The 114,766-nt window shown below is 31.8% G+C and overlaps 13 protein-coding genes and 2 non-coding genes across 26 annotated transcripts; 8 read left to right on the top strand and 7 right to left on the bottom strand.

Annotated features, from left to right (window-relative positions):
• Positions 1–5,651: 5,651 nt before the first annotated feature.
• On the top strand, positions 5,652–7,796 carry LOC111317223 (GATA transcription factor 5-like). The gene is made up of 3 exons (XM_022919649.2): positions 5,652–6,125; positions 6,228–6,545; positions 6,645–7,796. The coding sequence occupies exons 1-3, from the start codon at positions 6,033–6,035 to the stop codon at positions 7,329–7,331; spliced, it is 1,098 nt and encodes a 365-aa protein (XP_022775384.1). The 5' UTR covers positions 5,652–6,032; the 3' UTR covers positions 7,332–7,796.
• Positions 7,797–33,625: 25,829 nt separating this feature from the next.
• Positions 33,626–35,886, top strand: LOC111317224 (cytochrome P450 84A1-like). The gene is made up of 2 exons (XM_022919650.2): positions 33,626–34,618; positions 34,888–35,886. Exons 1-2 carry the CDS (start codon positions 33,695–33,697, stop codon positions 35,509–35,511), a joined length of 1,548 nt encoding a protein of 515 aa, XP_022775385.1. The 5' UTR covers positions 33,626–33,694; the 3' UTR covers positions 35,512–35,886.
• Positions 35,887–39,478: 3,592 nt separating this feature from the next.
• Positions 39,479–42,389, bottom strand: LOC111316251 (protein FMP32, mitochondrial-like). Its single transcript, XM_022918270.2, has 7 exons — positions 41,814–42,389; positions 41,614–41,745; positions 41,393–41,452; positions 40,525–40,601; positions 40,371–40,427; positions 40,199–40,265; positions 39,479–40,108 (listed from the first exon to the last, which is right to left on the bottom strand). The coding sequence occupies exons 1-7, from the start codon at positions 42,036–42,038 to the stop codon at positions 39,989–39,991; spliced, it is 738 nt and encodes a 245-aa protein (XP_022774005.1). The 5' UTR covers positions 42,039–42,389; the 3' UTR covers positions 39,479–39,988.
• Positions 42,390–43,292: 903 nt separating this feature from the next.
• On the bottom strand, positions 43,293–51,581 carry LOC111317225 (zinc finger CCCH domain-containing protein 44-like). Its single transcript, XM_022919651.2, has 10 exons — positions 50,743–51,581; positions 50,275–50,354; positions 49,313–49,500; positions 48,220–49,144; positions 48,009–48,136; positions 47,320–47,379; positions 47,158–47,208; positions 46,879–46,949; positions 45,810–45,970; positions 43,293–45,647 (listed from the first exon to the last, which is right to left on the bottom strand). The coding sequence occupies exons 1-10, from the start codon at positions 51,165–51,167 to the stop codon at positions 43,663–43,665; spliced, it is 4,074 nt and encodes a 1,357-aa protein (XP_022775386.1). The 5' UTR covers positions 51,168–51,581; the 3' UTR covers positions 43,293–43,662.
• Positions 51,582–55,982: 4,401 nt separating this feature from the next.
• LOC111317227 (PHAF1 protein At3g51130) lies at positions 55,983–59,827 on the top strand. 3 transcript variants are annotated; one of them, XM_022919655.2, is made up of 14 exons: positions 55,983–56,189; positions 56,545–56,627; positions 56,861–56,935; positions 57,050–57,117; positions 57,194–57,299; positions 57,398–57,458; positions 57,546–57,712; positions 57,987–58,049; positions 58,168–58,215; positions 58,449–58,562; positions 58,786–58,876; positions 58,965–59,032; positions 59,309–59,413; positions 59,540–59,798. In XM_022919655.2, the coding sequence occupies exons 1-14, from the start codon at positions 56,093–56,095 to the stop codon at positions 59,585–59,587; spliced, it is 1,194 nt and encodes a 397-aa protein (XP_022775390.2). In that variant the 5' UTR covers positions 55,983–56,092; the 3' UTR covers positions 59,588–59,798. The 3 variants fall into 3 exon arrangements, with proteins under 3 accessions (XP_022775390.2, XP_022775389.2, XP_022775391.2); XM_022919654.2 differs by having other exon boundaries at positions 55,985–56,189; positions 58,965–59,038; positions 59,540–59,827; XM_022919656.2 differs by lacking the exons at positions 57,987–58,049; positions 58,168–58,215 and having other exon boundaries at positions 55,985–56,189; positions 58,965–59,038; positions 59,540–59,827.
• Positions 59,828–60,607: 780 nt separating this feature from the next.
• Positions 60,608–60,680, top strand: TRNAE-CUC (transfer RNA glutamic acid (anticodon CUC)). The gene has a single exon. It is a non-coding gene; the product is annotated as a tRNA-Glu (tRNA).
• Positions 60,681–61,498: 818 nt separating this feature from the next.
• TRNAE-CUC (transfer RNA glutamic acid (anticodon CUC)) lies at positions 61,499–61,571 on the bottom strand. Its single transcript has one exon. It is a non-coding gene; the product is annotated as a tRNA-Glu (tRNA).
• A 20-nt stretch (positions 61,572–61,591) lies between these two features.
• LOC111317228 (protein CHAPERONE-LIKE PROTEIN OF POR1, chloroplastic-like) lies at positions 61,592–64,648 on the top strand. 4 transcript variants are annotated; one of them, XM_089753993.1, is made up of 5 exons: positions 61,592–61,727; positions 62,430–62,637; positions 62,717–62,820; positions 63,419–63,869; positions 64,178–64,648. In XM_089753993.1, exons 2-5 carry the CDS (start codon positions 62,492–62,494, stop codon positions 64,332–64,334), a joined length of 858 nt encoding a protein of 285 aa, XP_089610119.1. In that variant the 5' UTR covers positions 61,592–61,727; positions 62,430–62,491; the 3' UTR covers positions 64,335–64,648. The 4 variants fall into 4 exon arrangements, with proteins under 4 accessions (XP_089610119.1, XP_022775394.2, XP_022775396.2 ...); XM_022919659.2 differs by having other exon boundaries at positions 61,598–61,727; positions 62,424–62,637; XM_022919661.2 differs by having other exon boundaries at positions 61,598–61,727; positions 62,424–62,637; positions 62,720–62,820.
• A 1,450-nt stretch (positions 64,649–66,098) lies between these two features.
• On the top strand, positions 66,099–66,909 carry LOC111317230 (fructose-bisphosphate aldolase 1, chloroplastic-like). Of its 2 annotated transcripts, XR_016333420.1 has the most exons (3): positions 66,099–66,418; positions 66,519–66,634; positions 66,818–66,909. XR_016333420.1 is itself a non-coding variant. In XM_089753995.1 (2 exons), exons 1-2 carry the CDS (start codon positions 66,197–66,199, stop codon positions 66,576–66,578), a joined length of 282 nt encoding a protein of 93 aa, XP_089610121.1. In that variant the 5' UTR covers positions 66,099–66,196; the 3' UTR covers positions 66,579–66,684. The 2 variants fall into 2 exon arrangements, 1 of the variants encoding a protein (XP_089610121.1); XM_089753995.1 differs by lacking the exon at positions 66,818–66,909 and having other exon boundaries at positions 66,519–66,684.
• A 2,444-nt stretch (positions 66,910–69,353) lies between these two features.
• On the bottom strand, positions 69,354–72,240 carry LOC111317229 (B-box zinc finger protein 19-like). Of its 2 annotated transcripts, none has more exons than XM_022919664.2 (5): positions 71,705–72,240; positions 71,013–71,109; positions 70,785–70,900; positions 70,449–70,691; positions 69,354–69,704 (listed from the first exon to the last, which is right to left on the bottom strand). In XM_022919664.2, the coding sequence occupies exons 1-5, from the start codon at positions 71,795–71,797 to the stop codon at positions 69,699–69,701; spliced, it is 555 nt and encodes a 184-aa protein (XP_022775399.1). In that variant the 5' UTR covers positions 71,798–72,240; the 3' UTR covers positions 69,354–69,698. The 2 variants fall into 2 exon arrangements, with proteins under 2 accessions (XP_022775399.1, XP_022775398.1); XM_022919663.2 differs by having other exon boundaries at positions 69,354–69,730.
• Positions 72,241–74,477: 2,237 nt separating this feature from the next.
• LOC111316252 (glyoxylase I 4-like) lies at positions 74,478–76,383 on the bottom strand. Of its 2 annotated transcripts, XM_022918272.2 has the most exons (4): positions 76,143–76,383; positions 75,944–76,058; positions 75,528–75,835; positions 74,478–74,594 (listed from the first exon to the last, which is right to left on the bottom strand). In XM_022918272.2, exons 1-3 carry the CDS (start codon positions 76,307–76,309, stop codon positions 75,545–75,547), a joined length of 573 nt encoding a protein of 190 aa, XP_022774007.1. In that variant the 5' UTR covers positions 76,310–76,383; the 3' UTR covers positions 74,478–74,594; positions 75,528–75,544. The 2 variants fall into 2 exon arrangements, with proteins under 2 accessions (XP_022774007.1, XP_022774006.1); XM_022918271.2 differs by lacking the exon at positions 74,478–74,594 and having other exon boundaries at positions 75,189–75,835.
• Positions 76,384–82,457: 6,074 nt separating this feature from the next.
• LOC111317231 (kinesin-like protein KIN-7H) lies at positions 82,458–89,506 on the top strand. Of its 4 annotated transcripts, XM_022919670.2 has the most exons (16): positions 82,459–82,765; positions 82,860–82,962; positions 83,343–83,462; positions 83,545–83,783; positions 84,378–84,467; positions 84,579–84,679; positions 84,778–84,891; positions 84,978–85,059; positions 85,138–85,205; positions 85,321–85,386; positions 85,477–85,601; positions 85,970–86,306; positions 87,153–87,272; positions 87,360–88,322; positions 88,475–88,788; positions 88,893–89,303. In XM_022919670.2, exons 4-16 carry the CDS (start codon positions 83,570–83,572, stop codon positions 89,215–89,217), a joined length of 2,919 nt encoding a protein of 972 aa, XP_022775405.2. In that variant the 5' UTR covers positions 82,459–82,765; positions 82,860–82,962; positions 83,343–83,462; positions 83,545–83,569; the 3' UTR covers positions 89,218–89,303. The 4 variants fall into 4 exon arrangements, with proteins under 4 accessions (XP_022775401.2, XP_022775405.2, XP_022775403.2 ...); XM_022919666.2 differs by having other exon boundaries at positions 82,458–82,765; positions 83,343–83,783; positions 88,893–89,506; XM_022919668.2 differs by having other exon boundaries at positions 82,460–82,765; positions 83,329–83,783.
• A 1,655-nt stretch (positions 89,507–91,161) lies between these two features.
• On the top strand, positions 91,162–95,465 carry LOC111316253 (uncharacterized). The gene has a single exon (XM_022918273.2). The coding sequence runs from the start codon at positions 91,936–91,938 to the stop codon at positions 95,320–95,322; it is 3,387 nt and encodes a 1,128-aa protein (XP_022774008.2). The 5' UTR covers positions 91,162–91,935; the 3' UTR covers positions 95,323–95,465.
• A 1,069-nt stretch (positions 95,466–96,534) lies between these two features.
• On the bottom strand, positions 96,535–98,858 carry LOC111316474 (uncharacterized). The gene has a single exon (XM_089753842.1). The coding sequence runs from the start codon at positions 98,778–98,780 to the stop codon at positions 97,518–97,520; it is 1,263 nt and encodes a 420-aa protein (XP_089609968.1). The 5' UTR covers positions 98,781–98,858; the 3' UTR covers positions 96,535–97,517.
• Positions 98,859–108,733: 9,875 nt separating this feature from the next.
• On the bottom strand, positions 108,734–110,416 carry LOC111316254 (V-type proton ATPase 16 kDa proteolipid subunit-like). The gene is made up of 3 exons (XM_022918274.2): positions 110,187–110,416; positions 109,817–110,102; positions 108,734–109,127 (listed from the first exon to the last, which is right to left on the bottom strand). The coding sequence occupies exons 1-3, from the start codon at positions 110,263–110,265 to the stop codon at positions 108,995–108,997; spliced, it is 498 nt and encodes a 165-aa protein (XP_022774009.1). The 5' UTR covers positions 110,266–110,416; the 3' UTR covers positions 108,734–108,994.
• Positions 110,417–114,766: the final 4,350 nt, after the last annotated feature.

Genomic DNA, 114,766 nt, shown 5'->3' on the forward strand with positions numbered 1-114,766 from the left:
TCAGTGTCTGTAGTGATGGGAGAAAGAGAGAAGCAGCTACCCGCAGAATTAGAGTTTTTTATGCAAAATTCAAGTATTTAGCATGCTTAATTTTGACTTTTTTTTAACATTTTTAACGTCATCATTTTACTAGTTATATTAGTAACTGCATGTAACTAACACTTGCCAGATTCATCCTGCTTCAATTAGATTTCCAAAGCCGGGAAACAAAGGCTAAGTATCATTCTTAAGATCTTTGGTAAGAACATCCTTCGGAGCCTTTCTTTTGATTGATCAAAATCATGATGGATGAACAGCATATGTATCATTAATTGTCATAATGAGGGGAGACAGGCCATAATCAGAGGGCTTTAATGTGACTAGTATGATATATAAGCTGAATCCTTATCAATGTCATTCTTGAAAGTGGGGAACTGTAGGCCATTTCTCAACAACATTGGAATTATTTTTCATTCCCCATCCCTCAGATATTTTGCACAGTTTTGCAACTTGCTGACAGGAAAAGCTAATGTTATGTGTAGTCTTTAATCATGCTAAATAAATTTCCACAACAAAGTAAAAGTGGTAAATGTCCTGATAAAACAGTCTACTTTTAATCTGCTTTATGCTTTAGTACCAAACACAACACTAACACTGATCATCTCAACCACTGGGAGAAGATTTCCTTCCTTTGTTTGTATTTGGCCCTTTAATTGTCATTCTCAGCTGCAATTGTAGCATGTCATTGCCCATCCCTTGATCACTTTTCTCATGGTCAGGTTCTCCTTGTAGGGACCAGAAATACTCATTCTCATGCCAATGCTTTAATAGCAAAGAAAGCTAACCAACTAAAGAAATGTTAAACTTATCACCAATAGAAACATGGGTATGCAAATGCAAATATATGATTACTTGTCATTTCCATAACAAGGTTTTGTTTCTGTATATCATTACATATTTCAATATATTATTTCTGGCATTTCTTCAGGATAATTACTTAATTATCAATTACTCTAGTCTCAGCAGATAATTGCATATTTCATTATGCAGACAATCCTTATTGTCGTATCTTTACCCGCCACAGTGACCTTCCCACAAAACTTTTAACGTCTGTTTATCAACACGACTTTACAAACTTCATTTCCTTTTACCTATAAGGTAGGTTTCCTTCATTTAAACAGCAACCAACTAACTCATACAATGATTTGAACCACCACCAAACAATGTTGCAATGTTGCAATGTTGCATTGGGAAACTTTTCTGGTTTTTATTAGTGGGATATCAATTCAATTTTCAACATGATCGAGGGATCATTTTCATCTGATATGGAGGAAACCCAATCTGATGATCATCACCATCCTCAAAGTAGAAGAACCGGATAGGTATATAAATGTTGTGATTCCTAATGCATGAAAAATTGCATGCTGCAGAGATAAAAGCAAATTGCAAGGCTTTGGGACCCGCTTCTTAGTTTGTAGCCATTGTTGTGTGCATTAGAGTCCCATACATGTGATGTAATTTTTCCTTTTATCTGCCTCCAAACACCCACCACATCATGTTTAATCTCATAGATAGTGAACCAATATAGTATATAATTTGATTGTGTGGATGCATTTTCATTTTCTGCAAAGAAGAAGCAAACATATTTTATCCATTTCTTTTTGCATTTCCAGCAAAAAACTACAAACTAGCTAGCTACCTAGTATTCATTTTCTACCATAAATTTTTCCTTGTGTCATCCAACCCTCATAAATCATATTGACGAAGTCTATGTCCAATCCATCTAGGGTTTAAACCTTTGCATTCAGAACCACAAATTTTATTTTTTTAATAAAATAAAAGAACCAAAGAACTATTCAAGCTCCACCAACTGCCCAAGTTTAAAACCTTTTAATTATTTTGTACACATTTTAATTAAGGGTGAGAAAAAAATTTAAAAAAATTAAAAATTGATTTGAAATTATAGTATTTAGTTTGGTATGAATCAATTTTTTTTCTTATTCAATTTAAATTAAGTTCGGATATTAAATATATATTAAGTTTAGATCAGATTTTAGATCGAAATATAAAAAATAAAAAAATTGAACCGAATTATATATTTTTATACTTTTGATATATATTTTAAAGTTTTATAAAATGAAATAATTACTATATAGATAAATCTATTAAAAATATTAAATAATATATAAAAAATTTAAAAAAATTAAAAACTGATAAAAAATTGATGAAATCGGTAAAATTGGATCCAAAACAAATTAGTTTAAAGGGAAGATTAATTCATATTCAAATTAGATTTTAAAAATTCATAATACTATATTTTATCTTAAAAATCAAATCAAATTCGATTCAAATTGTTATCATATTTCATTTTAATTACTTTTTTTGGGCTAAAAAATTAAAAAATGGGAGCCGTTGGTTGTAAACACCGGAGGGATATTCAATTTGAAATTTAAACAAGGTCATGTGACAATGAAGCTATAGATGACAATATTTATTTCCTCCAACTGCCAATCAATGAAAATTTTTTAATAAATTTTATTTCTTTCATCCCATTATATTTGATTTTTTTTGGTTAAACAAACTCAAATGTAATAATTATTTTTAATAAAATTATAAAACTAATAATTTTTTAAAAAATTTGTAAAAGTTTGAGTTTCAATTTTTTTCACAACATATATTTTAAAATTTTAACATAATGAAATATTTTCAAAAGTAATTATCAAAACTTTTTTTTGCCAAAAAAAAAATTAAACATGGATATATAAAATGGGACAGCCCTTATCCATTTCGTTGATGATGGCTCTCTATTAATTAAAGTTAATAATAATAAACAGATTGCTTAGCTTAGACTATATGGTTTGGATTCCATTTAAACAACATTAATCAGCACCCCTAAATATTTTATGCTATTTAAATATATATATTGGTAAAAAAAAAAAAGAAAATTCATTAATTTAATCATTGATGTTCATAACATTAACATATCAGAAGGAAAAAAGGGTAATTTGGTAATATTGGTAATATTTAGGAGGGAAATGTTGTTTGTACTTTGACAAATATCTACGACGTACCTTCACCATGAGCATAGTTGTTTTATCTCATGAATGAAGTTACCATGGGAACAAAGCTTCACCACGACCTTATTCCACAATTTTTCTTTTTTCAGTTGTAATTGTTTTAAGGAGACAGACATGTTCTCATGACAGGACCCTGTCTGTAGTTTGAAATTTCAGAAGATTCCGTACTTTCTGCGTCCTTCTCCACCCTCGTTTTCCCTAGACCACTTCTTGTAATAAAACTAGGGGTTTAATAGAAACGAATGGCGTGATTCAGTAAAAATTTTAAATTTAAATTTAAATTTTATTCAAAATTTATTATTTAAAATTTGATTTAAATTTTATTTAAAATAAAAATTAAATTATTTGAATTTATTCAATTAAATTTATTTAATAAAAATAAATTTAATTACTTATTAAATTTTAAAATGATATAAAAAGATAAAATAATAATTTTTAATTAAAATATATTAAAATTTAAAATTTTAATTAGATTTATGAATTATTTTAAATGAACTTTAAAATATCTAAATTTATTTTGTTTAATAAATTAAACTATTTGAATCTAAATTTAATAATAATAAAATAAAATTTAAATTTTATTCAAATTAAATTTATAAAAATTGATATCTCCTTTCTATCTTTAAACAAAACAACCAATTCTTTCTATTTCCTTTCAGCTCCTCCTCTCACACTAGGATTGGACAGGAGCAACGTCGTAATTTCCCGCTTCAATTCAATAAAACATTTAATCCATGCTTAAGAGGTTCCGTTTTCAAATTTCGAATTTTCAAAAAAAAAGGAAGGAAGAAAGAAAACGCAGATTTGGTTTGCGGGCTCACGTAACCTCTCAAAGTCCTATCCAATAAAAACACAACACGTTATCAAACAAGGCCTGGGAGGCTGACAGTGAACTCGGGAGCCAGCCAGCCTGCCGGCCGGCCGGCTCGTCCGTTTCTCCTTCATGCTTTTTACCGGGTAGAAAACCGTCGACTTTAGGAATCTGAGACGTATTCCAGACAATCTACGGTATCTACCCTTCCAATATCATAAGGGATCCTAATATATTTAATTAAATTAAACGTTGTAAATAGATAATTATGATTTTTGTGACATGGAGATGAGACGTGGGGACAAAAGCTGGCCCGAGATTGCTAGCTTTAGTCTAAGTATCAGTTTGTCTTTGCTTAGAAGGCATGTCCTGTCCCAAACTTTGGCCATAATTATCAATGGATACTTTGGTATTTATCAAATATATCACCTCCAACCTTAGCAGTTTCGGCACTTTTGCTTGGGTTGCTTTCATTTTTTAGTTTAGTTCCTTAATTTAAAGTTGGTCCATGGCCCGAGATTTAAGTGTTAGAACACAAGTAAGTAGATCCAATAATTTATATATTTATATTATATAAAATATAAAAATTTATATATTTATATTATATTTTATACAAAAATTTATATCGATATAAAAATATAAATAATATATTTTTTATTTTATTAAATTTATATATAATTATTATTAAAATTTTTAATTGTATTTCTTTTATATTTACTTTTTATATCATATTCATATCATATTATATTTTAAATTATTAAATCTATCGGTGAGGTAAATACAAAAAATCAAAGAAAATGTAATTATTAAATTAATTTATGTATCTCAATTTTAATGCTCATATATTGTCTATTTTAGGTTTTTTTTTTCAAGAAAGATTATTTGACCCTTAAGTGCTAAGAAAGTAATACAAAAATAAAATTGAATTGGTATATTTGTATCTAGAAGAAAAAGAGACATTACCTTGACCAAAATAAAGAATTTGTTAACAATTTTAGTAGCGTAATTTGATAACAATATTTTTTGTTATAATTTCATGTTTCCATTAAGAATCATAGTAATATTTACAAATTTTCATTAAAAAAAAACTGTAAATTTTTCATAAAGAAAGTACATTTTATCGAGCAATTGAACTACTACTATATAATATTATTTTTAAATTAGAAAATTGGGAGTAATTTCTAAATCTTTTTATACATAAGTAATTGATAAATTTACATATGTACCATTTTGATTAAATAGTAGTAATTACCCTTCAATGTAGCTTTATAAATTCAATTGTACATATTTCATTAACTTACCATTAAAAAAGAAACTTTAATTTCACTCATTGTATCATAATAATCAAATATGATATATAATATTCTTTCGATAAAAAATTTAAAATAAAGAAAGAAGATATTAATTTTTTTTTTTGCTTTTTTACAAATTAAAAAACGAATAATTATGATAAAAATCGAATTCGACCATAATTCATTTGATTTAAATAATATTTTAAAAAAATTATATTAGTAAATTTATAATTAAAATAAAAAACAGCTGTTCAATGTTGATTTTTCTATCTTTATGGGGTCAATTTCGTAATAGAGAAAACAAAAAGCAACAGAAAGTGAGCGGGAAATAAAAGAAAGGGGAAGTGGCGGTGAACAACCAAGAGGAGCGGCGATCAACGCGGTAGGCAAATAACGTAAATTAGTCAAAAAAGAGGGGCCAAATTCTTACCAAAGAACAAAAAGAAAAGTAAAAAGGAAAAATAAAAAGAAGAATGCGAACAAAAAGGAGGCGGTTTCCTAGGTCTTCACGATCTTGGTTTCTGGTAGGCCGGACAACAACATATCTCTCTTCTTTCTTGTAAAAAAAAAATCGAGATTCTCAGAATTTGATCCGACCTGACCTCCTAATCGTGTCGGAAACCAGACAGTGAAAAGTCCGATTCTTTATAATCCAAGGGTACTCCTCGTAAATTCAGTCAGTTTTTTTTTTCTTACCGTTATAAATACAAAATTTTCCAACGTATAAAGGAAAGAAAATTAAATACAGGTGAAAAGATTGAGAAATATTTTTGTGTTTGGAAGAGAGAGAAAAGTAAAAATTAAAGAGAGGGATAACCAAGAAAGAAACGGGCACTTTTAGTACAGGCCACGGACGCTTTCTGCCATCATTTAATGCTTGACCAAACTCACCACCACCCTTTCTTCTTTACCTCCATTTCTCCTCTATCTTCAAGCACCTCCTTTCTCTTGCCCTTTTCTCTTCAGGTACCCAATTTTGGAAATCTTTAGCTTTTACTTTTTGTGAAAGTGTTTTTCTTTTTCTGGGTTGTTTTTAGATTCTGAGGTTTTTTTATATGTTTGTTTTAGGAAATGGAATGCGTTGAAGCAGCCTTGAAGACCAGTTTTAGGAAGGAGATGGCTTTGAAATCAAGCCCCAAAGCGTTTTTGGAGGACATTTGGGTTGTTAATGGACAAAATGGGGTTTCTTGTGATGACTTTTCTGTTGACGACTTGTTTGATTTCACTAACGAAGAGGGCTTCCTCGAACAACAACATGAAGATGAAGAAGAAGCACCAGCTTCCTCTTCGCCTAAGAGACAAAAGCTAAGCCAAGAGGAACATTTTTCTAACGAGACTACCAGTTTTGATTACAGTTCCTTATCCACCAACGAATTCGCTGTTCCGGTACTTTGAAAAAAGAACCTTTTTTTAAGAATTTTTTTCTTTTCCTATTTTGGTTTTGGGGTATAGTTGTTAATGGTGAAAAAGGTGCCATTTTTACAGGCGGAAGATGTGGCGAATCTTGAATGGCTGTCTCATTTTGTTGAGGATTCCTTCTCGGAACACTCTACGGCGTATCCCACCGGAACGTTAATGGAAAAGCCGAAGTTGCCAGACAACAAATTGCCTGAACCGGAAAAACCGGTTACCACGACATGTTTTACAACTCCTGTTCCAGCCAAAGCCAGGAGCAAGCGCACTCGAACTGGTGGTCGAGTTTGGTCCCTTGTCGCTTCCCCTTCTCTTACAGAATCCTCTTCAAGTTCCACTTCATCATCTACCTCCTCTAGCCCTTCAAGCCCTTTGCTCGTTTGCTCAAACAGTGTTTCAGGTTCAACCTTTGAACTGTCTGAACCGCTTTCCGTGGAGAAGCATAAGAAGAGACCAGCAACCGAATGGAGCGGTGGGAATGGGACCCAGCCGACACGTAGGTGCAGCCATTGTGGAGTTACTAAGACGCCACAATGGAGAGCCGGTCCAATGGGGGTTAAGACTTTGTGTAACGCTTGCGGAGTGAGGTTTAAGTCGGGCCGGCTTTTACCCGAGTATAGGCCGGCTTGTAGCCCGACATTTTCAAGCGAGTTACACTCGAACCATCACCGGAAAGTGCTAGAGATGCGGCGCAATAAAGAAACTTTGGGCCAGGCCATACCCGGTTCAGCTCCTCCGGTTGTGCCCAGTTTTGGATAACTTTAGAATTAAAAAAAAAAAAAACATAGTAATAGATTTTAGAGCAGTAGGGAAAGTACTGAATAGGTTGATTGTGTCCGGTTCAAAAGGCCCGAGTTAGTTTCGGTTCGCGTTGTACATTAGTTCAAAAGTTTTCAGGGTGGGTGCGGTAGGTTTCTAGGGATGTAACTGAGTTAGGAAGGATTTTAATTGTTTTTTTTTTTTTTTTTAATTTCCACTTTTTTCCTCTTTAAATTTATTTTTTTACAGTTTTTGTTAATTAATGAGTGATTTATTGAGTGAGATTGAAACCGTTCAACAAATTTTAAGGAATGGCAGTTGGAAAGCAAAAATATTGTGAATGGGAAATGTTGTGCTAAGCAAGGGAAACTACTACATTAGGCGTGAGGGCCACGTTCCTTGCTATTGCTTGATATATATTTTTTTGGCTTTGAAATGAAAAGCCAAAGTGTTCATTGTTCACAAGTTTGGTGTATTTTTAGGTTTTTGAAGTGGTTGTTTCCGGAGCAATTTCGTGTTTGATGTTTAATTGTTGGACGGATTATGGACTTTGATGTTGGTTTTGGACAATTCTTAGTTGTTCCTTGTAAATAGAACAATTTGGACTAGTATTTGAATTAAAGATAACGATAATCTTGAAAGTGGTGTAGCTCTGCCCTGTTTCCTTTTGTTGTTTCCCTCCTGGATGAATTAAAATTTGAAGTAGGGTGGGAGCTGAGAAGGATTGGGAGGGAGTATGGAGCAATCTTTATGTGGAAAGGGTCCCCCCTCCAATCAACCAATTTATGACTCGGAACAGCTCACCAGAGTCTCATTTATCTATTCTTGTTTCCTTCATCGAGTCTGGTGACAATGATAACATCCTGGAATATATCTGCCTATGAGTTAAGACACTCAAGCAAATCTCTGCATGTTTGATACCAAGAAAAAGCTATAGCCTGTCTGAAGATTAACAGGCTCTGTTAAAAATCTATTTTTCTTGACATTGTTGACAAGCCCCAACTGCATATATAACTTGTGCTTGTTTATAACCATTGAACCAACTAGAGTGTTGCAACAACTAAAATTCCCCTTCTTTAGTGGTTTAGGTCAGTCATCAGCTGAGATTTCAGAATCATAAAAATAAAAAAAACTTGAAATCCATTAGGAAGGAGACAACTTCTGGGGCATCGTAATATGTGAGTAATTTTCATGCCAGGCAACTCAGGCAAAGCTAAAAATAGCTTTTAAATTGGATCGTTAGTTTTTGCATGCAATGACATGTGTCTAGTTTTGTTGCTGAGACTTCATTCCCATATTGCTCCAAATGCTAGCAAATACAAACCCCAAAGTCTTTTTTTATTGTAGAATATATATTAGAATAACATTATTACTTTAATATTACATCAAAATAATTTAAAATTTTATTATGATATATATATAAAAATTTAAATTTTATTATGTAAATTTTTTTTTTTAAATAAAACCGTGACACGTACGAATCAATACAAACTATTTCGCATATTGAATATGAATATTTAAAAATAATATTTAAAACGATCATCAATCAAATGAGAGTTAAGCACTACATCATAAGAGTTACTTCTTAAAATTTTATAAAAAGTAAGTGTTACACGATGAAAATTCTTTCTAAAATTTCATCGTCATATATATATATATATATCTAAACTCTAATATTTGAATTATTTTTTAAAAATAAAATCATAAAATTTATGAATCAAAATGAATAATACCTTAAAATAGTAAAATTTATTAGTTAAAATAAATAATATTTTATAAATTAACTATAAATATAAAAAAATTTATATAAATAGTTGAATTAGATCGTAGCAGTCAAGGGTTTAAAAGTACTAATCAGAATATTATTTATATCATACAGTTAAGGTAGAGCTGCGCAGCTATAGCACCGATTTGGTTGATACAATCATATAAACCAGGAGCCTCTCAGCCCAAGCTGCAACTAATCCAAAAAGCCAAACGCATGAGAAATGAGCGGTCCTCTTCTCCCATGTATAATTGTTGCGTGGCAATCACTTGATGGCTATCTCTCACCAGTTCCAACAACTCTCCTACGTTTATAATAAAGTAGGGTAGGAAAGATGGGTTCTCATGTCGTGTTGTGTTTTAAAATTAGCTCCCTTAAAAGAAAATTGGATTTTCGTGGCTCATGTTAAGTGATCATTTTGAGGTGCAAAATTTCACGAAAATGAGCTTTTTCTTCCATAATGTTATATATCTGCTTTACCCATATATACCATTTAGTCCATTAGGTAAGAGTCCACTAAAAAAAGTGTTAGGGATAATTGCATAATTCGTGATTGTTTTGTCAAGATTATTCAAACCACACATTTGTGTGAAGAATTCCAACATCACTTTTATTTTTTGTTAGAAAAATTTTGGAGTAAGAGATATTATTTTATTTTCAAGATCTTAGCAATTTATCGGTCTACAAAAAAAAAAAAAAAAAATTATGAATTTTTTGAGATTTTTTAAACTTATAAATTATCTATCGAAAAAAAAATTATGAGAGTTTGAACCTAAGTATGCAACATATTTATTTTATTTGAAAATTTTTTTGAAATTAAAAACAAGCTTCGACTATAAATTAGGTATGATTGGAAAGCTTAAGGTTTAATTGAAAAACTTTTAGTTTTAATTTAATTTAATTTGTTTTATTTGTTTATTTATTATTTATTTATTTTAATTGTTTTAAAAAAAGTCACAAGAATTAAAAAAAAAAAAAAAAGGAAAGAAAATCAAATCAAAGTAAAGTTTGCTTGAGTCGGGCAAGGGAAGATCTTCCAGATTTCATCTGCATGAAATTAGAAACAGAATCAATCAGACAGCCATTGACCTCAATCGAACAAGAATAAAATCTCAGGATTCAAACATTAATTGAATCCGTAAAATCTAAAAAATTTCTATTAAAAGAAACTCTATAAATCATGCTCAAGTATAAAAGGAAAACGCGTGGACAAAAATTCTTTAAGGGAAATATACAGAAAGAATATAAAAAGTTCTTTGCATTCAAAGGTTTTTTAAAGGGAATCGATTTGGATTCTGAGTTTTTATTTTTAAATCTGTTTTTTTGGGATTTGATTTTTCATTCATTGTTTTATTAAGATCATCTAGGAGTTTCTAAGCAGAGGTTCAAGCTTAGGTGTTAGGTCAATTTATGGGCCATCTGGAGAGTTGGAAAATAGTTTTAAGTTTTTTTCTGTGGTTTCTAGATGTTTTGGTGGGAATTTTCTGGGATTTTATTAGCCATAAGTCTCGCTGAATATTGTGAGAAATTTTGAGCACATGGGATTTTAAAGACTTTGGCTTTTTTGGGACTTTGTTTGGGGAAATTTTAATTTGGGATTTTGTGATGATTTTTCATTGATTATGAGATTTTCTGATCGTAGAACCTTTTTAGTTTGTTTGGAGTTTGAAAAAGTAGATTGGATTATGGGCTAGTTCTGAACATTTTTGTTTGAGTTTTTGAAAACCTTGGGTTTTGTATGATTTTTTCGATGGCTACTTGAAATTTTCAATCAACGTCACAGCGGCCGGAAGGTTTTGTGCAACGGCTAGCTTCTGGGTTTGTAAGGGTTTCTAGAAAATTTGAAGTTTTCGACGGCCGTATGAATTTCACGATTTTGGAAATTGGGTTCATCTTGGCCGGTTTAAGCTTCAGGCAAGTTCTTTTAGAGAGAGGCGAGAGCATTTTCTTAAAGAGAAATAAAGGTTCAGGGTCGGTCTGAAGAAAAATAAAGATTTTTTGTTTATATAGCGTAGTCAAAGCGGTATTATTTTACAGAACACCTTTGACCCGTTAACCTATACGCAACTCGCATGTCTGCTTGTTTTTGAATTCGACCTATTCTTCAGGTATTTTTTTTTTTCATTTTATTTTATGTTTTCATTTCCATTTTATTTATTTTATTTTTTTAATTTTTATATTATTATTATTATTATTATTTGACTAAGTATCTTAAATTAAACAATTATTATTATTATTATTTTTTTTTATAAAAATGCCTTTGCTTTATTCATTTGTTTATTAAAAAAATGATTACAAAATTTTAAATTAAGTTTATAAATCTTATTAAATTATTGAAAGGTTTTTCGTGAATTTAAATTTTATTTATTTTATTAAATTATTGAAGAATTTCATAAATTATTTTTTTCAAAATAAATTTATAAAATATTTTGTTTTGATCTTATCAAACTATTGAATGATTGCATCTTAAATTAAATCTTATCAAATTATTAAAAATTTTAATGTATTTCCTAAAAAATAAATTTACAAAAAAAATCATTAAATTATTGTGGGGGTTTGTACCAAAGTAAAATTTACCAAACTAGTAGATGATTTTACTAATTATTTCTTGAAAAATACATCAATGAATCCAATGATAGAGCCTCTTCAAAGTATGACACTAATCTTTATGAATATTTTTGATGTGAGAAAATTATCTTAAATTGCTATCAAAAGTAATTTTAAGATTTATTTTCAATATTAAATATTTTTTATAAATCATAAATATGGTTAAAGCTTAAATAATTTGAAATCAAATTAATACCATCATTTGAATAGGAGCTGCGAGGGTGCCATAATATTTTTCACGTATAATTGTATTCTCGAATTTTAAATCTGATTTTATAAATCATAATTTATTATTTAAAAATACCTAAATCAATCTTGGGACTTATGTTTAAATGAGATAAATTTTGTGAAATGACTAATCGTACCTAAATAAAAAAAATTAATAATGACTCTTTTAATTTATATTTAATGATAGATGCATGTATTTATATGTTACGACAAAATACTTTACATCAAAATCATAAACTATAATCATTTGCCCCACCTTTATTGACATTTTAACATCACTTTTTTACTATAGCATTTTAGCCAGAGGATTTTATTAATGATAATGCTTATATTTTAAGGGTTATTATTATAATGTACTTGATGAATTTTTCTTTTATTTTATGAATGAAATTAAAAAGTAAATATATATTCAAAATATTTATTTAAAACATCACTATTTTATGTGTTATTTAAAATAAATAAATATATCAATAATATAAACTCGATTGTGAAATTATAAGATTTAACCGTTGATTTATAGAATAATAATCCTATAATGTATGTCTTAATGTGCAAAATTGTTGGATTTGAAAGGAAATTATAAAAAGTACAAATCTATAAAAATGATCTTTGATCATAAGAAAGTTAATAGATCATTGACTTGAAAAGAAACTTTTAATATATATTAAAATAATATACCAAAGGCAGGAATTTGAAAAATCTGGGTTTAATCTTTGCAATGCTGCTAAGAGAAGATAGACGAACTAGGTTTCCATAGTTGGATTTGTTTTGAGTGTGACCATGATAATGTGTTGATGGGAAGTTTGTATTAGTATTTTATTGGGTTAGGATATTTTCAAGGTGGAAATCAATGCCTGCCGGCCGTTATTCTGTCTTGACTTCCACTCTCCATTATCCACATGGAAGTAAGTAGTGAAATAGTGATTCAGCCACCTCACCTCACTCAACCTTTTGCGTGTTTAATCGCATGCATTTGGATGCATGGCTTGTTTCATCAATGCCAACTTCCTCACTAGCTCTTTCTGTTTTTATGTTAATAGTAGACAAGGAGAGAGGCTTGATAGCTTGGATTAGATTGGACTAGGAAGTATGTTAATGTCGAGCTTGGCCAGTTAAGAACCTCGAGCTGACCATGGAATATGAAAAAGGAACAGAAGCCCAAAACTACAATTTGGGTCTATTGAGTGAGGGCATTGGCGAAGGGGGAAAATTTCCTACTTCTTCCAGCTATTCTTTATTTTTTGTCAGTGATCCTTCGCCAATTGCGCCATGGCCTCGAAACTATATCTCGGACTCCATCTCCTTACTTTTTCTCATTAATGGAGGCAAAAACTTTTGCATTTGCATGATTGCTTATCCTTGAAAAATTTTTAATGGAAGAGTTCCCTACATTTCAGGCTCTGAGTCTAACTGCAGTCGGGTAAACTTTAGTTAGCACTTGTTTCGGCCTACAGGTGGAAATCATGGGCTTTTATGATCAATTGAAATCACGGGCCTCCACTTTTTTATTAAGAGTAAAGTGGCGTGGACTGAGGCCGAATGCCAGATTTGCTATTTGAAGCCCAAGGTTTATGAAACGATCCGATAAAGAATTGGCATAGCCGTGGCCCGTGGGAATTATTGAGGATTGAGGAATCCGACTCTCCTTCCCCTCAGTCCAAGGAATCTAAATTGGAGTCAGATATTTTGGGACAACGAGAAGAACAAGACAATGACTTGTACGGTGCAAAGCATGCGTATTGCTGTTAGTGGGATTTTACAATAAAGTGAGTAACAAATTAAAGGGAAAAAAATCTTTATTTCTGGTAATCCTTCTGGATCTGTTACTGTCGGGAAAATGATTTTCATACTACGAGTTTTTGAAGCAAAGAGCAGAAATTCTGAAACTTGCTCGGTCTTTCCTGTCTCTTTCATGTATCGGCAACAACTTGGACGTTGGACCAAATATTAGTTAGTAAATAAAAGCCGTAGCTGCTCATGTCCACTTGATTCTTACATATGTTTTGACACGTTATGTCTAGCTTTGGGCCACTTTCATTAATCTCCAGCACCTAACTACTTTCGGGAAAGGCTTTACATCATTCTCAATCTGAAAATTCAAGGTTCAGTTTTCATCTATAAACACATTTCTAGAACATTTATATAAAGAAAGATTTGGGAAAAAAAAATATGGAATCCAACTTTTGTATTTCAAAGACCTTTATTTTGTCATGATGGTAAGAATAAGTTAACTTTGCAACTACTCCCTTGCCACGTCAATGTGCTTGAAAGTTAAACAGCATGACTTCAAACTATACAATTTCCATATCATCTTTTAACCACCAAATTAAATAAATTTCTTTTTAAAAGCCATATGTTTTTTTTTCAACCTGATTTAATGCGAAATTTGCATAGGTCAAGAGTGCTATCATATGGTAATCTAGCTTCCATGCTAAAGATAATGTTAATGTAATTACTCTATAAGAAAGATTTTCGGCAGTATTTATCCAAAAGGTCTTTCCCTATTTCGTCACAAGTACTATATATAATTGTTGACAGTGTTTCGGGACGCCTAGATGTTGATGTGGAGAGAATTTTCTGATCAAGGGATTGGCAGTTTGAAAGAAGACTTTGTTCAAGTCATGATCTAGTAGTAGCCAGCCCTTATTGCAGACCTTTAATCAATAGGAGGAGCCTGACTATCGTTGCAGAAACATCAGGTAAGCTTGAAAAAGGTAGAGTATTATGTCAACTTTGAATATCAATGAAATAATTTTAATGAGAGGTGATCGAAGTGTAGGCTACCAACCAAGTTTAAATACAAATATATGCAGTACATATAATGTACTCCAGCAAATGAGGGAATTATAAGATATATATATTGAGAGAGAGAGAGAAAAATCCCAAAGTAAATCTTATCCAAAATGTGACATGTTTACACATTATGAACAGTTGTTTTATACATATATGCCCCATATATATCTTTCAAAGACTTCAATTATTGAAAAAGCAAAAAAAAAAGAAAAAAAAAAGGCAAAGGAATCCACTTTATTTTGAATCGAAATGGTTATATCAGTGGTGATGGGAGCATTATGCAATCAAAAAGAGAAGATAATATTTCATTTATGTGAGGTCAATCGATCGTATGGATGAAGTAAGAGCAAAAAAAAAAACATACCTGTGAACCCTGGTACAAGAAAGCTTCTAGAATTTAATTAAAATTGTTGTCAATTACCCATTCAAAGTCATTGGATTTTACTTTTATATATTGAATTTTCTTGCAACCTGGTTGTGATTATCGTGTTAAATAATGTCGGCCTATCCATAATCAGACAATGTCTTTATCAAGGGATACTTGGTCATCAAGATCGACACAAGTGTCGCTGACTCCTTCACACATGATAATATACTTATGCAATCGAGTTATTAGTAATTGACAATGTTGATGTTAATGGCTTACCATTATCACTAAGTTTTCACATTTTATAAATTAATATATTGGAGTTGGTTGGTAGAATCCTGGCACTGTAAAAGCCGCCAATTAGATCAAGCAAGATATAGAAACAATAGATTAGTTTCATCAGATTATATTGAAATTTATAATTATAAGTCCTTGAAGATGGGAACTTGATATTGAAATTAGGTTACAAAATCATCGTAATTGTAGTCAGACACGTAAATCCCTAAAATTTATCTTTTTTTGAATAAAAAAAAAGTATAATATGAAACATAACTCTATTGGTTCATATATAATCATTTTGAAGAAATAATGTTAAATAGAAGTTTAAATCTTTTCTTATATCAGATTGAAGCCTTTTTTACTTTGCAAAAAAAAAAAAAAAGTAAAAAAAGAAATGCACATTTACATTTTAGACCCAAGAGAGAAAAAAAGGATTACAATTGTCATGAACAAAATTATTTCCTATTAAGACATAAAAATGTTAAAAAAATCATTAAATATTATATATAATACTTTTTTTTTTGGATAAGTATCACTTCTTAAGAAATCCAACGTCCAAAATTACTTGATGTTAATTATAATTATTTTCGCAATATATAAACCTATGGGCATCATTTAGCCGGAACTTGTTGCCCAAAGGCCAAATGGAGGCAAAGCTTAGGGGGGCTTACATTCCCAAATATTTGCATGACTTGGGTAGGTGGTTGAATTTAGAACGTATTGCTGCAGGCTCACGGATGAATTATATATGCATGTATATGATTATTATAATTACCAAAAAGAGATGTTTTACCATGAAACTGAAGTGCTGATCACCATCATCATCACCAACCTGTATGATCTATGAAATTTTCTCCCATTGGGACCGTGCCACTAGCGTTATTGTCCAACAAAGGATGCCTACTTCCATAGTTCAATCCAATTTAATGATCTGTCTTGTTCAAAGGCACAGATGAAACTCTTGAATCAGTCATTGGTTTCTGATAAATTTGTCAATAACATCACCAGACGAAATATTACAAAAATAAGCGCACACATCTACAGGCCACATTATAGTCGGTCTTGGAAAAGTAGAGCTTCACATAAATGAATTAGGATTTGCCCCGACTGTAACAGATCTTTGTCCTACTTTTCTATAAAATGTTTTCACACGAAGATATGCAAATCCATCACCTAACTAAGCTAAGTTTTCTTGTAGCATGCAGTAGTACTGTTACTTTCTCATCTCCATTTAACGATAAACTTATTAAAGAACTAGTATGCACCCGAACATTTGATCGATCAGTGATTAATATACGATCATTTATTCAAATATCAAATATTTAACAACGTAATTTGTTAATAAAATATTAAAATTTTAATTATTAAATTTTAAATTCTGACAATTTCAAGTAAAAGAATACAAGTTTTTTACTTTTTAAAAGACAAATTTCAAAGTAAAACATATAGGCACGTGCTTGGATTTGGACGGCCGGCTTGTATGAGTTTGGACTTTGAAACTGTACCAAGATATCGAGCCGACTCCCCACTCTGCCCTATGAGCTGATAGCTCAAAACAAATTTTGATTAGATAAAAATAAACAAATTGAAGTTCCCGTTTATGAAAGGTTTCTCCAGGAGGAAGACAACAAAAGCTAGATTTGTCTTGCTTGGTAAACTTGAATAAATAAGTTAAACATATACTTCACCCGCCTAACCCCTCCCAACTAACGCGAAAGTTTGTCATTGATCGCTAGTGCTGCTGAGATGGTTCAAGGAATCAAGAGTAACAAAAAACAACAGGCCGCCGCCCTACTTTTAATTGCAAAATTAATCAAAGGGTTGTCCTTTCAAGAGATTTATATTAGATATTTCAAATATAAAATAAGGTTTTAAACAAGAAAAATGAGATGCAAACATCATCAAGCACACTCTTTTAATCCCGTTTTTTTTTTTCTTTTAGTAGTTGTTGAAGAAAAGAAAGAAAATGAACATTCCTCTCATATTTTTGTTCTAGGTAAAAATATTTTTATCGTTTACAAAAAAAAAAAATCATAAAACAGAGATAAAAAAACGATTATAAATTTTGAAATTTAAAATTTAAATTTACAGAATGCTATATTTATAAATATTAAATTCCGGTTCTATTTCTTATTATAGATATTATCTTAAAAAATCAGCAAAAGATCCAAATTTTCTTCACAATACTACATTCCAATTTTAATTTTAATATGTTTTATTCCTTTTTCAGAGCTGTTGAGCCGTGTTGATTAAGGAGTTTGTTTACAGGGGAAACTAATAATAATATACCAGGCCAAAAGGTCTGTTAGTGACCTATTGATGTTCACTCTCTTTCCATATAAAAAAAATGAGCTGATTTTACAGGATGAACTGTCAGGCTTTTGACCGGTTCTGAATTGCCATTATATATGATTCATGGATCATGTCAAATTGTGAGGCAATGTTTGACTTGTTTGTTTGTCTGGCTTGTTTTTCTCTATCCTTGGGTTTAATTATCTATACTGAGTGGTTGGTGAGAGTCTTTAATTGAGATATTTATAATGATATTGTGAGGATAACATGTCAAGTGCAACCATTGTCATGCATAATTCTCAATCTTTACCTGTTAAATGGGGTATTAAAAATCCCATGAAGTCTCTGTCCAAAAAAAAAAAAACCCATGAAGTCATTAAATGGGTTAAAGTTTAGATTTTTTTTTTTTTTAATTGAGCTTGTGCATGAAAATGAATATATACTTAGATGAAGAGATGTTAAATTTATGTTGTATGGTATTATGATGCATTAGAAATTAAGGTCAATTAAGTTTTTATGTTTTGTATTCTCTTCAATTAAATTTTTGGAATAATTGATGATAGTCTTACAATGATTAATTGTAATTGTGAAGCCCACTACCCCAAAGTTCCTACTGTTTTTCTAGCAAATAATTGCTGTTATTAGTAGTATTATTTCTTTATATAAGTCTTAAAATTAGTAGTAATGTTTATATAAGCTCATGTGAACCAATATAATTTTGTCTGTGGTTGTTGGAAGAATTTCCCTAAAATATTTTTAAGGACAATTATGAGACGATTTGATTAATAATTAGGAAGGAATTAATCATTGATTTAAAAAAATTTAATATGTTATCAAAGCGGATTTGTTCTTAACTCTCATTATTTTCTTTATTCTTATTATAATTCAGGCTTTTCAATAAGACTTTTTTTTATTATCATACATATTATCTTTCTCAATATTCATTGATAAATTTTTATCTTTTCACATGCGAGTTTTACATATCGACCTTTACTATCAGCCTCCCAAATCATCCAATTCAAGAGAATTCATATTTTTATATATTTATTTGGGAAAATTGCCCCTGCAAAAGTTCGACATCTCCTTTCACATCAATTCAAAACGGGTGTATCTCAATTTTCATAAAATTTTTTTTTGACGATCATTTCCGTAAAAATATATCGGATCTTGATTTTTGCAAATTTTTAAGTTGGTCACTCTAAATCAATTTTATGTTTGCCAACTTTAGGTGAGTGTTAGAAAATATTGACTTTTTTTTCAAAATTTCTCCATGAGTAATTATGTAAAGATTTTAGTAAACATGTAGCAATCAATCTTTGATTTCTACAACCGTGAGCTCATTAACCATAGGTTTCTTTTCTTAAGTATGAAAAAAAAAAAAAAAAAACCTAACTTTATTGGAAATTCTAAATGCTGTAAACACCTTATTTTGTCTTATGTTATTCTCGAATTTCAAGTTGATTTAATTCGGACTTTGGACCTAACTTATTTAGATTTGGATTTAGCATTTGAGTTTTAGGACTAGATTATATTTTGGATTAGACCAAGCCATTTGTAACTGTTTTGCTTCTATTAGAATTTTACAAAAAAATGAATAAAAAGAATAAAAAAAGATAAATAAGGTGATAAGGGTTTGTGTTTGAAATTTTGAGTATTTGATTAAATGTTTAAAACTCTGGTGTTTTTTTTTTTAAATTCAAAATTCAAATTATAGAGGATAGGATGTTCAGTTTTTTTGAATTCAAATCCTATCTTCATCATGTTATTTAAAACCTTGGTTTGAGAGTGAAAAAGGACAAAATGAAAAACACATAATAAAAAATATAGAGCAAAACCCAACAATTACTCGCAGCTCCACCTCATTTTTATTCTTTTCTTCACCAAACTACCTAATCCTACTATCACTGAAATTGGCATGATCGGTAGCCTAAACATTTACTACAAAATCAATCACCCACGAAATACCCAAAATGCGAAATATCTGAAACTTAATAGATAACCCACAATCAACCTAAAATCAGTAATAATAAACAATAAAGAAGGCAGTGGTAATTGTAACTTACATCAACGGAGCAACGATGATCAAACAATAGGGTTTTAGGTGCAGTACTTTATTGTGACTTATGAATGGAGGCGATTAAAGAGTACGATTTCAGGTGCAGGATTTTGTTGTGATTGACATTAATAGAACGATAACGATCAAAGAATAAGGTTTCAGGTGTAAGATTCTTGACTAGAATTTTGAGGTTAAAGAAAGAAAAAAACAGAAAACAAAAAGGAAGGTGGTGGTGGCGACTTATGGTGTCGACGGTGCCATTGATACACCAAAATCTAAAAAAAAAAAAAAAAACCTATCAACCTGTTTAAGCATTTTGGATTACCAGAAAAAGAGCCACCGAGCCTAATTCACTTTGGTAGCCAAGCCTTTTTAAGCCGAGTTGAGTCAAGACTTGTTTAATATTTTCTTGTGTTATTTTGTTTATTTACTTAATTATTTTTTGGGTAAATCTTTGTTCTAAAAAATAAAAATAAAAATAATTTCAAAATTTCAAAATAAGTTAAAAAATTAATTTTTCTTAAAAATAAAAATTTTTTAAAAACAAAATTTTTTTGAGAAAAAGTTGAAGTATTAATTTTTTTAAAAAAAAACTTCAATAATAAAAAAGAAGTTTTAATAAAACGTTGAAAGTATCAATTTTTCTTGAAAATAAAATTTTCAAAAAATAATTTTAGAAGAAAAGTTGAAAGATCAATTTTTCTTGAAAATAAAAATTTTAAAAAACGTTTTTAAGAAAAAGTTGAAAGTATTAATTTTTCTTGAAGATAAAATTTTCAAAAGATATTTTTTGAGAAAAAATTAAAAGTATCAAATTTCTTTGAATAAAGACATTAATCATTTTTTAAAAAAATAACAAAAGAAATGTCAAGAAAAAGTTGAAGTATTAATTTTTTTTTGAAATTTTTTTAATGTTAAATAATCTGACAATTCAGACTCTATAAGAGAAATAATAGTTTTTTTGTATACTCTTGAGGTGAATGAATTTTTTTAATTTTTTGTCAAAAGTATTAGAGTTAATTAAGAATAATTTTCAATAATTAACTATTTGGTAAGATTTTTAAAGTTCAATGGATAATAAGAAATTAAGCTGGTACCATTCTTTGATGGGCGTTGTGAGGGTGCTATAACCTTCTTTACACGTAGCTATACTCTCAGACCTAGTTCTGATTTCATAGACATTAAATATATATTTTAAATATACTTAAGTTAAACTTAAGATTTCTCTTTAAAATGAGATAAATTCAGTTAGGTGGCCAATTGCACCTAAATAAAAAAAAATTGATGGTAACTCCTTAAGTCAATGTCTAACGATAGGTCTACAAATCTAAACGTTATGACACTTTAGCGACTAAATTGGAGACAAGCTGAGAGTTAGGCTAGCAAATAAATTTGTGTTATCCTGAAAGACTAATAAAATTGATTTTTTTAAAGATTTTTATTTATTTATGATGTCATTCATATACATGTGCATAACATGAGCTCTATACTCGAGCTCTGTCCCTTTATGAGGGAATAAAGTACATTTGGTTTCATGAGATTTTAATGTTTTCGAAGTGGTTAGCGAAATACTCCCATTCAAATTGAACCTTTTATGCTTATAGCCTGTAATGGGCAAGGATTAGAGTGCCTCACTAGTTTGTGACGAAAATGGATGTGAAAAAAAATTTGAGAACCTTTAGACTATCAACCTTAAACCACATATAGTGACCATAAGAAACCTAACCTGTAGCTAAAGCCTTTTTTTTCTCCTTTTGTAGAAAAATCCAATAGTTAAGTTACATTTTTGCAATGATTAACTTTTCTTGCATGGGAATTTTTTTTTTTTTTTTTTTACATATCATGTTGCATGAACTGTCATTTTGAAGTGTATGATAAAATGTGTGTTAGTTGAATTTCTTCTTTCACTTATTTTTTTTTTTTGTTTAAAGTAAGATAACATTAGGCTGCATATATTTTTCCATTCATTTCACATATGTTGACTTGAAATCTTGGTAGTTGCATATTAAAAAGATTTTTATAATCCTTTCGTCATGTATGAGCATGTAGTAATATAAACATATTAATTTATGACAATCAAAGGTTCAATGAGAGCTCGACCATCGAAGATTCCTATCTAACTTACACGTCATTCATATAATACTCGATAAAAAATAAGGCAAATGGAACATGAACAAAATAACGGTATGGATAAGATCAAGAAAGCTTAGAAAAAGGTAAAAGAAGAGTTAGCAAAGATGATGAAGATGCTAAAGAGATTAGATAAAGGTAAGACAATAGAAAAGACCTTTAATTCAAATGAGAAACAAGATATTGTGAATCCTCTACATGCTTTCGAGTTTGACCTAAATCAAGGCTAATCTCTTCAAAACACACGAGCCCCATAGATGCCATTTTTTGGGGTATATGCTTACATATATACTAAAGTGCCATTTCATAGCTACATTAACCCTACATTTGGAGTAAAGGCATATGATCTAATTGAGGTTCTTGATTTGGATGATATTAAAGAAAAAAAGAGATTGAAGATAAAGATTTTTAAAGTGATGAAAGATTCAAGGACGCAACGAATGAACCTTTTTAGAAGAAAAAGTGTGAGCTATTGAATGAATGGATTATTTTGGCTCTATAGATTTAATTGAACTCTATTTAGTCCCAGATATGGTCATTCTACTAAAATTCAAAGTCCTTGGGTTTAAAAAATATAATGGGACAAAATGTCTGATAACTCATATTACCATATACTGTCACAAAATGACTGCCCATGCTCATGATAAAAAATTATTGATGCATGCATTTAAAGATAGCCTTATTAGCTCAACCGCTAGGTGGTATGTCCAGTTAGACCAAGCTCGTATCCATTCCTAGAACGATTTGGTAAATGCATTCATTGCCTAATATCGACACATTATAAACTTAGCTCCAGATCATCTATATCTACAAAGTATATAAAATAACCTTTTGAAAGCTTCAAGGAGTATGCCCAGAGGTGAAGAGCTATAGCTACTCAAGTTCAATCACCTTTGACTAAGAAAGAGACCATAATGTTGTTTGTTAGCACTTTAAAATATTATTATTATGAAAATATAATAGAGAGTGCAATGAAAAACTTTGTTGATATGGTGATTTTAGGAGAAATTATTAAAAATATCATCAAAAATGGTAAGCTTTAGGAAGGAAAAACCACAAAGAGAGGAGAGTTGCCTAAAAAGAAAGAAACTAAAGCTCAACCGTAAATTTTGATGGGCAACAATTCAGAAGCTATGCTCAATATCCATCGTCTATTCATCTTGTTTACTATCCGACAGTTAATGGTATTACGCAGGTCCCTTACCAACCATATCCACAACCAACTTACCCACCAACATATCAATTAGCCTTTTAAGTACTTGCATATAGGTCTAGTCATATTGTTACATCAATTTCAAAGCCTAATAACCAAGCAAATGATTTAAGGAGATCTTAAAATAACCAACAAATGGGCCTACATTGATCCTATCATCATGACTTACACTGAGTTATTCTCAAAACTAGTTAAAAATGACTTGGTATCTTCAATTATTCTAGCATCATTAAAAGCACTTTATCCAAAATGATATGATGTTAATGTCACATGTGATTATCATAATGGAAATGCGGGTCATTCTATTGAAACTTGCCTAACTTTCAAACATAAAGTGCAAAGTTTGATCCAAAAAGACTTGGTGAGCTTCGACAAATTAGAGGGCAAAATGTCAATAAAAATCTTTCATCTAATCATACAAGGGCATAATTTTAAGATGGAAAAGGATGTTAAGGCTGGTTAGATGTTACTTATCATTTTGGGATTCTTTCAGAGTAATGTTAAGAATTTTTTTTGTAATAAGATTTCATTTTTTATCATTTTAGTAAAAGGCAAGTATGATACATTTCATTACATTTTCTCTTTTATCCCAACCACTATTCCATGCATATGTCTTTTTATTCCCATTCTCAATAATGAATGTTTAAACAATGATAATAATAATTTTGAGATTTAATTTTAAAAACTTATTCACATTGATCTGTAAAGACTATTTGAATAAAAAAGTGAGCTGTTAGCAAATATGAAATAAATATATCTTGAAGATATGTAATCTTTTATAATGATCCACGAATTTATCTTTGTTCAATAGATAATCTTTAAAGAAAGTATTCACGTTTGAGATGATGACCTTATTTTTTTTATCATTCATAAAGCCATATATTGTTACCATTTTAAGCCTATTATGATTTTTTTTTTAAATAATCCCAACCAAGGATCACTTTTTATATTGAAGGGCAAATTTTGTAAAAAACATACTTGAAAAAGGAAAAAAGAAAAAATCGTAAAAAGTCTCAAAGATAGAGAGTTAAAAAAAAAAAAAAGAGAAAAAAGACCTTTACACAAAAAAAAAAATGAATACCATAAATAATTTGGGGCAAATTCATAAGAATCCTTTTGTAAGAAATAAGATGAATGAAAAAAGAAAAAAAGTAGTGAAATTGGGTAAAAATGTCAGGTTGCATAACATGATAAGAAATGATCCTTTGGTTTGAACTCTTTAAACATATGTTTTGAGCTTATTTTATTCATTTCTTTCATGAACCCTCACCATAGCCTATATTACAACATTTAAAAGTATATTTTGATTGAATGTGAATGCTTGAATTAAATGATCATATGTTGAACTAATGCATGCTTGTGATGGAGCAATGGAATCGTGATCTGTTCTTATATTTTATAGATTAATGTATAAAGGATACTAATAATGGATAAAGTGAAAAAATGAAAAAAAAAATTGAATGAATGAGAAATGTAAAAAAAAAAATGAAACAAGAAGGCAAGAAAAAGAAAACTCAAATTGAAAACTTAAAAGGGCAATTTGGGTAAAAAAATTTGAGCTAAAAATTAGACAGACAGTTAAATATATGAAAGATTAATGTCATCTGAAGATCCTCCGAAACTAGGGTAAAATGTAAGAGCTTAAAATGATTTTGAAAGTAAATGGAATAAGTTTTAAAAAAAAATCATGGATTAAAAATTATCTAAATATTCATTGTTTGGATATTGTTATACTATTCAAATACTTATCCTAGTGACATGCTTTGAATTTATTAGTTGATTTTTTTGTACCAGACTCGTTCTTGTATTGAATATCTTTTCTTTCAATTCACTTTACCTTTTCTCATTTTTGCATCCTAAAATAAATTGAGAAAATATATGATTGCATTATATTTGTCATAATTGAAATGAGAATGAATGACGATGTTCATAAGGGATTTATGCATTCCTTTGAAAAGAAATCCATAATGATAGGGGCAAAAAAATAAAAAAAAAGATGAAATGAGCCTGCGAAGATGATTTAAAAAGACAAATATAGTGCCTAATGGTGAATATGATACGGGATCAGCTAAAATAATCTATGAGTTATGATCAAATGCTAGAAATAACATGGATCAGTTGATGAAATTGGTGAATTGATTCTAAAATTATTAGTATTGGGAAGTTAAAAAAGAAATAAGAGATGGTAGAGTATTGAGAACCTTATTACCATAATCAATTAGAATTTCATGGTATCCATTTTAATGACATCTACCTTACATGTACATAATTCGGTGAATATTCGAATAGTTGTTTTGATAATTGCATTTGTATCATGTAGTAAACATTTGAATCATGGTTTAGTGTATGGCATCTACATTATTATGAGAATTTGGGTTGTTGCATTTGCATAATTGAAAAAGCATTTACACTATTATCACACAAAATTTTGACTTTAGTAGAAAAGTTCAAAATTTTGAAACCTTAAATAAGAAAGATTTTTCATAATGAGATTTTTGATGAGGAAAACATTCCAAATTTTAAAGTTATAAAACCTTTTGAAGAAGCATTTTTTATGTTGAGGATAATTTGTAAGACTTTCAGGCATAATCTTTAAGAATTTTCAAATGAGAATCTTTGAGTTTCAAATTAAAATCTTTGAGTTTTAAATGAAAATCTTGAAAATTTGTTTATGCGAATCCCCAAAATTTTTGAATCATAATCTTTGAAATTTTGGATGAAACCATAAAATTTTTGAATAAGAACCTTTGAAATATTAAATGTGAAATGCTTAAATTTTTTGAATGAGAATCTTTAAAATTTTGGTTGTGAATCTCTTCGAATGCAAATTTTTGAATTTTTTGAAATTTTCAATTCTTGTGAATCGAAAAATCTTGTGAATCTCCAATTTTTGCAAATATTTAATTTTTATGAATCTAAAATTCTTGTAAATTTTTAAATTCTTGTGAATCTCCAATTTTTACGAATCTCTAATTTTTGCGAATCCAAATCTTGTGAATCTCTAATTTTTACAAATCTGAAATTCTTGCAAATCTTTAATTCTTGTGAATATAAAAATCTTACGAATCTGAAATTCTTACGAATCTTGAATATTCAATTCTTGTTAATTTGAAAATCTTGTAAATCTCTAATTTTTGCAAATTTGAAATTTTTATGAACCAAAAATTCTTACAAATTTAAAAATCTTGCGAATCTCTAATTCTTGCGAATCTAAAAATCGTGCGAATCTCTAATTTTTGCAAATCTAAAATTTTTGTGAACAAAAAATTCTTGCAAATCTAAAAATTTTGTGAATCTCCAATTTTTGCAAATCTTCAATTCTTGCAAATATTTAATTTTTGCGAATCAGTTTTCTTGTAAATCTTTGAATTACAAACCTTTGAGTTTCAAATTTATAATTTTTTTAACTCAAATTGTGAATCTTTGAGTTTCAACTTGTATTGTAAATTTTCGTTTATGAAATTTTTAAATGCTTCAAATCGTGAATCTTTAAAGTTTTAAAATTTTGTAATTGTTGTGAAGTTAGCCTCGAACATTTTAGGTGTCTACGTTTTTGCACAATTTCTATTTCATAGAAACTATGCAAATAGGAGTAACTATAGACACCCTATTTTGTCTTATGTTATCATTGAATCTCAAGTCAGTTTGACTTGAGCTTTGGACCCAACTTATTTGGATTTGGATTTAGCATTTAAGTTTTAAGGCTAGATTATATTTTAGATCAGACTAGGCCATGTGTAATTGTTTTTCTTCTATTAGAATTTTGCAAAAAAATAAATAAAAAGAATAAAAAAGGATAAATCAAATGATAAGGGTCTATGTTTGAAATTTGGAGTATAAAATTAAATGTTTAAAACTCTGGTACTTTTTTTTAAAACTCAAAATTCAAATTGCAGGGGATAGGATGCTTAATTTTTTTGAATTAAAATCTTATCTTCATTATGTTATTTAAACCCCGTTTTGAGAGTGAAAAAAAAAAAAAGAGTGAAAAACACACTGAGTGAAAATTACAGAGCTCCACCTCATTTTTGTTCTTTTTTCCACCAAATTGCCTAATCCTACCACCACTGAAATTAACATGACTGGTAGCCCAAACACCCACTAACAAAATCAATCACCCATGAAATACCCAAAACTCAAAATATCCAAAACTCAATAGACAACCCACCATCAACCTAAAATCAGTCATAATAAGCAGCAAATAAGGCAGTGGTTGTTGTGACTTATGTCGACAGAGTAACGGTGATCAAACGATAAGGTTTCAGGTGTAGTATTCTATTATGACTTACATCCGTAGAACGAGGATGATCAAAAAGTAGGGTTTCATGTGTAGGATTCTATTGTGACTCATATTAACAAAACGATGACGATCAAAGAGTAAGGTTTCAAGTGTAAGATTCTTGACTAGAATTTTGAGATTAAAGAAAGAAAAAAATAGAAAACAAAAAGGAGGGTGGTGGGGCGACTTATGGCGTTGACGGTGTCAATGATACATCAAACTCTGAAAAAAAAAAAAAAAACCTATCATTCTTTTTAAGCATTTTGGATTACCAAAAAAAAAGCCATCGAGTCTAATTCACTCTTGTAGCCAATCCTTTTTTTAGCCAAGCCGAGCTGAGACTTGTTTGGTATTTTCTTCTGTTATTTTGTTTATTTACTTAATTATTTTTTTTGGTAAATCTTTATTCTAAATAATAATAATAATAATAAAAATAATTTCAAATTTTCGAAAAAAGTTAAAGAATCAATTTTTTTTTAAAAATAAAAATTTTCAAAAAAAAATTTTTAAGGAAAAGTTGAAGTATAAATTTTCCTTAAAAAACTTCAATAAAAAAATATGTTTTAAAGAAAAATTGAAAGTATCAATTTTTCTTAGAAAATAAATTTTTTAAAATATATATATATATTTCACAAGAAAAGTTTTTAAGGAAAAGTTAAAAGTATCTATTTTTCCTAAAGCTGAAATTTTCAAAAGAAGTTTTTTTGAAAAAAAAATTAAAAGTACTAATTTTCCTTAAAGATAAAATTTTCAAAAGATATTTTTTGAAAAAAAATTGAAAGTTTTAATTTTTCTTAAAAATAAAATTTTCAAAAAACATTTTAAAGGAAAAGTTAAAAGTATCAATTTTTCTTAAAAATAAAAATTTCAAAAAATATTTTTTTTTGAAAAAAAGTTAAAGTATCAATTTTTCTTGAATAAAAGCATTAATCTTTTTTTAAAAAAATAAAATAAGAAAAGAAATCTCAGAAAAAAATTGAAGTATTAATTTTTTTCTTAAAATTTTTTAATGTTAAATAATTCAACGATGCAGCTCCTATAAAAGAAACAATAGTTTTCTTGTATACTCTTAAGGTGAGAAAATTTTTTTAATTTTCTATCAAAAGTATTAGAGTCAATTAAGAATAATTTTTAATAATTAACTATTTTGTAAGATTTTTAAAGCTTAATGAATAACACAAATCAAGCTGATATCATCATTTGATAGACGTTATCGGAGTACTATAATCTTTCTCACATATAACTGTACTTTCAGACCTAGTTATGATTTCGTAGACATTGAATTTACTTTTTAAAAATACCTAAGTCAAACTTAAGTTTTTTTTTTTTAAAACGAAACAAATTCAGTTAAGTGATCAATCGTACCTAAATAAAAAGATTGATAATGACTCCTTAAATCAATGTTTAGTTATGAGTCCACAAATCTAGATATTATGACAAATGCAATAAAATTTTCATCCATTTTATTACATTTTCTGGTAGCGTGCCTTGCTTTTGGACTTAACCTATGCCTTAAAAGTTAAGTAATTAAATAATCCAAGTTCACGATAAGGCTCATTGATAGGGAATTGACACAAAGATTCAAAGGTTGGTGCATATGTTCATTGGGTTTTTTAATACTTATCATTATCTTAATTAATTTCCTAATTATATGAATAAGGAAGGTGGTTGCTAACTTGCTAGAAAATGCAAAAAGATTATGCCACAATATCATGTAACGTAGGAAACAACCTTCGTATAAGGAAATAAATTTGTGACTATTCAAGGTTGTTTTAGGACGCGGGTGGTGGAATCACCTACATTTATTTGGGTAGTTGCCTCTACAAAATAGTTAAGAATATTCTACAAGATTTGCCCTATTATTAATATATATTTATATCTTTGTTTCTCCCATTTTTAATTAATTATTTTTAGTAATATAGAGATTGTAGCTGGCCACTGTGTTGAATATAGGAAAACCTTAAAAAAATTAGAAAGAAATTTGTATATATTATCATGATCCAAAGACAATTTTATATATCAAATACTTACTTCACTGCTAGCAACTCAAATATCCATTTTTTTGGGTAAATTTCATTCAGGTCTTTGAGTTTTGAATATAATTCAACACAAATCTATTAGTTTGATGAACAATCCATCCCAAATTTTTTTACTTTCATGGGACAATTAGGTTCTTCCCTATTAAAAATCTCATTTAAACAATATTTTACCCTTAAAAAATAAATATCCTCAAATACCTATATAAAGTAATATTTTTATAATAATATTTTTATTTTTTCTCAAAGTATATCAAATTTATTAATAATAAAAAATTTAGATACAACATATGAAAACAAAACTTACATGCATGCTAATATGTAAATATATGTATAATAAAATAAATATATTAAACATGTAACAATATTATTTTGACATGTAACTATTTAAAAAATGAAAGATATAATATGAAAAAGATTGGTTAGAAAAAGAAAATAATCATAATTAAATATTTGTCAACTCGATTTTGATTATTATTATTATAATACTTGTATATATCTTAAATTTAAATCTATATGTTTGTGAAAATATAGCTATGACAAATTTATTCATTTTAAATTAAAAATAATTTATAATAAGTAAACCCAAGTTAAAAGTTTTAATGTTTAAATACAAATTATTATTATTATTATATATTCAATAGATATATAAAATAAAGAATAACATTCATCAATACAATAAATTTTGAGGGATAGTTCTGCAATTGTTTAACAAATTGGAGTGGATTGTCTATTAAATTAATGAACTTATGTTAAATTATACTAAAATCTAAAGGAGGGACGTAGAATTTACCTTTTATTTTTTTTTCTTAAGCTCAAGGACCAATCATTTTCCTTTTATTAATTAATAGCACTTGTTTTCCATATTCCAAAGGAATTTGACTTTTGGGTTTTGACCATATCTTGCCAGCAAAAGAAGTTGAAAAATTCAGATGGAAAAATGAAAACCAAGTCCAAAAATAATGATGAGTTTGACATTTGATAACAGTTCCTTACTTCATTGCACGTCTTCAATAAATATAAATTAGACTTTTAATTCTTCAATTGCAAATTTTATTGTTACTTGTAAATCTGAAATATTTGGATGATACTTGTGTTCTACGCCAAGTTATGAGTCAAAAAATTAACTCAAACATATATACTTGAAGAATTTATTTACATATTTACATGATTTTTTTTCCAATTTCAGGAAGTAATTTTGCTTAGGATGAGAAAATAATCTTGATATTGCTTAATTTGATGTTCTCCTAATTAAAATTTGATTAATAAAGCATCTTTCTTCAAAATTTTGATGAAAGCGTTTTGTACATATATTATATTATTCACAAAAAATATCGTAATCTGAAGATAAAAAATATATATATAAGTATTGAGATAATTTAAAATTTTGACTTATTAAATTTTATTTTTTAAAAATAATTATGTGAATTAACAAATTAAATTTCGAATTTTATGTATGTATTACTTTGGTTTAGAATTTTAGATTATAATAATCACTTTTGTTAACACTTGACTTGTATATATGTTTTATATGTCATAGTGAAATCAATAATTAATCACTATGCTGAAGTAGTTGACAGGAGCCATGAGGAGACCACAAATTAAAATTGACTAGTAGCGTTCATGTACATTTAATAAATATTGAATCCTTGATTCATTTTTCCAAATTCCGGATAAGCTAGAAACCCAAGTAGATGAGGTGGTGGTTGGAGCCTGGAGTAATTTGCTCGATCATGGACCAAGGAAGTAGGTGAGCTTTGGGATTCCAAATCTGGTCAATAAATCAAAGACATTATTCCTGAGTAAACTCAAAGCTTCTGGTGAATTCATTCATTTTAATTTATTTTTTTTTTAAAACATGCGGCTGCAGTCCAAGGAAGATTTCAGGTTTTCAGTTGAAGTGAAAGGTTGTGGTTGGGGATTTTGACTGAAAACAAATTGATTAATTATACGGTGGACCAAAGCTGCATTTATCCCCCCCCCCCCCCCCCCCTTTTATAATCCGAGGTCGCTGACACCTGATAGGCCGGCTGGAAATTATGCTCAGGTTTTGTGAAATGAAGTGGCAACATTTTATTCAAGCTCCAGGGCCTGGTGATGGTCCATTTGAACCCCAAAATTTTCCAGGATTAAGTCAGGCAAATGAAAAGTGAAAACTCTTCTATCAGATAATGATGCTACCTGCCTGGTTTGAGTTGCTGTAAACCATGCTTATTGCCCTTTGAAAGTGGCCTTCAATTTGACTTATTCTTCCCAAACAAACAAACAAAAAAAGAACCAAATAATAAAACAAGTGGGATGATACATATTCATATTACTTCCCATAAACTATATATACAGTTTGAAAGTAGAGGCAAATGAAAAAAAATGACGTTATAAGTGATGCTAAAACACGCAATCCCTTCACCATTGTCTTGGATTTTAAGTATAATTATTTTGAGTAAATTATAAAATCAATCTTTCATTGATAATATTTTTCATGAGAAAAGCAAAAGATCTGAGGAATAAAAGATGGTGAGATGAAACCGTCAACGGTTCCAATGTCTAAGCAGATAGCGATGCAAAATGCAAGAAAGCAAGCAAGCTCTTGCATCAAATCCCTCTCACCTTTCTTTTCTGATGATGAAAAATTCAACAGGTCCCACTTTAATTGAACCCCTCAAATATTAATCTTGATTATTGGTTTCTAAAATTCGTATTTTTGTTAAACACGATTAGGCAACCATAAATTTTGGGAATCATTATAATAGACAATTATTGAATTAGCACGTAAGTGATTTGTTTCTACTTGAGATTGTCAATTTTGAATTTTGATAACAAAAATTAAAAATTCAGTATTCGACTATGCTGTTTGGAGTAGGTAAATAATATTGCAACAGGAAAAAATTGTATATAATTGTTAGAAAAAGCAATTTTTATTAGTAATGATAAAGGAGACAAACAGAGTGATTCATGTTTACTGGATGGGATGGAAGCACCATTAAATGTTAAATCATGTATGCCAAAGAAACAATATGATTATCTTATAATTTAACAATGATTAATTAGTATACTTTATATTAGCAAGGAAATTTCTTGAGCTGTTTATCACCTTGATCATCTATATTAACATGGTTTTCATGCCAATGAGGTATTAGGTTAGTCGCAAAAAAAAGATTCTAAAATTGTAAGGTTTTAGATTCAAATTTTATTGTGTGTGAAATAGATTGTTTAATTAAGTTATAATTTATTAGTTAATTATTCAATGATGTCAGAATTACTTACAATTAATTATATGGATCTAATATTCGAATGTAATGTTAAAAAAATTAATATGATTTTCACCAAATTGCAAAGGTTTTTTTTTTTTTTTTTGCATTAATGTTCATTCTTTGCTTAGCATGCAACAAAGCTAAAAGCCAAAACTGTTAACAATTGACTAATAAATGAGTTTTCCATTAGACTTGAAGATACTTTGAATTTCTTTTTTCCACCAAAAAAATTAGGCATGCTGTCCCCATTATCTGAAGCATCAATGCTTTGGCGTCTCCATTTAATTTTGCCTTTAAGTCGATTGGATTTTTATGAATTTATATATCATTGGAGTTGGTATCGTGAATTCAAAAAAATTTATGCTCATAATATCTTCTTGTATTAGGATAAGAGATTCAACTGTAGATTAGAAATTTCAAAAAGAATTATCTCTTAAAAAAAAAACTAAAATGTTTCAAAAAGGGATAAGTTTTTCAATTCAAAACATGTTTTTCAATGACATAAAAAATAGTATCTGCAATTTGCTCCATATTGAAAATATATATCCACTTCATATCCTTTTCATAATATTAGAAAAGTATTTTTCAAAACGTAATGAAAAAGTTAGATGAAAAAAGTTTCTCCACTAATTCACACATGGAAAACAGCTTAGATTATCAAGAATCTCTAACTAATGTGCATTTGCTTCCTAATCTTAAGGTTCCAATTATGTAAACAAATTGTCCTACTATGAGAAATTTCTTAAGCCATTATATGGAATAATATAAAAAATAATTTTAATTTACATTTGGTATCAATTTTTTTTCCAATCAAATGATCATCCTATATATTCCCATCTTTTTACTAATTTTGCTACAAGCAAATCTTAATTTCAACATGTAAATAACAAAAGACTTTATATTAAAATTTTGGATGGAAACTTGAAAAATAAATAGTATAATCCAAGTTGTGCATTTTTTTTTTATACAGGGGCTTGGCCAAAAAACCTGTATAAAAAGCACTATAATTTCTGAAAAAACTAGCAACATTCGAAGAGTTGCAGTACTTGTAAAGATATCCACAAGCCATGGATATTTCTGTGATGCAAAACATGGAACAATTGCCTATGGCCCTTCTTTTCATTATCCCTTTCCTACTCCTTCTAGGCCTCATCTATCGGCTTCGAATAAAACCATTTCCACCAGGGCCCAAAGGGTTGCCAATCATCGGAAACATGATGATGATGGACCAGATAACTCACCGTGGACTTGCCAAGCTGGCTCACAAATATGGCGGTATATTTCACCTCAAGATGGGGTTCTTGCACATGGTTGCTATTTCTAGTCCTGAAATGGCTCGCCAGGTGCTCCAGGTTCAGGATAACATATTCTCCAACAGGCCAGCCACCATCGCCATCAGTTATCTCACGTATGATAGGGCTGATATGGCTTTTGCTCATTACGGACCTTTCTGGAGACAGATGAGAAAACTGTGCGTAATGAAGCTTTTCAGCAGGAAAAGAGCCGAGTCATGGGAGTCCGTAAGAGATGAAGTGGACTCTCTTGTTAAAGCTGTTTCGGCCAACACCGGAAAGGCAGTAAATGTTGGTGAGTTTATCTTTAACCTTACCAAGAACATCACTTTCAGGGCTGCTTTCGGTACTATCTCTCAAGAAGGGCAAGAAGAGTTTATCAAGATCTTACAAGAGTTCTCCAAGCTTTTTGGTGCTTTCAATATTGCGGATTTCATTCCTTGGCTCACCTGGGTTGATCCTCAAGGACTCAACACCAGGCTGGAGAACGCTCGTCATGCATTAGACAAGTTCATTGATACCATCATGGACGATCACATCCACAAGAGGAATAAAAACATCGATGCCTCTGATGAAGGTGACACCGACATGGTTGATGATTTACTTGCTTTCTACAGTGAAGAAGCCAAAGTAAACGAATCGGACGATCTACAAAATTCCATTAAACTCACCAAAGACAACATCAAAGCCATTATCATGGTATGGTTCCTTCCTTCACATATAGTAACACTCTAATTCGACTACCAAGAACACGTGACAATGTTTCATTTTATTTTATCATAGGAAAAAACGAGAAGCGAAATTTGGACTTACAAATATAATTTCTATCAATCCAACAATCTTTATATTAGCATCTTGTATTTTATTTATCTTTCATGTACGTGCATGTTATATATTTTTTTTCACATAAATATGAAAGAATATTGGTATTGTTTCTTGAAACTTATATGTATATATATGATTTTCAGGATGTGATGTTCGGTGGGACAGAGACGGTGGCATCAGCGATTGAGTGGGCCTTGGCGGAACTGATGAGAAGCCCAGAGGATCTGAAGAGAGTCCAACAGGAGCTCGCTGAGGTGGTGGGTCTTGACCGCCGTGTGGAAGAATCCGATATCGATAAACTAACCTTCCTAAAGTGCACCCTCAAAGAAACCCTGAGGCTCCACCCGCCAATTCCACTCTTGCTCCACGAGACGGCGGAGGACGCTGTTGTGGGAGGCTATCAAATTCCCGCCAAGTCGCGCGTGATGATCAACGCCTGGGCCATTGGCAGAGATAAGAATTCATGGGAAGATCCTGACAGTTTCAAGCCATCCAGGTTCCTGAAAGAAGGTGTCCCCGACTTCAAAGGCAGCAACTTCGAGTTCATTCCATTCGGATCGGGTCGGAGGTCGTGTCCGGGTATGCAACTCGGGTTATATGCACTTGACTTGGCTGTGGCTCATTTGCTTCACTGTTTTACGTGGGAGTTGCCTGATGGGATGAAGCCAAGTGAGCTTGACATGAGTGATCTGTTTGGACTCACTGCACCTCGAGCGACTCGTCTCTATGCCGTTCCAAAGAAACGCCTGGTTTGTCCACTCTTTTAAAGCAAACCCGAAAACAAAAACAAAACCCATTTGAGTCTTAAATTGCAGCTTATACATAAGAAAACCGAGGAACATTGAATAAGAAGGTGACAAAGTTGGACTTTACAAAGTGGAACTTTTGGGTTTTCTTTTTTTTTTTTTCTTTTTTTCCCCAATACATGAAAGAATCTGGATCCTCTCTTTCTCTTTGGATAAGACTCTTTTCATTTGAACTGTGTTGAAAATTGTCTATCTTTTTTATTTTTAATTTTCCCTTTTTATAACAGTAATAAATATTGTGAAAGAACCCTTTATTTGGATCAAAGCATGAAAAAAACGAAAATAATGTTTCAACTATTGTACAATGGACAAGTGTGAATTAAATTTGCTTTCTACTTGTTTCTGTTAATTCTGTTAATTTCTAGTAAAATTTTCATTTTCTTACTCTTGTTTTGTGTTTAAGTTCAGTTGAAGTGTAAAGGCTTAGGTAATCAACCATTTTCACCACAGTTTTACGCTTCCTCAAAACCCTATTAGTAAGTAACCCCATGAATCATGCATAATTACTTGTCATTTTTTTTTATCAACAGCTTATATATATATATATATATATATATATATATATATGAGAGAGAGAGAGAACGAGGGAGGTCATGTGCCCACATTCTACAGTAATATGCATTCGTTTCCTTTCTATATTATTATAATGATTGAAAAACACAGCGTGACACTTATCCTATTTTTAATTTGATATCCCTCATATATATTTTTTAATTTGATATATTATAATGATTGGAAATCAATTCCACATCGTGAATTGATCTGATATGATTTTAGAGTTGGCATGATTACAGGTTCAAAGAAACTTATTCGTGTAATATTTTTTTCTACTTTATAAGTTTGAGGATAGAATTTTAAGAACAAATTAAAAGTTTTTAAAAATTAATATCACTTTAAGGATGGATCCTCTAAAAAATAATGGAAGTTTTTATTATAAATGCATTTTTAATTAAATTTTATAGTTAATATTTGTTTAAATAATTTTTATTTATTTTATGTTCAATTTAAAATAATTAAATTTCAATCATAAATTTAATTGAAAGTGTATTTATCACCTTTAAATAAAAGTAATAAAAATTTTCATTGATTTTTTAAATAGTAAAAATGATATTTTTCCCTCTCACGCTAGTATGTATTTGTCACGGATTGAAACTCAAACTCTAGACCCGCGTGACTTCAAAACTCGGGCATTTATTTATCCGACGTCTCAAATTAACTTAACCATTATGATTCACATTCTTGTGAGATATTGTCCGCTTTGAGCTCTCATGGACTCACGATTTTGTCCTACAAAAAATACTTCATAAGGGGAAGGTAGTGTGAACCTTTATATCTTAATATTAACTCTAGTATTCAACCGATGTGAGATTCATGGTTTTACTTCAAGACCATGACATCCTTCCTCACTCCAACGAAGGCTCACAGTCCCCAGTGGCACATCTTTAGTACCCTCAAAACTAGCTCTGATACCAGCTGTTATGAGCTTTTACCTAAGACTCAAAATTTGTACGGTTTTAGGCTTGAAATCACCTCATTTCTAACCTAAATCAGCCTAAAACACAAGCGTGCAGACACTAAAACAATGAGAAAGACAAAATGCACAAGTTTGAGAAAAACAAAAAAATAAGAGAATTGCTTAAATATATTCTATATTTTACTGAAACAAAAGTGTTTATGATGTACAAAGGAGGGTGATGCGACTTTCTATTTATAGTTGAAGCCCCTAGCTATATTTATGATTAAATCTTTTGAATCAAAGAATTACAATCAATCAAGGATTACATAGGTTACATTCAATTAATATTCTTCTTTTTTATTTTTAGGGTCAACCAGATCCACAGAAAACTCATGTTGATCCTGTGCACTTTGAGAAGATCTTTTTGGGCACTTTCCCTTTTGGGCCTTCCCTGATGCGGTGCGGGTGTCATGTAGGCCTTAACCTGATTGTGTGGGCTGGCCTGCATGCCATGCGGGGTGGTCTGAACTCCTCTCAAAATCTAGTATGCAAACATCTGCCAATATTTTTGGTGCACGAGCCTTAATCTCGAATGCGCATGTTGATGCGCCTGATATGTCTGACGTGCTCGTCCAAGGCGTGACACGTTAACTTTTAAAAATTAGATGATTACAAAATAAATTTATAGATATTACTAATAAAATCATAATCTTTTATAATTAAATTATTAAAATAAAAATTTATTTAAAATTAAATAACTAAACGTATAACGAATCCAAAAACCAAAGTAAATTCATGCAATAGAATTTCAGGATGAATTTCGGCCTTTTATGATTATGACTTCCAATGAATTAATGGTCTAAATATAATTAAAAGCATTGGAATATTAAAGCTGAAATCAATCTCTGTGAAATTGGATGGCAGTTTCTTATTGCCAACTCAAAATTTGAGCTAACATAAATAATTTGGTACCTTATTTTTCTAGGTGGGTCTCTCGAAATATGGCGTTGGTAAGAAAATTAACTGTCAACCAAAAAAAAATGAGGCACCAAATTATTAACGTTTGGCAGGAAAGAAAATAAAAGGAAAAAAAATTGAAGAAAGAGATTAAAGATAATGATTGTGATTGACAACAAATTGAGTCCTTAATTTTTGTTGCTTGGCGAATGGCCAGTCTATTATTAATAGGATTTAAATTCAATCCTCATTTGCTTATACTTCTTTCTTAAAAAAAAAATTTTCAATCATGTGCTTATACAAACACTAATTAAAGATAGTTAAATTAATTTTATTTTTTATAATATTATACTATACAATTAAAAATATTTTGTCTTATTTTAATAAATTTTATCGTGTTTATTTTAAAATTTAAACTCAAATTCCACAAATTCAAGATAAAGTGTTAAATTTTTTATATTGGACTGATACATTAAAAATTTTATTTTAGAAATACTTTCTGCACTAAAACGTGACCGTTTTGTATTTTTATCAAATTCAAGAAAATTAATTATCGAAATTTCTTATTAAATACAATCTTATCCGATAACACCAGATAATATTTCTCCTCTTAAAACCATAAAATTGTTGGAGCTCGGTGATTCAATTAACCAGGTTCACAAGCGGAGTGCAAACCAACAGAAAAAAAAAAAAAAAAAATCCTTTTTAACATGAATATTGAGAACAAAGAGATTTGCATAACTGAAAGTGATTTCTTCTTTGGGTTTTTTTTTTAGTAATCGGTTTAATCCCTTTGTCCACTTATCAGCTCTCTGCCGTATTTCTTTCTTTAAAAAGTAATGAGATTCTTAATACGGCAGACAGAGCTGATAAGTGGACAAAGAAAGAAATACCTTAAACGGCATAGATGTTCTCACTTCTTAGGCTTAGTGGTTAAAGATCTTGGTTTCAAACCAAAACTCCCTCTCCTTTCCCATGGTTTTCGTCCATCCTATGTAAAAGAAATTCGGCAGAGATGATATGGTTAGGAAGGGTTAAAGGTTTATTCCAATAATCCTCTGAAAGTGCTGTGTTAGACCAAACATGAATGATCTTAGAATATTTCTTATGGAAATGTCCAAAGGAAAAGCTTCAGGCCTGGTTTGAATGCAGAATTTCAAAGCGAAAATGACACAGGAACATAATATATAGACAAAAAGAGTTGAAGTTATAGATAACCACTGGATTTATGATGCAATTTCTTACAATTCTGTTTGTAGTAATATCTTTGTGAAGCAATAGTATCTCAGTAGGATTTTTGCAAATTCTAAGGCCAGAAAAACCATCTATCTGGTATATGCCTGATTTGTGAAGCATGAGAAACTTCAATAGAGTTTAGGTTATGTATGTGCTAAAGTAACTAAACCAAAGTGTAAGGAATTGTTTGGATTTTACCCAGAAGGTAGAAAATTCTTCATCCTAACTTTAAACTTATCCATTGCCTAGAGGTTTTCATAACAGCCCAAAATACTTGCCATGCTAAAGGCCCAAATGCAGTAGATGTTCTACAACACTCCATTCAGTTCTTGAATTTTCTTTCTTAATTTCATCCCTCTCATCTTTCAAGCATGCAACATGTTTTATGAGGTAATTGAATTATGCTCTTTCTTTCCTAGAAAATGAATGCGCAAATTAAACAGGCTAAGAATACAGGAAACGGAGAGGACTTCGAAGCAGCTGGTAAAAAATTATGATTGAACTTTTTCTTTCATTTCTTTTCAAATATTTAAACAAACAACACCTTCAGTATACATACATACATACATACATATATATATATATATATATATATATATATATTACTATCTTAACAAGAGGAGAGCTATAAGGCTCAAGCTTGAAATCTCTACCCTCACCCTCTCCCTCACCCATTCCAATCAATTGAGCTAAAAGCTCAAGTGGCACACAAAAAATGAGCTATTTTCCATTTAAAAAGAAACAAGAGCTACTTCTTTTCCCTTTTGGGGTTATGCTGACATTATATGTTTACATCAGTATACGAACTACAGCAAGACCAACAGCAGATACGGAAACAAGTGTACCTATGCAGTATTTTATCAATTCATATTTTGCAGCTTCCAAATGAGCCTTTAACGCATGAATTTCCTGAAAATTGTAGAATAGGATATAGAAGAACAAATGTCATAAATTCAATCAACTAAAGTATGCCATTTCTCGTTCACTTGTAGTACTAACCCGATCAAGTTTGCTAGTGAGAATAGATGTTTCAGCATTCTGATTTGAAAGCTCATCTCGTATTCCCCTGCAATTGTCATAAACCACAAACATATTATACTGTTTCAGGGGGATTTACTGGGAGCAGAATTATGCGGTGCAAAACAAGAAACTGCTTACTTCACTTTCTTACCCTCTTTCAAGATTCAAATCCAATCGTTGCCCAGCAGTAACTTTGTCAATTTCATATCTGCATCACAACTCATAATAGGATGATCATAACAGAAAATATAGATATTCAAATGATAACAAACAAATACAGATGAGTGGTAACTCAAAAGCCAGACCTTAATTCACTGCGCATGTTCTCTATATCATTCCGAAGCTTCTCATTTTCATGTTGCAGCAAAGAAAAATGGTGGCTCTGCATAACTTATTGTTCAGAAATATAACCCATTTGAACAGACACAAAGGCATGAAATCAGATCTAATCCTTAGTCTGCATCATAAGAATTGTGTAATGTATTCAAAAATTGCTGTTGTAATTTTGTTCCTGTTTCCGTAAAAAGTAGTTCTCAAGAGATGTTTTCACAAAATATGGGAAGACTAATACTAATGATACTTGAATTTTGGATTTTATGAGTAGAGCTTTATAAAATAGTTACAGGAGCAGGGAGAGGTTAAAAAACATGAACAAATCTCATGTTGCTGCCAGAACAAAGCATCAACTGACTAAAATTTGAAATCTTACAATAATCCTTGGTGTTTGAACACTGTTCTATTCTTTTCTCTCATTGGTGACTCAAAATGATGGGGAAGATATATATGCATTATTCTCTGTTAACCAACCTACCCAAGCAATTTGGTCTAATCTAAAAATAGGTATCAGAGTGCAATGGAGTTTCTTGCAATGCTAAGATCATAGACCATCATTCAATACTGTTTCCCCATTCAAGCAATCAAATGTAATTAGTTGACGACAAGTTTGGGAGTCCCAAAGCGGCTTATTGCAGCATGAAAACGGACCTAGACATGTTAACACTGTCCATAGCGATAGGCTAGGGGAAACTACAGCTTTTCCTCCATCAATAAAAACAACTCAACTTAAAGGGACTCAATTAATACGAAAGAACACACACACACACACAAACAGAGAGACTAAAATCAATAAGTTCTCAAGATTCATTTACAACAATGTACAGAACTGGTAAATACCTGAGAGCTTCGAACTTCTGATTTGAGCTTGGACAGATTGGATTCTTGAGTCATTTCACTCTACCAAGTCAAAAAAACAAGAACACGCTTTTACAAGTTAAAGGAACAAAATTTTGCAAAAGCAACTAATTAAACAGACTATCTTTAATTCATACAAACAGCCTTGCTTTGTAACAGCAAGTGAAGTTTGCATTGTGAAAACAAAGAAAAAAATACCTTACTTTCTGCATCTCAGCCTTGGAAACAACCGAAAGAGACACATTTTCCAAGCTGTCATTCAAAACTTCAGTTATGGCAGCTGTTATGGCCTCAGCTTGCTTCGAAGGCAGACCTTCAGCCTCTAATCTCCTAACCTAAGTATAATGAACCCTGTCATTTTCTCAACAGTGGGAAATTTAAAAAGAGAAATCTTTGTAATTACCAAAGCTAATGTGTCGACGAGAAACAATCGCTTTCCGTTGGATTTAACGAGCTGAGAAATCTGCATCCATTGTGAAAAGAGTGACGATCGAATCGCTGAGGGAGGATACGTCGTCGAATTAAGAGGCGACACCAGTCCTTTGAATCTGGTAACGCCTCCAATCATCGACGAATACGAAGTGGATCCAATTTGACCCACGCATTTACAAGCAGTCATTGCTGCCATTGAATTTGGTTGAAAAAAGATTCAAATTGAAATCCCAAAAAGAACCCACCAATCTTCTATAAAAAAACAATCTGAAGCGAAAGCTTAAAGAGGAAAAGCAAAGGATTGGTTAGTTCTAACTTAAGAGCATTTGATTGTGAATGTCAAATGACATGAAACCAAATGCCGGTGTGAGGTAGAAAAGATGAGAGAAGGAGATAAAAATGGGGATAGGATTGGATTTTGTGCTGTCAGAGAGAGTTATGGGAATTGCTCAATGCCGCTGGCATTGGCAGCTATTCTCTCGGGAAATGGTGGGAGAATTTCGCAAAGGAAATGTTTTGACTTTTTATGACAAAATTAGCAAGTCAAACTAAAACAAACAGAACAGAGAAAGGGATCCGCTTGTTTTTTTTTTGGTCTGTTTTTCCAACGTAAAAAATTCGTGTATTGAAATGGCGGGTAAATTTTTATTTATTTATTATTATTATTATTATTAAAAAACTCTAAATTTATAATTTAATTCAATTAATTTATATAATTATTCTTAAAATACCCATAAATATAAAATTCAAGGCCGTTAAAGTTTTGAAGAAAGAAAAGATTTGTCACAAGTTTTTTAAAGAAAGTTTTTTATGAAATTTATAAGTACACGCAATAAAACGAACAAAACCATATGCTTATTTTTTATTTCAAAGATTAGAGTTATAGACAGCCTAATCATAACCAAAAGTCTTTTATTTGTAAGCCCAAACAAGATAGATTGACTATATACACTATTGAGATTTGAAAAGACGAAATTCCAAAAAAAAAAAAAAATTGTTTATATATATTTATATATCAAATATAACATATTTTAGATTAAATATGATAATTTATGTATTTATTTATTATAAAATATTAAAATTCATGTATTTATATTATATTTTATATAAAAATTATATATTATAATTTATATTAATATAAAAATATAAAATATTTTTTTAAAATTTTATTAAATTTATATACAATTATTGTTAAAATTATTATTAAAATTTTAAGCTGTAATTTTCATATCTTATTTTTATATCGTATTACCACATCTATCTATTTTATATTACCACATCTATCTTAAATATTTTACGCATTTCTTAGATTATTCGGATTCAGAAAGGTTTATTTTCTTCTTTTTCTTTTGTTTGCTTAGGCCTCAAAGGGCAGAGAGGAAAGATGACAGACACAATGCCAAGGCCACTGAAGGACGCAGCAGCAGCAGTTACTCTGCAACGGGTCCCAGAGAAGAAAATTAATATATATGTATTATGCCCAGCTTGTATGATACTGTTACTGGTTAAATGGGGAGAATTACATAGCAAATTACTATTTGGAATAATGAATACAGAATTAAATACACACAATTGCTGTGGTAGTAATCTCCTAATCAAGGGTGCCAATAACTACACGATGCTCCCTTCTTGCAATACCCGCTTTCATAAAATTTACAAACCCGCTGCCCTTTGGGCGGAGCTGTGGAAGAACCTACTCTGTTTTGACCACCGAACGGTGACGACAACCGCCTATTCCAAAATGACCTGCCCCTAACAAAACTTGAATCTCTGCCCTGAATATCACGATCCCTTTGACCAACATACCTTTTTTGGCTTCCTCAATAGGGCGGATTCCCAGCATAAGTGCCTGAACTGATGCTGCCATTTTCCTGGAATGTTCCCTGACCTGTTTCCCAACTAATATTAGTAGTTCCTTGTCCTAAACCTCCCCAATTAAAATTTGCATTTCCTTGAAATGCTCCCCAATTGGTTCCCGTAGTTTCTGGCCCTGCTCTCCAAGCGGTATCTGCAGTAGCCATGCCCCAAGTTGTTACTGGTGGTGCCGGAGGCTGCATGTCTGAAACAGATTCGTATTGATTAACTGAGACATCGCTGGGCCTTGTATCTTCATCCATTTCGACACTTGTGGAAGAATGCCCACTAGAACTCTTATGAAAATCATGAACTTCAGACTGAGAGACCCGAAATGGATAATTGGTCACTGACACAGTTGACTGAGAAGGCATGTGTAGATCATTTGTGGAGCTCAAAGCATCGCCTTTTCCTGGATCAGGTGCAGGGCTCAGTCCTCCTACAGGACTAAAACAATCAGCTTCAGAACCTTGAGCCAACTCTCCATCACAATGCAAAATAGATGTAGGTGTAGCTAAGCCATTAAGTGACTCCATCGCTTCCACTTCAGCCAAGAGATCGGAAACTGATTCATCACCCAAAGAATATTCATTGGGTTCGCGAACAATTGCATCCCAAGCAGATGCATTATTTGCAGGATCTGTGGGAGAAGAATGCGTCAATTGGCCACTTCCTGAAGTTGGAGTAGCGGCATGATCACTTCCCAAGTCAGTTGGTTTCAAAGAAGACTCAGGCACAAAATCTGAGTTCCATTCCTTCACAAAGGGTTTTGCTGGAGTGGAAGAATAACGACCCCATTCACCAGCTACTTCAGGAAGCTGTGATCCATTACCCACTAGACTAGAAGCAGAACTCCAGCTAGGACCTGAATCCTGATGAGGAAAATTTGAAGAAAGAGACTGTTTGCTTTTAGCCTGACCTTTTGAGTCTTCGTGGTTCAACTTTGATGTTGAGGTAGGAAGATCTGGGAAATCAATATCCTGATTGTGCTCCGATGCTTCAAGAGCCCTAGCCAGTGAAATAAGAGCAGAATTTGAATCCCATCCATTTGAAGCATCATTTAAAGGTGGAGATCTCCAACTTTGCCCACAAGATTTTCCTAATTTTCCCTCACTATCATATTGCTTCATATTTCCAGCAATAATTTGACCTTCAGAGGTCTTGTTCAAAGTTTCATTCATGTCAATCGAACCACAGTCCCATCTTTCAACCCCATGACCTTTGCTAACTTGATTAGAGTGAGTTTCACAATGTTTCCCAGATAATGTAGACGAGGGAAGTGAACTACTCACTTGGGGGCGGCCATGGAAGTAATTATCACCCTTCACAGAGTCCCAGTGTGGTAAAGGACTTCCCATCTGACCTGCATTGCAATTGACAATATCTACAGAGGCAGTAGAAGAAGATTGAGAGCCCAATTCTTTGCTCTTCACAGATTCATTGTTACCACAACACTGACCACTTGTATCATTCTGCATTGACTTCAAGCTCCCCTCAACCTGTTTACTTTCCATCTGATTAACATTCAGATCCCTACTCCTAACATCACCAACAGAGGCAATCCTTACATCCTCAGTCGGTATGCAGCTGTTATGAAACAACTGTTGCACTTGGCTGTACAGCCCATCCAACGCATCAGTTAAGAGAATGGAGTTATCTTGCTTTTCACTTACTCTCCATATTCTCAAATCCAGAGGGAAAAGACCACTCATGCTCCATACACGTAACATTGCCATAGTAAATGGCCCTTGAGTTTTCCCAAGTGGGTCTTGATAGTGCCATATTTTATCTGTCTTAATATTATTTACTGATAGCTCCATTCCTGTAGAATGTGGTGGTATGCTAGTTTCTCTGCTTCCTATATCACTCAAGAAATCACCTCCATTCAGTGGAGAGGAAGGCTCCTTTTCCTTGATACCAAAACCAGAATTGCTTGGTTTCATGTTGTTCTCTACACACAAACCAGTCTAATTAGCACCGAAGATGCATAAAATTGCATAAATGCAGACAAAAATTAATACATACATGCATATATATGGCCAAAACCAAAGCATTATGGACAACATAGGAAAAACAACAATAAAAAAGTTCAATATCTAAAAGTGCATGCTACCTTTTTTCTTCTCATCCAATTCTCCACCAACTTCCTCACACTTGCGATATAGATATAGATTCATATTTGGTTCACTGTGTACATCAGGAATTTCATGCAGCCTATAGTGGCGCCCATCAGGTGAGTTCAGAAGCTGCAATTTTTCTACACATTCTCTAAGCGTGCAACATGGTCAAGGAATACTTCATAAACTTGTTACCATTTACTTACCAATAGAAAGGCTTATGAATAATGGCAACTGCCAGTATCATGTCCAAACGGTGTCACTCAGACTCATAGCATGATTATCACAAAGAAATTTGAAAATTGAATATCTTAAAAAATGTTGAGGATAGGTTTATAATTTGTGTTACAAGATTCCAGGTTCCCTAGTTCAAAGCATAAAGCAGAATTGTAAGGCCAATTATGCTTCATGTTACAATGCAGCAACTAGTGAAAATGCAAAATGTTTAACAAAAAATCACTGCCATAAAGAGAAAGCAATGTAGCCAAGATGGTAAACAAAGAGATTGGAGTTGAAAACCCTGAGCCCTACTTTTATGTTGCTGGTCATCTCCGTCATCTTTGAGTCCTAAGACTCTTTGCTGCACCTTTTCTTTTCAAAAACCTAAGTCAAGCCACTAAGGTTATTCCTTTGGATGTACCTTTACTGAAATTACATGGAAATATAACCTACAATTCCATATGTTAAAAAAAAAATGTTGGAGGGTAAACAAAATCAGCTTTGACATAAGTGCATCAGGCAAGAGGTAAGGTGGTGTAGCACCATATTCGGCCAAAATTAGATACACACAAACTGATTTTGAATGGCAAAGGGCTACAATAAGGGACCAAAGAAGACATGGGCAAAAACTATTAAAAGGACTTTGCATTCACCAATCTTACAAAGGACATGATACTAAATAAAGAATAATGGAATGATAGGCCCAAAGCAAAGCTTAGGTTTATTGTTAGTTGTATGTTGTGACATATGTTAGACTAGCAGCATAGCAGAGAATATAAGGGTAAGAGGGAAAAAAAAAACAAAAGCAGCTTAAAGGTTAGTATCATATCAAGCAACAAAGGATATTCTTTTGTATGCCCCTTCTCACTTGCACGATCACAAAGATTATTAACTCGCAAAATCTCTGACCCCAGCCACTGGTCAAAAAGGTTAGAACAAAAAGCACCTTCAAAAACTACATTAAAGAGTTCTTTAAGGGTAAGTAAAGAGAAAACATGTACTATATAAGAACACTAAACATCCTATCCTTTTCCTTTCAAAAAAAATCCTATCCCTTTCAAAGTAACTACACAGTAATATCCCAACTCATTTAAGGTACTGCAACTTCACAGCTTAGGAACTTACATCATTTACCCTCGCTGCTTGAAGTGCCATTGCTTTCTCCTGAATCTCACCCTACAACAAAGCATAAAACTCCCTTTCAAACAACACTACATAAAACTCCCTTTTCAAACAACACTAAAATTATCTTGGCTGAAAATTAAAAATGAACACACTTCAACTTACCACTGTAAACCATTTGATCTGCCCACATTTTATACTCTGGCGTAGTTGTTGGCACTCATCCTGGGGTTATATAACAAACATATCAAAATCAGAGGGGAAACTTGTATACCCCATCCAAGGAAGGAAAGTTATGGCACAATACAAGATGGTCCACTGCCTGCCAAACTAAGAATGCATATAAATGATAGCTATATAGATGATGAAATTTGTCAATGGCCTTTGGAGAGTGATCTTTTTCCATTTAATGGTCAATAGTTCACAGATTTTACAGTGTATTGTCTTTCCCACTTTCTTCTCAATTATTGTTCTTCCAGCCTATACCAATCCACACAAGCCATCAACTATCCTCAAAATCCTCATTCACCTCTGTCATTAAAACCTTAAGTATTTTAAATCTTTCTTTTTGGCTAATTAAGCCATTTTCGCCCTATTTCAATTATAAATACAATGCTTACTAAAATCCTAACCTACAAAAAAACCTATCTTCAACCCTTTAGTTTTAATAGGGTGATAAAATCATGAAGTTAAGCATTAGACTTCCTTACATGGAATTCTTGTTAATAAATGCAGGACTAAACATAGAAATTTTCTGTTGTACAAACAGCATTCAATCCTTTAAATAAATGGAACCTAACACAAAGTAAATGTCAAAAAAAAATAATAATAAATGAGGATGTATATTTAGGCACCTCAGAAAATTCCTGATTTGAAATTCCATCAATCAATACAACCTCTTTCTTGTCTAAATTTAATATCTCGAGCATGACATCAATTGTCCTTTCACCAATTTTATATGGTTCAGCCACCTTGCTGGTACCTACAAACAAACACATTTATTAGTGAATGTTAACAATAAACAAATAAAGGAATTCTAGGAACATTGAATATATAAGTTAATACCTACTACTTGGACAAGTCTATACATATCTTGCTTCTGATCACTACCAGGAATTCTTATCCTTACAAAGCAACCAACAACCTTGTCATTAAATTTGTCAGCATCATCAATTAAGTTCTCCAACAATTTACGCTTTAAGTAGATCAAGTTCATATTATGAACATCAACCACAGCAAATTCATTTGGATTTGCCTTTTTTCCTTTATCATCAACCTTTTTACGTGTTCTACGTCTCTTATCATTGGCAATTATGGGTTGACTATCATTGTGCCCATTGACAGCCAATTGGGTAGCAATAGCTTTGGTACCTCCACTTCTAATGGTATCAATGGCCCTCGAATGGTCTTGGATGAGAAAGTGTGATTCAAGAAGCTTTAACATTTCACATTTGCCCACCCTTGCTTTTCCAAACAATTTTATAAGCCTTGAATCACAGACAATGCGAGATTTCTGGTGAGGATCACGAAGATTGCTTCTAGTTATGTATTCAAGCAAAAGCACCTGAACATCAAAACGAGATATCACAGATATATCACCATTTTTCATGTGTGCCACAAATTCAAGAAGCTCCTTTGTTGCCCAATTCGTGCCTTCAGCCAAAGGCATCCCTTTCATAACACCCGATTTTTCAGCTTCTAGAGATTCAACTTTGTTCAAAAACCTCTGCTGCTTCATCGTTTTTCTTCTCTTGGAATAACTTGGTCCTTGGTCTCCAAACAACTTTTCCACATTACCACTTCTAGCATTACTACCATTATTAAGTTCATCAGATGACTCTCCCTTAGGACCCATGATAACAATTTCTTTCCAGGGATTTTTAGCTTTAGTAAGCTCATCTAAACTTAAAGATAGCTTCTCCTTCAAGAAAATCCAATACACCTTGAAGAGATACTCCCAACTAGTTTTGTCATCAAAATCCACTTGAACCTGCACAGCATAAATTAAAAGGCGTTTAACGTAGACAAAAGCTCTCTACTCTTCAATAATCTAAGCATACCAATTACAATAGTTACCAAACATGGAAGCACAACTAATGGATAAAAGCTATAAGATGTTCGAAAAGAAATCAATTGTATAAGGCATAGTTAATCATACCATTTCCTTATTTTCTAATGCGATGTTTTCAATCAGCATTATAGTTCTCATGCACATTCCACAAAATCCTTTATTTCCTCTGACATTCACATAATCAGCATCTTTTGTGCAATTCTTGCACAAGGAATATGTACAAGTATAGCACATATAATATGAAGCCTTCTGACAAGTGCTACATATATGCCACCCTGAAACATACAACAAATAGAACACCAGGAAACATAATGAAACTTAATCATTGACACTTACTAATAATTTAGATAAAAATGTTAGCACAATAACTAAGTGAGAAGCAAGAGTCCAAGTCAATGAACACACATGGAAGCTACCATTCACTATGCACGTGGAGATAATATGATATTATAATTGAGATGTAAAAAAAAAAAAAAGAAGAAAGTAACGTGACAATTGCTCCAGAAAATCCAAGTCAACAACAGACATCAAAAGCCACCATTCAATAGATACATGTTAATGGTATGATATAATATCATAATTGAGATAAATATGGTAATCCAATTACGACTCAAGAACAAAGAATCCAAACCAATGACAGAAAAGGAAAGCTACCATTTGGCATGCACGTGTAACAGTACAACAGAACAACGGTTAATTAACTGCGAAGCAAGTAAAGAGGAAAATGAATCTAGAAAACCCTAACACAACCATTCACTAGGCACATGTTAATGGTATGATATAATATCATAATTGAGATAAATATGGTAATCCAATAACTACTCGAGAACGAAGAATCCAAAATAATGACAGACAAGGAAAGCTACCATTTGACATGCATGTGTAACAGTACAACAGAACAATGGTTAATTAACTGCGAAGCAAGTAAAAAGGAAAATGAATCTAGATAACACTAACACAAACTTCAACACTTCTCAAAACTTAACATATTAATTAAACTGAAATAAAAGTTACAAGTATTTACAAGAAGTAACTAAAATGCAACATACCACAATTCCATTTCGCCTTTGATTTAAAGAATGCCTCGTCCCTCTTGATACAGGCTGGATGGTATGCCTTAGGACAGCCCCTGACACGTAAAATCCCATATAATTAACCAAGTAAACGGCACAAATGCACAAAAAAAAAAAAAAAAAGAGAATAGACTAAAGAAGACCACGAATTGTAATATATGAATTATTAGTAAAATAAAATAAAGAAAGATCAGCGGCAGTGGCATATAACTTTCATATTTAAGTGAAATTAACTCCAGTTCAATTTTGCCTAAATAAAACCTGAGATAAGCTCAATTGAGTAAAGGGTTATAAATTTTCAGCCTAACTAAGCAAAACTTTGAAGTTCATTCAAAGATAACCTTAATATCAGCCAACTAACTAAAACTTTCTTTATTTCCTACATTTTCTGACCAAACAAACAGAAAAGAAAAACAAGATAAAAACAGAAATTTCCAAACTCACCAGCGATCACAAAGCACGAGACTCCCGCCATCGAAGCATATGAAGCAAACGTCTTCTTCATCCTTATTCTTCCTTTGAGGCGGTGGCGCCGGTGACGACATGATTCTCGGCTGATTCCTCTGCGGCCTTCCCCGCCTGCGCTTCCCCGCGCTCATCTCAACAACTTTGACTCCATCCCCCGCTCCGGTCTCCACCGTAGCACCACCATCTCCTCGAACCGCCACGTCAGCGTTTCCAACGAGCTGTGAATCGTCCATCTCCGGAATCTTCTGGCATTGATCGACGGTCACGAACTCCACTCCTTGTAAAGAATCACGATTCAAACTACCACTATTATTACCAACATCACCGCAACCTCTGCCGTTGTTTTGTAAACAAGGCTTATACAGAGGCGTGGCCAATTCTTCTTGTTGACAATTTTCCATAAAAAAATCGAAAAATAAATCATAAATTAAAAAAATATATAATACATCTTTTCTGTGAAGGATTTTTGTTTTTCTTATATATTTTCTTTGATATGAACCAAAAAAAAAATTCAAACAAAAATTTGGAAAACCCTAGCGATGGAATTGGGGGTTAGGAAGTGGTGGAGCTGTGAGTAGTGACCACATGGAAATGGACTGGGAAATTATATCACCAGGCATTGTTTGGGCGAGACAAAAAAGGTTCAATTAACTTAAAACCCTTTTAAAAGTTGTCTTTCGGAGATGGAAGGAAGGAAGGAAGGAAGGCAGACACTTGGTCGATTGATTGGTAGATCAAACTCTCAAATAGATTTTTTTTTTTTGAAGGATAGTGGGAAGGAAACGTCAAACGCGGCTCTGGCGGAAAGAGGGTTGGGGTCTGGGCTGGAGTTGGGTGTTTGATTCTCTAATCTTCGCTGCTCCTAAGCGCCACGTGGTTAGTGAACAGTAAGTAACAAGAAAATGGGTCGGCAAAAAAGCGGTTTTTTTTCTTCCCGCTCTTACGCTCCACGTGGTTGTTAACAGTATGTAACAAGAAAAAATTGACAAACACGGGTTTTGTTTTGTTTTTTTTTTCGATAGCAAAAGGGTTTAGACGTGCGAATAAATTTGATAATTTAAAATATTATACGTAATGTGATTAAAAAATAATATAAAAATAATATAATTTAAATTTTTTTAAAAATTTATATATATATTTAATAAAATAAACAAAATATTTTATATAATATAATATAATATATAATTTTTATATAAATATAATATAAATAAATTATTAATATTTTATATGATACAAATTCATAAATTAACTCTTTTCAATTTTTTTTAATTTCAAATTTAACTTTTAATTTTTTGTCTCTATTTACATTATACAAATCTAAATTCTCTCAATTGAAAATTTTCAAAAATTTGTTCATTAAACGTGTAATTGAAATTAATGATAAATTATCATTTTGTTCAAATTCTAAAAATAAGATCTACCTATCTCAAAATGCTAAATTAATTACAACTCATTTGATAATAATATTTAGCAAGCTCACATTCATAATATTTCATTTAAATATTTGATTCAATAATAAAAAATATATAAATTTTTACTCAAAAAATCGAATTTGAATTCCATTTTATTAATAAAAACAAACATAAAAGTTGAATTCAATCACAAACATATTTTTTTTTATCAAAAACACATTATAATATTTAATTACTAAGGAAATGTAAGAACCATGAAATTAATTTTAAAAAATTGTAATAGCAATTCAATTTCAAAAGTGATTTTCGAATAATCTAAAGTTTCATTATTATTATTATTATTTTCATTTTAACATGGAATTGACAGCATTTTATTTCAATGCTTTGGAAGCCATCGCTTTTCAATTTTGGTACATTGAACCACCCCAAGTCTTTTTTATTAATGAAATTCAATGCATTTTGAAACTGACATATTTTATTTTTAATAATAAATAAATAAAAGTTCTAAGGAAGCATCTTTTACTGGTCAATGGACGCCGTTCTTTTGTTAGGCGCTGATAAATAAAATTTTGAAATTAATTATTGCTTTTTAATTTTTACCTAAGTTGGTCCATATAATTTTAGAGGGATATCTTTTTCTTTTTTTCTTTTTTGTTAAATAAAATAATTGTTCAATTAGATCAATAATTGCAATAGAAAATTCGAGTGTAATTGAGTATTTAAGTTGGTTTTAACATTTTCTTTAATTTTAATGTTATGTATTGGCTCTCTAAAAAATTGTTATAAAAATAAAACTAATAGTGTAAAAATAATATTATAATTGATTTTCTATCAACAAATAATTAAAAATGTAACCTATAATATAACTAATATTTTTATAATAAAATGATTAGATGTATCTCAATATTTTATTTGAGTTTAATTTTTTTTCTTGCACTAATTTAAAAACATAATCTCTCGCGATTGGATTTATTCAAAAATTTATTTTTTATGTACGTTTAAGGGTGAAAACAAATTTTAAAAATTGAAAATTGGTTCAAAATTATAATATATCGTTTGATTCGAATCAATTTTTTTTATTGGATTTGGATTAAATTTAAATATTAAATATATATTTTAAGTCGGATTAAATTTATGATAAAAAAAATAACAAATTGAAAAAAAATAAATTGAACCGAATTATATATTATTATATATATATTAAATTTTTATAAAATAAAATAATAAATTTATATCAAAGTATATTTAAATATATTAAAATTTTATATTAAAATAATATATAAAAAGTAAATATAAAAAATAGATATATTGAACTAAACGAACTAATAAAATTTAATTTGATTCAAATAGTTTAAAAAATTAATTTATATTTAAATTAAATTTTAAAAATTTATAATATTATATAATATTTTAAAAAATCAAATCAAATTTTATCTAAACCATTATTATTTCTATGTGCACCACAAATATCAAAATCCGATCGATAAGAAAAAATTTTCTCCCCTTATCTATTGAATTAACTCTTGTGAACACATAATTAATAAATATTTTATTTATAATATTTTATTTATTTGTATTTAAACATAATTTTTGCCTTTCTGTTTTTCACCATTTTAAAAAAATAAAATTTAAAATTTGACTCTAACAAAAAAAAATTTTGAAAAATATCACATAAATTAAAACGAAAAAATTATTATTATTATTTGCACGTGCATGGCCGGCGCATGATTAAGAAAGTATAAATTTCGGAGGCTACGAAAACAAATGTGAACTTGTCTTACAGCTCACATTGGGAAAATGACTACTAAAAAATGTTCAACATTTGTATTTGAAATTTAATGGAAATGTTTGACCAAAAACCTTTTTATTTTGGGCTCGTAGCATTTATTTTCCCCCATTTTTGGCCACTCTTGAACAACTTGTTCACCTATCGTTGTTGTTTGGTAAAGATTAATTGCATTTTTCGTCCTTCCCATAAATGAATGACGGCTCCAATTGATATTAGAATCCTGCTTTTTTGTTGGACTTGTTTTGGCAAATATTGATTTGATCATTATTCTATCACTATTAAAAAAGTTAGTTGTCTTAAAGCTGTTATTGGATAATAAAAGCGAAGGAATTTAATATCATTATCACGTAAAATCATTTAATATTTATCAAATATAGTAATTTAATTATTATTTATAAATCATCATATGTTTAAAATGATTATTTCATATTAAATATTATTTAAAAATATTTATTTAATTAATTTATATAATATTTTTTAAGAGATGATATTCAAATCTAAAATTCAAATTTTAGTATTTATAATTTTTTTTATTTTCATATTGTGATATCATTTATAAAAAAAAATCAAATTTACAAAATATATAAATTCAAACCATAAAATTACTTATCATAGGGGTATAAGAAAATATAAATTAAACATAAAAAATATACTTCTTCTTTTCCTTATTAATTCTCCATTAATAATTTGCACAAATTAAAAAAAAAAATTTCAAGTTATTTTTTATCTTTTTGCACTTATTTTCAGCAGAGGTAAAATTTTGGCATTTGGTGGCGCATCATCATTTTTCATGGCAACTAGTAACCTATGTTTTAAAACAAAAAAATCTGTAATAGTCATTGTCAAACTCTGTATTATAACCAAAAAAACAAAGCAATTTATAATAATCCAAAAAGGAATTAAAAAAGACTAATCATTTTTCATTATTTTCACAACATCAAGAAAATATAATAACATTTACGTCAAGTCTCATGGTATTAATCTTTAATCCATTTTTTATCTGCACCAAGCTTTACTCAAGTTTCGGGAAATTAAAAAAAAAAAAAAGCTTGAGAATAAGGTGAAACAAAGAAAAAATTGACGGTGAAAAATGTTTCATTTTATTAGATTTTGTGTAATAATATTAAAATGTGAGGGTAAATTTAAGAATTTAAGTATATATATTATTTATTTTGAATAATAAACAAATAAATTGAGACACCCTAAAAAGAAAATATGGACAAAAATAATGAGACAAAAATAATGGGACAAAAAGAATATAAAAAATATCAAATATCCTCCCTTAAAAAATTCCATTTTCGTTTCAAATTAAAAACGTAAAATTTGTTTATTTTATCATCATCAATTATCAAATGAATAAAAAATGATCTATTGATTTTTAATTTAAAATTTTATAAAATAAAACCAATACCATAAAAAAAATATCACTATCAGATAAAATTAAGAGTATAAATAATATATTAATATTCATAAATTATTCAGATTTAACTCAAATAAAACTCGAATTTAATTTGATTATTATTGAGTGAAGTTTAAGTTCGAATAGCTCAATTTATCGATCGAGTCAAATTTAAATATTTTTATATTTGATTGAAATAATTTACGAATTTGATTGAACTTTTATATTTTAATATATTTTAATTATTTTAATATATAAAATATTTTAAATTTGAAATCGAGCAAAAATAATTTAATTTTTATTGAATATAAAAATTAAATTTATTTTTATATATTAATCAAATATAATTAAACGAATTCAAGTGATTCGATTTATATTTTAAATTAAATTCAAATTAAAAAAAAATTTAATTAAATTTAAATCAAATTTTAAATTTTAAATTTGAATCGAGTTCAAACGTTAATTTAATATTTTATCGATTTGAATTCAATCGATTATATTTTTTGACGGGTTAAGTTAAGAGGATCCAACGGCCCGAAGTAGGCCACCGTGTCAACATTTCGTGAGCTGGGAGTCAATCTAATAGCAAGCCCAAGCCGATTCGTTTTGAAAAAGCACCAGCTTTTGCGAAAGTAACGGAGACTCTACCCAAACAAAGGAAGCCCCGATCCAAACGCTCCCAAAAAGAAAGAAAGGAAAAAAAAAAAAAAAAAGAGCGAAACACAAATGTTGCAGAGACCCAGACGACGCTGTGAAGGCACCGCTATGGGCGTCATCGTTCTCGATCTTCGCCCCGGTCTCGGCATCGGACCTTTCACGCTCGGTTCGTTTACTCTCGATAATTTTTCTATATTTTTCATTTTTTTTTTTCATCGGCGACGTGTATTTGAAATAATATAACTCGACGCGAAATTTTGATTGGTCGATTAATCGCGATTTTTGTTAATCAAAGGATTAGGTTATATATTCTCCACAACTGATTATTGTTACTAAATTTCAAAAGCTTGAAATCAATGAGAATGATTATAATTTAAGGGTTTTTAGGTTTTAATTCCTTTCCAATATGAATATGGTTGTTTTTAGCTTGTTCACTGGTTTTATCTTGTTGTGAGTGTATTTGTTTACCGGAAAAGTTGAAATATAAGATTGTTTGTTTTGTATTGTATTTTTTATTTCAGGGATGCCGATATGTGAAGCCTTTGCTCAAATAGAACAACAGCCTAACATTTATGATGTTGTACATGTGAAGTACTACGATGAGGTTTGGACTGAATCATTAAATGTACTGTTTCCTATCGCGTTATAGTTTAGTAGTTTGGTGAACTTTTTGGTACAAGGTGAAACTCTATACTTTGGAATATACTTAATGATATGAATTGAAATTGTTTCTTTGATTTTGCTGTTAAAGTCATATCTTGGTGTATGCTGAGTAACTATATAGTCAGGTCAAGTTAACACTTATGCCAATCTTCTAATTATGGTTGTTGTGCGTAGGAGCCTCTTAAGCTTGATATTGTTATAAGCTTTCCAGATCATGGTTTTCATCTTCGTTTTGACCCTTGGTCTCAGGTTCTATTCTCAATTAACATATATATTTCATTTTTATACTTGTTTTTTATCTTTTCTTCCACATGATTTCTTTATGGTACGTTTTATTTATTATAATTTTGAATTCCGTACTAGAGATTACGCCTTATTGAAATTTTTGATATCAAACGTCTTCAAATGCGCTACGCCACTTCTTTGATTGGGTAAGTTAAGCCCTAAGTTTTATTTTCATACATCATAATCACATCTTTTGGTAGTGAACCTGGCTTCTGCATACAGGGGACCGGCCACTCTTGCAACTTTTGTAGCTGTCTATGCACTTTTTGGTCCAACCTATCCTGGAACTTATGACAGGGATAGAGGTGTTTATACCCTATTCTACCCGGTTTGTACCATGATTACTCTAAGTATTAGAGCGCTTTTTATTTAGTTTTTTAAAATTTGTCTGCAATTGTGCAGTTTTTTATCTTGCTTTTTTTTCAGGGTCTGTCATTTGCTTTTCCTATACCAAGTCAGTATACAGATTACTTTCATGATGGAGAAGGTTTTTATTCTTTTATCCACACATGATTACTTGTCATGCCCATGCTTCAACTCCTAATAAGCTGATTTTTAGTCTTTTACTTGACAGCTGAATTGCCTTTGGAGTTTCCAGATGGCACTACTCCAGTTACCTGCCGTGTATCTATATATGATAGTTATGCAGACAAAAAAGTTGGCGTTGGATCCTTAATGGATAAGGCTTCTGCTCCCCCTTTACCTGTTGGCAGCCTGTACATGGAAGAGGTGCATGCCAAGGTTTGACTTCTATCTTCATCAGTTCTGCTGTTAATACGAGTCAGTCGTCTCATTTAAGCAGCTGACTAGCTTTTTACTATCATCCTTTTAATTTAAACTTTTGGATTGCATCTCTTGAAAATAAGTGGTCTTTTTAGAAAAGGGATGAGTCCTTTTAGGCTTGGTATTTTGATTAGCCTATTTGTTTGCTTCAGTGTGTTTTAGAGTACCAATGGTCTCTTAATATAGAGACTAATATTTTGAATCTAACAAATTCATATGTCCAAGCTTCCAGCTTGGGGAAGAATTGTTCTTCACTGTTGGAGGGCAGCATATTCCTTTTGGTGCATCACCTCAGGTAAATCTTAAATGACTTGATGAGATTTAAGTTTATCTTCTTTCCCCTCTTCTGGCATTAACTGTTCTCTCTAGTCTCGTAGAGTAGTACTAATTTTATGCTATTCCCTTACATGCAGGATGTCTGGACTGAATTAGGGCGTCCTTGTGGAATCCATCAAAAGCAGGTAGCAATGATGCATGAACATTTTGAAATGGACTGGGGGTTTTTATGCTGGTTATACACACTAGCTTTCACCTAAGGGGATATTTCATTGGACATTTGACCAAAGTAATTAGGCATGATATTTTATTTTCTTCTTTGCATTCTGGTGTGGGGTGAAAGGATTTTGTATGGCAGCTTTTTGTGCCTGAATTGTTTGCATATTTCCCCAATGGCAAAAACTTATTTTGTCTACAGGTTGACCAAATGGTTATTCACTCTGCTCCTGATCCTCGTCCTCGGACAACTCTTTGTGGTGATTATTTCTACAATTATTTTACTCGCGGTTTGGACATCTTATTTGATGGCCAGGTATTAAAAATAAATACCCTCATCACCCAAAAATTAAAGTGAAGGAACCTTTCCTACATAGTACATACACCTTATTTTTTTTATTTGTTTCAGTTGCCTATGTGGTTAGAAGGCATTTAGATATATCTCTCTGGCTATTATCTCTGTTTTATCAATAATGATCGTATTCTTAGAATTAATGTTTGTGGTCAGAAATTCTTAGAATGCTTGTTTGGTTTTGCAGACTCATAAAATCAAGAAGTTTGTTTTACACACAAACTATCCTGGTCATGCAGATTTCAATTCATACATAAAGTGCAATTTTGTTATCCTAGGTTCAACTATGAGCCCTTCTTTCGGCTTTTTATTATTACAGTTATTGGTGAGGATAATTGATCTTATGTTTTTGTTCCTGGCCTGCAGTTGGGGGATCCTTCCTGGATGTAAATAACAATAAAAACAGAATTACTCCAAGCACCAAATGGGAGCAGGTGAAGGTAACTTTTTGGAGTTGAATACATACCGATATTCTTCTTTTTGCTTCTCCACTAACCTTTCTTTTAACAGTTTATAGGCCTTCTTATCTAATTTATTTGGATAGAGGTGTTAATATATGCGTTAAAACTTAAAAGTGATCTCATAAACGCTCAATTAGATTTTCATTTTCCCCCCTTTTATTTGTCATTAGCTTGCTGCCTTGAGTGGTCCTGTTTGAGTACTGTGTGATTAAATAATGGATGTAACAAAGAATTATATTCTTACTGCAGGAAATCCTTGGGGATTGTGGCCGAGCGGCTATTCAAACACAAGGTTCTACGAGCAATCCTTTTGGCTCTACTTTGGTGTATGGCTATCAGAATGCTGCATTTGAGGTGAAAGTTTGTTAAAATTTCTTGCTTCATTTACTTTTGTATTCGATGCAACACTTATTTTGGTAATTTTTAGTTTTAGGTATGATAAGTGAGAGGATTGCTAATGAAGATCTTTGCTATTAGCAGGTTATGAAGAATGGCTATATTGCAACGGTGACACTTTTCCAGTCTTGATTCCTCTGCTTCAATGCTGGCAGATTTGTACAGCCGTCGCAGCACCAGTATTGTTTGTACACAAATATCGGGGGGGTGGGGGGGAGGAAGAGGCAATGATAACTGTACAGTAATGTATTGATTTGTATAGTTGATTTGTGCTGTAGAATGCATTGACCTTGTATCTTCTGTAATTTATTCTTCTTTGAAGAGGATGATACATTGTTTTTCACTTTCGCTTAAAATTGCGGTTGTATTAGCATCTGGGGACCGAGTTGGTCTGAGTCTTACATTTGCATGAGCGTGCGTGAATATCTGAAACCACTCGCCTTTGGATTCAAAGATGTGAAAAAAAGGGCACCAGACACAGTGACCTTGTAGTTTTCAAACGAGAAGCCTGTTTACCAGGCCGAACATGCTCTCCCTCTTTTGGGCTGTCAGGGCTCCATAGCTATTGGTTGGTTGCGGCATGCAAGTGGCAGTCCCTATAGAGGGAAAGGCCATTTCCAAATATAAAATCCACAGAATCTTCAATGCAGATGTCCTTAAAGTAGTGTCTCGCAAGTGATCCTAAAGAGTGTTCTGCGCTCCAATAAACTAGCAGCCAATAAAGGCTGCTGTAACTGCTGAAATCAGTGCCATTACTTGCTTTCCTAAAGCTCCTGCTGGCGGTGATGCTGCTTTGTTCTGTCGTAAAGTATTCAAGTTCTATCAAACACAACCTATAACTTACCTAAAACTAGTCCTCTTCATTCGAGCAATAGACAAATCAACTTGTTTGGAAAAGAATCAAGAACGACATGAGCATGCTTGTTTTGCTGAAATCATAGGACGAAACTACTACTTCGAATTAGAAGTTGTTGAGATTGTAATCCAAAGATTCTGGCTGACCTTGAAGGTGATGTTCTTTGCAATAAAGTAAGGAGAGTTAATGGCGAATTACAGAATGCAGAACCATAGGTGCCCAGTGGCGCCACGGCCAAATGAAAGTTGTCTGTCTCAAAACTATTAATTTATATGTTTGTCAAAACAAAGTAATAGTCCGTTGTAGTCTAGCTGGTTAGGATATTCGGCTCTCACCCGAAAGACCCGGGTTCAAGTCCCGGCAACGGAAATACTCTTGTTTTTAGTCCTATATTGTAGGAAAAGCTTGATGGCAGTGATGGCACAAAAGACGATGTCTGTCTGATCCAAAAATGGCACGCTGTTCAAGCACATCTGAGTTGTATGTTGCAAAGGTGGATTTTTCTAGTTGTTGGGACATGCTTGTTTCATTACAAAAAAGGATTTGTAGAAAATTCATATGATCTGAAATATTTGCTGGAATTGGAGAAAAAATTTGAAAACTGAAAGAGCTTTACCATTTCCAAGCTACTAATCAGGCAATGTACTAGTGATGGGAAGGTGGCATGGTGAGAAACATATGGTAAGAAATACATTAGTCTGGTAAGAAACATATGGTAAGAAACTAGTCCTAATGGATCTTTGCTGCCAATATAGCAGAAGAGTTTTTTTATTTCATTTGATCATTTGCAACACAAGAAGATGCAAAGTTTCTACTTGCTACTGTGCAAGGATAATTGGAAATAGGCACCAGGAAAATCAAATGAATTAGTTGATATTCAGTTCTAGAACTGCACTCTATGGCACCATTATCACAGACAGCAATAGGCAAGGAAGGTGCAGAAAATTCAAAACTTAAACACATGACAATGGCTGAGAAAAAGCTAGCCTATTGCTTTGTATCAGTTCAACTCCAACATTCTGCTTAGACTGCTTTGCATCAGTTCAAAACCTGAAATTTGTCTTCTATTATTATCTGTGTTTTTTTCTGCTCATTTTCCCTCTCAATCAGGACAATACTAGCTTCCAATCTTAGTTAATTGTTTGCATTAGCATATAATCAAGAAATGGGAGAGAAAAAATGGAAAATTCCGTTGCCGGGATTTGAACCCGGGTCTTTCGGGTGAGAGCCGAATATCCTAACCAGCTAGACTACAACGGATTGTTAGCGTCCTGGAAAGCAAACAACTCTCTGTCAGTTTTTGAGCTTGCCAAGCAGCTTTTACTATCTTTCTCCAAGCTCCCCACGCTCCGCTTCCCTATCCGTAGCAACTGTTCAGCTCGACCCAACTTTGTATTTTCCTTCATCTCCTGAAAGGTATGTCTTTTCTCAACATTATTGTTCACTAAAACTTTCATGTTTGATTTCGGGATCTAAAAATGCTCACTGGAGAACACTAATAATCTGGAAACTGTAGGTTGAATTATTCTTGCATTTATTTGGCCTTGAATTTCTCTATTTATGTGGCAAAGTCTGTTGCTTTATAGCCTTGGTTAATTGGTGAAGATAAAGTTTCAGCCTTTATTGAGATTTTAGCTAAAGTACTGTTGAGTTGATAATGGGTTGTCTTTTTGATTGGTTTTGATTGCATATTCTACTCTGTTGATTGGGTTATAAGAAAAGGAAATGAAATGTTATTTTTACATGTTTTCAAGGAGGGTGAACGAATGAATTCATTTTAGATTCAAGGTAATGGACTTTACTGTTTAATTTGACAGAATGTAGCTAATAGGAAAAACCGATAGGTAGTTTTTCCATTCTTGAATTCACCAACATAAGTTGATTATGAATATTGAGGAATTTGATAACATGATTGTGCTTTTAAATTTCTCAGCTATATACATTGTGGAATATAAAATAATGAAAACTGAGATGTTTTTGATGCACCATTTTTGCTCTTCATGAAGGTTTCTCCTGGAGAGTTTGTTTAATGTAAAATAGGCATGGTAATTTTTATTTTATTCTTTATTCAATTCAAGTTGCCATCTCATGTGACTGATTTAACACTGTCAGTTGCAGCTGTTAATCATTGACCTTTCATAGTATTTTCCTTGGCAATAGCTGATTAAGGTATTATAAAAATGAGTGTCTCTGGACTGACCAGCAGTCCCTCGAGATGTTGCCTTTGGCTACCTAATCGCAATCAAGGATTAGTATGCAGACAAGTTACAGCTATTCCAAGTGATGGCAAACCTGATGAAAATTTTGGCTTACTCCATTTTGAAAGGTAGTGTTCCAATAACATGAAATGGTAAGCTTCGAGTTTGGTTGTATGATATCATGGTTTTTTTCCTGTTGCGGTGTAGAAGTAGTTGGACCTCTTCTATTCGAAAGTGGAAGACACAGAAAACTCATTTGATCAAGTGTGCAATGGATGTTTCCTATGGTGATATGGCAAGTGAATCAGCTGGTAATATTCATTGCTTGAGACTAATGGATTTTTTTTTTCTTTCTGGATTATCATTGTTGGTTTCCTCTGAATAAGTGTACTTGCTATGCTAGGGATCTTTGTCTGGAAGTAAAAGAAATTTGAAAAACCTTCTGACCTGACTAATTTCTGCACTGAAGAGATGTTGCACATGATGTAAATTGTAAACTAATGACTGTATTTTATTGATTTATGTTTAGTTGTCTGTTTGGATTGATGATTGAAGGAAAGTCATCGCAGTAAGCATATACCATTTAATAAGTTAGTGATTGCTGATTTTAAATTCAAGGTTGAATTTTTTATGATTTTGAAATATTGTAAACTCAACTTTAGCATAGCTTTTGTTCATTGAGCATGGACCTAGATTTACCCTAATATTGTTGGCTTCTTAATGAGCTTGGAATATACCTGTTACGTGCATTTGCTGGGAGCCTACAAATTGCCATTTGCTTGTGGAGAACTTGTTTCACTGAATTTTGCCTTTGTGATTGATTGCTGCTGACCCCATTTTTTTAGAGTTTGTTATGTGTTGCTAAATAGCATTTACCCCATTGAATTTTCTCTTTGACTGCCTTGTCAGGATCGGATATCTTTCCTAGAATTAATATCAGGGACCCATATAAACGACTAGGAATAAGCAGGGAGGCTTCCGAGGACGAAATTCAAGCTGCATGGAACTTCCTTATTAGTAAATATGGGGGGCACAAAACAAGTGTGGACGCTATTGAAGCAGCACATGACAAAATAATTATGCAGAAGTTCTACGAAAGGAAGAACCCAAAAATTGACATCAAGAAAAAGGTCAGGGAAGTCAAACAATCCCGAGTTGTACAGGCTGTCACAAGCAGGTTCCATAATCCGGCCAGTAAGTTCATTGTGAGAACATCCATAGCATTTATAGTGCTTGGAGTTCTCACTGTTCTCTTTCCAACTGAAGAAGGCCCAACCCTTCAAGTAGCCATATCACTGATAGCTACCTTCTATTTCATACATGGTCGGTTGAAGAGCAAAATCCAAGCTCTACTTTATGGGTATGTGATGGTGTTACCTTAAAATGTGATATGATGTCCTTGATTTTTTTGAGAAGAATATCACTGCTTTATACTTGTCATCATATAGAACTGCTTTATACTTGACAAAAAGAAAATGTTCCTAGCCAAATCCTTCCAACTTTGATGAATAGTTAGTGAACTTCTTCATTGCATGCCTAGTTAGTGAACTTCTTCATTGCATGTCTTCTTCCCTCTTCTGAATGCGTTCGTGAAACTTCTTTGCTATTGAACCCTGAATTGTTGCAAAATTAACAGGTTTTAATGATCAATTTGTTTCTGCAATGCAGGGCTGGAGCTTTTATATTCTCCTGGCTGGTGGGAACCTTCTTGATGGTATCTGTGATTCCACCTATTCCTATTCTTAAGGGTCTGAGGAGTTTTGAAGTGCTGACATCATTGATAACCTATGTGCTACTCTGGCTTTCGTCTACTTATCTTAAGTAGTGCTAAACCACCAGGTGTCTCTTATTATAGAACCCCAATTTTGATGTAGTGGATAACGCAAGATTTTCTTGGTAGTGGTTCATTGATCATATTATGTTAGCTTATGAGAGTTGTGTCATATTTCTACTTTTGGCATTAATACTAGTTGTTCTGCTTAACATATTGGTCAAAAGCATAGTTTGGAAAGAAAGATTGTGGATGAATTTGTTTGTTGTCTGGTAAAAGATGTAAAACTAGATCAAAGAAAGATAGGTTGTTGATTTTGTGAATTGTGGTTTCTTACATAAATTTTCTTCCTTTTTGTTCTTTTCTCCTATTTTTTTCCAAGATTCTGAATCAGTATGGAAGCACTCTCTCTTGTCTTCTCTTGTGAACATGCACAAAGACAATATGTTGTGGGGTTGGATTGGTAGGACAATGAGAACTTTTATAGACTTAATTTGAATCACCTGAGCCTAAGAAGCCCCCGAGATTGAGCGGTTGAAAATAGCCTTATCTTTGCTCTTCAATCTCTTGAGGATTTTTAGTTACAGAATGCCTGAATCTGTCCACAATAGTTCCTATATGTCCTACTAAGGAGATTTTCACTTCTCCACAATCTGTGGTGTCTGTATATAAGTATATTTGTCTATTTAGTTTTATTTTCCTTAGCAGACAGTTGCCAGATCTTTTGACTATGGGGCCATCGATATTACAAGTAAGAGAATCATCGGGTCATAAGCTCACTTCTGTAGCTTGAGGTGACCAGTGAGGCAAACACTGATTTTTTTACCTCTTTCCCTTTCAATTGCTATAGAATTGACGGAGAACGGTCCTTGTTAGAATATTTGCACCTTGTCCTTAAGGTGCAGAATTAGTGATCAATGGCTGATGCCTTGGGTTTAACAGCAGGCTACCCCTTGCTTCCAAATATGCAGACACAGGACTGCCTCTTTTGCTGCATCTGAAATACATACTATGAGCAGAAAAGTTAATTTGTTGGTTCATTGCCTCAAGTTAAAGGAAAAACTTGTAAATTATTGCCAACCATTTTATAAGCAAATAGCTGTCTGCATCTTGCCTTTCGGGTGATTTCTCCAAACTAGCAAGGCCAAAAGAAAGAAAAGCACAAAACAGGATCAATCAGCTCAGGGTAACACTGACTCCAATTTTTTCTGGTTTTACAAACAAGATTTCCTTAAGTTACATACTTAAGCTCCCAACCTCATAACAGCCACACCTCTGCCATTCCGACTTGCCAAGTTAGCATCCCTCATGTCAGTTGATGATTGGCCTTTGATATTACAGCCTCAAATAAGATACCTCTTGGCAAGGATTAGGAACTATAAGTTAGAGACTTAGATTCAAAAGTTACGTGTTAAAAAAGCGTGAGGGGAGAGTTAAGAGAACATCCTGAAAACGCAAAATGGCATTCGCATCTCTCCTCAAAACTTCACCTGTTGTAGACGAGTGGATTAAGGGTCAGACCCTTCGCCAACCTACAGTTTCTGTAGTGAGGTGCCACCCCGTTACTCCCTCTGGACTAATCATGCGTGCAAGCTCTTATGCCGATGAGCTTGTTAAGACTGCATTAAGTGTCATAACTCATAATTAAAACCTCTTCGACAACTTCCTTAAGATATATGCTAACACTAGAATGACCTAACGACAGAAGGAAATAATGGTCTGTTAAACAGAATAGCCAAATACTTTGTTTTTAGATATCTAAATCTGCATGGGTTCTCTCAGTAAGTAATGGCTAGAATTGCAAGCTTTTGACAATGAGAAACTCAAACTTTTCGGAAGAAACAATGATTTTACTGATATGGAATTGTTGGATGCTTGTAGCAAACTATTGCTTCTCCAGGCCGTGAATTTCGGCCATGGATGAGTCCAATGCTACCTGTGGGAAACGTTTGGCCTCAATCGGGCTAGAGAATACTGACGTTAACCGCCAAGCCTATAGGACATTGCTTGTTTCAGCTCCTGGCCTTGGCCAGTACATCCTCTTTGAGGAAACCCTCTACCAATCCACAACCTATGGCAGGAAGATGGTTGACGTCCTTGTTAAGCAGAACATAGTCCCTGGTATCAAGGTCGACAAGGTAAGTCTCATGCCCCATTTGCGGGGTAAAATGTCTACTCTGTAGTTATAATGCCAAGTAGCATCTGTAAGACTGTAACTAAGAGCTTGATGATATGAAGACTGCAGGGCCTTGTTCCACTGGCTGCCTCAAACAACGAGTCATGATGCCAAGGTCTTGATGGCCTCGCCTACGTTCTGCTGTATAGTACCAACAGGGAGCTCGTTTTGCAAAATGGTAAAATTTTTTATCCATTTGGCACCCATATCTGAATATATTTTCAGTTTTCCATTAGCATTTCCATTGTGTTATCAATACAGCCAAGTGATATAAGGATTATAAACATTCTTCCTGATGAGAAACTGCTTTTCGTTCTCTTTATGCTATCATTAAAGACATACTTTCAATTGTTATTTATAGGCGTACTGTGGTAAGCATTCCCAATGGACCATCTGAACCTGCTGTGTAGGAAGCAGCCTGGGGACTTGCTTGCTATGCTTCCATCTCTCAGGTAAGATGAAGCGATATTTTATTACAGTACTGTCTTGATTACATTTGTTGGCATTAGATAATCTTTCGATGTTTGGTCATGCAGGACAATGGGTTGGTTCCAATTGTTGAGTAAGAGATGTTGCTTGATGGTGACCATTGAATTGACAGGACTTTCGAAGTAGGCAAAAAGGCGAGGGCTGAGGTTTTCTTCTACCTTCGCCGGAACAATGTGACGTTTGAAGGTATCCTCCTCAAGCCAAGCATGGCCACTCCAGGTGCAGAGTGCAAGTATCACGGTTCTGAGACATATGCTTTGACTTGCACGATTTCAGAATTCGAATATTCACTCATCCGATATTTTAGATTAGTCTCTACCTGTCGCGATTCACATCTTTATGAGATATTATCCACTCTGATCCCTTTGACTTTACGATTTTGTCCTACAAAAAATATCTCACAAGGGAAAAGTGGTGTGAACCTTTTTATATCTTAGTGACCCTCTTTTTATGTCCAATGTGAGATTTAAGACTCCTCCTTAAATCTGTGACATGTTTGATATGAGATTTAAGACTACTCTTTAGGTCCGTGACATTTTTTCTCACCCAATCAAACTCTTTTTTAGGTCTGTAACATGTTCGATGTGAGATTCAGGATTCCTCATTAGGACTGTGTTCGATGTAGGATTTAGGACTCCTCCTTAGATCCGTAACATTCTCGCTCACCCAAGATTCAGAACTCATTCTTAGGTTTTAGGTCCGTGACATTCTCTCTCACCTAATCGAACTCCTCTTTAGGTCCATGATATTCTTCGTAACCCAACCTTGCCCTCGTCACGAACACTAGCTGGCCACCCTACCTACTTCCCTCGAAGAGCTTAACGTGAGTCGAACAGTTTAGGGCTGGCTCTAATACCACTTGTCACATGTCGAGACTTAAGCTCCAACCTTGATTGGCCGTGTTCCATGTGAGATTTAGGACTCCTCCTTAGGTCCGTGACATTCTCTCTCACTCAATCGGACTCCTTTTTAGGTCCGTGACATGTGCGATGTGGGATTCAAGACTTCTCCTTAGGTCCATGACATTCTCCTTCACCCAACCTAGCCCTCGTCACGAAAACTGACTGGCCACCCTACTTATTTCCCTTAAAGGGCTTGACGTGGGTCGAACAATTTAGGATTGGCTCTAATATCACTTGTCATATGTCGAGACTTAAGTTCCGACCTTGGTTGATCAACCTGCCTACCTCCCTCGAAGGGCTTGGCGTGGGTCGAATAGTTTAAGGCTGGCTCTGATACCACTTGTCTTATGTCGAGACTTAAGCTCCGACCCACGCGGCTCTAAGACCCGGACATCCACTTATCAGGTGTCCCAGATCAACCTACTTGTTACAGTTCACACCCTTGTGAGGTATTGTTCGCTCTTATCCCTTGAGACTTAAGGTTTTGTCCTACAAAAACGTTTCACAAGAAAAAAATTGTGTGAACCCTTTTATACTTTAGTGACTCTACTTTTATATCTGATATGAGATTCAAGACTCCTCCTTAAATTCGTAATACAAGAACAAAGCCCCTCCTCGACAAGTTGCTGACTACACCCTTAAGCTCCTCCGCCAAAGAATCCCTCCAGCTGTCCCTGGAATCATAGTAATTGGCTATTAAATGTAAGTTTTTACACATGCCTAGAGGAAACTTCGCAGCTAATGGTTGATTGGTTGTGTTTTGGCAGCTTTTGTCTGGCGGGCAGTCTGAAATTGAGGCAAACTTGAACTTGAATGCAATGAACCAAGTTCCTAACCCTTGGCATGTGTCATTCTCACACGCAAGAGCCCTTCAAAATACTTGCCTTAAGAAGTGGGGAGGCAGACCTGAGAACGTGAAGGAGGCTCTGGACGCTCTGCTTGTCCGGGCAAAGGCCAACTCTCTTGCTCAACTTGGCAAATACACAGGCGAGAGAGAAGCAGAGAAGGCCAAGCAAGGAATGTTTGTCAAGGGTTATGTTTTCTAGGTTGTTTGAATCAAATTCATAGAAGAAAACAACAATGATGGTAAGCCTATAAATTATGTAGAAGTAATGAAGATCTTTGCTGTTATCCTCGTAGGCAACAGTCATGCATCTTCGACAGCTTTATAGACATCAAGCAGTGAAAATTTAATTGAAAGAGCAGATTACTAATCTTTCTGTCATTGCTACTCTTTTCTTTTCCCCTTGAATTTAATTGAAAATGTAATTGAGATCTCAAAACTATAACGACTAGAGAGCAGTCAAAACAAATTAGTTTAGAATTTATTATGAAATGGTGAGAATTTCATCACATCACTTAAAAGATCTATAAATTCAATTTGCTCCATGTAAATATTGAGCTTTTCTTTTCTTAAAACGGATGTTATCCATCCACCAAGAAATTTGATTTTCCTTTACCTGAGAGCCCGTTTCATGTTAATATTAACTTTATTAAGAGAAACTCTGGGTATAAGCATATAGCATTGCTCTTCAAGCATTAATCTCAAGCATTATCAAATCTCCCAAGTTCATAATAAGTCACACAAAAAAATGCCGTTTTTACAATGCCATTTCAACAGCACAAATCAAACATAACAAAATAATGACAGATTACAGATCAATCCTTTGCAGTATGAGCTACAGGGCTTGTCTAAAAACCACTCTAACAACTATGCTAGTTTAGGGAGAAGAGAAGGTGATGATAAGTTGACCAGCTAAGGAGTGGTTAACATAAGTGAAGTGAGGTACTCCAGGCAACTGGCTTCCAAATAAAATTTAACCGACTGGGACCCAGGTCTCCTAATCATCATCACATCTGCTTAGAACAGTGAATTATTGTTCCTTTCAGACATAAAAACAGGCATCAGGGGTCAATTTTGCAAGCTTAACAAAACAATTTGATGTATAGACTATATAGTTTTATTCCAGAATATGCTTGTGCACTGTTGGTGGACCTACCTCATGAGACAGAAATGCAATGATTGTATCAAGTTCAAAACAAGGCTGTCCATCTCACATGATGAACGTCAGAAATGTACCATACCTCAATGTAATCTCACAGTTCAACTTGAAAATGAAGATGAAATGCTTGTTGACAATAAAAGTATCAATACTAAATCAAACAAATGCACTAGGATTAAAATCATTAAAAGAATTTCTAGAAAATTATATATATATTAAACTACTTCGTTAATATGCTCCAGTTGTTCTTTAAGGTACGGATAACTATTTTCTCTTATCAAATTCCTATAATTCACTATTTGATTTCATGAACTTTAGAAATTATCTTCAACACCCCTTTATCAATTTTCCACATCTATCTTCTCAGTCTGATACTGCAATCCTCATATAGGTTTCTATCTTTAATACATCATGGCTGTTGCACATAAAATGAAATTATGAGGGCTTCCAAACAAGACATCTACTCAATCTCACTCCTTTATGGGTGATTACAGATATATAGCATCAGTTGAAAGAACAAGAGAATGTGTTTTAAATGATATGAAAGAAATGGAGAAGCTTGATATAAAGCTATATTAATAGTAAACGTAGTTCTAACCTGATTGTTTGAGGCTTGTCCATGTATTCGATGAGGCTTCATATTCAAATCTATCATTTTACTATCCATTTTGAGATAGCCACCAGCATTAGCATCTGTCCCTTGAACAGGGGAGAGCTTGTGATTTTGTTGGCTCTCTCCTACTGTTGGTTTAGCTGGCTGATTTTGGCCTCTTCTGATCTCACTGGGATCCATCGGTTGTGAAGCTGGGCCCTCAATAATACCAGGTTTATTCCCCAGAAACTACATAAAAAACAAAGCAATGAAATTCCAAGGGCACATTTAAACTCCAGGAGGAATATATGAGCCAATTCTCTTCAAAGATAAGTGACAAACCTCAACTCTCTGCCTTAATAGAAGATATCTTCCATGAGTTCTTTTGCCTCCAACATGTACAATCATATCACATTGTAAACAAAGGGAACTTCCATCGATCTCACAGTAAAAGAAAGCTACATGCACATTCCAAGGGACGAACATAAGTTTAAGAAACTCCTATAGAACCTGAGAAAGCAACAGCTCTATAATGAATGGAAAAGTAAAAACAAAAAGACACCTGCATACCAGGTGCATTTTCACATATGTCACAGCGAGGAACATCACTGGGATTTGCCAGACCGACCCGGACATGCCGGCTAGCAAGCTTGTTGCACATATGGACCTGCCACAACGGTCAACGGTTCAAAGCAAAGCTTCAATTTTACAGGACAGTCCAGAACGATGAAAGAATTCTAATTCTAAGTCTAAACAAGTTTGAAGGAGCATCCTTTTGATAGCAATGCAAAAGAAGTTTTTGAGAATAAACAAAATCAAATACCAACCTATTTGTCAATCTCTACTAAATTCTACATGAAAAAAGACTCAAAGTATCCGTTTGATTAAGACTATTCATCAAATTTTGGAATTCCAGCTTAGAATTTATAGAAAGATCAGTATGAACAACTGCTTATCCAAGCAGTGGTACAGAAGAGACCACAACAAAAAATTCAATCCTGAAGAGGAAAAGAGGGGTCTTTATTGGGTTTAATAAAAAAACAAATATCACGTAGCTAGTAAATAAGCAATTGGACTAGCAAGCAACTATTGGAAAAATCCCGCCTCCTACAAAGAAGAACAATAGACCACAAAATCTCACATGGGGTCCAGTTAACAGCTAAAACACACCCACAAAGTGTATAATTTACATAAAGAAAAACAAGAATCAATTGAAGAAAGAAGGTAAGAAGAATGAATGAAAGAAAGAACCAACTACCAACCTTTTCATCACAGGCACGGCAAAGAGCAGCCTCATCGGCAGCACAGAAGACAATAGCAGCAGCACTTTCACAAGCGTCACAAAGGGTTCGCATAATTCTCTCTCACTTTCATCGTCTCCCAATCAGCCAGCAAAAACATCCATCTTCTTTTGACATAATATAATAATATGCCCCAGAAACAAAAGAACAACCCCAACTAAAAACCAAAAGAAAACATGTTGCTTTTATAATCAAATCAAACAATAAGCAGATGCAGCTGTTGTAACTTGTAAGTGTTGTTGGGGTTTGATCGGGTATAATGATGATGAGCGCAAGAACTAGGATTGGCGATAGGGTAGAAAAAAAAAAGATGCTTCTCTTTTATAACATTAGAAGAGATTGTAGAGGGTGGGGAAAATGTGGGGGCTTTAATAAGCAGGCAACAGAGACATGACAAATGAATGAGAGAGAGAGGGCAGGGGGGGATATGGAGTGGAGATGTCTTTTGTTTTGTCAACTTTGGTTTGGTTCATTTGGTATTTGGTCACTTGATCGACGCAAGTTTTTCAAAGAGAGTCTTGGCTTTTAGGAGTTGTGGAGTTGAGAGGCTTTCCTGCTTTAATCTCGACCACAAGTCATATATCTGCCATGGGACCCATGTCTTTTGTTTTTTTAATTTCCAGTTAACTTTGGTTTGGCTTTGCTTTGGTTTCTAACTTTCTTTTTGCTGCTTCTGGAAGCCTAGCCATCCACAAAGCATCTTCCCTCTCTCTAGTCTCTCCGAGTCATCGGTTTCTTTCATGCAGCACCTTGAAAAAACAACAATAAAAATCCAAAATAAAATGAAATAAAATAAAATAACCCCTTTGCTTCAGTCAGGAAGCAACCCTCAAAATGGACGAAGGCCAATGAATGGCAAGTTCAATCAATCTCTGCAATATCTGTAATATAATTTTTGTAGATTTTGAAAGGAAGTGAAGATGTTTACACGACACCTTAATATTTTTATTTCTTTATTTTTTATTAAATAAAATTTAAAAAAACTAATAAAAAATAAAACAACTTATTTTCGATCAATTTTGATTTGTTTCCATTTAATATAATTTTTTTTAATTCAGATTTGGTCGTGAATTTTTTTTAAAATTGAGGTTAAGTAAGTGGATTTAAAATATTTTATCTTATTACGAATATATATAAAAAAATATTTTTATTATTTATTTAATTATATATATTATATTAATAAAATTAATTTTAATATTTTAATTTAATAAATTTATATGACATTCTCATTTTTTTTAAATCTTTTTTAATTAATAAATTTTATAAAAAAAACCAATAAAAATAAAAATAATAAATATGAATTTATATTCGTTTTAATCCAATAAATATGTCCAAAAGGTGAGTTTTTTCAAAATTCAAGATCGGATTAAGTTTTTTTTGAAAAACTAGCTCAAGTCGAAAGTGGTTTTAAAATATTTTATTTTATCTCAAATATATATAAAATATATTTTATTTATTTTTTAAATTTATAAAATATATTTTATTAATAAAATTATTATTTAATATTTTATTTTAATAGAAATTATATTTATATATAATTAAAATATAATTTATATTAAAAATAATATTTTTATGAATATTATATTCAATTAAAATTATCGAATTAATTTTTGATCAATTTAGATTAAATATGAGTTATATATATATATATATATATATATATATATATATATATGATTGGTTGAAATAAGATATTAATGAATAATAACTTGATGTTAGGTTGAATTGAAGTCAAATTAAATTATTAAATAATTGAATTGATGTTAGGTTGAATTTTATGAATTTTGCTTATTTGATTCAATATGAACAAATTTTTTAATTAAAAATGGGTCGGGATATGACGGTTTTCTCTTATTGAAAATCAATGTCAAATTAAAGCAAATTTAAAGTACTTTACCCTGTCTTACCAAACATATATATATTATTTATTTAATTTAATTTTTATATATTATATTAATAAATTTATAATTTAAAATATTTGTTTAATAAAATATTATATTTATATATATTTGAATGTAATTTATATTAAAAGAATGTTAAATTGTTGAATTAATTTTTAATTAAAATAAAATCAAATGTGGTTTATATATTTGTGCCGAATCAAGGTTACGTATAAACAATAATTATTCAATATCATATCGGAGTTGAAACAAGTAAAAACCTCTTTTTTTTTTCTTTTTTTAGGGATTTTTTTTTTTTTTAGTTTTGGCTTTTTATTTTATTTTAATATTTTTAACTAGATAAAATTGAAAAAATAGATTTTATTTGATTTATTATATAAATTATGATAATTAAATGCATACCCTGTCCTCAAATTAATTAATAAATTTCATTAATCATTATTTTTATTAAAAAATTATAAATAAAATTATATTCACTAATGTATTAAATTTAATATTATTAATTATAAAAAAATTTTCGACTCGCGGTAAAGCACGGATATATTACCGGTACATATATCAATATTATAGAACTATTATTGAAGAGAGAAGATGGGCTCATGAAATCTTACGTTTTTGTGGGGTGAGACAGTTTGCATGATAGATGGAAATGGGACAGAGTCATAAAGCCGTATGCTTTCTCCATGAAAGCCATTTATTTACAAGGTCATTGTCTTGTCAACCATTGATAAATCAACAGTGGGAAATAGTTATTGTTAGTACAATTGATGACTTCATTGAATCAAAATGAAAGTAGAACTATGCTTAAAATAGTAGAAGAAATTATTCTTTAATTGCACATTTCAGTTCCAACATATTTGTTTGACTTTTTGCCAAGGTTTCTATGATCCTGTGGGTCTCCATTTTTTTTTTCCTCCTCTTCCTTTTGATCATGGTGTCCACATTTTCCCCTGCCACATATATGAAATCACAATTAAATTCAATTTAAAACCATTGAAATCAGATGAATGGTTGTAGTTGGTAATAAACAAAGCATTCCTGGCTCTTCCTTGTAAGCAACATTTTCTGAAAAAAAAAAAAAGCAAGCAGTACTTGTGACGTTTTAATCATTTAAAAATATGTTATGATATATAAAAAAAAAATTTTAATTTAAATTTTAAATATTTTTTGTGAGATAAATTATAAAAACTTCAAGTCAAAGTAGATAATTCTTTTAAATTAAATATAAATTTTCATGAATAATATCAAAAAAATTACTAATTAAATAAAAATTAAATATTACGTAATAAGAATCGTATTCTTTAATAAGATAAAATCATAAAACTTTTAAGTTAAAACAAATAAAACCTTCCAAATTAGGTGCAATCCTCACAATACTGATTATAATGGAAATCTGAAGATGGAGTAGAGCTCTGCATAGTAACCCCAAGGCAAATCTTGCTATTTCATTGCCAACTATAGCTTAAAGGAAAAAGGGGCCTATGTTGGATAATTAACTAGATGGTAAAAATGAGTTGCAGGCATCTTCATGAAATGAAATATGCTTTATAACAAAAAAGCTGCTGCAAAATTGACATTTCACAAATACCAGTGGCAGCTGGCCTTGCCAGGGCAAGGCACAATATGCAACTCACTTAGTTTTTACAGATCATTGTTTTGTCCTTTTGATCTGTCAGAGGCCATATTTCCAATTTAATACAATCAGAAGCCTCACCTAGGCTCAAAGGGTAGAGACATTACATAGGGATTACAGCTCAATCTCGCAAACTTATTAAATACTATAACCAATACAATTCCTTCATGAAACCAAGACACCAGACCATTATAAGACCTGTAAAACAATTGCAGCATACAATAGTGGAAAAGAAAGTCAAGTTGTTCACATTTTTTTTTGTGCAATTCAAAATGAAATGTTCATCATCTCCATGCTCAAGCTCTCCATCATAGCATTTTCCATGAATCCACATTTAGCTGGTGCAGCCTTGTTGAAACTGCTTAGCCTTGGCTTGAATGAGGTCGAAGAGAGGGGAAGGATTGGAATGTTCTCACAGTTGCAGAGCTCAATCATGTACCCATCTGGGTCATGGAAGAACACCTGATCAACTCTGTTCCCCTCATCTTCAACCACCGCTGTGACATACTTCAGTCCCATGTTTTGCAGCCTCCTCTTTACAAGGCCAACATCTGTACACTGTCATCACAAACCATTTAAAAACTTGTTATAAACATCTTCATATCTGTGATATCAGTTCCTACTAGCTAGCTGCTACTGTAAATTAATGGTGCAGGCTGATTATACCTGGAAGGATATGTGATTATCCTTAGGATTAATTGGACGTGGTTCAACAATAGTGTCAAACTCATCAATTGATGGATTCTCAATTAAGTGTATCCCAATTCCATAATTATACAACCTGCATGAGATCAGGCAGATCAGCCATTTAATATCCTTTTTCGTTAACAACTAAATATCTTGAAGGCTAGAGCAGTAAGCTTACCAAGCTCCATTGAACTTGAAAGAAGAAGGGCGTTTGATGACAACAAAGCCCAAGACTTCTTCGTAGAACAGCACAGAATCCCAAACTGATCTACACAACAATGAGACATGATTCAATGAGAGAAGTGGCAATGCCTCATAGTTGTTTACTTCCTCGATCTCCATCATGTTTTCACTCTTACACTTTGACTCTTCCTTTCTCTTCTCTCTCACTTCTTTGCATTTTGCATGGCTAGGTTATTGCCCAGTGATCCTTTTATAAAGCAATATTTGGGAAACTCTCATTTCCTAAATTCAAATTCAAGTAATTATGAGGAACTTTCCTAGCAAATTCTCTCACTCCCATTCAGGCGCATAAACATTGGGGAAATTGTCTGATACCCTTTATTTTGAAGATAAAGGAAAAGTGCTTACCTTCAGGAAAAAAGGCCAATATGATCTGTTTTCTTGGGTTCTATGGCTTTGATTTAGACAGCAAGAGGTAATTAGACATTTACCAGAGGGTCCTTTACCACTGTTCCCAACTCAACATTCCATCAGTCCTGAATTTGCCGTGCTAGATAGTATATACTTCTTACCATTATAAGCCTAAAGCAAACCGATCAATGATCAATTGGAAACAATCGAGTTGGCTTGATTTTTTAAATGTTTCTTCATTTCAAATCAAATCTAATATGCTTTTACTTTGAAGATATTTCACATTTCATAATTCACTTGAATATGTGGATTCTAATTAGCTAGCTACTGCTTTAGCACGCATTCTTTTGCACGGATCATTCATCTGCATAACCATTTATATGAAATTGACTAAGACTTTTCCTCCTATCAGGATAGGTAGAAATCAAGTTACAAGAAAAAACAAAGCTGTCTGGGTTAGCTTGTTGAAAATGCTGCTAAAATAAGTAGCTAAGATCAGAGACCAAATCTACTCAAAATGGTGATTTCGAGGGCTATGACCCAACAAAAATCAGGGAAGAGCAGAGCCCTTTTAGCCCTTCGAGTATCTTAAAAACAGAAAGTACAAAGTTCCAAAAAATGAGAAACTTCTTTGATATTTCCTTTTAAAGCACGATATTATCAAATTTCCTTCTCCGATGTTTCACTCCAAGAAAAAGGACAGAGAAACCTTGACACTTGACAAACCCTTCTATGAATCGTTTGAAGCATTTTTTCTACGCAATTGCCCATGCCTCGTGATCGCATCAAATGGTTGCTAATACAATTCCCTGTACAATTATATATACTAATTTCAGACAACCATCTCAGCAGTTTCAAACAAGGAAGGCCTATGTCCAAATTCAAAAATGAGTCCCTTTTTTTGGCCCTGAGCCTCTTCGAATCCTTTTTCTTTCTTGGTTTCGATTCTGGCTGGTGTTGACAATAACATTTGACATGTCTGAACTCTGATCAGTAAGAGTCACCGCCTCAGGCTTAACATTTTTTTCATTTCCACCAAGAATATTGATTATTTTAAGCCAGAAATACTAACATGACATTGGGTTTTCATTCTTAATTGATTTTGGTACAAATCTTGGATTTTCTATGCAACTATAGATTTGATACCGCATCATAAAACAGCTTGACAGGAAAGCTTATCCATATCCAAGCTGTCAAAACAGCCATAAATAGGCTGAGTGAGACGATGACGACGACGATTATAGAAGCCGTAAACTCTTGAGATTCCTGAACTCCATTCCATTCACAACAACATCAGCATCGATAGTTCTGTCTGGTACACGAATCAAGATTCAGGGAAGTGAAAAATATCCGGAGGACAAAGCGCAAAATCGGTAGTTTATCCACGTAAGCAGATATTTGAAATTGGGCTGCGAGCCTGTCTCCACCCTTTAACTGTTTTAGGTTCTAGCAAAAGGTCCTGGACTATGTCCAAATAACAAGTCCAAAGCGAGGAAAGCATAATTATTGGGACACCTCAATCTCTCAATCTCACGATGAAATAATCTAAAATTATATATATATATATATATGTATATATATTTAAATCTAACTAAAATTCTATTATGATATATACATAGATCTAAATTTAAATTTGTGATATATTTTTTGTGAGATAAAATCATGAAATCGTTGGGTCAAAACAAAAAATATTTTGTAGGTTGGATGTAAATCTTCATAAATGATATCAGAGCGATGATCAATTAGACGAAAATTAAGTGCTATGCCGTAAGAGTTACCTTTAGAATCCGAACATCTGATGTGATCTTATGATTTATATTTGTTTATGCTTTATGTTGAACTTATCCAACGTTTAATGTAATTCGATAAATTTATGTATTTTATGTTGAGTCTAAATCTCATATCAAAGATTATATAGATCTATTATAATATATAAATATAAATTTAAATTCAAATATGTTAAACGTATTTTATAAAATAAAATTATAAAATTTTCGAATCAAAATAAATAATACTTAACAGATTAAGTACAGATTTTCACAATTATAAACAATTAGCAAACAGATGCATTGCGATTTTGGACTCTGAGCGAGTGGTGTGAAGTTTTGAGTAATTTGGAGCAGCGTCACTTAATTAATATTGGTTTGATTTGCTTGTGCAAACAAATTAAACCAATCTGTCAAGTTGAAAATATTATGGCTACCTGTCCACTAATTCCATGCTTTTTAGCAACAGGTTTTTATTTTATTTTCCAAATACCTACTTAACCACTCTCATCTGCATGCCTGCTTCTTCCGCTTAAAGATACTTCACATCACCATTAAACTAAACATGCTGACTTATTTTAGTATTGCATGTATCTTAAATATGAAATATATCTTGTTCCTTTTTACATTTTAAAAATAATAATAATAATAATTTGAGAAGTAGGGATTCAAACCCATTGTGTTGAAAGAAATGTTGTTATTATTAGTTTATGTTTTACTTCACTTATGGTTCCTTTTTGTTAAACCTGATCAATAGTGTCTTAAGTTTTGTCTAGATTTAATATTTTTTTTTGAACGATTTTCGCTTAAATGTTCATTTGGTTACATCTACATTGTTTTATTTGGTATATAAGAAGAAGAAAACATTACTACTACAACTTTGAAAGAAGGGAGATTTGTATTTTAAAAAATTCCTATTTTGAAAAGAAACTTGTGATTATAAATGAAGTTATATTTAAACCACAGAAAAACTATAGAGTTATGGAGATGTTATGAAGTATGAAGTACTGTATCCATCGACAATGACTTGAGACTGGGTCCCAAATCTCACAAGGTATATATATGTACCATAAACCTTAACTGAAATGCCCTGTAAATTCAGGCTTCATTGCCGTCTTAGTAATGTTTAATCACTATCTTGTAAACAAATAGGACAGGCCAGGGGGCTCACTTGATATATATGCACCGAATTTCCCAAGGAAACCCACCTTTGTTGGAAAGCAAAACAGATTGATATGAACCAATCTTCGATGCCAATAAACCCCACTTTATTGAGTAGTTCTACATCTTCTATTTAATGTGTTATCCTTGTTTTTTGTTTTAAGCAAAACGTCCTAATTTAATCACACTAACAAAAGTAAAATGAATCGATCATTTAATTAATTACACAAAAGATAACAGTTTAATGTAATTCAATCAAATCGATTTATGTCCACAGATGAAAAATAAGATTCATTAGTTATAAAAAATTCTAAACATACATCAAATCAATCTCACTTAACAATCAATACTCATAAGCCTTCTCAATCTTCTCTAATCTTATGGAGTATATTCAACCCTAACAAACACGTACCCTTTTATAGATCTATGCACCATATTTATCTACTCACAAACATAATATTCATACGCACCTATAAAACATAAATCTCTAGTAATCTTATAAGATATTTATCTCATAAAACTTTATAATTCTCTTAGATATTTTTTTTATACCTAACCTTATAGAAATTTTATTTATTTATAAGCATACAAATTTACCTATTAAAAATCTATTTCTTCTTAAAATTTTTTTTCTGTACTTACCTATTAAGAATCTCTGTCATCTAAGAATTCTTTTTCTGCGAGTTTTTTTGTTTATAAAGTAATATCTAACTAATTTCAAATAAATTTTTTATGAGTTTTGAGTCACTAATCCTAACATTTTATACTTCTTTTTGTGTATTTTTCTTATATTTCTCTGCCAAAACAAAAGGAAATACAACCAATAAAAAATTAAAAACAAATGAAAACATTGCTGAAACATGACCGAAAATTATAGACTGCATCCAGGGAAACAAGGGCATATGCTTAGCTATCCAATACTGTAGAGCTTGAAATTGAAGACCCTATTTTATATGTAATTCAGATATGCAAGTTTCGGACAAAAGTTCAAATCAGGTTATCAGTTAGGTTTTCCTGCATGGAATCTTTTCTGATCAAGAAATAATTATATAGGTAACCCAATTATTAAGAAAGTATTATTGTCAAATCTATATGGTTGTTGCAATGTCTTCATAGTAAAACATATCCACACACCTAATCACATATGGATGTGATTATGATAAAGTAGCAAAGAATTACCATCTTGCCAATGGGGTTATGAAGTTTGCATTGGATCTAAAAGGACTTTGGTCGGTTCATATTCATGTCTAAATTCCAATATAAATTATAGTACTAGTAATATTCTATAAGAAATAAGCTACTATTTGTTACCACTATATTTGACAAGAGCAGTTCCAAATTTATTATTGTCCTATCAAATTACAAAAGAACTACCTAAAACTTCAGAAAGGAACATCTGTGGTGCTTATTATTACATTTAAAAATTGTAATAAAAAGTTATTTTATTCTAGTAAATGCTAATAGAGATGAATTGAAAGATAAGGCATCTTTCTCTCCCTAAAATACTGATAAGAACATGACAAACCAACACTCTTGTTGTTTTTGGGTTTTGATTATCTTTTAATGTTAGGAACTTATTATTAAAATGAGCAAACCTTAGATATGGACACATCCATTGAACCATATTAATGGAGAATAAGATCTATTTTCTGCAGCAAATCTCCTTTATTTCATTGGTTCAAACCCTTTGCCTTATAGAACATTCTGGTCAGATGTTTTAAACTAATGTTCTTTTTTGTTTTCTTTTGTGGGTCCACTTGCATTTCAAGAAAGAAATGTATGAAAAAAAATGATTCATACACCTAATTCAATAATTTTGACCCATGTGATAGAAAAGCAAAAAGAAAAAAAAAACAGAAAAAGAAGTAATGAATGCTCTATTTTTGCCCCAAAAAACCATTTTCCACTTTCAAAGAAAAAAGGATTCACCAGAAGGGATTGTTTTGGGGGGAATCAAAATGGGAAGACCACATGCATGCAATCTAATATTTAAGCCTCCATCGAAAATTTGAAGCAGGGAATATGTTAAGCAATTGCTTTTCTAACCACATGGGGTGCTGGAATTATTAATCTTGGGCTTTGGTCAAAAAGGGTTCCCATGCTCTCTGTCTTTAGCAGCTTTTGTTTGCATCAGTTTTGTTGGAAAGAAAATTCAAGGACAACTAATACAGTAGACCCCAAAGTCAGCAGGAAGAGGACACTGCAAAATTAACCACAGCACATCATTCCATTCTTACATAAAAAAAAGTGATTAATTGTATTTTTCTTCTTGTGTTTGGGATTTTAACTTTTTAAATTATAGTTGAATTTGACAAACATGAAATCATCATGAAAAGTTTGTCATAAGTTTGTCATAATTCTTAATGAAAAATGATGAAATGAGGTATAGTTTCCTTGTTTCTTGACTCTAGACATGCAAAAACATTTTTTGTTCTAATTTTTGAGACAGATTATTCTTTATGTATCCATGATTATAATCCAACATGTGTGAACTTCAAGATTTATAAGTACATTTTGCACGTAAATAGGAATGATAAAAAAAAAAAAAAGACATTGAAAATGATCTCAAACCGGTAGAGATGACTAAGATGAGACATGGTATTTTGTATATTAAATGCCACGCATAACAACTTCTATGGAAGTGAGTCAAATATAGAAAAACAATCCCTGCCATGTTTTTAGAACCCATCAAGCTTCATGAATCATATATCTTATCACCTACCTAAAGGTGGAAATCTAGTTTAGATTCACCATTTTTTTTTTTTTTTTTGGTTTAGAAAAGCTAGTTTTATCTGGAACTCTTGAGCAATGATTTAATGCCATAAGCCAATGGCTAACCAGGCTTGGTCGCCAAGCAAATTAGGTACAGCTTTTATGGCCAAAAGCGTAATCTCACTAATCAAAAGCAAATTAGGTTAATGAAAAGCATTTTCATTTTGTTTTAATTCAAAGGCTAATCATGTTTTCATTTTAGGAGCTGTTTCCAAATCAACTAAAAATCAAACAGAGAAGTAGATGCCATAACCGCATCAGTATCTCACTTAACTCATTGCGTTAAAAGACACACCTTTCCTCGCAAGAGAACTAAGATCACAAAGTTTCTTCTCTTTTACTCGCTGTTTAATTCAATGGGTTTTATTTTAAAATTTCTGTTATAGAATTTTACTCTTATGTGCATGCAAATGCAGCCTGGTAGGAGTCCCAGTGTGACGTTTGAAAGCTGAAGAAATTGAAGTTGGTTGGTGATGTAATGAATCTGGCCAATATGGCTCAAAAATAGGTTGGAATTTTTGCCGTAATTCTATGTGATCCATATTTGGAATTTGGATTAATTTATTATTGTATTTTGTTGTTTCTTACATGGCCAAATATAGATAAAACCGGGACAGGCAGAGAAGAAGAGAGAAAAAAAGTTGCTAAGATTAAACATTCCTTGAAAAAGACCATGCAATGTGAATTGAGATTCTCAATCCTAAGGTAAAAACTTCATATTTCTCAAACTATCTTTATTTTTAACTTCAATTTTGTTTTTTTAATCAGTCCAGGAAATATTATATATTTAAATGGTGTAATATGAGAATCTGGCTTTGACAGTCTGTAACTAGGGACCATCTTAGAAAAGTCCAAATATTTGTATTAATTAAAGCTCAAATTAAGTAACCTGGCCGTATGTTTGTTGACTTCAAGAACTATTGCGGCTACTGGTAAAGGATAGAATTTGTGTTTACATTAGCATTTTTGAATAAAGAAAGGCAGATAAAGAAATGGGGAGGTTTGGGTTTCTGGGTTGAGACAAGTTACCGAACAAAATTTTGGGTGAATTTAGCACTAACCCATGATTAGTTTGTTGATTGCAGACAATGATTACAACTGCCTAAAAGTTGGATGGTCCTTGTGCTTTATAGGAGCCCAACAGAACCTTCATTGTCAAACTGTTTGAATGTTGATGCACTAGATAGAATAGAGAAGAATAAGCGGTAGGGAGTTGAAGTAAAGAGGCCAATATCATTGACGTTAGTCTCATTGCATTTAATTTCCTATTCATGGTATAATTTCCAGCATTTTTGGAGTGGGAAGCTGAGAGATGGGGGCAGATGGTAGTAGAGAGGAGCAAATGCAAGAGCCAGCAGGCTGTCAGGAGAGAATTTTTGTTTCAGTTCGTCTGCGCCCTCTCAATGAGAAGGAAATTGCTAGACATGATGTATCAGACTGGGAATGCATCAGTGATAACACAATCATATACCGGAACAGCCTTTCGGTTTCCGAGAGATCCATGTACCCATCAGCCTATACATTTGGTAAGGGTTTAGATTTCAGTTTATGTAGATTTTGATTGCTTTCCTCTGTCTATCCTAACGTTTGGGGGAATGAGTTTTGAAAAAAGTCTCAATTTCTGCAAATAGCTGATGAGGTCGCTTGCATTCGAAGTAAAAAAACTACATTTTCTCTTTATTATGTTTAATATTTTACTGCAGAAGCCCTTGAGTGGCCCCTACCCCAAAATGAAAAATTAGGATGGAGAAAAAAGAAACATTGTCCTTTGAATTGCTTTCCATGGCAGAATTTTGGATTTCCTTTATGATATCCAATTTACCACCAACTACCAGTCTACCATGATAATTTTATAGCTACTTTTAGGTTTCAGGCAATTTTTTTTTTTCCACTGCTATGTCTAAAGCTTGCACAAAGTAATGTTGCTCAGCTTTCTTATAAATGAATAATGAGGTGAAAGGGGTGTTAGTTATTACCAAGGCCTTGATTCTTGTCAGGGAAATTTGTAGAGACAGTATTTGTTTTAGCATTTTATAATGCATGGAGTTGACATCAATACTTTCTCATAGTTTTCTGATTTGTTTTTCTTTTAAATTCTTGGGTCTGCTTGCTGATTTTAGACAGAGTTTTTAGCTCTGATTGCCCCAATGAGCAAGTGTATGAGGCAGGAGCAAAGGAAGTTGCTCTTTCAGTTGTCAGTGGTATAAACTGTGAGTGCATCTTTTTCCTTTATTTTTGGATACTCCTTATAAAGCTCTTTTTGACTCCACAAACAACTTCCTGATCACCTCTGTCAATCCCGAACATGAACTGTTTTTCAGCAAGTGTTTTTGCTTATGGACAAACAAGCAGCGGAAAGACATATACGATGATTGGAATTACTGAATATGCCATGGCAGATATATATGACTACATACAGAGGGTAACGAAGACACAATGGTTTTTTTGTCGCTCGCTTGTGCTTATGCTGTTCGGTTGTATTTTCATTGTTGACAAAAAACAAACTGTACTTTTTTGTAGCACAAGGAAAGAGAGTTTATCCTGAAGTTCTCTGCTATGGAGATTTACAATGAATCTGTCAGGGACCTCCTTAGTGCAGACAGCACTCCCCTCAGGCTTCTAGATGATCCAGTAGTGAGTTACATCCTTTTTTTTTTATAAGGAACCACTAATCTTATGGACTATCTGACTGTCTCACTAACGGGCAGCTATTTTGATAGAGAGGGACAGTTGTTGAGAAACTCACAGAAGAAACTTTGCGGGGCTGGACTCATTTTAAGGAGCTTTTATCTGTGTGTGAAGGTAAGAGTTATCTCAATCAGTCTTTCTTTCACTAGCCCATGACTGCATATTTAAGCATGACTTGGTGCACATTGGCAGCTCAAAGACAAATAGGAGAGACTTCTCTGAATGAGACAAGCTCTAGATCCCATCAAATTTTGAGGCTGGTATGCTTTGTGTTTCATTACAAAACTTTTAGATATTGTTCACTTGAAAATGATATGATGTTTATTCTTACTTTATTTATTTTTTAAAATTATGTGCCTATGTGCCACACTTCAGACAATAGAAAGTTCTGCACGTGAATTTTTATGCAATGACAATTCTAGCTCCCTTGCAGCCACTGTGGTATGAAACAGTATATTTCTTTTCAGTCAAAGATTTGATTGGTCAACAGGTATTGGAAAGCAACTGACATTTTCATTCTGTTTTGTCTAGAATTTTGTTGATCTTGCAGGAAGTGAGCGTGCATCTCAGACATTATCAGCTGGTGCAAGGTTGAAAGAAGGTTGCCATATAAATCGCAGTTTATTAACACTTGGAACTGTTATCCGTAAGCTGAGGTTAGCTTTTTATAAGAATTTTATTTTAATGTTTGTAACACTTTGAGAATCCTTTTTAGGGAAAAGCAGTAAATTTCATTGATTTACTGTCCTTCAGTTTGATTGGACATGATCAAGCATATCAGAGACTGATCAATTTCCCTGGTATTGAGCCAAATATAGCATCGAGTATCATAAAACTTACAAAATAGTTATCATGTGCTTTCTTTTCTCTTTCCCTCTGCATGCATGTGCCTGTTGTTTATGAACTGATTCTGATTCACCTTTCCTCAGTGTTACCTTCCTCTAATGTTTATATTACATAATGAACTTCAAGCACAAAACAAGTAATAATTACCATATCTTCTTATATATGTATTTGGCTGCAGCAAGGGAAGAAATGGACACATTCCTTTCAGAGATTCAAAGCTGACTCGTATACTTCAGTCTTCCCTAGGAGGCAATTCTAGAACTGCTATCATTTGTACGATGAGTCCAGCACGAAGCCATGTTGAACAATCAAGAAACACCCTCTTGTTTGCAAGTTGTGCTAAAGAAGTGACTACCAACGCACAAGTCAATGTGGTCGTGTCTGATAAAGCATTAGTGAGGCAGTTGCAAAGAGAATTGGCTAGATTAGAGAACGAATTGAGAAGCGCAGGAACAACTTCTATTTCCTCCGATTCTGCTGCGTTGCTGAGAGAGAAAGACCTTGAGATTGGAAAGGTGATGAAATATGGCTAGTGAATAAATGCTTCTGACTCAATAACTACCCTGTGCTTGCAATATCATATTTTCAAAAAAGAAAAGAAAAGGGAATACACGATAATGATATCCAAATGAGGTCTATATACCAGCTTGATAACAGTATCTAGTGCTTCTATATACTGCCATAGACAATCATATTTCTTTCTGCCATTAACTACATTTAGAGTTTCGTTATGCTGGCAGAATGAATATCTATATTTATTATATTTCGACATTTAAATCTTCAAGCTTCATGCAAAAGTTTTTCAGATTATCATTGTGAAAATACATGTCATAACAGCCTTATTTACGTAGTTATTTCTTTGTTGTGCTACCTGGCTGCCCTTGGTGCATCCAAGTTCAACCTTAATTATAAAGCCTGATTTTATTGTGCATTACCCTCTCAATAATATCAAACATTTTCTGCCATTAGTCTGCAATAAAATACCTATCTGGGCATTATTGCTTCCAGCCTTCCATGCATCATATTATCTAGAATATCATTTAGCTCTAGGCTGTCTTTAATAATTAGATTTATCTGATTGAATTGCTATGTAATGTCTCAAAGATTTTCGATAGTTCTTAACATCCCTGCAATTGGTGTTAAATAATTATGAGATCATTGAAGTGCAAATTTAGGCCTCTCACTCTTGCATCACCAATTGAATCATTTTAAAAGCCTGGCTGGTGGATATTTCCAACAAAAATAGTTGTTAACCACCAATCTTTTGAATTGATCCTTTCAAAAATTTAGATGAATATGTTGTCAAATCTTTGGCTTAATCAATGAATTTTAATTTTACTTTTCCTACATGCTTAATGTAGCTGAAGAACGAGGTAACCATACTGACTCAGCAAAGAGACCTTGCTCGGTCTGAGGTTAAGGATCTGCAACAAGTGGTTAACAACAAATATCCTGGATATGAAAGACCGGCGAAAATATGGGTATGTGTAGATTATTAAAGCATTTGATGCCTCTCTTACGTTCACTTCACCTTCCAAAGTTTAATTCCTACCTGTCCTCCTTCACAGGCAAGTCCAGACCCTCAGTACCCTAAACTGCGTGTGCGAAATTCATGGGACTTCGAGAATTCAATCACTGAAACTCCTGTTTTAGCTGTTGGTGGTAGATCTTGCACCCCTTCAGTTAGAAAAAGCTGCAGTTCTGAAGAGAGCTTCCTCCAGCTTCCCGACTTCAAACTGAATATACCGCATCCCAGTTCCTCCCCACAGCCTTCACCTAAAATTCCTAATTTTGTTGGAAGTAATCTATGCCAGGAGGAGAATGGTGAACATGATGAAAATTCAGAGACAATTTGCAAGGTAGTTCGTTGCATAGACTCGGGAAGGTCAAGTGTGAATAGATATTCAGGCTCAAACTTGTCAGAGTCTAACCCAAATATTTATCAAAATTATAAAATGTCATCTCCTAGGGAAAACGCAGCTATTTTAGGACTGATGGATGATGGTAATGAAGATAGACCAAAGGGAGAATCCAGGTCACTTTATTTGAAAAACAATAGCAACCATCCTGATATTGCTATTCCATCTCCTGCAAAGCAATATTTATGGCGGCTGAAAGAAGAAATCTCTAGCTGTAGAAGCTTGAAATTAACTAGGAGTAGAAGTTGTAAAGCAACTTTTATGACTGGTTTGGCCTCCCAGTGGATTGAGAGGGTAGAAAAGGATGAGAGCACACCTCCCATAGGGAATGAGAAAGATTTCCCTGGAAGACCAGACAGTTTCCATAGAAAACTTTCTGCATTGAAGTATGATCTTCAGAATGAGGGGCTGTCTAGAAATGGCTCCCGAAGTTCTTCAACAAGTGCTACTCTTTATGACCTTAAAGCTCAGATATCAAGAAATGAATCTCAAAGTTCTTTGACAAGTGCTGCTGGTATTGAGCTTAAGGCACAGAATGTCCCAATTCCAGAGGATCCGAATAATACTGGTTTCTGTACTTCAATTGGAGGAACACAACTTGCTGATCATGCGGTGAGTTTTTTATTTCTTTAATGAACCCCTGTTAATTACATGATCACAACAGGACATCCATGCTAAATATTAGCCCTTATTTTTATACTTATGCATTAATAATTGAGGGTACTTAGTAGAAAATTCGTTTAAATATGATTCACGCATTACAGGTGCAGGTGACGGAGCCCATTTTACATGGAAAGACAGTTAAAGACGTCGGCTTGGATCCAATACCAGATGGTTATGGAAGTCCTTCAGCATGGCCTTTAGAATTCAAGAGGCTTCAAAGAGAGATCATTGAACTTTGGCATGCTTGCAATGTGTCAATGGTCCACAGGACCTACTTCTTTCTGCTATTTAAGGGAGATCCAAAAGATTATATATACATGGAGGTGGAACATAGGAGGCTGTCCTTCCTTAAGAATGTATTTTCCCATGGTAATCAAACTGTAGAAAATGGACGAGTCCTTACCCCTGCTTCAAGGTATATATGCTTATTGAATGCAAGTACAAAATCTTAGTAGCTTTTGGTACATTGGTGATTAATTCAAAACAACCTATTTATCTCTAAGAATATGTCGTAAACAGCATGAAGGTTTTACGTCGTGAAAGGCACATGCTGAGTCAGCGGATGGGCAAGAGACTTTCCAAAGTAGAAAGAGAGAACCTCTTCCTTAAATGGGGCATCGGTTTGAACACCAAACACAGGAGGTTGCAGTTGGCTCACCGCTTGTGGATTGACAGTGAAGACATGGACCACATTGCTGAGAGTGCTGTCATTGTTGCAACGCTGGTTGGCTTTGTGGACCCAGAGAAAGCTTTTAAGGAAATGTTTGGGCTCAACTTTACACCAGGACAACGCACACACAAGAGACGATATAGTTTGAAACGCATTGTAATGTCTATATTATAGGTGTTATTATATATTATTATGATAGTTTATCATACAAAAACTGCTCCTGTTTAATTGATTCCCCCCACAGTTTAGTTTCTTATTCACATATACATCTTTTATTGTTTACAGACTTTGATTTTGGATTTTCTGATTCTGATTTTAGTATAATGCAAAGAGTTTGTAAATCAAATCAGGCAATAACTGAGCGTTGTGGATGGTGATAAGCATGTTGGGAATATAGGAGAAGGATGACGAAGGACTTGTTTGATTATTTTCAAAATGGAAAGTTAAACATGATTAGCATTTATTTGATTCATTCTAAAAGTTTTAAGATGTGGATTTCACAAAATTTGTAGTTTGCTTTGTCTTCCCATGCCGTACCCGTTTTTAGTTTGATAGTGTAACGCCGTAATCTCAATGATATATTATAATATATATATATATATATATATGTAGAGATTTAAATTAAAATTTGTAATATATTTTTTATATGATAAAAACGTGAGATTTTTTTATCAAAGTAAACAATAATTATTAAGTTGGGTGTAAATTTTTACAAATAATATTAGAGCGATCATCGATCAGATGAGAGCTAAGTGTTACACGGTGAGAGTCACTTTTAGTATCCTAATGTCTAATGTGATTTTGTGATGTGTCTACTTTGTATTGAGTTTGATCAGAAATGATATTAGAACAATCATCAATTAAACGAGAGTTAAATGTTACATGATGAAAGTTATTTTTTAAATTTTAACGTCTAATGTGATTCTATGATTTATATTGAGCTTGACGAAAACGCTAAGCTTTAATGAAAAAATTTGTAATACCACGATCTCGTATTGAAATATTCTACATATAATATATATAAAAATGTTTAAATAAAAATTTATAAAATATTTTTTATAAGCTAAAATCGTATGACTTTCAAATTAAAATTATTAATACTTCTAAAAACTCCGCGAATAGAAATTGTCTTTATCCATATCAAAACATTCAATTGAGGATGGCAAAGGAATTGATTGCTCAATCCATCTGTAATGCATCCGCTCGAAGAAATTTAATAGATGGGCAGGCGCAAGTTCATCATGGGCCTGATGAGTAAGTTGTTAATTTTGAAGATCCCAGGCCTTTGTGTTGGTACAAAGTGCAAAGGACTGAGACGGTATAATAGGCAATAACTCTGATTATGGGCTGGAATCTTCAGTCTCATTAAGTGTGGCTGCTGATCAACCACTACACATTTATTGGGTTAGGCTTTAATAAGCATTTAGTAGAGTTGGCTACATTCTTCGATAGAGGGAAATTTCTTTCATAGGCGAGTTAATCATGGGAAGAAAAACGAGCCATTTATTTTGGCAGATAGTGGAAAAACAAACAGCATTTTTTTTCTGGTGCACCTGTCACCTGTGATTGCACAAGGAAAATGAATAACAGTAAGCATTTATTTCTTCTCTTTTGTTACAATTCCTCTCATGGGTCCATTCCTGGTCATAAGGATTCCTGAGGTTTCAGCATGTCATCATAGTGCAAAAGCACATCATACTTTCTCTGGCCTCGACAGAAATTAATTCAAATTTGCCACCAAAACAATTGTTTCCTGTTGCCCACATTTCATTTTTTTTTTCCAATTAATGGGCTACTTTTGCATCATTCAATTAGGGTGGGGACTACCAAAGGGCCCATAGTGTTGATTGGCCGTTGTCTGGTGGGCTTACACTTGCTTGTTTCTCAACAACACATGGACACTTTGTGTAGGCTTCATAATAATCCAATTGAAAAGAATGTGTGACAGTAATCTTCTTCCCCTGGATGTATGCCATTTTAACATCTTGACCTTCGAACTAAACAGTGAAAAGAGAAAGGATAAAGATTGAATATCAGAATCAGAAATTTTGAAAAGATAACAGTATAATGTCAAAGGAAAAGAAAAAAAAGAGATAATTGGAGTTAAGGGTTAAAGACTTTAAAGGCTTCTTGTAAAACATGACAGCACAGCCTTGATAATCAAACATTATGAGGTTACAGATGTAAAGAATAATGCAGAAAGTGAATCCCTAGTCCAGTTAAAATGCTTAGTTGAACACTTGAACTCATCCCCTATCCAGCCAGAAAAGAGAACTAGAAATGTTAAAGAAATTTTCACCCACCAGTTCACCACCAGCAGTGACCAGGCACATGAACATGAACCTTCCTATTTGATTGATACAAACAGGTTTTTCCTAAATGGGTTAATAAATCTTGAAAGCCAAAAAGAAAGGCTAAAACATTACTAAAAACAAAATGAAGGATTACAACAGGGCAAAGATGAAATCACACAGGACTCAATGATTCTGTCCATATCATGTCATATGAGGTTGAAAAGAGCCAACCTCCTTTTTCTAAACCCCACCACTTGCCGTTTCGAAATAAGTTCTTATTCAAAGTGTTTTGGGGAAGAGGAAACCAAACCCACCTCACGCTCACAGTATACCGCAAAAACCCATACACCCTTGGCTCGTGAGAGAGCATCATCAGCACTTAGCAGCAGCATCTCTGTTGTTTTTCCTGCGTAGGTTTCTCCGCTGACTGCTCCTCTTGGCACACTCTCGGCCCTCTGCCACAAACCGTATGGCAAAACCAACGTCTTCGTTAACAGAAGCTCCCTTCCCTGCTCTCTTCATAAACCTTTACACCCTTTAGTCCTCAAAGACTCCATTTTTTTTTTGCCACGGAACCAAACTTTGCCATTGTTAACCAATGACTAAAGGTGTCATTTTTTTCCTTTCTTTGCTTCTTTGCTTATCATTCTTTTCACTAGCAGAGAAGAACCAAGCTGAGATCCAAGCATTGACATCTTTCAAGCTTAATCTCCATGACCCACTTGGAGCTTTAAGCGGATGGGATCCATCAACACCTGCAGCTCCATGCGACTGGCGTGGAGTTGCATGTTCCAACAACCAAGTCACCGAGCTACGTCTACCTCACCTCCAACTGAGTGGACGACTCAGTGACCGTCTCTCTGATCTCAAATATCTTAACAAACTCAGCCTTCGTTCTAACTCCTTCAACGGCACCATACCTTCCTCTCTTTCCCAATGCAAGCTTCTACGCGCTGTTTTCTTGCAGTACAACTCACTCTCCGGGACACTACCATCCGAGATAAGTAATCTCACTGATTTAACCATTTTAAATTTAGCTCAAAACTATTTAGCCGGCGAAATCTCAGGAGATCTCCCACAAAATATTAAGTATCTTGATCTTTCTTCAAACTCATTTTCTGGTTCGATTCCTATAAGCATTGCTAATTTATCACAGCTTCAACTCATTAATCTCTCGTATAACCAGTTTTCTGGTGAGATTCCTGCTAGTTTTGGTCAGCTTCAACAGCTTCAGTATCTCTGGCTTGATTATAATCTTTTGGAAGGGACTTTACCTTCAGCTTTGGCCAACTGCTCTTCACTTATTCATTTTAGTGCTGAGGCCAATGCGCTTGGTGGGGTTATCCCATCAGCTATTGGAGCAATTCCTAAGCTTCAAGTTGTTTCAGTTTCTCATAACAATCTCTCAGGAACGGTGCCGGTTTCTTTGTTCTGTAATGTTACTGTTTATCCGCCTTCCATTCGGATTGTTCAGTTGGGGTTTAATTTGTTTACGAATGTTGTTGGTCCTGAATCAGGGCAATGTTATAGTATTTTACAGGTTTTGGATATTTCTTGGAATCAGATTGGTGGGGTTTTTCCTTTATGGTTAACGCGTGTAACAACGTTGACAATGTTGGATGTTTCTGGGAATTTGTTGTCAGGTGAGGTTCCAGATCAGATTGGGAGTTTGTCTAGATTGGAGGAGCTGAAAATGGCTAATAATTCTTTAACTGGGATGGTTCCTTTTGAGATTAAGCAATGTGGCTCATTGTATGTTCTTGACCTTGAAGGAAATCATTTTTCTAGTGAAATTCCTGGGTTTTTAGGTGGTATGACTGGTTTGAAAGTGCTCTCTCTTGGGGGAAATATGTTTTCAGGTTCAGTTCCAAGGAGTCTTAGGAATCTTACTGAGCTTGAAATATTGAATTTGGGGCATAATAGCTTGAGTGGAAGGTTGCCGGAGGAGATAATGGAATTGACCAATTTGACTACGTTGGACTTAAGTGGGAACGACTTTTCTGGTGAGATTCCAGCAAGTATTGGGAACTTGAGTCAGGTTGTTGTTCTGAATCTAAGTGGTAATGGGTTTTCAGGGAAGATGCCGGCAAGTTTGGGCAATTTGTTCAAGCTAACTACTCTTGATTTAAGCAACCAGAACCTCTCTGGTGAGTTGCCCTTTGAGCTCTCAGGTTTACCTAATCTGCAAGTCATTGCTTTGCAAGAAAATATGTTATCTGGGGAAGTTCCTGAAGGGTTTAGTAGTTTGATGAGTTTGCGTTATGTGAATCTTAGCTCCAATTCATTTTCTGGTTATATACCAGAAACTTTTGGCTTTCTTCATTCACTAGTTGTTCTTTCATTGTCTAATAATCACATAACTGGGGTGATCCCACCAGTGCTTGGAAACTGTACTGAGCTTGAAGTTCTCGAGCTTGCATCAAATTCTTTGACAGGTCACATTCCTGCTGATCTCTCTCGCCTTTCAAAATTAAATGTGCTTGATTTGGGTGGTAACAACTTAACAGGAGAAATCCCGGAGGAAATATCCAAATGCTTGTCTCTTACCACTTTGTCACTAAATGCTAATCATCTTTCTGGAAGCATACCAGATTCTTTGTCCAAGTTATCAAATCTCACAATGCTGGATCTTTCTTCAAATAATATTAGGGGAGAGATTCCTTCTAATCTCGGTCTTGTTTCTGGATTGGTCTACTTTAATGTCTCAAGGAATGACTTAGCAGGGAAGATTCCAGTTACACTGGGTTCTAGATTTAACAATCCATTAGCATTTGCGGGAAATCAAGACTTATGTGGAAAGCCATTGCATCGAAAATGTGATGATGTAGCTGACAAGAACAGGAGGAAACGGTTGATTCTTTTGATTGTTGTGGTAGCGTGTGCTGCTTGTCTCTTGTCATTATGTTGTTGCTTCTATATCTTCAGCCTATTAAGATGGCGCAAGAAGCTCAAAGAAGCCGCTGGAGAGAAGAAACGGAGCCCTGCAAGGGCTAGTTCTGGAGCAAGTGGAGGCCGTGGTAGCACAGACAATGGAGGGCCAAAGCTTGTTATGTTCAATAACAAGATCACTCTAGCAGAAACAATTGAAGCAACTAGGCAATTTGCTGAAGAGAATGTGCTTAGCAGAACCCGATATGGGTTAGTTTTCAAGGCTTGTTACAATGATGGAATGGTGCTCGCTATTCAACGCCTACCAGATGGATCACTTGATGAAAACATGTTTAGGAAAGAAGCTGAATTTTTAGGCAGAGTGAAGCACAGGAACTTAACAGTTCTCCATGGCTACTATGCGGGACCACCTGACATAAGGCTCCTTGTATATGATTACATGCCCAATGGCAACCTTGCAACACTCCTCCAAGAGGCATCCCACCAAGATGGTCATGTCCTCAATTGGCCAATGCGCCACCTGATTGCTCTTGGCATTGCCCGTGGTTTAGCCTTTCTACATACATCCAACATGGTTCATGGAGATGTCAAGCCCCAAAACGTTCTATTCGATGCTGATTTTGAAGCACATTTGTCAGATTTTGGCTTGGATCGTCTCACAGTTGCAACTCCAGCAGAAGCTTCCACGTCAACTTCAGTTGGCACATTGGGTTATGTATCCCCAGAAGCAGTTCTAACCGGGGAAACGACCAAAGAGTCAGATGTCTATAGCTTTGGCATTGTCCTGCTTGAATTACTCACAGGAAAGAGACCAGTTATGTTCACACAGGATGAAGACATTGTGAAATGGGTCAAGAAGCAGCTTCAAAGAGGCCAAATCACTGAACTTCTAGAACCAGGACTACTTGAGCTTGACCCCGAATCATCAGAATGGGAAGAATTTCTCCTAGGAATCAAAGTTGGGTTACTTTGCACAGCTCCAGATCCTCTTGATCGACCAACCATGTCCGATATCGTGTTCATGCTTGAAGGTTGTCGTGTGGGCCCTGATATTCCCTCATCAGCCGATCCAACTTCTCAACCTTCACCAGCGTAAACAACCAGAAATCCGAAACCCTTTTTTGTTTTTCGTTTTTTTGACTTTTCCTGTCTCATGAAAACTTTTAACCATTTTTTTAGTTTCATAGAGAAAATGTAACACTAGGGTGAAAATTGTTTGTTCAGGTAATTCTTGTTCCATTTGCTTTCTCGTTTGTTACATTTCTTTTTACAACTCTGCCACTGTTCCTTTCCAATTGATGCCAGCCTGTGGGAAAGTGGGGGATCTATGACAGAGTGAAGTAAAAAAAGGTCAACACGTCTCCCAGTCAACGAAACAGACAAAAGCTCAGTTGAACTGAAGATGCCCGAAAGCGGACAACAACCATTGGGGGCCCACATAGTTGATTTCGCGCCAAACGCGACAGGATTGGTGTGCCGTGGATTCGTCACGTGCCACAATAAAAATATAGCCGTTAAATTGTAGAAACCGAGATGTTCTTAAAAGAAAAAAAGGTGATTTTTTTATATTATTTTTTCCTGTAAGGAGTGGGAGGGCCGAAAGGGCCTTTGGATTTGGTTTGTTGCCTAGTCGAGTACAGCTTAGATCGGTGGTTTCGGACTCGCGTGATTCCACGTGGGGATCTTTTGTTGCCCTGGAATTTTTCATTGTTCATTGTTCTAGTCCTGGCGATGGATAAAAAAGCTGAAGAAGAGGGAGGCAGGAGAAGAAGACAAAGCACCCAAAATTTCAAGGTCCCACTGGAACAAAAGGGAATGGGAAAGTGACAGGGGGAAATAAAACGATGGCTCACTGCCCTCAATTACTTGTTGAACCTTTTTGGTGGGTCATCAACTTTATTGAATGAAGATTTGTCAATTTTTTAAGCCGTAGTTTGATTGTAACAGATGCAATACCAAATCAACTACCTGTTTTAATTTAAGTTTTCCAGGAGTCACTGCAGTTCTGTTTTGGCTTTTCCCCTTGTGTATGAGATGGGCAAATACAACCTCCTGACTCTGAATTTGTAAGAAACAAGCAGGAAATATGGGGAAATTAAAAATTCAAGATGATGACATTGAGGAATGGAGAATCCAAATCTGAAGCATTGACCCTTAAGCGTCCTTCTCTTATAATAATAATTATTTAAATACAGTAGTTTTCATTTGTATTCATTTTTCTTGGATGGTAAAGGACAGGTTCCATAGACAAGGTCAAATTGAGTTATAATATTGTCCAACTGGACAGACTATAATTTTGTTGGTCATGTTCTTCGTGATGCGGTTTGCTTGGTGTCAAATCAATAACCAAACTTTATCTCCCCACTGTCTCCTTTAATCAAGTCAAGCAAAATCACTCAAAATGCATTATTAACTGATCTACTGAAGGGTTCTAATTTTATTGCGTTTACGGGTAATTGGGTATTACAATCATGTTTGAGAAAAACAATAGTACAAAAGTATATGGTAATATTGGAATTTTTTTTTTTTTTTTGCCTTAAGATTGAGCCTGGTTTTACAACATGTTTAACCTTAATAACTAATCATTCTTGTTCCACTCAACCGAATAACCACTTAAGCTCTTTCAATAGTTCCAATGTCTGTTTTGCTTCCAAAATGATCTAATCTAGGCTTTAACATTTTTGCAAAGTAAATGTTAAGAGAGAAAATTTACCTTACTATATAAAGTTGACAAATTCTCGCTCACGTCCTTTCTCCATCAATTTTTTTTTTTTTTCAATTTTTGCCGAGACTGAGAGGTGTCTTAATTATGAATGTAGGGTATCTGCCTAGCCGTAACATTTCCTTGAACATTGCTGCTGCAACAGTTGACTTAAAACCAACTCTTTTTCTTGGATACTCGAAGGACTAGGGACAAATCAATCAATCTGTTCTGTATTAATTGAAGTTGTTTCCACATGGTCCAGCTTGCTTAAGTAGTACCCTAGCCTAGGGCTCAAGTTGACATAGATTGGGCCAAACACCTTTACAACTCCAAGTAAATCGATCAGAAAAGATCGGTAGATCCAATGGGCCCATAGGAAAATTCTAAAAGATATTGATTTTGCTTACCCGTTTCGCCCCAAAAAAACATTAATGTGGAAGTTAAACACTGAATTGAATTGTAACTTTGGATACAAAACCAAATAAAGCAGTGCAAGCAAAAACCAAGTCTAAATGGAAGGAAAGCCACCCTCCAAACACCCAAGTTTTTAATGATTCTAAAATGATCAAACACTCGAAACCCTATGACTAAAACCTTTGTTTCTTGTTTTTAATCTCATATTCATTGAAGTCATGGTAGAAATCAGTGAACTCACAAGGAAGCATTTGAGGAACCAAATGCGGCATTATCAACTGTTGCCGACTATAAGTAGCCAGCTCTGGTTGCATGGATGGAGTATAGAAGCAAGTTTGGAATGCTGCCTTAGGCTCCTTGAACATCACATTGTTTTGCATGGCAGTTGACCTTGGATCATCAAGAACTGGAATTGAGGGTCGATTGAACATTACACTATTGCTTGGCATGCCAATTCTTGGATCATGACGAACAGAAAACCATGGCGGAGGATTGTACATCACATTGTTTGGTATGCTACTGCTGCTGCTGCTGCTGCTACTAGATGCAATCCCCGATTGAACTCTGAAATCAATATTATTCATCATTGACGTCCTTAGCGATTTATCAATGGGATTCATCAAATTGCCAATGGGATTCAGGCTGAGTGAAAGCTTTACCAAAGCCTCATCAGCAGGGGAAAGGGAAGGTAGTTGTATGTTAAGAGGTTTTACAGGGATATGAGCCTGCTGCTCCCTACTAACTCCAAAATCCAACTTCTTTTGAGGAAACTCAGGAAAGGCTTGGATTTGATCAAAATGGTTTAGAATCTCCAGAGGGACATGAGCTTGGATGTGATTATCAGAATGGTCTAGATTCTCTGGAAGAAAGGCTGCAGAGGTGTAATCAGAAGGATTTGGCCTTGATTGGGAATTGAAACCACCTAAAGTCCTAGATTTAGAAGATTGCATCAAATGACCTTGATCGTCTCCCTTCATCAACATGATCTTCCTCTTTACAACTTCAAGGTTCAAATCAAGTTTAGTAAGAAACGTTGCAATTTGTTCAGGGGAGAAATTGTCGATACGATCATCCCATGTTGGAAACTTGGCTTCCAAATTTGCTTTGCGTACTTGTGCAACCTCATCATGAACCTGTCTCTTGCGCATGTTGAAAAAATCAAAGATACTAAAGATTTTCGTTTGCACATCCGAAGCAACCTTACTCTTGTATTTGTCGATGATGCTGTTAACCTGAACAGGATCTGAAGGCCAAACTTCAACCTTAGCAGGGTTGTCCTTCAATTTGGGTTCAAAAATGATCATGCACATCTTCACATCGCAAAGGATTGAGAATTCATAAGCCTTCTTTTTCAAGCCTTTCATTCGCTTCTTAAATACACCAGCTCGAGTCTTCTCGTGCTCTATAAGTTTCAGGCTCAATTTTCCACGACCCATCTAACAATAATCATGACATTAACGAATAAAAATGAAGAGAAATTTTACATTTATACACATTAAATATGAATTTTTTAATCCTAGACACATGGATTCATAATTCATGCTCAGTTAAATTTTTTTCAGCTAGCTAAATCGGATCACGCTTGGGTTTCTTCGTAGATCACATATGTTTAAGGTTTGCTTTATTCCTTCAGTCTGATACCTCATAAACTCATTGTTTATGGCATTAATTAACTGAGTAAACACGATTAAAGTAAAGAGAGAAGAACAATAAAAGGCAAAAACGATGAACAAAGTTTTGTTAACTTGAAAATAGAGTTACCTTTAGATTTTTCTCCGGCCTCTTCCCTGGCTACCTCTCAGTTCAAATTCAATACAGTAACAATCATGGAGTTTTTCAAGCATTTTTTTTTTAATAAGGGAAAAGGGGCTTTCCCTTAATAATTATTATAATTATTCTCATGATAATTATGGAATGCAAATCAAGGATGCTGATTCTTGATTCAGAAAACCAAGGAAATTTTATGCTTCTTGCTATAACCAGACCATTGTGGACATCAAAGATTTCATAAATATAGCGATTTTATAGTTGTTTTTTTTTTTTTTTAATTTTTTATTAAAAAAATCGCAATGTGGGCGTAAAAAATTGAATTGTATGTGTTAAATTTTAAATTTTAAATATATTAAAAGTTATTTTTTAACTAGTTTGTGATAAGATTGACAACGGATCGAATTGAAGCGAGTTTTTATTCGTCCCAAATCGACCGACTTTATAATTATAAAACTTGAATCCGACCCAAAATTTGTTATTTTTTTATACTTAAATCCAACCCGATTCAATATTGTATAAACCGTATCCGATCCCGACTCGAAATTAATAAAATATTTTTTAAAAAATATATAATATTATTTTTTAAATATAATTATATAATTATATAAAAATTAAAAAATAATTAAAAATAATTTTTAATATAATATCGGGTCGAGTTGGGTTTGCCTAAAACCCAAACTTGACCCGACACCAATTTTTGCTTAATAATAACCGACCCAAAATTCGATTTTTTTTTTAAAAAAATTGATTCTATGAGATTAGATCGGGTTAGAACCTATCAGGTTCGGGTTGGACTGTCAACCTTAATTTGTGACCAACGAATTATATTTTTATATAATTATACATAAAAATATTTTTTTAACAAAAACATAAAATTTACATATGCATATATCTAAATGATATCTAGGAAAATAATACTTTTAAAATATTTAAACATTCAATAAATAATATTATTTAGTACTTAATTAAATACTTTATAAAATTTACATATTCATATATTCAAATGATATCTAAGAATAATTTATTATTATATGGATACTACATGTAATTAAAAAGTTAAATGAAAAAAAATCAAATTAAATATTTTTCTATAAGTGTGATCAAATTTGCCTTAATTACTTTAAAACTTCAACGTGATTTCACTTATTTTTTTAAATTAATTAGAGGAAATGCATGATTCTTTTTAATAACTATTTTTCTTTTTATTAATTTGAATATACATATTTTAGTTATAAAATCGTATCATTAAAAAAATTATTTTGTTTTTAAAACTCAAAATTTTAATAATTTAAGACATTGAAAGAAATGTTTTTAGAAAAAAGTAATTATATACTAAACCCAATATTTTTTATACATGTTTGAGAAAAAAAAATCAAATATTTATTATATATGAGTGAAAAAGAAAAAAAAATTATTATATATGTATGAACTTTGAGTTGAAAACCCAATATAAATTCAAAAAATATCAAATTGGTTAAACTTTGTATTGAATCACATAAAACAAAATGAAGAATAAAACTGTAAATAAAAATAAATGAAGAATAGTTTCTCTCCCTACTCATTACATATGAAATACTTAATAATCAAATAAAAAAAAAAAAGAGAAAAGTAGACTTTTAATCATTTTTATTGACAAATTGAATAATAAATTCATCAAAGAAATAGAAACACATAAGTGCCAAATATTAATAATAAATAGAAAATGAAAAATAAATATATAAATAGATTAAGTCAAATCATTCAAAGAGTCTATAAATAAAATTAAACTTTTGATAAAAGTATCATCATTAATATTCTTTTTTTTAATAGTATAACTTTTTGTTTTAATATAAAAATCTTGCGACTACAAAATTGAAAAGAAAATATTAATTATCAATTAATTTTCATAATAAAATATTCAAGAACACTAAACCAAAACTAAAATAAAAAGAAAAAAAGTTAAATATTCATAATTAAGATTAATTTAATAATTCTAACTTGAATAATCAAGCAAAATAAATTTACAAATATATAATACTAAATAAAAAAAATAAAAGAACATATCAAAAATATAATAATACTCACAAAATTATAATCTTGCAACACCTCTTTAGAGCTTATTATTAAATGTAAAAATTTGATGTAAAATATCAAAAAGTCATACCATTATTTAAACAATGTATTAAAGGGAAAAAAAATAGAAAAATATAAATAAAATTTTTTTAACAACAGTTGTTGTATATGTCAACTTCATCATACCACCGTCATATATATATATATATATATATATATATGTACATGCATACTCATAAATCAATATATATTATTATAAAAATTTTATTATTAAAAATTTTCATCTTCCTTAATTGCATATTATTATAAAGTTTAAATTTTAAATACATAATTTGACCTATTAAATTAAGGTAATGTAAGTATAAAAAATTATAGAGAACTAAAAAAAAATTAAAGCTATTGAATGCATGGCCAATAAGACTTTAATTTATTATAAAAAATAGAAAGAAAAATTCGCACTTAAAGTTGAAAAAACGAAAATTAAAAGCCATTATATAGTTAATAATATTTTTTGGATGATAATTGAAAAATATTAAATATTAAATTAGTTTGTAATTTTAATTTTGAAATTTGAATTGTTGATTATGATCTAAACATATGACATCATTTGACACTATTCATGAATAAAAAAATACCCTACATACATAGACTTATTTCGTTTTTTTTTTTTTTTTTTTTCATGTTAATATACTGAAGTTATTTTGTGTGTGTGTATATATTATTGAAATTTGAATTGTTGATTATGATATAAACACATGACATCATTTGACACTATTCATGCATAACAAAATTACACTACATACATAGGCTTATTTCTTTTTTTTTTTCATTTTAATATATTGAAGTTATCTTTTGTGTGTGTGTGTGTGTGTGTATATATATATATATATTAGATGGTTCTAGCAAATTAATATGTTTATATAATCATAAATAACGATTAGTAAATATATAAAATTATTCATGATTAATTATCTTTCTATTTAAATTTTCATTTTTTGAATTAATGATCAAATTAATTATAGCTAATTTATAGGAGGCAAGAATATTGATATGTAACCACAATTAATTTAGCCATAATAAATTATTTTAAAATTAATTATATAATCAAATTCATTAATTATATAACACATGGCATTTATCTGTAATATTCCACATGTCAAAAACGTAACTTATCCACATAAAATTATTTCTTTTTATGCTAAAGGTTTTGACTTTTATATATTTACTAACTTGTGGCACGTTACATAATTATACATAAAAATATTATTTTTAACAAAAATATAAAATTTAATATACATATATCCAAATGATATCTAGGAAAATAATCCTTTTAAAATATTTAAACATTCAATAAATAATATTTTTTAGTACTTAATTAAATACTTGATAAAATTTACATATGCATATATTTAAATGATATTTAAGAATAACTCATTATCATATGGATACTACATGTAATTCAAAAGTTAAATAAAAAAAAAATCAAATTAAACATTTTTCAAATAAGTGTGATCAAATTTGCCTTAATTACTTTAAGACTTTACCGTGATTTCACCTACTTTTTAAATCAATTAGAGGAAATGCATGACTCCTTTTAATAATTATTTGTCTTTTTATTAATCTAAATATATATATTTTAGTTACAAAATCATATCATTAAAAAATTATTTTGCTTTTGAAACTCAAAATTTTAATAATTTAAGACATTGGAAGAAATGATTTTGGAAAAAAGTAATTATATACTAAAGTATATGCTAAACCAAATATTGCTTATATATGTGAGAAAAAAAAAAACCAAATATTTATTATATATGTGTGAAAAAGAAAAAAAAATTATTATGTATGTATGAACATTGAGTTGAAAACCCAATATAGGTTCAAAAAATATCAAATTGATTAAATTTTGTGTTGAATCACATACAAAAAAATAAAGAATAAAACTATAAATAAAAATAAATGAAGAATAGTATCTCTCCCTACTCATTGCATATGAAAATACTTATAATCAAATAAAAAAATTGAGAAAAGTAGACTTTTAATCATTTTTTATTGGCAAATTGAATAATAAATTCATCAAAGAGATAGAAACACAAAAGTGTCAAATATTAATAATAAATCAAAAAATTAAAAAAAATATAAATAGATCAAGTCAAATCATTCAAAGAGGTTTATAAATAAAATTAAACTTTTGATAAAAGAAATTTATCATCATTTATATTTTTTTTAACATTATAACTTTTTATTTTAATATAAAAATCTTGCAACTATAAAATTGAAAAGAAATATTAATTATCAACTAATTTTCATAATAAAATATTCAAGAACACTAAACCAAAACTAAAATAAAAAGAAAAAAATTAAATAATCATAGTTAAGATTAATCTAATAATTCTAACTTGAATAATCAAGGAAAATATATTTACAAAGATATAATACTAAATAAAAAAAAAGAACATATAAAAAAAAAATAATACTCACAAAGTTGTAATCTTACAACACCCCTTTAAAGCTTATTATAAAATGTAGAAACTTGATGTAAAATATCAAAAAATCATACCATTTTTGAACAATGTATTAAGAGGGAAAAAAAAAGAATAGAAGAATACAAATGAAAATTTTTTGACAATAGTTGTTGTACGTGTCAACTTTATCATATCTCCATTATATACATAATTTGACCTATCAGTTTTTTTATTTTTATTTTTGAAATCAAACACCCAAAATTAAGATAATGTAAGTATAAAAAGTTATAGAGAATTCAAAACAAAATTAAAGCTATTGAATGCATGGCCAATAAGACTTTAATTTATTGTAAAAAATACAAAGAAATATTCACACTCAAAGTTAAAAAAATGAAAATTAAAGCCATTAAATAGTTAATAATTTTTTTTAGACGATAATTGAAATATATTAAATATTAAATTAGTTTGTAATTTTAATTTTGAAATTTGATTTGTTGATTATGATCTAAATACATGACATCATTTGATACTATTCATGCATTAAAAAATACCGTACATACATAGACTAATTTCATTTTTTTCTCATGTTAATATATTGAAGTTATTTTGTACATATATATAAATATAAATATATTAGATGGTTCTGGCAAATTAATTTGTTTATACAATCATAAATAACTATTAGTAAATACGGAAAATTATTCATGATTAATTAGCTTTCTATTTAAATTTTGATTTTTTGAATTAATGATCAAATTAATTATAGCTAATTTATAGGAGGCAAGAATATTGATGTTTAAACATAATTAATTTAGCCATAATAAATTATTTTAAAATTAATTATATAACATATGGCATTTATCTATAATATTCCACATGTAAAAAATGTAACCTATCCACGTAAGAGATTATCTTATATGTTAAAAGTTTTGACTTTTATATATTTATATAAGATAAAACGTGTGATAAAGAGCATAAAAATATAACATTAATTCATGATTGGACAATCAATCATTTTAAAATAGGTTATTTAATTTTTATGAATTCACCAATAAGACAAAAACATTAAGAGAATTTATAATCTAAAAAATAAATGTTAAAATTAATTTTTAAAATTTTATTTTTATATGTTAAAAAGATCTAATAATTCAATAGCAGTGAATTCATTGATATTTACTTTGTCAATTAACCATTAAGTAATAAAATTAAAAGATTTTATTAGCAAGCACATTTATTACATGATACTTTTTTTCGTTGATATGTACATATATTTTAACATATATTTTAAGATTATATTTGAGACTAGATTATAAATATAAAATATTTAATAATATTAAAATCAAATCAAGAGTGTGTAGTACTAATTTAATCGTATGATAAAATTTATATAAATAAGATAATGAAATTAATAAATTTTTTTATAAAAAGTATATAGTTATTAATTTAATAACTATATAATAACTATATAGTTTTTAAATTTTATAAGTTTTTGTTCGAATGTCAAATAGTTTATAGATAATAATTTTTTATATGAATTAATTAATTGGAAGTAACAAAAAAATTTCTCTCGTGAGATAGAAAAGAAATCTTTCATTTAATGTAGTATTAGAAAGATAATACATAAAATTGAAATTTGGTCTTTCGAAAAGAATTTAAATTTAATTTTTTTCAGTATTAATTATTAAATAGTAATATATCAAAGCAAACTCTTATTCTTATATAGTGTCAATGTTGAATGTTAAAAATTACGAATGAAATTTAATTTTGATCAATTTAAGGTAAACAATAATGAAAAATTAAATTTTAATTGCAACTTAAATTGTAATTTATTCATAAACGGTAAAAACATTGGCTATTTATAAGGAAATGATTATAATATTATATTTACTTTATAAATCATTTAGATAAATCAGTTCTTAACTCTTAACCTTTTGAGAGATTTAAATCCTCATTGAACTTTGTTATGTTAATAACACTCGATTTGATCAATACTAACATTATATAAAAACTTGATTTTTACTTTAATTTTTAAAAAACAAATTTACTCTTAAAAAACTGTGGACCTATTAACACAATTTCTTATTATTGGATCCATTTTTTCAAACTGTCAAGGCCTATTGATGGGTAAGTAACAAATCTCAAGTAATACAATAATTTATTATTTCTATTGTTCAATTTACTCCATTGAATGCCAACACATTTCTAATGCATTTCTCAAACTTAAAAGATACCAATTAATTTAATTAGAGGTAATTTGTGGAGATTGTACGTTAAGTTATTAATGTGAACTTTAATTTTGTTTTGAATTTTCAAAAGAAATGACTAAGCAAATTAATTAGCATAATTCTCATTACATATAATAATATTTAAGAAATCAATACATTTATAATTTAGATAATGAATTAAAATTTTGTTTTCATTATATGTATAAGATACTTGAATTTCATTTGGTATTGGAATAATTGAAATTTATAAATTGTTAATCCCATGCAAGACTCATTTGTGTAAAGCCATTTTGTTTGAACATTCCCTTCCATACCATATCCTATTTTCTTCATGGTCCTAATCATTCACTATGATATTTGAGATTAGACATGTTCCTGATAGCAACTTGTTAGCAATCATAAAAGCTAGTAAAATTTTGTAGTCAATATTAATCATATAGCATATGTATATATAAATATGCACATAAAAATATAAATTACTTCATTAAAAAATAAACTAAAAATTAAATATAAAGATAAAATAAAGCAAGTCATTTTATATTGTGTATGAAATGTTTAGATTAATTTCTAAAGCATATCAACATATTTGTATATTATACTAATATTATTCCAAAAACTAAAAGCATATTAGGTTTTTTTTCCTAAAAAGCGAATTATAATATTAAAAAACAATAAAATAAATAACATTTTGAAATAAAGAGGAATAAAACAAATGAAAAAAAAAAACATTTCAATGGAACAAATAAAAAAAAAATAGAAAAAAGAGAGATAGAACATAATAGAATTATAGAACAAAAGTCCAATACTATTATCTCTAATGGACAAAAACATATTCTTATTTATAATGTTGAAGTTGGTGTGAAAAATTAAATAAAATTTAATTGAGTGTGATTTAAGATAAAAAACAATTAACTTTGATTACAAATTGAATTGAAATTTATTTATATAAGGTAAGAGTAATGAATATTTAAAATAGAATAAATGTAATATTCTAAATTAAATAAATTTACTTTTTTTACATTATCAATAAATCAAATCAAATTAAGCATATAGATTTTTTTAAATGAAAAATGCATAAAATAAATTGTATTTATTAGACAACACACGGCATTTATTCATAATTATACATGTGTAAAAAATAAAACACCCACATTGAATATTTTCTTTTTTGTTGAAGGCTTTGATTTTTATATATTTGTATAAGATCAAGTATAAGATTAATAAGGTCTTCAAGGTATTTAATATTTATTAATAATAAGTTGACTAAAAACTAAAAATGAAAGTAATGAAAATAATTTATGGAATGTATAAAAATTATCGTTTAATAAAATTTTTATTTTACTGTCATTGTTACATTAATTTTAAATCTCTTTTTTCATTTCTTTCAAGTATATTGAATGCATATTATACTTGACATTCGAATTATGAAACATAAATTACTCTCAATTTAATATATTACTACTCTTGATTTGGTTATTAATTTATTTCAATCAATTAATCATTTAAAAATAAATGTTAATAAGAATCGTTGAATGTGTTTTATAATAATAGAAATAAGATATTTTTAATTAAATTTATTTTATCATTAAATTCTAAATTTTAAAATTTAAATGCATAATTAATTTTGAATACATGTCAAGTTTTTAGATTGTCCTTATGTGAAAAATATAGATTATCTACATCCGATTATTTCCTTTTTTGTTAGAGGATTTGGATTTTATATATTTATATAAGATAAGTTAACTAAAAACTAAAAATGGAAGTAATGAGAGTAATTTATGGAATATGTAAAAACTATCGTTTAATAAAAATTTAATTTTTTCTCTATATTATATTAATTTTAAAATCTCTTTTTTCATTTCTCTCAAGCATATTGAATACACAAAATACTTAGATTATTCTAATTATCAAGCATAAATTACTCTCAATTTAATGTACTATTACTCTTGATTTGTTTCTTAATTTATTTTAGTCAATTAATTATTTAAAATTAAATATTAATAAGAATCATTGAATGCGTTTTATAATAATATAAATAAGATATTTTCAATTAAATTTGTTTTTATCATTAAATTCTAAATTTAAAATTTAAAATGCATAATTAATTTTGAATACATGTCAATTTTTTAGATTGATTACATGTTAAAAATATAGACTATCAACATCAGATTTTTTTTTTTGTTAAAGGCTTTGACATTTATATATTGATATAAGATAAAAACGATACAAATGAATTGAATTAAATTTCGAATTTTTATAATAGCTCATGCCACACCATTTGTTAGCATCAATCACTTAAGAGTATGAGCCTTAGAAGCTTTAATTTTTAATAGGAAAACCTAATCGATGGGTTTTTTTTTTTTTTTGGGGGGGGGGGGTAATTTTGAATTTGTATACAAAGTGAAAAGCTAAGCCTTTTTTTTTTAATTAATTAATTAAGGTGAAGCAATTTGCTATGTGTTAAATGATACAATGAATATTATTATGGTCATCGTTTCCTTATATATTTTTTACTTTTTAAACTTTTTTTTTATAATTTTACTAATAGAGTAAATTAGTCATTGTTGTTAAATATTTCATTCCTTACATTTAGGAGTATACTATTCTTCCATAAAAAATGTAGTATATAATTCTCAAATTAATTTCTTTACCATCTTTGAACAAAGATAAAATATATATATATATAATAATAATTATTTCTTTCCCTAAACAATCAACCAATCCAAAATTTTGATATTCTTGGTTTTCTAAATATTATTATTATGCCACATAGTGGGATGCCACCACAAATCCATTCATCCTAATATGCTTCAAAATCTCTTAATTATCATTTCAATTGATATAAGGAGGAAAATGTTATTACTTGGCAAGATGATCAGATCAGAGTCATAATAATGGTGGTATTTACATTTCATTAAACTTACATGTAGATTACAGGAATAGATGAGAAAAAATTGTAAATAGATTAATTTCAAATTAAATCTATCTTCTAATCATACAAACAGCATAAAACCACTTAAAACAAAATCCATGAATGTCTTCATGAAAAATGTTTCACAATGCATGCTAGCGGCATGAATTGGAGACGAAACAATCAAGTGACAAAAACTAGCAACAACCCATGTCTCAGAATCTTTCATTCTAATCTGCTTGGGATTGACCAGCCCGGGAGGAGAGGATGATGCCAACAATAAGTCCATACAGAGCCAAAGCCTCGGCAAAAATGAGAATAAGAATCATTCCAACAAAAAGCTTTGGCTGTTGGGCATTGGCTCTGAAAATAAACGCAGAGAAAAACTAAATCAAACTACATACATTCTCGCACTTGCAATAATCTAGACACCAAAGATAAAGCAAATAACTTTTGCAATTAAAATGATGCACTTAAATATACAAGAACGTAATCAAGAGAAAACAACAATGATTATCTGCAATAGATTGAATGCAATGCATAGAAATGCCACAAGTCTGTATTCATTGGCAACAATTACAAACCTCTCCTCAAGACCTTTAAAAGTTATTTTTTTTCTCTTTCTCAATGCTTTGATCTCTATAACTTCTAAATACCTTAATTAAATCAAAACAAACTACATTTTGTATGATAAGTAAAATTCCAACTAATCTAGGCTCAAATTCGCTCAACTAGAACAATTTGCCACTATAGCTTCATCAGAATTTCTAAGTGAAATGCCAACCATATGCTCTCAGTTACTATGACATGAATATTAAAGTACTCCATCAATTGCAGCAAATTCTAAAACTAAATGTTCTCTAAAAGTTCTGAAATCACAGATTAAACTATGCCTCAAGTTCAAAGCTTTTACAAATATAATTTGTTGAAAAATCTACACAGCAAAAGAACAGAGGATGAAATCTGAATCCTGCAAACAACATTTCAATTTTAAGGAGTTGAAAAGGAAAATGAGAAAGACAAATAATTAAGATCAAATTAGATGACGGTACCTAACGCCAGCATCACCGACGATTCCAATAGCCATGCCAGCAGAGAGACCAGCGAGGCCACAAGCGAGACCAGAGGAAAGATGAGCATAGCCATCGAAAAGGTAGTAAGATTTGGCCTTTGGGTTAATCCCAGTGCTTATAATAACCGCAATAATCAACCCATAAATACCTAAAACTCCAGCCATGACAACGGGGACGATCGATTTCATTACCAGCTCTGGCCTCATGACCCCCATCGACGCCACGCCGACACCGCTCTTGGCCGTCCCGTATGCAGCTCCCATACCTGAAAAAAAAAAAACAATTGGAGAGGGAACTAAGCACCGATCAAAAATTCGAAAACTTTTGGAGTTGAGAGTTGGGTTTTTACAGGAGAAAACGAGGGCAGCAGCGGCTCCAAGGAAGCCAAAGAAAGGAGCAGTTTCATCGCCGCTGAATGTGGACGACATTTTAGTTTTTCAAAACTTTCACCGCCGATTTGAAGAGATTTGAGAAACTTTGATCGGTTGACTTCTTCAGTGATCACAGAAAGATGCAGAAGGAACTGGGAAATTTCTTAGTGGACCCTCGTGAACGTGATCGTGCCATAGCCATATCATCAAGTCAAAACCGTATCTTCGGCCTGATTTGATACAAATTTTTATGGGCATGTTTTGGGCCTTATTTGAGCTGAATCTGGCAGATTTTTATGGTTCCTTTATTATGGTGTGTGATTGAGTTAATATGATGAAAAATTAAAATTAAAATTTGATTGAATTTTAAATTTTAAATTTGAATTTAATTCGAAATAAAAATTAAATTATTAAAATCTATTTGATTAAATTTATTTATTAAATAAAAAAATGAATTCGATTTCATACTCAACTCAACTTCAATTTGGATTATTTGAGTGAAAACTTAAAATTCAATTATTTATGCTCAAAACTTAAGCTCAAGCCTTCAACGCTAGAACATGTATGGAACTGTTGTTCAAACCACAGCCAACGAATAAAAGCGTAGAAAGAAAAGCCGAGGAACTGTGGACTTCTACACTAGCACAAAAACCAACAAAGGAGATATAAAAGTTTGAAGAATGAAATTTGATGGGAATTTCATTAAAAAGAAGGTAAAAAAAAGGTTGTTAGTATAATCTTGCTCCTCTTGGCAAATCCTAATAAAAGGATATGAAATGAATTGAGACGTGAAGAAGGGCTCAAAGAGGAATAGAGGAAAATAAGGCCCGGAATCTAAAGAGAACCCAAGGCATGAGTTTGGCACTTAGTTGAAAGAGAAATATCCATGCATTAGTCATGTAAACTAAACATCCATGAGAGGAAAATTCATGCAATGGAAATTAATAATGGCTAATATGCAAGTGATGGAAAAAGGAAATTATATTTTGTCCAACAACCTCGAAATTTTATTGGATTAGAGTCAAACGTGCACGAATGCTTAACATCTACTGCATTGTGATTAAGTTTTTGGTAAAAAAGATGTTTTTTCCATTATTCTTTTGTACTTAATTTCATCATTGTATTCGGTTAAACTTGTAGATTACAAAAATGTGATGGTTTCACAATCTAAAAGAGCCCTAAAAAAGTTTACTTTTAACACTCTGATCAGTTTCATCGGTTGTACTTACTGAGAAATTTGTTATAATGAACATGGTACGTGATTAATCTTAACTTGCTTTGAGGGAAATGTAAATTCATCCAATGGAAATTAATAATGGCTATTGCCTTTTCTTTTATTTTCAATGATGGCTCCATCAATGTTGGAAGTAGCAAATAGCTAAAGAAACCTATTCATGGACATGATACCCCTTTAATAAAATGTGAGTAGTCAAGGAGTTTGTTTGTGAATTGGACCCCCCCCCCCCCCCGGGCACTTGCAACCCCAGAAACGTCTGATCTGATCACGAGCCATGGGGCACAGATTGTATAGGGAGGAGCCCAGATCCCATTGCAAACCACCAGCGCTTCCAGGACCCTCTCAGCTCATCTGTGACCATCGTGGCATCTTTAATTCCCAATGAATGGCCCATCTCCAAACCATATTTGAGAGTTCCCTGTTGAGATATGTGCATCCAAATCATCCGTTTGTAAATTGTAATCCCCTGCTGTCCATCTGGAAAGTCATTACAGGCGGCCAAATAATGAACGTCCGACGCAAAATAAAAGGTAGACACATGTGCCTGCTGTGAAATTCTCCAGGATGCATATATGACTACTGGACTAACCCTCATGGGGTTCTTGACTTCTTGTTTCTTGTCAGCCAGCTTCCATCCCTAAATCCTGGCTGTTGGATTGCAGTGAATTGAAACTGTAAAGAGACATCATTAATGAAAATCTCAGCCTCTCATCGCTTTATATATATATATTTTCCTATTTCCTTTGTTCCATATTATTTTTTCATTTCTTCTTCATTGATACACCTAAAAAAACAGAAAGTTCAATCTTCAACGCTACTACTCCTAGCTCTTTCACTAGATCTTTCTCTCACAATGATTAATTCTATTATCAGAAACCCTGGTTACAACAATATGCAGACCATTTTAGAGAGGAAAGTGTTTGTTTGGGTGCAGTTTTCAGTCAGTCACAAGCTTTTCAGAATATGATAGCAATGTATTCACATGATGGTCAATCACCATCTCATAGAATGACATATTACTGATAAATTAAAAAGCATAAACTTTTATTTTATTAATTCCCAAAATTCTAAAATTTTGATTTTCAATCATAATTCTCCTTAGTCTAGAAAAGTAGTATATTTTCTTTCATTGTCAATACATACAAATGTTAGAAGGAATGCCAACAAGGAGTGCAATCATGGCTGATGTCCCTTGAAAGAAGCTTGTGTTTCACACCAACAAAGAGTGGAAGGTAGTTCAAGAGAAAACCACTAATTATTTGTTCTTTCTTTGTTCTTTCTTTGTCGAAAATATAGAAAAATAAGAAAAGGGTGATTTTTTCTTCACCAACCATTGTGAAGACGAAGCTTTAAAAGAAAAAATATCTTGTAACAAACAAAAACTTGGAAGGGTAAGGTGTTGTTCTTGGATTGAGAATGAGAAAACGACAGGAGTTTGGAGGGTGGTCGATGTCAAAAAAGGGGTTTATGATCCTAATAGGACCCCCAGGATCACCTTTTGCTGGTTACGCTAACTCTTATGTCCACAAAATTTTTTTTAATATTTATAAGTTACTAAGTAGTATTATTGTTATATATTGTTGTTAAACAGTGAGAGGAAGAAGAGAGACAAGGGTTTTTGGTTCATTGTACCGGATGCATTTCATCTAAAATTTTTATATATTTTAAATTTAAATTTTAAATTATTACAATAAATCTTTGGAATCATTCATATTTAGATTATTTTAAATTTAAATTAATTCAAATTTTGGGTATAACTTAAATTGAATTGAATTGTAATGGATTGAATGAATTTTTCAAGTTAGAATCGACTTTATCAACACTACTTTTTATTATTGCTAGTAAGGAAATGTTATCATAGTAACAGTTAAATAGAATAATTTGGTTGAATCTTTATGTATAGCATAACATTCACATTTTACCAAACCAAGTCAGCATGAAATTTCCGTTTGCTAAAATATGTTGAGGCTCAGTATGTAGTCCTAACATCAATTGGTTATCATTTTAATGGGCAATTTTCACCGAGGGTGTGTTTTTTTTTTGTAGAATTTTAAATTTCAAGAGAGAAAATGACATTGAGGTGAAGGAATATAAGATTTTTATATTTAGTTCCTGAAAATACAAGATTACTTAATAAAATTTGTTATTATATTTTTTTTAATAACATGTGAATAACATTAAACTTTCATAATATTGATATGTAAATGATACGTGATACATTAATAACACATTTATAATATTGATACATGACAACAAAATTTTCTCCCCCCAACTTTTCAAAGCTATTCCAAAGAAAAAAAAGAAAGTATTGGCTATATACATAAATGTTATTAATTGGCTCAATACATATACCATCTCAAGATACTCTATTATGCATATTTTGATAATTATACATATAAAGCAACTTAGATTTGAATTATTTCGCCCTCTCATTTCACTTTCTTTCTTCCTCTTCTTCTTTCATTCACTTGTTCAAGGCGAATTTGAATTATTCTTCAAAATACCAATTTTTGCACAAAATTTTTCTGTTTTTTGTTACAAAATTTGTACATACCTCCAACATTTCTCCAATTTTTTCTGAGAATGACACCCTACATGTTCAAATTTGACCTAAATTCTTAGGTTGGTTTCCCATATGCTAAGAGTTTGTCTCTTCCAAATAATATATGTTTGGAACAAGATATATAAAATATTTTCCAACGAAAAGAATAGTGTTATTCAATAATTGGAAGGGAAACAGATGGCCAAAAAACTTTTATATTGGTCCCTGATAAGAATATATAGAGAAGAAAGCCAAATAATTGGTATCCAAATTTAGCAATATAAGACCCGTGCCACATGCTTGATTGAAATTTACTCTTGATCGTTGTATAAAGTTAACCAATTTTTCAAACCATATATCCCCATGCGTCCATGCCGTTTCCATGAAAATCATGCATTTCTCATATAAATCATTTTTTTTTGTATATTTGAAACTATCAAAATTAAAATCTTATTTGTTAAGAGTCCAGTACTTTATAATAAATCATACTCAAATCTTGCTTTTGGCCCATGCATTATCCCCAGGATTACAATGAGAAAACTTTAATCATTATATTTTTTTGTCTACACAATATACATACCATATGTTTAAATTATTAATTACTTGGGAGAGAACCATGACATTAATCAGTAATATTATACCACAAGATTATTCTCAAGATTATCTTAAAATGTTTAAAATTATTTCTTTACTTTTAATCCCTTTGCAGGAAAATGGCATGCAAAAAAACTATATATTGGAAATAATTAGTACAAGTTACAACCTAATATACTCAAGAC

The sequence above is a fragment of the Durio zibethinus genome, chromosome 24 (genome assembly GCF_047325235.1).
Source record: "Durio zibethinus cultivar Kanyao isolate XHJ-2024 chromosome 24, ASM4732523v1, whole genome shotgun sequence".
Taxonomy (NCBI): Eukaryota; Viridiplantae; Streptophyta; class Magnoliopsida; order Malvales; family Malvaceae; genus Durio; species Durio zibethinus.

Coding starts and splice junctions, on each gene's coding strand:
- LOC111317223 (XM_022919649.2), top strand. CDS start 6,033: ATGCTTGACCAAACTCACCACCACCCTTTCTTCTTTACCTCCATTTCT. Junction 6,126..6,227: donor TCTTGCCCTTTTCTCTTCAG/GTACCCAATTTT, acceptor TGTTTGTTTTAG/GAAATGGAATGCGTTGAAGC. Junction 6,546..6,644: donor CCAACGAATTCGCTGTTCCG/GTACTTTGAAAA, acceptor CCATTTTTACAG/GCGGAAGATGTGGCGAATCT.
- LOC111317224 (XM_022919650.2), top strand. CDS start 33,695: ATGGATATTTCTGTGATGCAAAACATGGAACAATTGCCTATGGCCCTT. Junction 34,619..34,887: donor ACATCAAAGCCATTATCATG/GTATGGTTCCTT, acceptor TATGATTTTCAG/GATGTGATGTTCGGTGGGAC.
- LOC111316251 (XM_022918270.2), bottom strand. CDS start 42,038: ATGGCAGCAATGACTGCTTGTAAATGCGTGGGTCAAATTGGATCCACT. Junction 41,746..41,813: donor TCGTCGACACATTAGCTTTG/GTAATTACAAAG, acceptor CATTATACTTAG/GTTAGGAGATTAGAGGCTGA. Junction 40,428..40,524: donor AACATGCGCAGTGAATTAAG/GTCTGGCTTTTG, acceptor GTTGTGATGCAG/ATATGAAATTGACAAAGTTA.
- LOC111317225 (XM_022919651.2), bottom strand. CDS start 51,167: ATGGAAAATTGTCAACAAGAAGAATTGGCCACGCCTCTGTATAAGCCT. Junction 50,355..50,742: donor CTCGTGCTTTGTGATCGCTG/GTGAGTTTGGAA, acceptor TTTACGTGTCAG/GGGCTGTCCTAAGGCATACC. Junction 47,209..47,319: donor AGATCAAATGGTTTACAGTG/GTAAGTTGAAGT, acceptor GCTTTGTTGTAG/GGTGAGATTCAGGAGAAAGC.
- LOC111317227 (XM_022919654.2), top strand. CDS start 56,093: ATGTTGCAGAGACCCAGACGACGCTGTGAAGGCACCGCTATGGGCGTC. Junction 59,039..59,308: donor CCAAATGGGAGCAGGTGAAG/GTAACTTTTTGG, acceptor TTCTTACTGCAG/GAAATCCTTGGGGATTGTGG. Junction 59,414..59,539: donor ATCAGAATGCTGCATTTGAG/GTGAAAGTTTGT, acceptor TGCTATTAGCAG/GTTATGAAGAATGGCTATAT.
- LOC111317228 (XM_089753993.1), top strand. CDS start 62,492: ATGAGTGTCTCTGGACTGACCAGCAGTCCCTCGAGATGTTGCCTTTGG. Junction 62,638..62,716: donor GGCTTACTCCATTTTGAAAG/GTAGTGTTCCAA, acceptor GTTGCGGTGTAG/AAGTAGTTGGACCTCTTCTA. Junction 63,870..64,177: donor ATCCAAGCTCTACTTTATGG/GTATGTGATGGT, acceptor TCTGCAATGCAG/GGCTGGAGCTTTTATATTCT.
- LOC111317230 (XM_089753995.1), top strand. CDS start 66,197: ATGGATGAGTCCAATGCTACCTGTGGGAAACGTTTGGCCTCAATCGGG. Junction 66,419..66,518: donor CTGGTATCAAGGTCGACAAG/GTAAGTCTCATG, acceptor GATGATATGAAG/ACTGCAGGGCCTTGTTCCAC.
- LOC111317229 (XM_022919663.2), bottom strand. CDS start 71,797: ATGCGAACCCTTTGTGACGCTTGTGAAAGTGCTGCTGCTATTGTCTTC. Junction 70,901..71,012: donor CATATGTGAAAATGCACCTG/GTATGCAGGTGT, acceptor ATGTGCATGTAG/CTTTCTTTTACTGTGAGATC. Junction 70,692..70,784: donor TATTAAGGCAGAGAGTTGAG/GTTTGTCACTTA, acceptor TTTTTTATGTAG/TTTCTGGGGAATAAACCTGG.
- LOC111316252 (XM_022918272.2), bottom strand. CDS start 76,309: ATGATGGAGATCGAGGAAGTAAACAACTATGAGGCATTGCCACTTCTC. Junction 76,059..76,142: donor TTCAAGTTCAATGGAGCTTG/GTAAGCTTACTG, acceptor GATCTCATGCAG/GTTGTATAATTATGGAATTG. Junction 75,836..75,943: donor ATAATCACATATCCTTCCAG/GTATAATCAGCC, acceptor TTGTGATGACAG/TGTACAGATGTTGGCCTTGT.
- LOC111317231 (XM_022919666.2), top strand. CDS start 83,570: ATGGGGGCAGATGGTAGTAGAGAGGAGCAAATGCAAGAGCCAGCAGGC. Junction 85,206..85,320: donor CCCATCAAATTTTGAGGCTG/GTATGCTTTGTG, acceptor GCCACACTTCAG/ACAATAGAAAGTTCTGCACG. Junction 85,602..85,969: donor ACTGTTATCCGTAAGCTGAG/GTTAGCTTTTTA, acceptor ATTTGGCTGCAG/CAAGGGAAGAAATGGACACA.
- LOC111316253 (XM_022918273.2), top strand. CDS start 91,936: ATGACTAAAGGTGTCATTTTTTTCCTTTCTTTGCTTCTTTGCTTATCA.
- LOC111316474 (XM_089753842.1), bottom strand. CDS start 98,780: ATGGGTCGTGGAAAATTGAGCCTGAAACTTATAGAGCACGAGAAGACT.
- LOC111316254 (XM_022918274.2), bottom strand. CDS start 110,265: ATGTCGTCCACATTCAGCGGCGATGAAACTGCTCCTTTCTTTGGCTTC. Junction 110,103..110,186: donor TGCTGCCCTCGTTTTCTCCT/GTAAAAACCCAA, acceptor TTTTTTTTTCAG/GTATGGGAGCTGCATACGGG. Junction 109,128..109,816: donor GTCGGTGATGCTGGCGTTAG/GTACCGTCATCT, acceptor GTTTATTTTCAG/AGCCAATGCCCAACAGCCAA.